Here is a 121,465-nt window from a genome sequence, read left to right as displayed (position 1 = left end):
TCCAACTCCCCTCTTCCTGCTAGCTAGCTAAATGCCCGGTGTATGTGAGTGAAAGCGCGGTCAGCCAGCTTGTTACGCCAGCATTCTCTTACCACAGGTTCCAGTTACTCTTTTAATGTGTGTAATTATAATGTGTTGAGTTATTTAAACAAACGATTGGGGAAATAAACGCCGCTTGTCCGTGAGTCTCATTGATAGAGCCTGCGGCTGGATGGAGCTCTATCAATGAGAGCTAGCTAGCCTCCTCTTAGAATTCCTCTGGAATTCACAAATATTCATTAACTTGAAATCGGACACCGTTGTTAGCTTTATAAGACATTTAGTTAGATGTTGTATATGTGGCGTGACGAAATTCAAACTGTAAATATACTCGAATTACGCCGAAAATGAAGCTAACTATCCGTGATTTGTAGCTACATACAGCTAGGATTGAAGGGACAGTCGCAGCTAACAAAACCCTTACAGTTCACAAATACTCATTAACTTGAAATCGGACACCGTTGTTAGCTTAATAAAACATTTAGTTAGATGTTGTATAAGTGGCGTGACGAAATTCAAACTGTAAATATACTCGAATTACGACCTAAAATGAAATTAACTAGCCGCAATCTGTACACATAGGATTGAAGGGACAGTCGCAGCTAACGAAACCCTTGCAGTTCAAAAATATTCATTAACTTGAAATCGGACACCGTTGTTAGCTTTATAAGACATTTAGGTATATGTTGTATAGCTAAGTGGCGTGACATGTGTGTAACGTGTGTTAAGAGATTGCTGGTGTAACAAGCTCGCTGACCGCGCTCTCACTCTCACACACGGGCCATCTAGCTAGCAGGAAGAGAGGAGATGCAGGCCCTGGAGCTCTGTCAGGGCAGCGGCGTTTGGTAGTAATCCATTAGCCCAAACGGTGACTTTATGCGGGTATGAGGGGCTGTGGGCTACTAGCCGTGCCGGAGCTCAATCGAGCTCACAGCAGGCCGGGGTCTGTGGAGGAAGGCAGGCCAGGCGGCGAGGCAGCAACACAGTTTTACCAAATTTGCAATTAGCCATCCATTTTCGTAAAACGGCCCTTATTTGAGCTTTATATAGTTGATATCTCGCATAAAAAAGTCTCAGAAGTGAATTTGGTAACGAAACATTGCAGTGTCTGGAATATGAGATTCTGTCGCGTTTCTAATGTGTGTGTATTGGGGATTCGCTCAACCAATCAGCACGCGACCTCTAATGCGTATGTATGGCGATTCACTCAGCCAATCAGCGCGTGTCTCTACGTGTGTGTGTACGGGGATAAGGCTCAACCAAGCAGCGCGCAGCTCATCTAAATATTCATGACAATACCATATTTGAAAGAAAAGCTCTTGTTACAAATAGGGCCAAAACACAGGGATGCATAAGGGCCAATAAAATATCAACAGGCCATTTTCAGCCCAACTAATGTTACATACCCCATTAGGAGACCATAAGGAACAGTGTGAAATACCCTATATAATCATTCTATCACCCCTTTAACAGCTGCTGGAATGGAATGTGAACGCTGAGTCGGAGATTCAATGTCTAATTTCTTCCAGTAACTGTAATATTGCACACTTAGCAAGCAACGTCTGCGGACGTACAAAATAGGTTGAAATCCCATCCTGTCAGGCCATAATCTAGACGTCCACTAACAGCCAGAACTAGTTGAGAATAGACGTTGACGCTGGCTATAATCTGGATGTCCATTGACAACCAGAATTAGTTGATGAATAACACTGAGAAATGCTGTCCAGTCAGGCCATAATCTAGACGTCCACTAACAGACAGAACTAGCTGGGATAGATGTTGATGCTGGCTATAATCTGGATGTCCATTGACAACCAGAATTAGTTGATAAATAACACTGAGAAAAATAGCAAAGAAAAAAGATGCCAGTTGTGGTGGAGAGACAGCATGGCTAAGAGACAGCATGGCTAACAGACAGCGTGTCTGTGTACGCATCTTAACGGTAATCTGAAAAGTGTTAATACTATGGCTAGGGTTAAAAAACACAAAACTGTTCAACTGCTGAGATAACACTCTCAATACCTCACACATCACAATACTGCACTATAGCGCAACTTGCATAAACATGTTTATATTACACTATTTACATTTTTATTTGTATATACGTTGTACATCATTTCCTGCGTATATATTTTTTTTAAGTAGAGCAGAGATCTTCAACAGGGGTCCTCAGAATTACTGCAGGGGGGCCACCAAATTGTCGTTATTTTTTTTTAAAGTTCCCAAGAAAATTAAAATACCTTAATATGAATCCAACATATAATTTGCAATATTATTAGCAAATATAAATCCGCTTCACAATTTGTGAATCAACTCCTCTGTAGACAGGCTAACTGGCTCATAGGTAAGGTAGTCACTAAGCTCCACTGATACAGTTAATCCTAAGGATTCACTATGCCACATGTGTTTTACATGAAAACATGATTTATAAAATCATGCCAAAAATTATTTTTTTAATAGCTTAGTATTCTATGCACTAAATAGGTATGAAAAAGGCTTTAGGCTGACCTACACGTTATTGTAGGCTCAGTTTAATATTCAAGTTAATTTTATACAATATAAGTAGTACTGGGTCCCTGATCTGTCTCTTTTACTTAAGGGGTCCTTTGGCTTAAAAAATCTTGAAGACCCCAAATGTAGAGTGTTCTTGTATTTTATTTATTATTTATGGGTGTTGTGTACTTGCTGCCGTAGCACAGACATTTCTATATATCTAGTCTTTCTTAACATGTTTAAACATATTCACTGCTGTTTAAAAATGGGGTGTTATAAAACTTTTGACCGGTAGTGTATATATATATATATTTTTTTTTTCACATGTTCAAAATGAAATACAAATAATGGAGATCAAATTTGTCCATAAAGCATTGGGCATTAGGGGCTGTTTTGGGATGGCAGAAAAAGTTACTTGTATGCATAGAAAATCCCAATACTATGGTGTAGGCTAAACATCACAATTGCTTGAAATAAAATTATCATTGTTTGATGTATATTTTTATATTTCATCTTCAGTTGTTGTCAAATACTTTTGTGTCTGTTGGGCTTGACCTGAATAAATATAAAGACATGCGCATACACACAAAAATGTTGAATAATTGGAATAGTCAAGATAGAACTTTTTTATTATTATTAATTATTTCTTACGCATTGACTCAACGTGCTAACTAACATCTACAGTACCTACAGATCTGCCTTTACCCGCCAGTAAAACTCCACCGGAGGACTCACATCAGAAGGCTGAAAATCTGCGGGCTCCAAATACCAAGATGGCGACGGCCAAAATACACCAAACCAAAGGGTGAGGTCAGTGATGCTACGTCCATTATTTGTTCAGTCTACACTGACATCAGTGGAGAGGGGTAGTGGTCAGAGAATGGAAGCAAAAGAGCAGATCAGAGCAACTTAAATAAGTTTAATAAAAAAAACTATTAAGTGTATCTGAATCTGTCTACACAATTTCCTCCCCCGGCAGCACAGAAGATCTATACGAGTTGAGCAGCACTGACATCCTTAAACTGGAAGATGGCGTGCCCTACACAGTGATAAAGCATTACTGGTAGTCTCTGACTGAAAACTTGATGCTGTGGCTATGGAGGCGGTCGATGAGACTAGTTTTATAGAAGGCAGCTCCTGGAGTATATACCCCTCCCCTGTCAAAAACAACAGAGACACAGGAAGAGAGAGAGATTTATTTGAAAGAGGTGGTAGGCAGATATAGATAAGATCGAAGGACTTCACCAAATCTCCTAAGTTATGACAGAGAGGGACAAAGTAAAGGAAGCACAAGCAATAGAAAAAAAAAACTGACCTCCTGGGGAGAGAGTGCACTTCATTCAGCAAGGTCACGGCTGCTTGTACCATAGCAGAAACTGTAGCGACATAACCAGGCTCTGTAAACCACAACAAAAACACAAACATGGTGATAAGAAGTTGCAGAAATATCTCTAAATGTTCCAAAGCATTGTTAGTAGCACAAAATGCTTTGTCAGTTCCAGCTACTACAGTATTTACAGTATGTGATTGCTTAAAGGAAAAGTCTGGTGAGCTTCTATACTTTTCTTACTGCCAACCACGCCCGCCGATAGGGGGGGACAAACGGGTCTGTTGTCCCGGGCCCACAGTAGGGGGGGGGCCCAGAACTGGGGGCCCAGAACTGGGCCCTCATTAAATTATGGAATAATTGAAAAACATTTTTTTAAATAGGCCTATTTGTGAAAAAAAATATGTAATATTTCAGTTACATAAAAGCTTTTTATTTGTTTTCTTCCTAATTGTCCTTGAAATAGTGGTCAAGAACCCCCCCACCCCCAACACAAAAATGGTTTGGCCACTTATCAAAAGTTGATGTTGTTTTCAGTAGATTTGAAGTTCAGTATGCTCAAAATGTCCGGTCAGCACATATCCGGTGCTCAGAAAAGGAAGGAAAAGAGAAGAAGAAAATAGAGGCCTTAGAGATTTTCTAAACAAATATTTTAAAAAAAAGGTGGTGACGGTGAAGCTGGAACTGTCAACGTAGAGCAAGGTAAGAAACAGCGCAGCCAACGTTTACGAGCCTTGTAACGTAACGCAACAGGCCAGCTCTCATGTTAACGTCCATTAGCTTGTATAAAAGCCTGAGACAACACGTTCTCTTTTACAGAAAGAGTTGAGTTTGGTAGCTCCGTCAGAGAGGATGAGACAGAGAGGAGAGAGATCCAGCTGCTGTCAGGGGACAGAGAGAGTGATGCGGGGAGGGGGCGCCCGTCCCACCGCGAGGGACAGATTCAGGCTACCGGTGAGAGAGAGAGAGAGAGAGAGAGAGAGAGAGAGAGAGAGAGAGAGAGAGAGAGAGAGATGCGGGAGTGGCCCGCTGCCCTGTCGGAGAGTCTGAGCAGGATGGATCAGAGACTGATCACATTAATTTCAGTGAGAGATGTGAGGAGAGGAGAGGAAGATCAGATTAGAGGAAGATCAGAGGAGAGGAAGAGCATAGGAGAGGAAGAGCATAGGAGAGGAGCAGGAGAGGAAGAGGATAGGAGAGGACCAGGAGAGGAAGAGCAGAGGAGAGGTACAGGAGATGAACAGGAGAGGAGAGGAACAGGAGAGGAAGAGCAGGGGAGAGGAAGAGCAAGGAAAAAGGAGAGATCTGGGCGCGGGGGGCCATCTAAGCTTATCTCGTCCCGGGCCCAGGCAAGACTGTCAGCTGGCCTGCTGCCAACAAATGCCATGAAAAGACCAAAACCAAAGCCCGGTTTGATTGTTAGAAGTTGGGGACGGTACCAATAGAACCTCTCCATCCGGTCCGTTTTTTTTTTCTTCGTTTCCTCTCTGCTGAGGTACCTAGCACGCTGATCCAATACTAAAGGTGGAACTAGAAAGACTGCAGTCCAAGATTGCTGTAGACGTTCCTCTGCATTGTTGGTGAAGAGGAAATACAGCGAGAGATGGAGGGAGCAGAGAGAAATATAATACGATTTTTCAGCACGTTTCTCAGCTCATGGCTGTCCACATCTCTTACTGTACCATCCGTTAACAACCCTGCCTACATTTAAAGCCTCTAAACACAAACACGGGTTTTTTCAGATATTTCGGCTGATTAGACTCTGCTCCGATTAAAGGGGGGCCAGACCTTTGATGGGAACTTATTAGGTCACCAATTCTTTCTACTAATAAGAATGATAAAGCTGTCACCTAACAGGTGCAACAGCACTAACAGGGTATTCAGGAAGATGTCACTCAATCAGTCTAAACACACCCACACAGTCCCTGGACGAGGCCCAATCATCTACATTAACTGAAAAAAACTGTATGGGTGTTTAGGGAGTACTGGTTTAAAAAAAACGTAGAATGTACTGTAAAAAGAATGTACTACTAAATGTACTCTACCGAAATTGGAAAGGAAACGCCGCTTAAAAAAGGTGCAGTAGGTAAGACTTATAAAACTAACTTTCTGTCATATTTGCTGAAACTGACCCTATGTTCCAGTAGAACTACATGAAGCAGGTCATTTAAAAAAATTATCTCTGGCACCACCTACAGCCTGTTGTGTGATTTGCAAAAATCCACCGCTCCCTGTTCAGATGCACCAATCACGGCCAGGGTGTCAATCACTGCTCATGCACACGCATTCATTCTCCCTTGTGGGGGGAGGGGCTTAGGAGACACATTTGGGCTTTAGCAGAAAGAGGGGAGGGACTGAGAAGTTGTCGATGTTCACATTTTTTGGCTAAGTCCTGGATCTTCACAATCCTCCCTACGGCACCTTTAATAACACATGTCCACTTGTCCAGCCGACTGTGGTTGTGGCAGTTTTACCTGCTCCTAAGACCTGGGTGCAGATCTTTGCGTTGGGTCGGCCCTGTGTGGGATCTGTACCCTCTGAGTAGCCCTCCCCGAAAAGTGTCATGCTGAAACAGGTGTCTTCTATCTGAGAGAAGAGAAAGGAATGATGAGAGAGGAACGGAATGATCGGACAAATCCATAAATCAAACAAGATACTCACAACACGCTGTACAATAACACAAAACTCCAAGATAGTAAATACTGTACGTGGATCATGGTTGATGTCAGCAGAGCTGTAATGGTTGTTATAACAACAACAAAGTCAGCAAAATATGAACCCATTATGTGTAATATGTATAAACCATGGTAGACAACATAAGTAATACAGTAGGAAACAGAAATCTAATATATTTTCTTATATTATTGTGTTTTTGTATAACTCATAGTAGCTCATAGTTTAGTTTCTTATAAGGATCCTCATTAGCTGAGGCCTAGACCACCAGCTAGTCTTCCTGGGGTCCAACAACATTAAATCAGATCATATTTAAACATTTCATGACACATACAGGAAAAGAATTATGGGCTGCACAATATGAGGAAAATATCTAAGTGCGATTATTTTGACTGATATTGCGATACGATTCACGATATTGGAGGGAATGATTGTTTTTGTATCATTATTCTCATTTTCATTGAAAACTATCAACATTGAAAAACATTAAAATGATTCTAGTGGTATTTTTTTGCGAGGATCTTTACCAAATCTGTAGGATAGGATTTGCAGGCTGGGTCGTCTCTGCAGCACCACGAAACTTCATTCAGAACGGTTTGACACATATTTTGCCATTAACAAATATTGTGCACCCCCTGCGATTTGGATATTGCACTAGTCCATATTGCGATTTCGATACAATTGCAATTAATTGTGCAGCCCTAAAAAGAATCATAACAAACTCCAACAAGTATAAAAAAAATAACAAGGAAAAGAACCAGAAAACCCCCCAAAAACAACATCACACACAATGTATATATTACAACCATTAACATATACATTTAATAGGCCACTATCAAAGCCCCTGAAAACGTGGTTTCAAATCTTGAGTTTTTCTCTATAACATTAAATAAATATGAATGACTTAATAAACAGTCCAAATTTTTGAAACAAACCTCCTTAGGTATTATTTATTAGGAGTTTAGAACTTGAAAGCTCAGATAATCTAGTCCATCAGGACAACAGTTTTTGATTCAGATGTTAAATCCTGAAGACAAGTACAGAAATCTCTCATCATGTGAAATAACCAAAACCGTTCTAGTTGTGGCAGATTTTCTGTTCATTTTTGGACCCCATCGCTCATAATAAGAAGACGATTAATAAAATAGGTTTTCAGGGCTTTTGACAACACAAACTACATCATCCAGACCAGATAATTCACTTCACTTGATTTCAAAGCTCCTAACTGCAGGCGGTGTTTGACCACCATTTCTCCCCAAGGTAGCTTTAAGTTCATCTCAGGATACTAATATGATACAAATCTATAAAGCTCTGACAGTATTAGTGTTACCTGCTTTATGGTTGGACCAGACTTGGTGAACAAGCCAAAGGAGAAGAGTGATGGAAACTTTGGGAAAGACAAAAAACACAAATGGCACTTATACAAACATGTTATTGTCACCAAATTGTGCTTACAGCTGAATAATAAGCTAAGTTGGTAAAGAACTGGGACTATAAAAATGACATTCCTGATACTGACTCCATTTAGTCTCCATGACTTCTCTGCTTTTTGAAGCATTAAAACTGTATAATCCATGTTAATTTGAAACATTTCTACACTCGCACGCATCAAGTAATATCCCAGTTGTTGCCACACTCTGCTGCTGCATTTAACATGAGTAGCATTGAGTAAGCCTCTTTGGCTAATACCAACATCTGACTGTGACATTTATCCAAATTTAAATGCTTGGAATAACCATTTTAAGTCTTAAGACCCGGACACATAGAGCCGATAATCAGCCGTTGGACAGTCTGGCGAGGTCAGTGACTCGAGTCTGTTCGATGTGTTCCGTGCCGTTGTCCGTCCGAGGGGCCGTCGGCGTTCATTTTGGCCGATTTGACATGTATAATCGGCGGGAAGGGCACTGCCGGCAGTCAGACTCAAATGACCCATCTGATTGGTAGAGTGCTAACCCGGAAACGGGGAGCTGAATGAGCGTGACTAGAGTCTCTCAAAATCTTTTAAACTGACCTTTGTCGATCTGAAATGAAGACAGATTCAGCAACCGCATGGCCTATTTCTCACTTCATTTCAGAAACACGTTTCGGTGAACTATTTTAGTACAATATGAGATTATATTCTGAACAAGCCGCCATGACAGTCTGTCTTTGAATTTCAGGAGAAACCAGACCCACGTGACGCGTTCGTCCAATCAGCTGCCGGTTTTCATTTCTTGGGCAACAATACAGATTAGCGCCACCTGCTGTTATGGAGACGTATTACGTCTCATCTCTTCGGTGTGTTCTGATGCAATTTTTTTGACCAACACCAAAAGTCCGACTGCCTTTTCTGCCGACGGTCGACCATCTGGTCGGTGTGTAAGCAGCTTTAAAGAGTTTTAAAGCTATAGTGCGTAGTTTCTGTCACCCCCATGAGGAATTCAAAGTAATGACAACGCTGTCGGCGCATCCACATGATACAAGCATTCAGTGATCGCGCACCACCTCCACCCCTCCTCCACCCAGTTGCTAGTAGCCAAGGAGGACACGGAGGATTAAAAAAAACATGATGGACTCTTCAGAAGAGGTGATTATCTTCACTCAAGTTTCTGCATGGGGAAAATCACCAGATGCCACAATCTTCTGAACACAGCCCTACTGAGAAATCCAGAGAGAGTTGTGTGGAGCTGATAGTCTTAATGTAGCAACTCATTTGGCAATGGCTTGAATGTACCGGGCGTTCATTAATATCAAAAATCACTCAAGCTTTAAAGCTATCGCTTCTCTTATATATACTCCCCTACCAAGGGACTAAATGATCTGCTTTGGACAGAAAAATACCAAGGTAAACGTTACAAAAAGAGGTCGGTTGATGAACAATCTGGCTACCATGGTGAGGAGTTTCCTGCCCAGGCTGAATTTGACCATGAACCAGAAGATCAGGCCGCCACAGAAGAGCTTAACTACTGAGAGGAGGCCACCAATCCCCACGTAGGCACTGTACTGGACCTGCGGTGGGGGAGAGAGGGCACAATGTAAATGATAAAAATTAAAGGTGACAGAGAAGGGGAAAAATAATGGGATGCAGATAACAAGGACAGGTGAGGGGAAAATCAGAGATAGAGGAAAAGAGGTAAGTCGAGAGAGAAGGGAGGGAGGAGAGGAGGGACACGGAAGAAGGAATAAGAGATGAAATTGAAGTTATTAAAGGAAAGGGAGGCGGGTGGTAGAAGTGAAGGAGAGGAGAAGGGGTGAGGAGGATGTAGATGCGAAGGTAGAGGACAAAAGAGAAGTAGGAGGGTGAGGTGAAATGCAGAATCAAATTGAGGGAGGAAAAAGGAGAGGGACATAGTTTTAAAAAAAAGGAGTAAAAAAGAGAAACAGTTGGCGGGAGAAAAAAAGAGCATGGCAGAAGGCAGGGAGAGAGGGATAAGATGTCAAAGGGAGTAATGAGCAGCGGAGAGGGAAGTGATGAGTCGCTACAGATGACTCATCATATTTCCACTCTGCTGGTAGACGGCGGTCTAAACAACATAATGAGATAGTTCCATTAGGGCTGGGATCTAAACAGCGACAGCTGCTGGAATGGCTGACCTAGTTACAGGTACAGCAGGGGAGAAAAAGGGTTCACTTTTCACGGACAGGATGCAGAGGTGCAGTCAAAATAATTTAGAAAAGGAGTATGTGTTCTTTATACTAAATATTAAACCTCTTTGTGTCATCTAATGCAGCGTACCAAACTGTGTTCCTGGGGGACACGGATACTACTGAGATATTACGGTAGAGCAAAACGTTTCGATGCATGTCCACTTATTTACCGCCTCCAACAGGGCATGCTAAATTATTGAATACATAGACATTTAAAATGTCCATGTATTCATTTGGCAGATGCTTTTTTCCAAAGCAACGCACAAAGGAGGTACAGTCCAAGCTACAGTAAATCAAGGAGTCAAGTCTAGGGATGGACCGTTTTTTGGCAGTTTGCAGATTATCTGCATCTGCGTTTTATTTGCCTGATGACCGATAGAGTTAATTCATTAAAAAGTGCTCTACTCTGGCTCGGCTCCAGCTCTGTGTCAGTCCCTCTGCTTCGGTTTCACTCACTACTGAGGGGCCATCCACACGGAAACACTTTTTGTTATGAATGCACGTTTTGACCAATTGTCCAAACGAATCCTCTAAACGCACTGCCTGAAGACGCACTTTCTTGAAACCTGGTCCCAGGGTGAAAAAATTCGAAAACGCCCCCTTGCGGCTTCGCCATCCAAACGAAACCTGATGTTACGCACAAAGCACGGCACAGTATTGAGCATATAGAGCAATGCTTTGCTCTAATCATCTAATGCTATAGTAGCACATGCAGATGAAAACAGTTGATGTGATACAAACTCCTGTCTACTACAGAGGGAGCTCATGTGTTTTTGTATTGTGCTATGGACCATTTGTGTGTGTTCTGAATAAAGAATATGATGATGATGATGTAGGGAGGCAGGAAATGCCAGTAAATGGCAACAATGGACCAGAAAAAGGTGAGGAGGAAGGACTTCAAAAATAATAAAAGAATTAGCTTTTGCAAATGTTTTAAGAGGGGAAGAAATGCATTCAACAACTGTAACTTTAATTACCATCACTGCAATCAATAATGGGAAACACAGAGACAGTTCTTGCGTTGATCTAATCTTACTGGAGACTGCTGTTCCTCCTCATGAAGGAAACGCTGGGTTCTCTTGACTACTGAGGGGTCAGAACCCATAAATGGGATGGCATACTGCTCGATCTCCTTACTGAAAAACACAAAACTCCTGGACACACACACACACACACACACACACACACACACACACACACACACACACACACACACACACACACACACACACACACACACACACACACACACACACACACTTCTAAATCAGAGAATTTCACTATGACTGCAAGAATTTTCTTCATGGTCTTGTTTCAAAATTGATGATACAGCAATACGCAGACACACAGACTCACAGTAAATACACTCCCAAATTTGCATCATATAATTTCATAATTACTGAAATGTCGGTTTAGCTGGTTTTTTTTTCCGTTTGTGACCAACATATCTCACAATATACTAAACTAAACTGACGTGGAAGTTTGTGCACACATGCATGCTCTCAATTGAAAGAACATATTGATTGTGTTGAACATATGGACTTTATGTTCAACTTTAATTTTTCAAGAGTGCATCTTCAAAATGACAAATTTACATGTATATGTATTGATTGCATTTCCTCAAATGGCACTATGTTGTAAATTAAGGTATTGTTATTCAATAATATTCACTTTTCACTTTGGAATCAAATTACTGAAATGTAGGTCAAGAGTAAAAAAAGACTGAAAGCAGTTTCAGTTTGAAGAGCTCTCTCTCTTCTCTGCACTGAAGAACCACGCCTTCCACCTTCCTGGACTAATCGCTGCCAAGCCCCACATCCCCATAAAAACAGTATTACTCAGAGTGAAGTGTTTTAGCCAGACAGTAATTGTTTTAGCTTTACCTCTTTCTGATTTTGGCTCCCACCACAGGCAGCGGCTTGTGGCCGAGCTTCTTCCTCAGCTGGCGGAGGGATTTGCTGTCTGCGAAACCGTGCACAGCAGCCTGCCAAGTGGCATCGTGGCCAGACGAGCCCTGCAAGGGTTGAGTTGACATCAAAACTCTGTCACGGTGCAGGAAACCAGTGCTATCCACAAGGCCTCTCAATAAACACCAAAGGTGTAATGTACATAGGCTCCAAATTTCTTCTGATTGACAGATTTAGGTGGCCTAAGCCGGCTGGGGTTTGCTTGACCTACTTACTTACTTACAGTACTTATTTACTTACTTACCTAGCTACCTACTTACTTATGACTGAAACTGCAGGGTAATTGCAGAAAAGCAGTCAGTAGAATGTTTTGGTTGTATATCAGAATATTTCAACGGAAATTAAAATGGGTTTCTAATAAGTAGTTTATGTAGTTTATGAAACTACTCTCTCTCATACTGTATTACCCCTCAATTTCCCTTCTGTTAAATTACCTTTCTGTGTCACAGGGATTTTCGTACTCAATACTAGATTTAGCTGGGAGTCATTTTTAGGAAGTCAGTTCTCTTAAAGTAAGTAGCAAGTAAAATGCTATGTTTTATTTAAGAAAAACTGTGTTCAACTTTGTGACTGCATTTTTTTCTGACATTTTCTAACACATACCGTCTGTGATCGGTCACATCTTTAACTGTGTTCTTAAAGTGACAGCTCAATCATATAAACTTTCACCAACACAGCCATCACTTTACTTTTGAAAAGTTTGGAGGAGTATCAGACTACATTTCCCATCATGCAATACAGAAGCTGTAATTGGTCAGGCTACCTCAGGCCCACTGCTAATGTTCAGGAAGCTCTCCACAGCTGTCAGTGTTCCTGAAATCAGACCGAATTGCACAGTTAGAGACCAAGTTCCAGTTTAAATGTATCATTATTAAAATACAATCACATGCATTTAACTAAACCTGCCACTATTAGCCTTTGGTTTTTTTAAAGATCGGAGCAAAACAGTTTGAGGCTCTCTATCGGTCGATAAATTAATGACAATTGCAACTGATAAAATCAGTTGAAATCTAGTATTAGTTCATTACTGTATTGAGTAATGAATGAATTAATCTAGGTACTACTAAAGAAAATTAGATTTATCTATATTTCGAGATTGTGAGGACGTATAAAAGTAAACAAGTGAACAAAAGCTGACAATCCAATGTAAAAGCATCAGTTTTTGAAAAAAAGCACAGCTGTGTTTAATGTATGTAGTGTTGTACACCTTAATGTTTTGAGGGCTCAAACAACCCACTAGCATTTTAAACTTTTTACCTTCTTCATTGAGTAAACAATTTACAGCTTTTTGACTCAGCCTATCTTCTGTTTCCTACCTCTGAACTGCCTCTGTGTATAGAGAATGCCCAGGTCTGCCGGTATGGAGTCAAAGCCACAGCTGCCAATCACATACACTCCTCTGTCCAACGCCTTGGTGTGATACTCTAGCTGCATACGCTCTAGGAACTGTAGAGGATGGATACCCACATGGACACAGACACAAAAACTAAATGATTGTTTTGCATATGATTTTATGAACACAACCATTATGCACAGTGCAGTCTACTTTAAGAACAGTGATAATAACTAAGCTATAAATACAAAGACACAACCACAGTAAATCAACACCTAAAAAACATAAAAATGTACATTCATGTTCCTACCTGAGGCTCCCCGCAGATGTCTATGTAGTGAGCTCCATTTTCGATGCAAGCTTTGACCACTGGTTCGCCATAAAATCTGTACTAAAAGGACAAAGGGCATGGAGGGAATTGTCAAACACAACACAAACCACAACATTGCACTGGTGTCGGTTTTAAACCAATTTAAAATCCTTACAAATGTCATCTCCAAGTTCCCTTTGTTTCACACCCTGACAAAGTCTGGATGACATACTTACAGGTCCCACACAGTTGAGAATCACCAGGCCTTGTTGGCACATGATGGCCAGCGATTCCTCCATAGACACATCTGCAACAATTATTTCAATATCTGTCTTCAACTCTGGCATAGCTGACAAAAGAGAGAAGAGATCATATTTTAGTATGTGTACAGTGGATAGCTTTTTCACATAGCCCTAACCTCATATGTGGTACTGTACAGTATGTGTTCATGTCAAGACTTAAACTGCAACACTTCATATACAATATTATGTAGGCAGTCTGAAAAGCATTTCTGAGCCACTTTTAATTCAAGGTTATTAAAAACAAAGCAGAAAAGATTAGATATAAATAACCGTCTATATGAAGATAATTATTTTTAAATGGTTATTGCTGAATATCAGCTGTGTCAGTGCTCCGTTATCAAGTTGGGAGGGGTATGATGTGTACTCAAATACTGTAAACTAATGGGACTACAGCATATAAGAATATCCATTACTCAGACTGGGTCAAACTGTGAGTTAAACTGCTAAATAAGCTGCCAGCTGCCCCTTTCTAAAACTAGATTGCTGTTTTTGGTGCAAAACAACAACTTATATTCAGTGGAAGTTCTAGCTAACATTACATAACCAAAAACACAGACTACAGCCTCTGTCAGTCAAGTGAGTAAAGTATCCTGCGGCAGTGAAATGCAGCCCGACATTAGTTTGACAGCAAACACTCGTGTCTCAGTTAGCTACAGTAACACCCTGTCAGGCACATACACAGCCTCCCCGCGGCTTGTTTCAACACTTCTTCCAGACGCTGTCTGCTTCTCCCGGCCACGGCCCATTTCAGGGAACTACCGCCGGGACCCTCGGCAGCACAACGGGCGACCTCCTCCACAACAAACTGTCCGGTGAACCCTGTGGCACCGAAAATTACAATGTGGTACGGTCTACTAGAGGTTACCGCCGCCATTGTTGTGTTTTTAGTTCAAGATCCCGCCTGGTAACGCGTTAGTTCCGGTTCTGTCCACTGATTGGCTGAAGAAGAACACAACCGTCCAGAAATGATTAAATGGACACCTGTGGGGGGTAGGTTAGATGCGTAGATGCTAGATCGGATCCGCTAGACGTCAAAGGACGTTACTGTACTGTACGGCGCTGATCCGCTTATCAATCCGCCGGCAGCACCTAACGTTACGCTTAACTAGTCAAACAAGCGATAGTTAAAAGTGGTATGTGGAGCATTATTGTTTGTTTGACATTACAGATAAATGTTTACAGTGTACGTTTTTTTTTTCCCACTGGCGTTTTATTATACATTTATTGAATGTTAACCCTAACGTAGGGTATTATTAACATAGCGGCGGCGACCATGTCCAATATAGACGCACTAATTTGACTAACTTTATATGTTAAAGCCAAGAAACAGTAGCCTACGAATTAGCCTGAATATGTTCCTAAAATAAAATCATTGATTGTGAAATATGATCTACCTAGCTATAACGTTAGTTGTGAGTCTGAAATAAAGATAGGCTAGATTATTATTATGATGATTCAGAAACACAGATGGGTGATAAATGCAATGCTAAAAATATTCAACATGACACTTTTAAGAGGCCATTCTGTAATCGCAATGTAACGTTAACCAACATAGTATCCATGGACCATGGTAAAGACTGCAGCAGCATGTTTCTAGACAAAAAGATTCCGTGATGTACATCGACATCTGGTGGCGACTTTCAGGTATTACATTTGGGGAATTTGTGGCCAGTGTAGCATTTTACCCTAAGAAACGATACAGTATACCTTTATAATTAACCCCATCTCCACATGTAAGGGACTATTCAAGTACTACTCTGTGTGCACACCACATGATGTTCAGATGCATGCAGACAAATAAACATCTAATAGCATCATTCTTTATAGAGCTTTACATTTTAAAACTTGAGATTGATTAAAACCGTATCCAACCGGCAAATGCGAAAAAACTATATTAATGCTAATTTTATGTACCATCAGTTTTCAAGTCTGAACATGAAGACATTCCACTGAATTGAGCACACAAACATGAGGGAGTAGTGTGGTTTAAGAAAAAATGAATTTGCTTTCTTTCCTTGATCTACACCTTTTCCTCACAGTCCTGCCAAGCACAATGTAAATTTGTGTAATCAAAGCAGGTGTAATTTAAACAAACACTTCTGAGGTTGGGAACATGTGTCTACAGTAACAAAATGACTTTTTTTGACTATTCGGTTGGGTAAAAAGAGTTTCTCGCCTTTAAATAAAATGCATCCTATTAAATAATAATTTAATTGAATCACAAATGTATTACAGTTTTTTCCAACTGCTTACACACAAAATCTTTTCATGTCACACGATTTCTGAAACCTCTCACTCAAAGTGCAAAACTACACAGCAAATCTCCAAAACCATAAACTATTTCTCAGCCTTTCACTCAGCTTTCAATTGCATAAAACACTTTTTTCAAAACATTAAACACAATTCTCTACCTAAGACACAAAAATCTAACAAGAAGTGACTTGCTTTCCTTTTCTAAACACAACCAATCAAAATGCTACACTTATTTACCAGGGCACACACACACACTCCTCACATGTGCAAACACATTATGTCATAACTGAACACTAACCAATCATTGCTTTAGTATAGGCCTATACAGAGGCCAAAGGTCAGATTACCTGTTTGGAACAATGGATGCCAACAATAGACAGAGAGCAAGAGGAGGAGGAGGGAGAGACAGGGGATAACAACGAGGAGGAGGAGGGAAGAAGAGGAAGGAGAGCCATTTCTGATGAGATCAGGGAGAGAAGCCCATCTTGAGTACTTTACAGTGGCGCCCGATCCTGCATGCAACTATCTAATGACTATTTCAGCATTACAAATCAATCAAAGTGCATACAATTGTCTTCCCCCTGCCCACACACAAGCACGCACAAACACTCACAACACACACACACACACACACACACACACACACACACACACACACACACACACACACACACACACACACACACACACACATATTCTTTATTCTAAGAATGATACCTTTGGTTTACATATGTTTATACTTTTTTTTTCTTGTTTCATGCTACTGTATACAACACTGGGCTACTCTTACAGACGTAATGTTTTGCCCAATACATATTTTCTGTTTTACTGTAACATTACATTGTTTTTTACAGTGCACTTTTCAACCACTTTCAGCAGACTACTTTCTCTCTAGAACATTGTAAATGTAGATATAAGCCTATGAAAGACAAAAGAGCTTTAGATTTAGAACAACAGTGTGTACATGGTATATCCAAAAATTTACTATTATGAAAAAAGTGTTTGCCATTTGATGCAAATGCTTCATTTTGAGATGTGTTTATGGTATTTTGAATGCAGTGTTTCATTTTGAAGGAGATGTGAGGCATTTTGCATTTTTTTGTGTGCAGTTTTGGGAATTGTGTGTAGAGTTTTGAAAAAAGGAGACATAGTTTTGAAAACGTGTGTAAGCAGTTGGAAAAAACTGTAAAATCATTGTTTGTTTGACTGTTACAAGCATGCTCCCTTGAGAGTTTTACAATTCCCTAAATGTAATATCTAAAACTCACCACCAGATGTTGATGTACACCACGGAATCTTTTTGTCTAGACATGCTGCTGCAGTCTTTACCATGGTCCATGGATGTTATATATTACATTTTTTTCCAACTGCTTACACACAAATTCTTTTCATGTCACACGATTTTTGAAACCTCTCACTCAAAGTGCAAAACTACACAGCAAATCTCCAAAACTGAGCTACTCTTACAAACGTAACGTTGTGCCCAATAAATATTTTCTGTTTTACTGTAACATTACATTGTTTTTTACAGTGCACTTTTCAACCCCTCTCAGCAGATTACTCTCTCTCTAGAACATTGTAAATGTAGATATAAACCTATGAAAGACAAAAGAGCTTTAGATTTAGAACAACAATTTACTATTATGAAAAAAGTGTTTGCCTTTTGATGCAAATGCTTCATTTTGAGATGAGTTTATGGTATTTTGAATGCAGTGTTTCATTTTGAAGGAGATGTGAGGCATTTTGCATTTTGTGTGAGCAGTTTTAGGAATTGTGTGTAGAGTTTTGAAAAAAGGAGACATAGTTTTGAAAACGTGTGTAAGCAGTTGGAAAAAACTGTAACGAGTCTTTTGCCTAGCTAGAAGACTTAAGTCTGACTCCATCTCCCATCTAAAGACAATCATCTCCCATCTAAAGACAATCATCTCCCATCTAAAGTTAAAGAGTCATAATATGTAAAGACTGGGGATCTTGCAGGGTCACAAATTGCTAGACCACAACTAGATTTGTTTTGAAAAATGTTACCAAGCTAGCGAGCTAGCATTAGCTGGTAATTTAAGAATTAAAATGGTTATTCTAAGCATTTAAATGTGGATAAATGTCAGTCAGGTGCTGGTATTAGCCAAAAGGCTTACTCAATGCTACTCATGTTAAATGCAGCAGCAGAGTGTGGCAACAACTGGGATATTACTTGATGCGTGCAAGTGTAGAAATGTTTCAAATCAACATGGATTATACAGTTTTAATTTGTCAGCACTGCAAATCAAGAAAAAGCAGAGAAGTCATGGAGACTAAATGGAGTCAGTATAAGGAATGTCATTTTTATAGTACCAGTTCTTTACAAACTTAGCTTATAATTCAGCTGTTAGCACAATTTGCAACATGCTGGGAAACGCTGGCCACGCAGATGATCTAACAGCTGATTGGTTCAGAATCGACTCAACATGATGACGTTTTATATACACTTTTTATTGATTTTGAATCAGAGGGATTTTAACTGCGATTTGTCTGATTTAAAAGCTTATTCTGTACAGAACACATGCTGTGTGGGTGATAGTTACGTCAGAAGTCAGAGAGACTAAATCTGTTCAGATTATGGATCATCTACAGTGTGTTGTTAATTAAAATCAGCAACAGATTGCATGTAGAGCATTCTGACAGCTACTCTGTCATAATAAAAACAACTGTAGACTTGTGTACTAAGATGATATATGGGTCTGATAACATTTTATCAAATTGGAATTGGACCACAGTGTTTCTGTCACTTAATTCCTGTTCAGCCTGAAGGCTGCTGGAAACGGCTGGAAACTGTCTGACTTGAGAGCGGATTTTTGTCACCGCCCCTGGCTGCTCCCACCTGCTCTCGTCCCCTTTACAGGCGAGGCGCAGTTCATGTCGAACGAGCCTATTATCTTCTATAACAGACTCACATCGCAATTCTCCAACGGCAGCCATCTTTGTTGTAAACAAATTCAACCCAAGCGCTCTTTGGTGACGTGGTCGATTACGTTACTGTTGTGGAGAAACGGGGACAGGAACACGGAGGGTTATTATTGTGAGGAAGCAGACATCTCAGATCTGTGAATAGGATGTCAAGTTTAAAAAGAGCTGGCAGCATATTGTCTCTGTTTTTACTCTATGTCCTTGTTGTGAGTCATTGTGAGTCTTTGTCTCATCTGTGTCCCTTCGCCCAGCTGTCACCACCACTCCAAAAAAAAGAAATATATATATATATATATATATATATAAATATAAATATATATATATATATATATATATATACACAGAACGCTGGTTTCAGCTCTGTGCAATGAAAACGGAGAGTCTGCTGACAGAAAATGTCAGCGGGGTAGTTGTGTTAAATCAACATAGTCACACTCCCTACTCGTCAAATGTATGATGCATGGTCAAGGAACCCTGGCGTCAAGTTTCAATGAAAGAGGTGTACTCTTGACGTTGTTTTTCGACGTGGGGGTCCGTCAGATAGACATTCATGTTAATCCCTCACCGTCAGATATAGACGAAAGAAAAAACACGCCCCCCCCCTTAATTCGAAATCTGTGACAGTTTTATTATTGGTATTTTTAGCCCAATAACCGCTGTTTTAATCAACATTATTCACGAGCTGTTATCATGGTTTATATGTATTTCATTTAATGTTATTATTTCGGTCTATTTCGGCCAGGGAAGCTGGGTTGCTTTTTTGTTTATTTATATTTTTTAAACTATAACGCTACATCTATCAACATTTATTTAGATGTTATCATGGTATTCATGTCTTTATTTTAATATTATTTCGGTCTTATTACCGGTGAAATATTACAGTATATGCTGTAATACAGAACATTACGATATGATCCGAGCTATAGACGTATTCAAAGCCAATATCACCCAATGCAATGCGGCCATTCATTCACAGAATCGGGCAGCGATCAGCGGGTCTTTAACGCCAGTATCGCTTCAATATACATATATACAGTCAGTGGTTTTGTCACCAGCAACAACACGTTGCTTAGCTTTGTTCCAGTAAGTTTATGCACCGTAATAACGTTTAAACGAATATCTGACGGTGAGGGATTAACATGAATGTCTATCTGACGGACGGACCCCCACATCGAAAAATAATGTCAAGAGTACACCTCTTTCGTTGAAACTTGATGCCAGGGTTCCTTGACCATGCGTCATACATTTGACGAGTAGGGAGTGAGACTGTGTTGGTTAAATGGCTCTTCAGTACAGTGTGATGGAGGCTGTTGGAGGGATGGGTTGGGTGGCGTTTCTGCTCTGGGTTTTTATGTACAAGAATGAGAGAGGGGGTGAGGGGGATTGCACTGGTTTCCCTTTGCATAGCAGAGAGCAGCCCCACCCCTCTCCCCTGGCCCCTGCTTGCCTCCTGTCCACCATTGTGGCTGGGCAGATATTCATGTCATGTCCCTCACCTCAGCTTCCTCCATTTTCCTCCTCTTTTTTTTGGATCTATCGGCCTAACTAATGATCTGCCTGCACTCTTACATTGTAATTTGCTTCACTAGCATGACCATAGTTAAAGACAGTATTGCCCAAGCATGTTGTTCGAGATTTACAGTTGAAGTTGAAAAATCTTGAATGTTTGATTGGTTTTACACCACACTGTCAAACAGACCACATTTTCACCCTTCACACTCGTATACATGTATAGAATAGTACAGAATGCAGAATAGTACTGCTCCCTTGAGGGATGGGTTAAATGCAGAGAATGAATTTCGCTACATGTATGTGTATGTGACAATAAAATACCTTTACCTTTACTTTAATAGACAATAGACATGTCTATCAGAACGTTTTTGATTTAAAAAAACTTTCGACTTTATTTGGGGAAAATGGGCTGTTCCTAAAATTGTTTAGAAATAGTGGAAGATATGTTCTGGAGTCCATCCATCCCATTCTTGTGAATCTCAGGGGAGATGCTGGATTGGCACGAGGACGCTCTCCAAACACACCGGTAGTGCATCTCCTAATTAGGTGAGATAGGAGCTACATAGGGGTTCTGAGGCTGAGAATGTGAGGAGGAGATGTGGAGAGAGACCTGAGGTGGTGCGGGGCTAGTGGGTGGTCGGGACCTGCGGAGGCACCATTGGGTGCGCAAGACGACGTGCAGTGGCTGGCTTGGATGACGGAGCTGGACCGAGGACAGGACCTGAGGTAGTGCTGGTCTAGATGGCGGTCGAGACCTGCGGAGACACCCTTTGGGGGTGCAGGATGAGGCACAGTGAGACGTGCGATAGACAGCGGAGCTGGACCCAGGATAAAGGGGCAGGCTGTCTGTTAGAATGGCCGCCTAGCGGTTGGATCATTACAGCAGGAGACTTGAGGCAGAGGTACGGTGCAGATCAACAGGTGTTTATTTCCCCAACAATTAACACAAACTTGGAAGCCATGACCGCATCCAACAAAACTGAACACCACAGGCAGCATGTGGTTCAGACAGCAGCCGTGCTAGATGGAAACTGGTAACATTATGTTACCTAATACAATCACACATAGTTAGTTTAGCAAGTACAACACCCCTTCGCTACATGAAACATGGCATCTCCCGGAACCTTTAAAATGGGGCTCGATACGCTGGGGACGCTTTTAGCCTGAGCACTCTGGAGAGGAAACATAACAGAGGTGAGTTACTTGAACACAAACTTTCTATTGTACAAACAGCAACAGTTAACCTGCATTCAATTAATCAGGCAAAGACTATACTGCACATGTTTAGGTAACCAAACTAGCAAACTGAGTACACGTGTTTCTCTTGACAGGGCTGGCCTCCAATCAACACCAGCTGCAACCTTCACCAAACAGACTGTTAATATTTTCCAATAAACATTTAAAACTTGTGCCTCATTTTATTTACCTGTAACCTAATGAGCTGCAGTGTACTAATGCTAAAATATTAGTGATGAAGAGGACCTTCATTACACTGTCAGACAGCAAGGAGTACGCCTGGCCACCGGTAGTGCACAGACGCACCGACCAGGAAGAGTCAGCAGGACAATACGAGTGCCACTGTCCCCCGTCCACGCGTGACAGGGTAAAGACTAGTCCTTCTAAAAACAACAGACTGTTATGTAAGGGTTAATGCCCGACGAGGTGTCCATTGTCAGGTATTAATGGACGACGGCGAGGCGTGAACCGTCCGACGCGCAGCCGAAGATCCAAGCAAGATCCAAAGTCACTAACATTGTGTACAGTTGGCAATCAGTAAACCTAATTTGACAGTATGTTGGACAACAACACAAGCTAGCTATCCAGCCATGTCATTGTCCCCAAAACAATATAACGACTTTTACGAAGAATTTGATCCGCGATGTGTAACGTTACTGTCGGCTGCAGCGGCGCAGCCTGAAGCAGCGAGCTGAGATATGTGAGATAACGTTATTCGCTGTGAAACAAAGTCAGTCCAGAGTGGCAGTAGAACTTACTTTTTGCAGCCTGTGTGTTTTAGCGCCATCCTGTGGTGTTCAGAGGACGATTTGGAAATAATAAATCCACATTTCCTTTTTGATTTAATGTAGCGCATTCATATAGAACAGTAAACAGTCAGTTTCACCGAACTTCTTTAGTAGGTGTCCTACATCACTTTTTAATGGACACCGTGCAGCCAATCAGAATCGAGTATTCACCCAGACCATGGTATAAGGTTGTTTTAACTGTCAACGACAAAATGTGCACTTTTGCTGCTAGTGAAACAAATCATATAAAGACCATTTTAAAACTAATACCAACGTGTGTGTGTGTGTGTGTGTGTCAAGCCTGGGAATTTTAAAGGACCTAAAAATGTCTACTTTGTGACATACTCACCAAAAGTTAGCTGCCTTTAGAGAGATGCCTTGGCTTATTGTGCAATCCCTACCTGTGAGGAGTCCTATTCCACAGAATTTATCCAACATCTAACCTTTCTGCCAAAACAAAAGCTATCTTGACTTATGTTATCTTATTTGTTTTAAATAACAGACAAGAATTCTGAAGTCTACAAATTGCTTCAGATAACGTGTTATTTATCATGACCAATGTTAGATTTTACAAACATGTCTCAGAAAGTGTTGCTCACCTGTTACTGTGCTGCTGTCATCTAGGATCTACTCTTGACCAAGTGACACCTCCTGAGCTCTCTTAAAGAGCAAAATGTCACTTTTAGCAGTTTGATAAATATGGGCCCTGACTTGTCAGCATGATAACCGTGATGGGAATAAGATGATAACCTACTCAAAGTGAAGTTTCTATTGTGTAGAGTCTGAAGCAAACCCACTTCACATGTAGATATGTCTTTATTGAAATGTGCAGAATAAAGTCATAGAGAGCTTTAATATTCAAACATTCATTACACACCACAGCCATTTGAAATAGTAATTGTTTCATTAAAAGCAAGTTTAACAGTTAAACACATATACCTTCATTATTTCCTGATATGTATAACTGTAATATAACAACCCAGTCTCAAGGCAGTTTGCGAAATGGTCACGTTATTTAATATATTGATTTGTGTACACGGACACCATTATGTCGTTTTTTTCGTGGTGGTGAGCACAAATTTTAATGAAATGTATTTTAAGTGGGAAGCATATTTCATGATCGCAACACGACATCGGTAGGAAGTAGTATCAAATTCGAAAATCCGCGTAGGGAGGTTGGTTGGGGTGGTGGATGGCTCAAACAACACAGGACTTTCACCCCGGAGACCGGGAATCGCACCCCGTGTGTGGCTTTTTATTTCCCCGTTGTTGACGGTTCCTTTCCCCGTTCTTCTTTTCCTAAACACAACCGTCCCGTTGTTTTTGCGTTTCCCCCAGAAACAGGTCGTGTCGGTGTATGGCGTGTCCTTTCCCCGTTCTTCTTTTCCTAAACCCAACCTCTGTATACATGCTTCACATTCCCATTTCGTGCTGAGCACCACGGAAAAAACGACAATCGTGTCCGTGTACACGAATCAATAGATTAAAAATAACGTCACCATTTCACAAACTGCCGTGAGACCGTGTTGAATATAATAATTAACATTTGTTTACATAGAAAAAGAGATATAAATGTTAAATAAATCATCACCAAAATGATTTATAACATTGTTGGAATTTGTTTTCCACTTCAGTGAGTGTTGGGAATTCTCAGCTCTGCTTCCATGCAGAAGGTGTTCTCAGCCTTTCACTGATAGACACACAGGTACTCAGTGTGGCCATTATTACCTAAGTTGATATTTCTGTCGATAACAGTGACACCAGCCTTCTTATACTCTTGAACAACATCTGTGTTGAGAAGCAGGGTGATGGCCTTGATGGGATTGTTGCATCCCCGTTTCTTGTACCACAGGTACACCTGGTTACCTCCGGTCCTCTCGTTGAGGTTAACACTCACTGAGGTGTAACCTTGCTGCTTAAGGGTGTGTTATAGTGAAAATATTAACTTTCATCTCTTAGTAGCACGCTGGAGTCTGGGTGGTCTGACCTCTGTAATTGATACACGGAATTTGTAACCATGATCCATTTGAATCTGTTTTTATCACAGATGTAGGTTTGTTTCTCTCTCTTCACCCAGGCGTGGATCCAGTTCCCTCCAGCCCCACGGTTCAGATCACAGTCCAGTCTCTCCCAGTCTTGGAGAAACTTGTGAGCTTCACTTTTTGCATCTGTAGTGACATCAATCTCCACTATGGGAGTGTGGTACTCTCCGGACCCTCTGAAGTACCAAAGGTAAAGGTAAAAACCTCGTGCTCCAGCATTGAGATCTTTATCGATCTTTGTGTACCCTGCATTGATCAATCCAACAGCCATGTCATCGTTGAATGTAACTTGAAGTCCGGTGATTGGTGCTGAGCGGGATTCTTTTTTGTACCAAATATAGATATACTTTCCGCCTGCTCCTTTGTTCAGATCAACATTAATTTTCATGAAGCCTTGTGATTGAAGCTTTTCCTCCTCAGCTTCATGGAGGGACACGTCAAGATGTGTGATGTAGGTGGTCATTGTGGGTAACTACATTAAAGTAAAACATATCACGAGTAAACAGAATATGAAAAGTTAGCACCATAATCATGAGAAATTAAAGTCTCATTGTGCAGTCACTGCTTCTAAGGTGAGTAATTTTTTTATTACCATTGATTTACCATGACCATTTTCTCACACTCAACTTCTGAGTTTTTGCCACCATCTAGTGCATGAAGTAGTTATAAAACATATATTTCCAACTCATGTTTGCTACATGTACTATATTCACTACACGAAACATGCACAAAAAGTCATCAAAGCTTACTGCTGATGTGTGTATACCATGTCAATGGCTAATTTCTCAATAAAGCAAAATGTTAGAGCTGGACAATCTGACAAAAACATATAATGGTATATATAACATATGGTATTTTAAAGAAACTTTACCTTGCCCTAGGCGGGTAGCTGGTAACTATTTTACGATAGTCCGGGCCAACTCTGCAGTGAAGAATAAGAGCTTCCCTCAGGAGGTGTGTATGTGAAGTGCTAGCCCGTAGCTGCAGCAAAGTGCATCCTGTTAATGGTGGTTAAGTTACTGCTGTCAGCCATAAAGTGCAGCATTATAGCTATAAAAAGTGTAAAAAGAAACAAAGTCCATGTTGATGCAACATTACGACAGCGTCACTAAGATGCTTTTACAGTCACCTCTATAGTCTTTACCTCATTAGTTCTCTATGGAGGAGCTCCAGAGTTTAAATCTGGACTCTAAGAGAGAGCTGTCGTACACTTACAAATATTAGTTTGTCCTGACACTTTTCAGTATTACATACATATACAGTATTTCTCTTTAACATCACAGTTCCACAGTGGATACACAGACAATCCTGATTCGAACGGGACTCGACTTGAGCCTGACACCTGAGAAATGACACCACTTCACTAGTCAGCATATGACTGTGATGTATGTTCTGGTTCCTGCTCTGTGGTTTGTTTACAGATTAGTATCAGGTCGAAAGGTTTTCATTAGGGTGGGTCAGGGTTAAGAATTACTGACCTCTGTTGACTGTACAGTGTAACTGCATTTTAAATATCAATCAAATATTCGGAATGCAATGCATATTAATGAGTCCTACAATGTCAGAAATACAGACACCGTCTATCTACATATTTAGCTTGCCAAATCCTGATTTCCAACTGGAACACATTGTTTGGGCTTGTTGTGTCTCTCCAGCGTGTGAATAAGTTGTGCTTCTGCAGCTCTGTGTTAACTTGCCTCAGCTACAATTCATCTAAACCACTGCTGGTCATTTGTAGTGTTGACTTATACCACACATACAGAAGGTTTCCCCATTATCTGCTGATGGAGCCTGTTCACTCCCTGCCACTGCTTATGTGTGGTGATGGATTTCATGTTACATTACATATCCAGGTTTTACCATTGAACTGTGACATGTGAAAAAAGATTTTTAGAAAAAGATGTTCTTCATATTCATGTTACCATTATATTTTCCTCTGTTGACCTATCTCTGTTTAATGAATAGATCACTGTACACATTTATCAGACTCATTATACAACAACAAATATGTAAATTATCTTGAAAAACCCTGATTCCAAATACAGATGAGCCTTTATGATCTTTTTACTGAAAAGGATTATTTCATGACTGCGTTTTTACTTCAATACAAGTGGTTCCTCTTAACATTCCTCTTATCATCTTAACCAATTCAAAGGGAAACATTGTGCTGTATGTGATACTGGTAAATGTACATAGTGCCCTGTCATAAAACAGTCTGCACGAATGATGCTGCATGTGTAGATCAATTAAGAGTGTAGCTCTTGGTATGGAAATGTCAAGTTTGACATTTTGTCAAAAAGCAGAGCACTTTATGGACCAACAATTATGTTTCCTGGCACAAGTAACACAACATTATTGAAACGGACCAAATTAAATTTGAGCAGCATGTTCCTTTTTTCCTTTGCCTTGTTGTCTATTTTTTATTTGGTGGAGTTTCTCACCTTTAAATAAAATGCATCCTATTAAATAATTATTTAATTGAATCACAAATGTATTAAAATCATTGTTTGTTTGACTGTAACACGCATGCTCCCTTGAGAATTTTACAAATTCCCCAAATGTAATATCTCAAACTCGCCACCAGATGTCAATGTACACCACGGAATCTTTTTGTCTAGACAGATGCTGATGCACTCTGATGGTGTGGGGTGGCATCTCCTTCACTGGAAAACGAGGCTTGTCATCATTGGAGGCAATCTCAATGCAGAGAGATATAGAAATGACCTTCTGCAACCAGCGGCAATCCCATATCTCCACAGTCTGGGACCGAACTCTATCCTCCAAGATGACAACGCTCGCCCCCACAGGGCGGGGTTTATCAGAGACTACCTCCAGAATGTGGGAGTGGAGAGGATGGAATGGCCTGCCAGCAGTCCTGACCTCAACCCCATTGAACACTTGTGGGATCAGCTTGGGCGTGCTATTCGTGCCAGAGTGACCAACACAACCACGTTGGCTGACTTGCGACAAATGCTGGTTGAAGAATGGGATGCCATCCCACAGCAGTGTGTGACCAGACTGGTGACCAGCATGAGGAGGAGGTGCCAGGCTGTTGTGGCTGTGTATGGTTCTTCCACATGCTACTGAGGCTCCTGTTTGTTAAATTAATAAAATTGTTATATTGCCAATATGTCTTGTTTCTTCAAACTTCAATCATTCAATCCACCAAACACCAAACGAGTCAATGGCAGAATAAGCTGTTTGGCATTGGCAGAGAAGCTTTGGTAAATTTTTCATGGGCGCAACCCACATACTCAGCTCTGCTGCTCATCCCACGAATGCATGTTCCTTACAGATGGGGCACCATTTGAAAGGGAACTAAACAGGCTTTCCAATGGTATAAGATTTATTGCCAAAAAGCATTGTTACCACATAGAAATAATCTACCAAACACAAATTTCCTTACTTTTTGTGCTAAGTTTACTAACGAGTCTTATGCCTACCATACACTAGAAGACTAAAGTCTGATTCCATCTCACATCAAAAGACAATCATCTCTCATCTAAAGTTAAAGACATAAGAAACGGCTGTCATACATCACCTGCAGTTAGCAGCTTTGAAACCAAGTGATGAATGATCTGGTGTGGATGTTGTCTGGAGTTTGTGTTGTCAAAAGCCCTGAAAACCTATTTTATTAATCATCTTCTAATTATGAGCGATGGGGTCCAAAAATGAACAGAAAATCTGCCACAGCTAGAACGGTTTTGGTTATTTCACATCATGAGAGATTTCTGTACTTGTCTTCAGGATTTAACAACATTTGAATCAAAATGTGAAACTGTTGTCCTGATGGACTACATTATCTGAGCTTTTGAGTGTTGTCTCATTCTTTTAAAGTACTTTCCGGTCTTTGAACTTAAATGGTGTTAGAGATAAATTCACAAAGCAATAAAACTGATTAGCCTGATGTCGTCATACTCAGATTCTAGTCAGAATATGATTCTGATGCTGCTCCACTGGGATGTGATTTTGGGGCGTTTCAACCGAACCAGGAAAAATAATGCCTCTGCACTCAATTGGATAGACCTACAACCAATCAGAGCAACGGGGTAAGTGACGTTGCTGAATCCCATAGGAAGGACGGTAAAAACATCTTTACGATTGACAAATACCTTGATCGCGGTTCTCTGTTCCTCTTTTAAAATGAATGCGCTGTCGATATCTTCTATAAGAGACGCAATACCGGAATCTACACATCTCAATTCTCCAGCGGCAGCCATCTTTGTTGTAAACAAATTCAACCCCAGCGTTTTTGGTGACGTGGTTGATTACGTTACTGTTGATCATCTGTCCATCATCGTATAAAGCCCGCCCTGACAATTTGATTGGTCCGAACAGCTCTGGTTCGAGCATAGTTGCGCCACAATGGATCAAGTCCAGACCCAACTTCGCGACCTCAAATGTTGTGGGCGGGGCATCCAGGCTAAAAACTGATATGAATACACACGCTCTTGATACATTCTCTTATTCATACTAAGTCTATGAACCTTTTTCCAAGAGCGATTGTTAATGATGATTGAGAAAGTATTAAAAAGGCTATGACTGTTTCCTAATGGGATGTTAATCTTGATAGACAAAACAGTTGACTCACTGAACATTGATTATCCATAGTTTTGTATCCTCACAAAGATGGAATCGTACAGTACCACACACATAATAAATATGCTGTGGATGACAACTTGAGTGTACAGACCAATGAGGCTGCAGTTGTCCTCCCACTTGAACCAAACCCTTTTCTGCCACCAGGTGCCAGTGTTTCCTCTGCTCCTCATCCCTGACAAATATTTACACGACATGACAGTAGAGGTCATTTGGTGCCTTTGAGGATGCAGAGACAGTGCACGGCCTCCATTAAAAAAGACTGTGGAGAAACGGGGACAGGAACACAGAGGGTTATTATTGTGAGGTAGCAGACATCTCAGATCTGTGAATAGGATGTCAGGTTTAAAAAGAGCTGGCAGCACATTGTCTCTGTTTTTACTCTTTCTCCTCGTGAGTCATTGTGAGCCTTTGTCTCATCTGTGTCTCTTTGCCCAGCTATCACCACCACTCCAAAAAGAAAACATAAATATACACACAGAACACTGGTTTCAGTTCTGTGCAGTGAAAACGGAGAGTCTGCTGACAGAAAATGTAACCGGGTAGTTTCTATGTTAAATGGCTCGTCATTACAGTGTTATGGACGCTGTTGGAGCGATGGGTGGGGTGGTGTTTCTGCTCTGGGTTTTTGTGTACAAGAATGAGGGAAGGGGAGCGAGAGGGGGTTGCAGTAGTTTCCCTTTGCGTAGCAGAGAGCAGCCCCACCCCTCTCCCCTGCCCCCTGCTTGCCTCCTGTCCGCCATTGTAGCAGATATTCATGTTATGTCCCTCACTTCAGCCTCCTCCATTCTCTCCTCCTCGATCTTTTGGAACATAGTTAAGGACAATTATTGCCAAAACATGTTGTCCAAGATTTGCAGTTGTTTAAAAATTTTGAATGTTTGATTGGTTTTACACCACACTATCAAACAGAGCACATCTTCACCCTTCACACTCGTATACACGTATAGAATAGACAATAGAAATGTCTATCAGAACTGCTTTGATTTCAAAAGAAGCTTTTGATCTAATCTGGCAAAATGGGATTTTCCTAAATAGTTTCAAAATAATGGAAGACATGTTTTTGGGGTGGTCCGTCCATCCCGTTTTTGTAAACTCGATATCTCCCTTGTGGGAATTTCTTCAACTTTGGCACAGACATCCACTTTGAATCAAATATGACTTGATTAGATTTTGGAGGTCAAAGGTCAATGTTACTGTAATCTCGCTTTGCCAGACCCTCCTGCAAAGAGTCCTGAAGGAGGGTCTGGCTACTCTACATAGCATTCGGGGATGGTAGGAAAACTTGCTCTGGTTTATTGGCATTTCTTTAAACCAATCAGAATTGTTGTGGGCGGTGCTAAGGTCCGCATGGAGCCGCTGCAAAATAGTTGTTCGAGAGAAAACTCAGATTGGACAGATAGTCTGGCTAGCTGGATCTGAGGAGCAGTTAACCATAGTCCTCATAAATCCACCAAATTTAAAATTCCAACACAAAGTGGTGGAATTTCCTGCAGCTTCGGAGCAATCCCAGAAGTGGAACGCAAAGGATATAGACTTATGTTACTGTGACCTTATAAAACACATTTTTTGGTCATAACTCAAGAATTCCTGCGCTATTTATGACAACAATTCACACAAATGTCTAATAGGATAAAATGATGAAGTGATGACATTTTATATCCAAAAGGTCAAGGGTCAACTTCACTGTGACATCATCATATTCTGCAGACACACTTTCCTTGCCGTTTTTCAACGGCATAACGCAGAAACAGATTTTTCGGATACTGAGTTGGTGACACTAATCTTGAAACTGTATAGATCTTCTGTGAAGCCAAGTTGAAGATGTATGTAAAGCATCCATGTTTTGCCAAAAAATACACTTAATACCTTTTTATTGCCTCAAAGTCATATATGATACAATACACATTTATTGTCAGTTTACACTGAAATTCATACACTGAAATATATGGCATACAGCTGCAAAGCGTTTCTTTCTAGTTTATTTTATAAGCTCATCATATGACTTGTACTCAGGGTTCGAAATGAGGGGAGTCTGGGGGGGTCCCGGACCCCCCATAAGTCATTAGGGACCCCCTATAAAAATTTATTTTTAGATTTTGGGGGGTCCCCGACAAATATTTTTAACATTAAAAATGATTGTGAAAATTATAGGTCTTTAGTGACGTTTTATATTTATAACAATTATTTATTTATTTTCTAGCGCGATTGGGCAGCAATCAGGGCAGCTAATAGCATCACAGATTGTTGTTGTGGTCCTCCGGCGCATACAGTACAGTCTATGGCGCAGACACGTATGTTATTGTTGAACGCGGCAAAAACGAAGCCTCACAAAGAGTGAAATCCCTAATGAAAATCCTGTAAGTGCTTCGATAATGTTTTTACATCTCCATAATAATTGCTTTGGAGTTGGTGTTCCTATATCAAAAGTTGCATTAACTAACTTAGATACCCAGTGTAACGTAATGATTAGAGTGCGTTTGTCAACGTTTCTTGCTAGCTGTATGTGTATGAAGCATAGGTATGAAGCCAAATAATCTGCCAGCTAACAGCAGACATATAGCAGTTAGACTAGTTATTCAAAGCTAGCATAACAACCTAATTGTCCAGTAGGGTTGGGTACCGAAACTCGGTGCCAATAGGGAACCGGTGCCGACGTAAACGGTAGTAACGAGACCGAATAAGAACGAAAGTTTCGGTGCCTCATTTCGGTGCTTGACTTTACACTACACCTGACAGCATGTAACGTTAGCCTACCTTTAGCTAGCAGCTGGATTAAACACCGGTAAAATGCTGACAGCTAACGTTAAACAGTGTAAAGTGTGACTGTATTTCACTGTGGAGGACTTCAACAGCGGGATGTAACAGTCTGCACTGCAGCGCAGCAGCTGCCGTTGTCGCAATTCATAGATATACAGTATGTTTATATGGTCGGAATTAAACAACACAGACGGTGCGTTCACTTGCAGCTGACGTTGTCGAAATTAAACAACACAGACGGTGCATTCACTCGCAACTGCCGTTGTCGGAATTAAACAACACAGACGGTGCATTCACTTAAAACAGGTAGCCTCGTGGTGCATTCACAGTATTTGTAAAATACCCTTTTCCCATCTGGGGTTAAACAGCAATTTACTGGTGAAATAAGTTATTGTTATTGTTATAGTTATTACATTATTATTACATTTTAGTTCAGGTTATAGATTGACTACTTTAAAACAAAGTAAACCATCTAATGTAGGTACAGTCTTTATAGACATCATTATTATTCAATCCAGCGGCTAGTTGTTTTACAAATTCCATTAACATAAGGGATGAGAAATGCCATTTGTATTTGATCAAACCCTTTGAAGGTGCATGGTGCTGCCATAATGAGTACACCTGGTGGATTTAGGTAACTTAGTTAACTTCCTTGCTCAAGGAAAGAATGACCTGTTATCCACTTTGTCATGTCAGGGATTTATATAAGGTGCTGTAACTTTGTTGCTCCAGAATTAGAGGGTTACCTGTTAGATTATAGCCAATCCACTTCTCCAGACACCACTACAATACTGGGACTAGCCCAAACCATGAAAAACATCCCAAGACCATTATCCCACCTTCAAAATATGTCAATATAATTTTGCCTGCAGTATATAGTGTAGCAAGGTAGTCTTCAGTATTTTTTATAATTACATTTTAGGGGACCCCCCAAGAGTCCTAAGTCATTTCGAACCCTGCTTGTACTGTAAAGTAACCAGTAACTACAGCTGTTTACATTGTAAGCTTTACAATATATTTTCAACAAGTCTAAAAAAAAAGACACCTGCTGAGGCTTTCAGCTGAAATTGTAATCAGCAGTGTTTGAAATGAACCAGGCTGAAATCCATTCTGTTTTGAATGTGTTGTTAACCTCAGAGCCCTATGGGATCGGAACCTCCGATTAATATTTAGATTATTTAATGAAACTTTTATCGATCTTCTTACCGTTTTTTCCAGCTAGAAGCTAAGAAGCTAGCCGTCATGGGGGTGTCATTGTTGTCTTCGTAGCCTTTCCAGAAGGTTTTCTATTCAGCCTGGAACTTGTGCCTCTTTTCGGAGTTGTTCAGCAATAAATCCAAACGCTTACATCCAAGATTTATCCACTCGATGTCCGTAATTTATCAATTTTCCGTCATTTCTGCCGCTAGCTCTGTGCTACCGGCTGCTACAGTCTAGTATAAATCTCCCATGATGCTTTGCAAGACTGTTTTGACGTTTTTCAACTAATGGGAAGGCAGGTCCATCACACAAAGAGTATATAGTCAAAAAGAGAGTTCACTCAAGGAAATAGGAGCGAGTACAAAGAGTAAAGTGAAAAAGAGAGAGAAGAACAGAGAAGAATGGTGTCACTGTTTAGATATTTGGGATACATTAGGGCCTTTTTTTGTCATTTATATGAGTTATAATGTTCATTATGTTTATTTTTGCACTGGATGACTCCAAATATATAGGATAACTGTTTTAGACAACACAAATGCTTGCTATTTGTGTGATATCAATACATTTGAACATTATTATTTTGATTATTGGCAAAAGCGTCTGGACTTTTTTTGAAAAATTGTATATATTTTGTCAACTATATAAGTTATAATGTTTATTTCTTCACAGTTTGACACCCAAGACATATGGGAACTGATTTAGACAGGAGATTGGCTTAGCTTTTATTGTTCTGTGTGAGATATCAATAAATATCTGTGAGATTCATTTTCTGTTTTATTTATTGTTTATTGTTTTTAAGGTCATACAACCTTTTTTTACTTTCAATTGACCTCACTACAGCTCAAATATTCTAATAGCCCAGTTTTTCCTGAAAAAAATGATGTACATTGATTGACTATAGACAACAGGGTTGATGTTTTACAAGCTTTTTTAGAAAATAAAACCAGACGGAAAAGGAATTTCTAAAAATGGCCTTAGGTTCCTGGACGTTAACACCATGTTGCCTCCAGTCACTAACTGTTAATTTGGTTGCTGTACACACATGTTCCCAACCTCAGAAGTGTTTGTTTAAGTTACACCTGCTTTGATTAAACAAGATAACATTGCACTTGGCAGGACTATGAGGAAGAGGTATAGCTCAAGCTTTTTTATTAAACCACATTTGTTTGTGTGCTCATGTCAATGGAATGTCTTCACGTTCTGGCTTGAAAACTGAAGGCACATACAATAAACCGTTGGTTTGTGGTTGTGCAATGGAAACAAAGCATTAGCATTAATATTGTGTTTTTGCATTTGCCGGTTGGAAACAAGGTATCGGTTTTAATCAATCTCAAGTTTTAAAACGTAAAGCTCTATAAAGAATAATGCTATTACATGTTTATTTGTCTGCATGCATTTGAACACCATGTGGTGTGCACACAGAGTAGTACTTGAATAGTTGCTTACATGTGGAGATGGGGTTAATTATAAAGGTTAGGTATACTGTATCATTTCTTAGGCTGAAATGCACCTTTACTATAATGACTTACACTCCAGAGTCTACATAACTAAATCTAACTATAAATTGAGGAACCTCTGTGTATGTGTGTGTGTGTGTGTGTGTGTGGGGGGGGGGGGTGTGTGTTTCTTTCAAATATCTCAAGAACTGTTCATCTGATCTACTTCACACTTGGCTTCCTGGGTACACTATGAACTTGGGGTTTGGAATTTGGAGCAGTTTGGACAGCGTTGGATATTGGATATTAATAAACTGTGAATAAAACGAATCAACCACACAATAAAGGTTGACAGGAATAAAACGCTGCCATAGCGCTAGCTATTCCACATCTACCCTTCACTATAAGAGCCCAGCTTGAATTCACATAGAGCATTTTGCAAGAGGAAACTCAATATAAAAAGCATTTTTTTACCTACACTAGATATCAAACAAAAGCCAGATACAGATATAGCATTACAGTTTTTTTCCAAATGCTTACACACAAAATCTTTTCATGTCACACAATTTTTAAAACCTCTCAATCTATAAGTGCAAAACTACACAGCAAATCTCCAAAACCATAAGCTATTTCGAAAGCTATTTCACTCAGTTTTCAATTGCATGCATTTGAAAACTGAATGCATTGTATTACATACAATTCTCTACCTAAGACACAAAAATCTAACAGGAAGTGACTTGCTTTACTTTTCTAAACACAACCAATCAAAATGCTACACTTATTTACCAGTGCACACACATATGCTGCGTTCATAGACATCGTAAAAAAATTTTCCGAGTGAAAACGTCAGCATTCACGTCACTTCCCGTGGGAATCAGAGGTGGGAAACTCGGGCCTCCGTGTTTTCACCCACCTGATGCTCTAGGCCGGTGGTTCCCAACCTGGGGTCCAGGCACCCCTTAGAGGGGTGGGCAAAGATCACAGGGGGTGCGCAAGTCTTTATCTGGTTTGAGGTTAAAAAAAAAATGTGCACGTTAAACAAATTATAATAAGAATATATACAAAAGTCGGTATAAAAAATATATATTTTTGTTCTCGCTTAAAATTGGAGGCAGGCTACTTAGTAAGCCAAACCTCCAGGACCTCTTAACCCGGGACACTTGCTGTCATCAGGTCATCTGCTAGCTGCTATCATCCTCATCTTTCCTGCCACCACGGCATCATTATTTTATGGATGAAACATGGCAGAGAAACATAAAAGTCCTGATAACTGCTCTGTATCAAAAAAGAAAATAAGGTACTACCTCGAGAGTTATCTCAACTTTGGTTTCGGGGGGGGTGGGGGCTCAGCTTTTCTTAGACATAAGTAGGGGGGGCACCAAGGAAAAAAGGTTGGGAACCACTGCTCTAGGCTACGGCCAACCGTTGGTGGCAGTCATGAAACAAGTTGTTATGCCAAACGGCAATATTACAGAAGAAGAAGAACACGCATCCCGACCATGTGAACGCTGGCAGTCGGAAAAACAACGTAATCACGGGGGCTTTCCCTGTTATTCCCAGGTGGCATGAACGCAGCAACACTACTCACATTTGCAAACACATTATGTCATAACTGAACACTAACCAATCACTGCTTTAGTATAGGCCTATACAGAGGTCAAAGGTCAGATTACCCGTTTTGAACAATTGATGCCAACAGTAGACAGAGAGCAAGAGGAGTTGGAGGGAGAGACAGGGGACAACAACGAAGAGGAGGAGGAGGCATCCATTGTTCAAAACAGGTAATCTGACCTCTGACCTATGTATAGGCCTATACTAAAGCAGTGATTGGTTAGAGTTCAGTTAAGCATAATGTGTTTGCACATGTGAGGAGTGTGTGTGTGCACCGGTAAATAAGTTTAGCAATGATTTTCTTGTGTTTGGAAAAGGAAAGCAAGTCACTTCCTGTTAGATTTTCTCTCTTAGGTAGAGAATTGTGTGAAGTGTTTTATGCAATTGAAAACTGAGTGAAAGGCTGAGAAATAGCTTATGGTTTTGGTGATTTGCTGTGTAGTTTTGCACTTTGAGTGAGAGGTTTCAAAAATGGTGTGGCATGAAAAGATTTTGTGTGTAAGCAGTTGGAAAAAACTGTAATAAACTGTGAATGAAACAAATCAACTGCACAATAAATGTTGAAGAAAAAATAAAGCTGCCATAGTACTGGTTCTTCTGTGTGTCCCCACATATAATAAAAGCCCAGCTTAAATTCACTTAAAGGAAACTCAATAAAAAACACTACATATCAAACAAACAAAGATATTGTATTAAGTTGCTGTGAGCTGCACATTTGAATAAAGAGATACAGAGCTTTAATATTCATTAATTCATTCATTCATTCATTTATTAACATCATTGTTGAAACAGCCATTTACAGTAAAATAGTTTAATTTATTTCCTTAATAACAAGTTTAGCAGTGGAATATTTCTGTACTTTAATTAGAGTTTTTTTGGACTGCTAAACGACAGTGGTCACAACTGAAGCCACATGTGCAAAACTCTAACTACAGTCTGCATTACCAACAGTCACCTGAGCTCAACAGTTCACATAGTGCAAAACTCATTCACAGCAACACAACTCTTCACACACGTCTCAGAGCAGGATCAGTGCAGCGAGACACTATGACCAATCCTCATGGAGACAACACACACTGTCACTCATCTTTACAGTTTCAATAATGTCAGTGACTTCACACTAATCAATATAAGGTAAGTGAAATTCTTTCACATGACATTTTAATTTTATGATATACCAGTTTTTAGGTAAACAAGAAAGAAGGAAAATCTGCAGTTTGCTTCAATATATTATTTTCGTTTTGTCTGAAATGCACCAGGCTGAAATCCATTCTGTTTTGAATGTGTTGTTATGTACAGTTTTTCTCAATTGCTAAAACACTAAACCCTATTGTCTGAACCAAATTCTCAGTTGCCTGAACCCAGTGATTGAATCAATCACTCTTTGGCAAAACCATAAGCACTTTTCACCTGTTTAGAAACAACTTGCCAACACATTTTCATTGTGATGCACCCGTGCTGCATAATTGTGAGCACAGGTGTCAAAAGTCAAACACAATTAAAGCACAGTTGTCACCACTTGAACACAACAACTCAAAATGTATCACACTTGTGGCTAATGATGTGAGGAACATATAAGCCAGTTCAGAGAGCACTGGTTTGTGAGGCCCTACAATGGATAGAAATCTGAGAGGAAGAGTTCGTGTGAGAGGAGGTGAGGTGGTCAAGACAAAGAACAGTAATATCTGATGAAATAGAGCTACTGTGATTGACCATGTTCTTGTCCATGATATGAGCATGAGGGAGGCTGGACAAAGGGTACAACCAAACATCAGTAGATTCACTGTGTCCACCATAATCCAAAGATGTAGAGAAGAGAACAGTAATTACCTTTTTTGACATTATAGTACAGTATGTAAATGGTGACGGCAATTACTGTATGACATACTATATACTGTACCACAGTATACTGTAAGTAAATATATGTTTCAGTACATCACTGTACCAATGTACTGTAATATTGTAATGGAGGGTTGGTCTAACTGTTTGTAGGCCTAGTATTCCATGTATATTTTTTGTAACTCCATGTTCTCTTTTGTAGAATTGAAAACTGCCACATGGGGGTGGGAGGACAGGTATTTTCTCCCCACCAAGAGACCCTAATTGTTGATATGGTCCGGAGAACAATGCCATTAAACTGAGTGAAATTCAGCAGAAGATCATTGAGGACCATGTACATTTTGAGGGTATCAACAGTGTCAGCCTCTCTACTGTTGATCGTGTCCTCTAGCTAACAGACTCAATCAAGGTTGTATCAATCCTTTTGTCAATCACCCCTTTCCTAAACCCCATTGAGGAATTATTCTCCTCATGGCGGTGGAAGGTATATGAACGCCAACCTTACACCAGGGTAAATCTCCTACAAGCCATGGACTTGCCTGTGGTGACATAGGTGGGTGTGGCAAGTGCCGCCTGGATATGGCATGCCAGGGTTTTTCCCCTTGCTGGCCAGACAAAATGTGGCCGGGTGATGTGGATGAAGTCCTGTGGCCTGACCCAGTACGGAGACATGATGCTGTGGCTGAGTAATGCACTTATTTGTATATTTTTTACTTTATTTTTACATGGGCTTACTGTACACAAGTGGCAAACACATAAGATTTCTGTTTGTTTTACAAGTGCTAGCTGTAAATGCACAAGATTTCTGTTTTGTCTTTTTGTAAAGTGCTAAATGCAACATGCATTTAGCCTACAGTGAACAATAAACATTTATTTCTCCAGCTTCATGTCCTGAGCATTGTGTTTTCTATTTTTCTACGTAGTGTTTTTAATTTTGATTGACTCGGGCACGATTTGACAACATAGTTCAGTTTTGAGCACAGATTGAACAGTTTTGAGGTGAAAGTTTGGTTTGCAAGAAGAGTCTGAGGTTTTGTGAATGTAGCTTGAAAATTGGGTTTGTGTTCACAGTTTAGAGAAAAGGAGAGTAGCTTTCAAGAAATGTGTCTTAGCAATCGAGAAAACTGTAACACCATGTTGCCTCCGGTCACTAACTGGTAATTTTGTTGCTGACACATGTTCCCAGCCTCTGAAGTGTTTGTTTAAGTTACCTGCTTTGATTAAACCACACTACTTCCTCATGTTTGTGGGTTCAAGTCAGTGGAATTTCTTCATGTTCTGGCTTGAATACTGATGAGCAGCTCTTTTTAATTATTGTACATTATGTGAGACCCACCCCACCCACCCACACACACACACACACACACACACACACACACACACACACACACACACACACACACACACACACACACACACACACACACACAACACACACACGCAGACACACACACACACACACACACACACACACACACACACACACACACACACACACACACACTGGTAATTTTGTTGCTGTGCACACATGTTCCCACCCTCAGAAGGGTTTGTTTCAGTTTCACCTGCTTTGATTAAACAAGATAAAATTGTTCTTGGCAGGACTATGAGGAAAATGTATAGATCAAGGAGAGAAAGACATTTTTTTTTTTTTATTAAACCACATTTGTTTGTGTGCTCAAGTCAGTGGAATGTCTTCAGGTTCTGGCTTGAAAGCTGATGACACATAAAATAAACCGTTGGTTTGTTGTTGTGCAATGGAAACAAAGCATTAGCATTAATATTGTGTTTTTGCATTTGCCGGTTGGAAAAAAGGCATCGGTTTTAATCAATCTCAAGTTTTAAAATGTAAAGCTCTATAAAGAATAATGCTATTACATGTTTATTTGTCTGCATGCATCTGAACACCATGTGGTGTGCACACAGAGTAGTAATTGAATAGTCCCTTACATGTGGAGATGGGGTTAATTATAAAGGTTAGGTATACTGTATTGTTTCTTAGGGTGAAATGCACTTTTATTATAATGACTTCCACTCCTGACTCTACATAACTAAATATAACTATAAATTGAGGACCCTCTGTAATAAAGTATGTATTTCCTTTTCATTTTTGTGTGTTTTTTTTCTTGGTTTCATAAGTACTTATATTATGTTGTTTCTATGCAATACCGAAATATAAATTTCTGAGTTGGAATGTTAAACGGTTGGGGAGTTCTGCAAAAAAAGAGGAAAGTCTTGTTGCACCTTGAAGGAAATAAAATAAACATAACTTATTTACAAGAGACTCACCTCATATCTTCTTCTCATGATCATCTTAACTCTAGGTGGTTTGGGAAAGTGTATTATTCGTCATTTACATCTAATTCGAGAGGGGTGGCTATTCTTATTTGTAAAAATATACCTTTCTCCCTAGAAGAAATTAAATCGGATCCATGTGGTAGATATATATTTGTTAGAGGTTTTTTAGTCCATGAAGAGGTTATTCTACTGAATTCATATAGTCCTAATTATGATGATCCTAAATGTATTAATGATCTTTATATTATGTTACTCCATTATGATATTCCAATATTTTGAGGTGGAGATTTTAATTGTGTACTGGATGCAAAATTGGATAGATCATCTCAAAATAAATATGTATTATCTAATATGTCAAGAGCTTTGGTAAATAATACACGAAATGTAGGACTCTATGAAGCATGGAGAACGCTTCAACCAGAGAAGAAAGTGTTCTCTTTCTAATCCCATGTGCATGATTCATATTCACGTTTAGATTTTTTATTTATCCCACCTGATTATATTTCAAAATTATAAACTGTTCTTACTATGCTAGGATTCATTCAGACCACTCTGCTTTGATTTGTGAATTAGAATTTGGAAAGCATCAAACCTCAAGCCATGGTTACTCTTAAAAGAGGAATTTACATCGTATATGAATGCGTATTTGGAAATGTTCATTGAGGCACATCAAAATAGCTCAGAGTGTCCATTGATAATATGGGACATGCTTAAGGCCTATATAAGAGGGTGTGTGATATACTTTACATCATCATTTAAAAAGAAAACAAAAAATGAGTTGTAATGTATTGAAAAGGATATAATTAATTTGGAGAAGGAACACTATGTAAGTAATGACTCCAATATTGTATTGCTGATAGATGAACTTAAGTTGAAGTATAATTCTATTAATACTCATGCAAAATCCAAATTATCCTATGTAGAACAGGGTGAAATGGCAGGCAAACTATTAACGAGGCAGATCAAAAAAAGAGTCGGAAGATAGAACAATTCTTAAAATCAAAAAACAAGATGGCGGCATTACCATGGACCCTCTTCAGATCAATGATGCTTTTAAATCATATAGTCACTATATATCACTATAGTGAACTATATACATCTACTTCACAGTGTGACCTGGGCAGATGCAGATCTTTTTTGGAGAAAACTTTATTACCTACCTTAACACAAGAAGATTATTATTAGATGGGGATGTGTCTTTAGAGGAGCTGCAGACTGCCATGGCCACACTTAAAAGTGGTAAAGCTCCGGGTTTGGATGGACTGCCAATTGAGTTTTATAGACATTTTTCAAGTTATTTAATGCCCCTGTTTCTTGCTGTGATTGATGTTTGTTTTAGTAAAGGTCACTTCCCGCTGTCCTTATACCTGGCCTCCATAACCTTACTCCTAAAAAAGGGTAAGGATCCTCTTCAATGTTCTTCAATAAGCCAATCTCAATTCTAAATGTTGACTACAAAATTATTGCCAAATTTCTAGCACTGCGCCTTGAAAAAGTTTTACCTAGTCTTATTCATTTAGATCAGACAGGTTTTGTTCCTGGTCGTACTTCTATTGATAATTTACGCAGGTACTTTGATATTCTTTATCATACTAACGATATAAATTCTCCAAATGTAATACTCTCTGTCGATGCGGAGAAAGCATTTGACAGGGTTGAATGGGATTATCTTAAATCTGTTCTCAGAAGATTTAATTTTGGTCCTAAATTCTGCCATTGGATACATATTTTGTACAGTGCCCCTATGGCGGTGGTTAAAACTAATGCTAACTACTCTAAACCCTTTGTACTTTCAAGAGGCCGAGACAGGGTTGCCCACTGTCACCTGCATTGTTTGCTATTGTTATCGAACCTTTAGCTGCATCAATTAGAGCTCATGATCATATCAAAGGTGTGGAAATTGGGATGGAGGAGCACCTCATATCTTTGTATGCAGACAATATTTTGTTGTATATTCATGACCCAGGGAATTCAATTCCATTTTTTTTTATTATTGTTTGAAAGCTTTGGAAAGTTATCAGGCTGCAAAGTTAAAACTGAGATAATGCCAATTTCCAATTTTTATCAATTAAATTGGAATTAGTCTAAACAGTTTATTAAATACTTGGGTTTGTTCATTCCTAGAAGAATGGAAGATACATTTAGTTTGAATTACAGACTATTTAAGACAAAAGCGGGAACAAGACCTCTTTCTGCCTAGCTCTACGCCCCCCACTCGAAAGCACAGCAGCCAGACCTAAAGACAGAATGAGAATGGATGACGTGTGGAAGTCGAATATACAAAACATTCAGCGTTCACCGAGAGGTGAAACGCTTGTCAATGTCCAGCACATACTTGAATCAAGATCGCCTTAGTGTCTATATTTAAAGTGTCATCCTCCACCAATACACAGGACCACATGGAGGCGTATTGGCAATTGGGAGAGTCAGGACTTTTCCCCGCCCGTGCTGGTCAAACTGTGCAGTCTCTGCTCAACCCGTGTGGCGGGCCGCAACAACCTCTTATTTCAGTAACATCTAATAGTGGAAAGCCAAAAAAGAAAAGGAAAAGGTGGCGCTGTGATGGTCAGACTCAAAAGTAAAAAAAGGATTGTGTTGCTGTGCTGTGTGTTGTTCATTCATTCACCATCCGAACATTCATCTCCCCTCTTCTCAACAAGATTCGGAATTCTATTCTCACAATTATCCGGCGTCGATGTGACTGCCCCGAGTCTTCTTGAATGATCGTCTAAACACATCCAGACACATCCACGAGAATAGCTAACCAATCGTTGGTAACTAGGTGGAACAAGGGAGAGAATATCATTGCAGTATTGAATAATTGGAGCCCAGACGCAATTTTGTAATTTTCTAAATTTCTGATCCTCTGAATAAAAACGGAAAATAGGAAAAACAGGTTGAAGATCCAACTTTTTAATTTGTCAAGGCGGAAAATAATTAAAAATCCGGTCACTAAGGCTACGTTGACACCGCAAGTCTTAATGCCTAATTCTGATTTTTTGCTCAGATCCGATTTTTATGTGGCTGTTCACATCACCTTTTAAAATGTGGCCTATATCAGATTTCAGTGTGAACTGTTTGCGGTTTTGAAATGACCCGCATACAAAAGCAGGGTTCGAAATGAGGGTGTGTGTGGGGGTCCCGGACCCCCATAAGAATTTATTTTAGATTTTGGGGGTTCCCCGACAAATATTTTTAACATTAAAAATGATTGTGAAAATTATAGGTCTTTAGTGACGTTTTATATTTATAACAATAATTAATGTATTTCCTAGCGCGATTGGGCAGCAATCAGGGCAGCTAATAGCATCACAGATTGTTGTTGTGGTCCTCCGGCGCATACAGTACAGTAAATGACGCAGACACGTATGTTTATTGTTGAACGCGGCAAAAACGAAGCCTCACAAAGACTGAAATCCCTAATGAAAATCCTGTAAGTGCTTCGATTATGTTTATATCTCCATAATAATTGCTTATTATAGTAAAATATTTGGAGTTGGTGTTCCTATATCAAAAGTTGCATTAACTAACTTAGATACCCAGTGTAACGTAATGATTAGAAGAGTGCGTTTGTCAACGTTTCTTGCTAGCTGTATGTGTATGAAGCATAGGTATGAAGCCAAATAATCTGCCAGCTAACAGCAGACATATAGCAGTTAGACTAGTTATTCAAAGCTAGCATAACAACCTAATTGTCCAGTCAGTGATTTTGAATAATGTGGTAACTATTGGATTATTGTCATTTTAATGGCTTTCAGTCATGTTAGAATATCTTTCTTTTTTTTTTTTTTTTTTTTTTTAAACCTGTCCCTAAAGATTTTAATTCAGGTTATAGATTGACTACTTTAAAACAAAGTAAACCATCTAATGTAGGTACAGTTTTTATAGACATCATTATTATTCAATCCAGCTGGCTAGTTGTTTTACAAATTCCATTAACATAAGGGATGAGAAATGCCATTTGTATTTGATCAAACCCTTTGAAGGTGCATGGTGCTGCCATAATGAGTACACCTGGTGGATTTAGGTAACTTAGTTAACTTCCTTGCTCAAGGAAAGAATTACCTGTTATCCACTTTGTCATGTCAGGGATTTATATAAGGTGCTGTAACTTTGTTGCTCCAGAATTAGAGGGTTACCTGTTAGATTATAGCCAATCCACTTCTCCAGACACCACTACAATACTGGGACTAGCCCAAACCATGAAAAACATCCCAAGACCATTATCCCACCTTCAAAATATGTCAATATAATTTTCCCCCAGCATATAGTGTAGCAAGGTAGTCTTCTGTATATTTTATAATTACATTTTAGGGGACCCCCCAAGAGTCCTAAGTCATTCCAACCCTGCGCTAAAAGACCAATAACAATGACATCAGACGGAGCACGCTGTTGCACTAAAGTTAGGGAGGTTATGGGGAAGTCAGCATTTTCACTTTTATTTCAAAACATTTGTGTAGGCCTAATGGCAGCCATAGCATTAATGAGCAGGTGCTGAGGAGGAGAAGAATGAAGAGAAAGAGAGAAAATTGGCTATTTTGGCCTTTTGTGGGGTTATGGCTGCAAATTCACTACAGAGGTCTGTGTGACCGGACCACCGATTTGCACGTCAGGACCGCTACGGGCCTCCACTAGAGTTTCCTCCGGCTTCGGCCTCGGCACGCTCACACTCCACCTCCCCGACGGTGCGAGCGCAGACGGGCCAGTGGTGCGCCCGACCCGAGGGACCGGGATCCCACCTCAGCCGGGCCGGGGGCGTCCCTCACTTTCATTGCGCCACGGGGCGACCCTCTGACTCGCGAGCGCGTTAAACTCCTTTGTCCATGTTTCAAGACAGATCGGGTGAGTTGCCGACATCGCCTTTTTATGTGAGCCGATCCCCACCCTGGCGACGCGGTTGGGGCACACAGAGGACAGTCCGCCCAGGTTGTCAGCTGCACCGGGAGCAGGCGGCCCCGCCCCTCCCCGCGGGGAGAGAGGGCGAAGCGAGGGTTATTAAGGTAAAAGTCGAATCAAATCCGCCTCGGTTGTTCACACTGCGGCCGGATTGAAAAAAATCTGATCTGGGTCGGATTCAGGACCACATATGGAAGTGGCCTGAATCTGATTTGAAAAAATCAGATCTGGGCTAGATTTGAGTGTTCACACTACTTCTGAAGAAGCCTGACCTGGTCACTTGACCCCAAAAAAAATCGGATTTGGGGCCACATTTGCCTGCAGTCTCAACGTAACTGGTCATTTTGCTGCTGTACACACATGTTCCCACCCTCAGAAGTGAACTGGTTTGATCAGTTCTGTGGAACTCACACCTTCTCAGTAACATACACACACACACACACACACACACACACACACACACACACACACACACACACACACACACACACACACACTTGTGTGTCAAGTCAGTGGAATTTCTTCATGTTCTGGCTTTAAAACTGATGATAGGTGCCCTGGTGACTCAACCTGGTTGAGCATTTCTCTACAAATGCAGAAAGTGAAACCCTGAAGTTCAGCGACGGCTGGGAGAGACTAGCCAGTAATCTGAACCGGTAGAAAGGAAAATGAATGTACGACTGGGTGAAGAGAGAGAAGAAAACCTACATCTGTGATGTCAGAGCCAGTCATTCTTACGGATCAGACCATGACTACTTAATGGCAGGTTATATCCGTGTGGATGAAGAGACTAACAGAGGTGCAGGAGGAGCCCCTGTCTTCATCTGGTACCGTCAGACCACTGACCCCAAATGTGCACTCACTGATCTGAAAATCTCCACCAATGATCTTGAGTATCAGTCCCTTCAGCAGCAAGGTTACACTTTAGTGAGTGTTACCGTCAACGAGGGGACCGGAGGTAACAAGATGTAGCTGTGGCACAAGAAAGATTACGTCACCAAGCTCATTAAGGCCATCACCCTGCTTCTCAACACAGATGCTGTTAAAGAGTATAAGAGTGCTGGTATCACAGTTATCGAAAAAATCTCCGTCAAAGGCTGAGAAAGCCTTCATCATGATAGCAGAGCTAAGAATTACCAACACTCACTGAAGTGGAAAGCAAAGTCCAATAATGTTGTCAAATCATTTTGGTGAAAGCCTCTTTAATTGTTTTCAATATAGAATACAACGTGATTATAATACAGTAACACAACTGGTTATATCAAAGTAATAATTGTATATGGGTTCCACTGTTAAACTTGTTAATGAAATTAAATCAAACCATATCAAATCAAATGGCTGTTGTAACAATGATGTTAATGATTGAGTATTTAAGCTCTGTATCACTTTATTCTGAACATTTCCTGCTCTTCAATAAAGACAACTGTGTATGTGAAGTGTGTTTTCTTCAGACTCTACACAATAAAACTTAACTTTAAGTGAGTAAGAGTATGTTCTCTATCATATTGAGACTACCTCTCTAGAGATAGTTCTTCACTCAGAGAACCAAGATTACAACGTCCCGAGCTATCTCTATTCCCACACTGTTATTATGCTTATAAATCAGGGATATTTATCAACTGCAAAAGATTTTAGTATTTAAGAGAGCTCAGGAGGTTATCAAGTTGATTAAGAGCGGATCCTAAATGAATGCAGTACAGTAACAGGTAAGCAAACTTCTGAGACACGTTTGTACAAACTATTCAAAAACACAATACAGTATTAATGCTTATGCTTCATTTCCATTGCACAACAACAAACAAAAAGTTTATATTATGTATCATTGGTTTCGGAGCCAGACTGTGAAGAAAGTTTACTGACTTCACACAAACATGAGGAAATGGTGTGGATCAAGAAAATAAAAGCAAAAGCAAAATTACCAGTCGGTGAGTGTTAACCTCAACGAGGGGACCCAGGAAGACTCAAGTTGGTTAAGATTAGATCCCAGATGAGCGCCTTACAGTAACGCAGCAAATACCTTCTGAGACAGGTTTGTACAAACTTTCACTGGTCAAGATGATAACACGTTAGCTGAGCGTTCTTTAGTCAAAACATTTTATAGTTTTAACATTATGTACAGGAGGCATTTAAAAACATGCTTTCTATAGATTTAGAGAGTACAGAGCCTGGAATGGTGCATTTAACAATAAAGAAACGATACAAAATACTTAACCTTTATAATTTACCACATCTCCACATGTAAGGGACTAATACGTCAACCAGTACGTTTGGTTACAATGTAACCTTGGTTCTCTGAGTGAAGAGGCTATCTCTCCACACAGTTACATATTCAATATGTACGGGGGACTGACCCACCAGGGGAAGTTGACGTGAATATCACTTTAAGACCCATCACTACGTATCCCATGCCAGGGCATAAAAGGCCCAGCTGTGCATGGGTTCACTGATTAAAACGGATTGGAATGGTATTTGAGTGGCCTTGCCCTGGAGAGATAGGCTCTTCACTCATAGAACCAAGGTCACAATGTAACCGAACGTTCTCTATCATTCTCCACAGTTACATATTCCATATTGGGGACACTTTAAAGCTACAGTGCATAGTTTCTTTCTCCCCCATGAGGAATTCTAAGTAATGACAACATAATTGTCTTCACTCATGTTTCTGCGTGTGCGAAAGTGGCAGGACGACACAATCTTCCGAAGAGTCATACTGAGAAATACAGAGAGAGAGTTGTATGGAGCTGATAGTCTTATTTATTACTGAAATACTATTTGTAGCAACTCATTTAGCAATTGCTTAAATATAATGGATGTTCATTAATATCAAAAGGTTATGCACTAAAGCTTTGAGACACCCTGCAAGGAGACAAAGCAAATCAAGCTCCCCTATACTCCCCAAGATTCTCCACCCTGGTATTTGAATAAAACAGCTCTGCCACCAGAGTGCTGAAACAGTGTGTTCCAAACAGAAAATAACCCTTTTTCTCTATTTTTGTTCTCCTTCTATCCTTTTACCGTTATATGCTATATACTAATTTGTAAATACACCCGATGCTTTGGCACCAGTTGCAGCCTTCAGCATGGCAAACCCCGCAAAGTTTAATGCGAAAGGATAGAGGCACTCAGAGGGCCTCCCTTCTGCAAGGCCGACTGACGAGAGTACTGCCATCTCCCTGGCCCAGCCCAACAGTCAGCAGTGGTGGAGACAAGCAAAGGTCAGCAAGGCTGGAGGGAAGCAACAGGTCAGCTGGACTGGAGGCAGACAACAGGGCAGCATTGCTGTGGGCTGGCAACAGGTCAGCTGCAGACACCAGGGACTGCTGAGGTAAGGGAGCTGGGGAAACCAGGGACCGCAGTTTTTCAAAGGGCTGTTGCAGGGGACACCTGTGGCTCAATAGACAACTGAAGCCTAGGAGCTTGAGAACTGGGGATGGTAAAAGTCCAGGTTCAGCAGCAAAACCAGGGAGCTGCTCAGGCTTGACAGCAGGGTAAGGGGTCTGCAGCAGTTCACTGGGGGATGGCGGCTGCTGTAGTGGAGTACTGGATCTCTGGTCAGCAGCGAAGACTCCGGAGCCCAGGTCAGCAGCGAAGACTTTGAAACACTGGACAGCAGCAAAGTCTTTGGCGCGCTGGACAGCAGCAGAGTCTCTATTGAGCAGGGTAGTAGAGGATGAAGGAGAGGCGGAGGCTGAAGGAGTGGCGGAGGCTGCGCATGGCGCATTACCGCTTCCCCTTTTAGAGCCTCCACAGGTCCAAGGAAAGATGGTGAGGTCAGTTAACTGGCCAGGTTGCAGTAGGACAGACAGACGAGAGCTCAGGTTGGCTGCTAACTGATGTACCAGCCATCTGGCTAGTAGAACGGAGGCTGGCTGCCTTGGCCTTCTCAGTCTCTTAGCAAAATCTAGCAAAATATTCTAACAGTGAAATAAAAGTGTCTGGTTCTCTTCCATGTGTGATCCTCATTTAATCTTATAAGCAGGCTAAGGGGCAGGCAGGCGGGCAGGCGGGCAGACAGGGTAGCAGACAGGTAACTGGCAACAAAAGTGAGTACACCCGTAAGTGAAAATCTCCAAATTGGTCCCAATTAACCATTTTCCAAGGTGAGGTGACATGTGAGTCGTTAGTGTTACAAAGTCTCAGGTGTGAATGGGGAGCAGGTGTGTTAAATTTGGTGTTACACTCTTGCATACTGGTCACTGGAAGTTCAACATGGCACCTCATGGCAAAGAACTCTCTGAGGATCTCAAAATGTTTGCTCTACATAAAGATGCCCTAGGCTATAGGAAGATTGCCAACACCCTGAAACTGAGCTGCAGCACGGTGGCCAAGACCATACAGCGGTTTAACAGGACAGGTTCCACCCAGAACAGGCCTCGCCATGGTCGAACAAAGAAGTTGAGTGTGGGTGCTCAGCGTCATATCCAGAGGTCGTCTTTGGGAAATAGACGACGGAAGTGCCGCTAGCATTGCGTAGCGGTAGGGTGGGGGCGCCTGTCAGCTGCTCAGACCATACGCTGCACACTGCATGAAATTGGTCTACATGGCTGTCGTCCCAGAAGGAAGCCTCTTCTAAAGATGATGCACAAGAAAGCCCGCAACAGTTTGCTGAAGACAAGCACACTAAGGACATGGATTACTGGAACCATGCCCTGTGGTCTGACGAGACCAAGATAAAGTTATTTGGTTCAGATGGTGTCAGCGCGGTGTGGCGGCAACCAGATGAGGAGTACAAAGACAAGTGTGTCTTGCCTACAGTCAAGCATGGTGGTGTGCATGGTCATGGTCGGCTGCATGAGTGCTGCTGGCACTGGGGAGCTACAGTTCATTGAGGGAACCATGAATGCCAAAATGTACTGTGACATATGATACCCTCCCCTTGACTGGGCCGCAGGGCAGTATTCCAACATTATAACGACCCCAAACACACCTCCAAGACGACCACTGCCTTGATAGAGAAGCTGAGGTTAAAGGCGATGGACTGGCCAAGCATATCTGTTTCAGACCCAAACCCTATTGAGCATCTGTGGGGCATCCTCAAACGAAAGGTGGAGGAGTGCAAGGTCTCTAACATCCACCAGCCCTGTGATGTCGTCATGGAGGAGTGGAAGAAGATTCTAGTGGCAACCTGTGAAGCTCTGGTGAACTCCATGCCCAAGAGGGTTAAGGCAGTGCTGGAAAATAATGGTGGCCACACAAAATATTAACTCTTTAGGCCCAATTTGGACATTTTCACTAGGGGTGTACTAATTTTTTGTTGCCAGCGGTTTAGACATTAATGGCTGTGTGTTGAGTTATTTTGAGGGGACACCATATTTACACTGTTATACAAGTATACTCTTAATACTTTACATTGTAGCAAAGTGTAATTTCTTCAGTGTTGTCCCATTAAAAGATATAATGAAATATTTACTAAAATGAGAGGGTGTAATCACTTTTGTGAGATACTGTATATCACATTAATAACAGATAAGCAATAAAACTTGGGGTGTGGCAGTGGCAGGTCTGTGACGGAGGAAGGAGCCTGGTAATGGAGGGCTTTGTGGGTGAGGAGGAGGACTTCAAACTGGTGCGTGGGAAACAGGGAGCCAGTGGAGGTTCTAAGACAGTGATGTGATCACGAACGGGTGTGGGGAGGAGACGGGCAGCAGAGTTTTGGATGTATTGGTTTATTTAATTTGCAGGTGAACCACACTTGCTGTTGCAGTAGTCAATTCCGAAGTGATGGGCGTGCATCAAAGTTTCGCAGCAGAGAAAGTGAGTGATGGGTGGAGACGGTTATGTTTTGAGGTGAAAGAAGGCAGTTCTGGTTATTTGGTTGACGTGTAATGGGGTTGCTGTCAAAGATGACTCAGAGGTTACGGATGTGTGGGGATGGAGACAGGGTGGAGTTGTTGACAGTGAGACCGGGTTATGGATGTTCTCCGTAAAGGATTTGGGGCGATGAGCATCAGGTCAGATTTATTGTAGTTGAGTTGGAGGAAGTTGGTTTGCATCCAGGTTTGAATATCGGTGTAGGCTGTTGGTCAGGGTGGAAGATATAAGGAGGCAGCGTGAAGGTTAAATAAATTAAAACGGATAGAACAAAAGGTGTCCAGAAGCAACCAGGTAAAAAAACTGGGCAAAAGGAATATCCATACAAAAATCGAATACGGATAACTAAAAACACTAGGAATGGAACTTCACTGGGAGAGACACAGGAAAACCCTCACATACAATCGCACAACAGACAAAGAAAGCACTGAGACTAAATACAAAATGTAATGAGAGTAGTGATGAGGGACAGGAGACAAGAGGGCTGATTAACAGGTGAGCTACATCAGCTAGAGTTTAGATTATCTGCCGAGCCGGGTTAGGGTTAGGTTTGGGTTAAAACGCAGCTCCCAGGATGGGCACAGGCACAAGGGGACCAACATATGTGTCGGCTTTGTCGAGTGCATTAAGTGCAACAAGCTGTTCGCCTTGACAGCAAATAAAACGGGGACTTGGATGATGAGACACACGAGCAGGCTTTTCAGGCAGAAAAGATGATAGTCAGCCTTTAGTGTCGTCTTTTGTTACTTCCCAAGCATAGGCTACCCCTGAGGGCGGGGCAAGCCCTCACAGAGAAATGCATTGAGTTTTTTTTTCGTTTCTTCATTCGATCCATTTGCGATCCATTCCATTCTGAATAAACAAACAGCGCAGTTTACATGCTTCGTCTTGTTGCATTATTCATTAACATCATTTTTTGGCCCCAATCTAAGCTCTAACTTCAGGACAGGACCGACATCACAAAATACACAAGGCAGGAAGTAAAACAAGACATAACAATGAAGAAACAACACTACGAAATAAAACCAGAAACCAAGGCATATAAAAAAAACAAGGATAGAACCGGGAAACCAAACGGGAACACTGAGTAAAAGAGCCATGAACAAGGAATGACAATACAGCAAAAACAGAAAACGGTGAACAAACAGGGAATTAATTATTCAAAATCAAACAGAAAAAACACAAATGAAACCACAACCCTAACATATCATTGGTCATGATGAATAACACATTAGCTGATCAATATGTAGAATTCAGAATTCATGTCTATTATTTGAAACAAATTTTGTGTTATTTCCTTACACTTCTTTATTTTATTTAATCTACAAACCGTCTGACTGTCAACGCATTTGTCTGGTTTGACAACTTATTTAAAAAAAAAAAAACACACATTCGTTGGATAATGACTCCTCACAAGTTGTGATTGCACAATAAGCCCTAGCATCTCTCTATATAAAGGCAGCTGACTTGTGGTGAGTACAACAGAATTCAGCAGACCAGTTGACTTCTTCCTGCTGAACATTCACCGTCAGCAGACACGTAAGTCTTCAAGAACTTATAGCTTTCTTTGGACCATATATTTTTCTATTTCAGATCTCAATCAATTATATTCAGTGTACGCAGTGTCGATGGGTGCCACATGTACATTTAAAATATAATTTTAGCTGTCGTTATAATAATCCATATTTGACGTGATATATAATTTGTCTCAGGATTATATTGAGCTCATCTGAAAAAGCACAGTCATGCTGCTAACTTGTCAAAATGTGTTAACTCATGATTTGTCTTTCTCTGATGCAGTTACCCACAATGGCCTACATCTCACAACTTGATGTGTCGCTTAATGAAGCTGAGATGAACCAGCTCAAATCACAAGGCTTCAAGAAAATCGATGTTAATCTGAACCAAGGAGCAGGAGGAAATGACATCTATCTTTGGTACAAAAATGGGTCAGTACCAATCACTAAGCTTCAAGCTACATACAGCCATGAAATGGCTGCTGGATTTGACAAAGCAGGGTACAAAAAGATCCCTAAAGATCTCAATGCTGGAGAAGTAGGTGACTCCATCTACCTTTGGTACTTCAGCGGGTCCGGAGAGTATGATACTCCTATAGTAGAGATTGATGTCAGTACAGATGCTGAGAGAGAAGCCCTGAAGTTCAGCACAGGCTGGGAGACTCTGGCCTGTGATCTAAACCGCAACGCTGGAGGGAAATGGATCTATGTCTGGGTGAAGAGAGAGAAACAAACCTTCATCTGTGATGTCAGTGCCACTAATAACTTCAGCTCAAACGATGACTACTTAACGGCAGGTTACATCCGTTTGGATGAAGATACTAACAGAGGTGCAGTAGGATGCTATGTCTTCATCTGGTACCGCCAGACCCCCGACCCCAGGCGTGCGCTCACTGATCTGCAAATCTCCACCAATGATAAAGAGTATCAGTCCTTTAAGCAGCAAGGTTACACTCGAGTGGTTGTTAACCTCAACAAGGGGACCGGAGGTAACAAGGTGTACCTGTGGTACAAGAAGGGAGACAAGCCAATTAAGACAACCACCCTGCTTATCAACCCAGCTGCTGTTCCAATGTATAAGAAGGCTGGTGCCACTGTTATAGAAAAAAATCTCAACACAGGCACTAAAGGCCAAATTAAGTACCTGTGTTTCCATCAGTGAAAGGCTGAGAAATCCTTCTTCATTGAAGCAGAGCTGAGCATTCCCAACACTCACTGAAGTGGAAAGCAAAGATCATAAATGTTGTTAAATCATTCTGGTGATGGGCTCTTTCTTCTGCTTTTCTTCAATATAGAAAACATTGTGATTAATTATGTTACAGTAACACAACTGGTAATATCAGAAAGTAATAATGGTAAATGTCTCATACTCTTAGACTGTTAATATGACTAATGTTTCCAGTCTGTGTTCTACTGTTAAACTTGCTGTTAATAATGATGTTAGTGATTGAGTATTAAAGCTTTGTATCACTTTATTCTGAACATTTCCTGTTTTTCAATAAAGACAACTTTCCTTGCAAAGTGAGTTTGCTTCAGACTCTTCACAATAGAAACTTCACTTTTAGTGAGTGACAGTACTTCATCATCTTATCCCCATCACTGTTATCATGCTGACAAATCAGGGCCCATGTTTATCAAATAGTGACACGTTGCTCTTCAAAAGAGCTCAGGAGGTGTCGAGTTGGTTAAGAGTAAATCCTAGATGAGCGCAGTACAGTAACAGGTGAGCAAACTTCTCAGAAATGTTTGTACAATACAAACAATCATTGGTCACGACGAATAAGACATTAGCTGAGCATTCTTTAGTCAAGAAATTTTATCTTAATGAACAGGAAGCATTTTAAAAAGCATGCTTCCTATATTAAGATTTAGAGACTTCAGAGTCTATATCTTTATAATAAATATACATTTTACCCCATTTTAATGAAAGTTTATAAGGGGCTATTTGAGTTCTACTCTGTGTGCACACCAGATGTGCGCATCATTCTTTGTAGAGCTTATCGGGAAGGTATGAGGACGGAAAACGCTCCTACATGGTCAAATGGTTTGTTGGATATTAGGGATTTCTCACATATATAATGATTTTTGAATGACGAGCTCTTGCTGCTATCAGGGAAGTGTCACAAATGTGAAAAAGGTCAATGCATTGCAATGTATTAATGTATACAGTATAATCATGATGAACAGGGTTTCTTCTCCTTCCATACTAATAGCTCAATAACCCTTAGTGCTTTGTAAATAACTGCATTAACATCACATTTAACTTAACTGGTAGAGGCCTAAAAAATGACCATGTTGTAATGCTGTGTTAATAATTTTAACCACAAGAAATGCAGCCAGCAAAGACTTGAATATTAGTGTAATAAAAATCAGTTTCTGCCACGTTTAAGTAAATTCTTCACAATAAAAACTCCCGTGTTATTTTGTTAGTTAAATGCTTTTGTTTGAGCAAAATCAGAAAATGTTGGGTCTTCATCAGCAGGATTGAACATTATCCTTTAAGCGAACATGAAAAGTAAAATAAAGGAGATATGATATAGAAAGTAAAAACAACAGAGATTCAGTTACAGATGTACTGAGAGATAACCACATTGAGGCTGTTTTTCTCTCCTGTACAGGTCCTGGCGCCTGTCAGTTGACATTCTTTTGGCACACAGACAGACTGTGGGCAGCCCTTTTTCATTAGTTTCTAATGTATCATTTATGTGAGAGTAACAACTGACATTTATAAACACACCACAGCCACACACGCATGCACGCACGCACGCACACACACACACACACACCTCTTGCAGCCCTCTGGTAGTCACATGGCTCCATAATCAACCCAGTCTCATGGCAGTTCGTGATATGGTAATTGAATCTATTGATTCGTGGACAGGACACGATAATGCCTTTATTTTCGTGTGGTGATAACAAATTTTAAAGCAATGTATTTCAATGGGAAGCATATTTCGTGATCACCGAACAATTATGGTAGTGAGTAGTATTGATAAGGCGAAAATCTGGGCAGGGAGGTTGGTCGGGGTGGTGGATGGGTCAAATCACACTGGACTTTCACCTCGGAGACTGGGGTTCGCGTCCCGCGTGTTGCAGTTCCTTTCCACGTTATTTCTCTTCCTAACCACAACCGTCCCGTTGTTGTGGGCGGCGTGTTGCGTTTCGTTTCCCCGTTGTCGTGTGCCCCTGCGCACGGGGATCGCGTCCCGCGGTTAGCGGGCCCGTCCCGTTTGGCGGTTGTGGCCGGCGTGTGGCGTTTTGTTTCCCCGTTGTTGCGTCCCCCGGAGCAGGTTCGAAAATCGTGACCTTTACACGTTTAAAATTCGTGACATGTACACGAAATAAACGTCAAAATCGTGACCTGTACACAAATCAATAAATCAAAATAACATGACTATTTCACAAACTGCTGTGAGACCAGGTTGCCATAATATAACTGGCAAATATACAAGAATTTCATGCATCGGCCTACAATGGGAAAACTTTTGAAACTGGTGGAATACAGTAAAATTGTCAAATATCACCACTTGCTGACATTACAGAATGCATGATTTTATATTGCAATGACAGTGAGTTAAAAAAATTGGTTTTAATTGAAGTCAATGAGGCAATGGTGGCATTTTTGCCACCAAAGCCAGAGGGAGTATATGGAAATACATAAAAAATACTAATGCAATCAAATACATTTTGTTGCTAATCTTTGACATATCCATGACTCTAATTACCACCAAAGCTCTATCCCCTTAAGCTTGTATCATGTGGACAAGCCGACAGTTTTGTTGTCATTACTTAGAATTCCTCATGGGGGAGACAGAAACTACACACTATAGCTTTAAACTTACCTTATGTTTGATAATGCTGAATCATTTACAATATCCTTTGACTGAATTAAAGGACAATTCCGGTGCAAAATGAACCTAGGGGTTAATAACATATGTGTATCGAGTCGACCATTCTCTGGGATCTGTTTTCATGCTAATAAATTGACGTGGTTCGACTGGTCATGACTGTTTTCCAAGATGGCGCCTGCATGTAAACATGAACGCTACTGTCTTTATAATCTATCTTTTTAATAAACTGTCTGTAGGCTTACAAAGTTCTCCTAATTTGGTTTACATGTAGGGACCCTCATTATGTTACCGAAGAAGTTTGAGCCCTGTTAGTGGTGTAGAAATAGCAATTTACCCTATGCCCCGACTACTAGCGTTACAAGCTAATCATCGGTTCGCGGTAGCTTGTTTCAAACTACAGACACATTTAATTAGCATAAAAACATATCCCAGAGAACGGTTGACTTGGTAGACATATGTTATTAACCCCTAGGTTCATTTTGCGCCGGAATTGTCCTTTAATCTTGGCCTCATTGCATAAACTAAGGCGTTGTTGCAGCAAGATGAGTCTATGGTGTAGACACATATAGGCGACGGGCGACCGTTGACAGAAAACCCCGTCAATGTGATCAGTCGCGTCCCCGAGGTCCAGAAAAGTGCCGCAGAACAGACCAAAAAGACGAGAGAAGAGACGTAATACATCTCTATAACAACAGGCAGCACTGTAATCTCTGTTATGTTGCCCAAGAAATGAAAACCGGCAGCTGATTGGACGAACGCGTCACATGGGTTTGTTTTCTCCGGAAATTCAGAACCAGACTGTCATGGCGGCCGTTCAGAATACGATCTCATATTGTACTAAAATAGTTCACTGAAACATGTTGCTGAAAACATTTTAAGTGAGAAATAGGCCATGCAGTTGCTGAATCTGTCTTCATTTCAGCTCAACAAAGGTCAGTTTAAAAGATTTTCATCAGATTTTGAGAGAATCTAGTCACCTCATTCCGCTCGTCATTTCCGGGTGAGTCCCGACTTGTGTCAGGTCGGCCAAAATGAACGCCGACAGCCCCCCAGACGGATGACGGCACAGGACACACCGAACAGATTTGAGTCACTGACCTCGCCAGACTGTCCCACGGCCGATAATCGGCCTGATGTGTCCTGGCCAAAGGGAAAGCAAAGACAACAGCAGGTCATTCATAGGTCACAAGTCAGGGGACGAGAATATTCGGCCAGTCTGTAACAACCAAACCTCTTCATGTATAATTGTCTATCTACAGGTTCAAGGAGTTTACGTAGACAGCTGGATGATAACGGAAGGTTTTGTCTCAGGACTGTCTGCTTTTGGAGGTCGGTGGGCCTGCCAAACTTTAGCATACTTTCCAGAGAGAGAGAGACAAGCTGAACTAAGCTTTAGCATCTGTGTTTACGGCGGCTGCAATATCTTTGTTTAAGGTTAAGCTAAACGTAACGCCTCCTGCATGAGTTTAAATCATAGACTGTTAATATTAATGGACTACGCATCCGGTTCTGCGAAGTGCTGCAAATGCGGAAGTGCCTTAAACTTGCATTCTATCTGAATTCCAGCAGGGGGCGACACGTGCGGTTGCAAAAAGGAGGTCAGTTTCTATAGAAGTCTATGAGAAAGTGACCCACTTGTCACTTGATTTATGACCTCAGTAAACATCGTCATAATGAGTTTATGGTCTCAATCGCTAGTTTTAAGTCTTCAGCAACACAGAATGATGTTCATTTTTTTAAATTATGGTCGTTTATATTAAAATCGCCGATAAAGCAGGGGGTGTTTTAGGGCGTGGCTACGATGTGATTGCCAGTGAAAGTATGTAACGTAACGTAGAGTGTAATACTTAATTGTATCCTCGATTGAGTGTTCATTAAATGCTTCTTTACAAGTCATCAAGGTCTCCCGAACGTTTTTCACGTATGTGAAATGAGTTGTGCTGCTCCTGAGTTTTTCATGCCTGGATATCTTCAGCAGATTCTGACCTCTGGTTTTGTCTTGAGTACAAAGCCATGCAAAACACTAACTGAAAGAAACCATCCTGACCAGGAGGGGAGGGCCAAGCCAAGGTATAAAGAGAGAGAGAGAGCAGCTTACTCTCGGTGTGCATATCACAAACTAACCTTTGTCTTGTGTACCTTGCTCTGAGCATTAAAAGTGTGACAATACTGTCCTGTTCCTAGTTGTCAGGATGAGATTACAAAACAGAAAGCAAGGTTATTTTTTATTGATCCATACTTCTTTCCCCATGGAGACACGTGAGTGTGTTTTCTTGCACCATTATAACAATGATTTCCACTCCAGAGTTGTAATTTTTAGTTTTTTTATATTCATATTTATATTACCTTCAGCAGTGAAAGAGGTTAGTGATCTGCTCCGTCCATCATTCTGTTGTTTGGTCCGTCTGTCCATCCATCCATGTCCGTCTGTGTTTTGTTGTGTTTGTTTGTCTGTGACCAACATATGTTAGAATATACTAACTGAACTGATAGAATTTGGTGGACACATGTATGCTCCTAGGAAGAATTATTGCTAGATACAAGACCACAGTCAGTGAAACACACCAAAACCACAACTCAAGTCATTTTTTACACTTTTATTTTTGGGTTTATAGAATCAAATCCGATCAAAGCACAGCCACACAGTCCTGAAGAAGTTTCTGAGTGTTAAACTCTTAATAAATATGTAATATGTCTATGTGTTCTTCCCCTGATAGTGTTTCTTATTTAGTCACGTATATAAAAAGTTTTCAGGGGCAAAATGGCTTCAAGTTTATTAGCTAGATTCTCTACATTTCAGAGAATGGTTTATAAGGAACGTAATTCAATTAATTAAAGTTAATTTGTTTTTTCTTTGTGCTTGTATGTTTGTTAAATGATGTATTTTTGAATATTCGCTCAGGCTTTTTGTACCACAGATAAGTGAAAAGATTGTATTAGCCTGTTTTGGTTGGTACATAACAAAGTTATGAAAAAAACAAAAAACATTTCAGAGAATATTTATTTATTTATGAATCTTACACTGTAAACCTTTGATGTAAATTTACGGCTAAACAATGTCTTACTGTTTTAATGTTTTTAAGGATCATAATGGAAATGGAAATGCATTCTGGGAGAAAATAATATTACAGCACTATCTGCGAATGTTACAGATTACAGGTATTTACTGTTAATACCAATGCATCTTGGGAAAATAAAGGAAAAGGTGGGAACTACACTGCAGCCAGTATATTACTGTAAATTCAAATAATTTTTGTCAATTTACAGTAAAAATGTAAAAAACAGTATGCTTACTGTAAATAAGCAGCAGTTTGCTGGCGAAGCTGCTGCCAGTATATCACTGTAAATTCACAGTGAAAAGTTTTACAGTGTATAGCTATTTCTTTCTTCCTCTAGCACACAGCGTATGTAAATCTTATGGTAGGTTTCCACACAGCGAAATTTCGCTTTGCTCTCATTGAGGTTGAATGGAGACGAAATTCGCCCTGATTGAGCGAGATGAGAGCGAATCGCCGAGGGGAGCGAAATAAAGTTTATTTAAGTTTGTTTAACTTTATTCAAATGAGGACCACTCGAGAACCAATCAGGTCCGTGTGTTTGTGTTTGAAGGCGGGAGTTACAAAAAAAGTCTGACAAAGATGGCGGAGGTTATCAGCGCCGTATCATGAAAATTTTGATGTGATTAAAATGTTTCTACACGAACATTGGTACTTCTATCAACACGAATTGTGTTTTATATGACACACGAACTTAGTTAGGGCACATACACCACTAAATAGATCACTGTATATTTTAGTTTAAACACTCAAACTTTTCAGCTAGCCGACAGGCTAATCGCTAGCATGTTCGGACATTGGATTTCATTGTAGCCTAGCCAGGCAGCTAGCTAGCTAGGCTACTTGTGCATTTGTTTGATTACATGTTTTGTTGGCGAACATTGACACTTGTAGCAATATGGATTGTTGTTTATATGTCACACAAACTTAAACAGGGCAAACACACCACCAAATAGACCACTGTAGATAGTCTAAACACTCAAAATGATTCAGCTAGCCGACAGGTCAACCGCTTGCATTTTCGGACATTGCATTTCATTTTAAGCATAGCAAGGCAGCTAGGCTATATAGCCAGGTTACCAGAGCATTTATGAGCTAACATTTTACCGATGATTTGCTGCTGTGCATTTTTACCGCCCTGTCTTCTGACAGCCCGGGACATTTAAAAAAATGTTGCGGACTTGCGTGTTGTTTTCGCAACCACGCCCCCGAGGCAAACTTTCGTTGGCCGAAATTCGCGAGGTATTTCGTTGTGTGGAACCCTACCGTTATATCTTGTACACTGTCAGTGTATTAATCCTGATTTGTTTTGGTAACATGTCTGGACTGCTCTAGGGTGACATTAGGGTGGACTGTCTGCTCCATCAGTCGTAATTTACATGCACAAATGCATAGCCTGAGTGGCAATTCTCTGTAAATATCCCCCTGGACCTTAGAGAGAGAGAGACTCTCGATTCACAGGAGCAATAAAGACAGACACGCGTGCGACTAGGGTTTATTACTTTTAATCAATTCAGCTAGCTACAAAATGTCCACCACTTCACACACTGACAGGATACAGAGAGGGGTCTTTAATATTACATGCGTTGAGGACATCAATCTCACGGTTCAACCTATTGTGTCATTCAGGTCTAGGTATTTTAAATACCTTAATCTAACTACTCCACATTTTGGCGATTTGGTGTGCATAGCTCTAAAGTACAGAAGCAACAAAACAAAAAAAAAACCTTTTGTATGTATTTTTTTGTATCAGAGTATAGCTATTGTTATTCAATATTATCATAATTTTTTTTTTAACCAATAACAAACCACACGGGGGAGAATAAACTTACAGATACAGTCTTCTTATAAAAGTAAGGTCTCTCAGAAATATGCGTCTTTGCTTTACATTGCAAATGTTTATTTTCATCTTTTTCAGAGCATCCAAAACCTATGTTACAGTACACAACCAGTCCTCATCTTTCAGCACATAAATCAACATCTTCATCACTGAACTGCATAATCATTTAGAAAACAGGTCATAGTTTTATTTATTTTTTTGCAATACAACCCCAAGTCCTCACATTGTTTTCATCCTTATCTCACTTTTTTGATCCCTTTTTGCATTATTGTACAACAAGATGGTCACAGTCGGTAAATATATCGAGACAAAAAGAGTGGCACTATTGCAAACTTGCAGGAGTATGGAACGATCAACTGTGTCCTAATACAGAGCATGCGTTTTTTTGTCAATTTGCTACTGCCATGTAATCATTTTTTATATATATTTTTCAGACAGGTTTTATTTATAAGACTAAAATCTACCATTTGTCATGCAGAGAACGCACAAGTCACATCACTTGGAATGCAATGTCTAATACAGCTACGGAGAGTCTAGTTGCACATTGTCTAAACAAGAACTCAGTATGATTGCGATGAAGGAAAATGTACCAACGAATGCCTTTTGATTGTAAGTGCTCTTTGCAATATCCCGTCCATCTGCACCGTCCCTTAGGAAATCATGATCTTGTTTTCAATCTTTTTGTCCTGACAACACCAAAATGAGGAGCATGACAGTAGCCTAAATGGAATGACACAGTTTTACTAAGACGATACTGAGATACTGAAAAGGAAAAAGAATAAAAACAAACAGCTTGTATAGCATTCCTATTATATACTTGTCATCCAGAGCAGTGTACTTTTATATATATATATATTATATATGATATATGATAATATATGATATATATATATTCTGATAAAGAGAATTAAAAACTTCACAGGTGAGCTAGAGAGCCATCAAGTCAGCACTATATACAACCTTTGGAAAGAATGATATACGGAGTATAAGAAATCATCTTTTTACGAGGACAATCATCTTGAAAAAGCTCGACAGACGACACACAGAACAACATTTACAATGGGGGAGGGGAGGTGATATGTGCATGTGTGCAAACCTAGAAGGTCAATACCATGATGAAAGCATATCAGCGCCTGTAGATGTGCGGCACGGGACGCCGGGACCATCGCGCTCGGGGCGCACGGCGTTTAGCCACTGCCCAGCATCTTTGTGGCGCGCTGGTTGGCCTCGTCAATCCTGGTCTTGTTGGAATCAGCCTGGGTGGAAGGAAAAAGGGACAAAGAAGGAAGATAACAACATCAGTTTGCTTGTATTGGCAGCCAGGGGCCAGTTGTCAGATCCGGTTTTCTCGTGCACCGATTCGCTAGTCAAGGGCTGGCACTCCACCAATTAGATTGGTCATTGAGTCCGACTGCCCACTGGCTGATTCAACAATGCCGACGGCCATTTCGACTGACGACGGTACGGAACACACCGAACAGACTCGAGTCACCGACCTCGCCAGACTGTCCGACGGCCGATAATCGGGTTGGTGTGTCAGCGCCTTTAAGCTAAAGTATAGTAGTCGGTACTCTGGCTTGGAAATAAACACTGTCAGTCCATCACATGCAGTTTAAAAACCTGATTATATTTGGGTTAAGGCAATACCCCGGTTTTTTAAACGCCATGTAAACACCTTACCCCAGGCTAAAATCAGAGTTCTCATACCCCGGTTAACAGACCTAGATAACTCCTTTAGTAACCGGGGTATTTATGCATGTTTATACACCTTAACCGGGGTAACATCTGGTTACATTATGTCTGCGCATGCTTCATAGGTTCTCTGCCGTGGTATTTGACCCAGATATAGAAGGAAACAGCTGGAAGCAACAGCGCCAAAAACAACAGCAACAACACAGGCTTTAAACCTTTAAACCCACTGAGGACTTCGCCATAGCAAGTACCATCAAGAAGATCTGAAAGTATCGTCCTTGTTCTCCCACATTCTTCCACATTATGGTGATTTGGACAAAAGTCAACCAGAAGAAAAAGGCTTTTTTTCCAACCAGGGTAAGACCATACCGTGGTTACTGCTGTGCATGTCAACGCACTGACAGATGTGATGCTGGTCTGTAGCTACCATTAACGACACTGAGGTCATGATAAACTATTTACACTATACAGTATACTTTTGCTAACTTCAGTTAAATTTGACAACTTTTAGGCCAACAAGTTAATAAAGGATTCATACATTCAATATATCTCTACAAGAATTGCCATCTGGCAATGCTGAGAGAGCTTTGAAACAATACGTATAATAAGTTATAACAAAACAAATCAAATGTTGAAAAAGTCAAACTTCTTTGTTTTTTGATGGTCAAACTATCAAATATATTTGGTAGATATTGGAGATACTGGGAAACGTGAATGAAAGCATTTCAAATTGTCGTTTAAAAAAATCAGAGCAGTCCTGCACTCTACATTTCCTAAAATGTATGAGTGTTAAAGAGACCTGACATAAATAAATAAAAAGAAATGTTTGTGTTCTTGCTTTGACGCTATTTCCAAATTTGATTCAGTGTGATGTTGAGATCTTTCCACCCTGTCAGAAGAGGGGTTTGGTTTGCACATTCTGCGCTCAACCTATTCAGCCAGTTATTTTGAATGCATATATTTGTTTCCGTGTTTATCAAATTCCACACATTAGTGTTACTTATTGTGGCAATAAACCCTTTCCTGATTTCTGATTTTATACCTGTCTTTTTCTATATCTGTTTTTCTATTTTTTAACTGCTCTTTAATGTTTTGTGTAAAGCACTTTGAATTGCCTTGTTGCTGAAATGTGCTACACAAATAAAGCTGCCTTGCCTTAAATAACGCTACAGTATAATGTACAAAAAAAAATGAATATAACCCCCATAATAAATAAGATAAAATGCTATTTAAAAATCTAGATCTTCCCGTGTGCCGTACCTTCTCCATGACCCTGTCGATCTGGCGGTTCTGGGTGTCGATCTCGTTGCCCATGTCCAGGGCCATGTGGCGCAGGTTACCGATGATACCGCCCACCTGCTCCAGATTCTCGTCCATCTCATTTTCCCGGGCATCATCTGTTACTCTAAACACACACACACACACACACACACACACACACACACACACACAACAAGGGCATATTTTAATACAGTGATGTCTGCATAAACACCAGGCCACCCATAGCACATATTGCCCTGTTGGCCAGGTTCAGGAAGGCACTGGCTGCGTCTTAAATCCATATTTCACCTCTGACCCTTTACTTGTCTGAACTCAGACCAGGCATCTGGACACTAGGGAGGATCCTGTGCACAGCAGTGTATTTTGTATTTTACTGCTGCATTCTATACGTTTTGTTTTGATTAATTAACGCTCAAATTACGTGCATCTATTTTTAATGACGTCCATCTTAATTTGCAATTTAAAATGACCAATTAAGATTAACATTTGTTACATTAAATTTGGAACAGGATACACAGCATGTAGCACATTTTGATACTACCGAGTATTAAATATGATATCGCCTGATTTCCAGCACTGGTCCAGTTCAATTTACAGAGCAATATAACCTCCAAACACCATTGTGTTCACCGGAAGAAATATAAATTGAGAAAAAAAAAATAATTTCACAAAACATCAATTATATATATATATATATTTTTTTAAGTTTGCTTAATTTCCCTAAAAGAGCTGGACTTTAGGGTTAGATGTTTAAATGATATAGAACACGGGTCTTCAGCATTTTTTAAGCCAAGGACCCCTTAACTGAAAAAGAGATGCAGCAGGGACCCCCTAGTACATATATTGTATAAAATGAAGTGGCATTTTGAACTGCCTAAAGACTTTATGCATACCTTTTCTGCATAGAATACTAAGCTATTAAAATAATAATTGTCGGCATGATTTTATAAATCATCTTTTAATGTTTAACATACAGTGAATCTTTAGGGATAACTGTATCTGTGGATGGCCTTAGTGACTACCTTATCTATCGGTCAGTAAGCAGTGGGGATTTATATTTGCTGACTATATGTTGGATTCATGTACAAATTCATTGGATTCATTAAGAGGACTCTGAGGACCCCCTAGGGGTCCCAGACACCCTGTTGAAGATCCCTGACATCGAACACTGGTTCTAAAACTGTGGTACAAGTACCACTGGTGGTACGCGAGCTCCCTCTAGTGGCACGTAGATGGAATCTCTGATATATAAAAAAGAAAAAAAAATGAAATAAATAAATTACAAAATATAATACTATGGAAATACTACAAATAAGTGTTTGTTTAAGTGTAATATTTTTGTTTCGATATCAGCTTGCTACATCGCTACGTTCATGCACGGAGTGCGCATACATCCATAATTAGTTAAGAGATGTAATGACAAGATCGTAAGCAGAGGTATATAATGAATGGTTCAAAAACACTGCAATCGTGGCTCCAAACTTGAACTATTAGGAAGGGAAGTGTGCATGAGGAGGAAATGTGGACAAGCACAAGTGCACTTGCAAAGTTTTAAACAAGAGTCTCCAGCGATGCTAGCAGCACTGTAAGGCTGTACTCTAAGCACAGCAGTGCGTTGAGCTAAATGCTACTGTCAGCACGCTAACATATCGATGTGAAGAAGGTATGATGTTCTCCATCTTATTAGTGTGTTAGCCAGCTAAGATAAAGCACAAAAAGCCTGAGGCTGATGAAACACAGACCGACATTTGCCATCCATTAAGCCACGAGTATGGCTCAAAAGAGGATAGCCTGACTTTTTTGTCCTTTAGTTTGGGTCAGGTTTGGAAGATGCAAAATTCTCAAACTCCCAGAATGTAACCTCCAAGTGTGGAAATCACCCAAACCTTTAAACTCTACAATTTCAATTTATAATGCAGGTTTTCTGGATAAAAAAATCATATTCTCCAGTCCCAAACTGAGATAAGACAAATAACATTATTAGGGGTTATTTAGTATTCTATTTTCTCAGACTTTAGAAAGCCCCTCTAGAGCCACAGAAAAACATTAAACTGTATGACTGTTTTTATGGGTTGTGGGCTACTTCCTATCATAAATAATCTGAGGTAAAATTCAAATAATTCAAATTGGTTCAGTTGGCAAACTCAAACTGATTACGTTTTTCATTTTAATTTTTTTAACACTAAACCAAAAAATCTCCACATTTCGGGAAATACACATATTTGCTTATTAAAAGTGTTAAATCAGAAGTTTGATACCACTCTCATGTCTTTCCGGTCAATATGTAGCTAGAGCCAGGAGAGCAAGTCTAGCTTTACTAAAAGACTGGAATCAAGAGGAAACAGCTAGCACCTCTAAAGCTCACTAATTAACATTTTCTATCTCGTTTGTAATTAATTTGTGTAAAAACCACAAGTTGTGGGTTTACAGGGTGTTATGTGTCGGACTTTTTCTTGGCAGGGAGCAGCGACTGTTGTTTTTCACACTTTAGTTTTAGTACGGATTAAACAGACAGGTTACGCTGTAACTTTGTAATGAGGACCAAAAAAATCTTTATGGTAAGTGGATTGTTTCCTCCTGTTTCAAGTGTTGTGGAAACTTTCCTCTTAGCTGAAAAAAATATATATACAAAACATGAATTTGCAGAGATCATCTGTCTTTTCGGAGCTTTATTGCAATAAGCAGCTTACACATTTGCAAATGCTGATCCCGCGGGCTTGTCAGGCTGGAAAGAGATGACAGTTTAGATGAAGGTACTTACTCTATACATATTTTCACCCTTGGCAGGTGTCCTTAAACACACAGTGTTTCTTTCTGTCACAGTCTCTTTCTGTCTCTTTCTGTCTCTGTCGCCTGAGAATCAACCAGAATTAATTCAACAACTTGGCCTTTGATAACATTGGCTGGGAAGCTGAAGGCTGAAAACCCAAGGTTTTACGCAGTATAGGCCTAATATAAGACAGTATACCATAATCATAGGTGAATAAGGTTAGAAACTGCCAATACACAAGTCTTTATGCTAAGCTAAGCTAATGGTTTCCTGGCTGTAGCTTCACATTTACCGTACAGACATGAGAGTGGTATCAATCTTCTTGTCTAACTCTTTGCAAGAAAGCCAATAAGCATATTTTTCCATCTTTCTACTTTGTGTGGGTTCCTTCCTGGTTCTCTTACAACCCAAAATGTCTGCACCACCTCCACATGGGCACTCATATTCCTCTGATATGCATACCCACACCTCTTTCTTCATCCTCATACTTGGATCTCCATCTTAAACCTCAAGCTCCCCTCTTACCGGCGGATGAAGCCTCCGCTGATGGCCATCTGTTCGCGCTCGTCCACCACGCGGGCGGGCTGGCTGGCCACCACCCCATCCTGGTTGTTCCCCCAGGCCTTACTGGCTCCGCTCTTCATCCTGGTCGCCGATAGGCGAAGAGGAGGACGAGGAAGAACAGTTACTCAACAGTTTAACCGAACAGATTCATCATTAACCTCAACCAGGCTGGCTTCCCATTAGTCAAATCTACATAGAGAGCCTTTGACTTGAGGTACAACATATATATATGTACATATATATATATATATATATATATATCAGTATGTAGTGTGATCAGCTGACACAAAGGTGTTATTTGGTTTCATGCATCCAGCACATAAATATATGGTAGGGACTAGACTAAGTCAAGCAAAGCATAGCAGGCACAGACTGGTTGGTAGATTGGGTTTGGTACAGGCTCATTCTGTTGTTACACAATAGCAATGTGTGTGATGTTAATTCTTGTGAAAATAAAATATACTGTTCAGAATCGAGCACAAGTCACATCTGTGTGTTTTGTGTATCTAAGCATGCATTTCAATAACTTCAACATGTAGTATGACTCAGTGAGTACGTTTACATGCACACTAATGTTCCGCTATTATCATGAATATGACAATATCCCGAATTTGATACAGGTCATGTAAACAGCCTATTCCATTTAGTTAGTCCGAATAAGGCCTTTTTCTAAATTTAGCATTTTACTATTAAGAAAAATTATTATTCGTGTTATTCATGTTTTAGAAGCATTCTTTGGCCATGTATACAGCGCATTCAGAATATCGTCTCAATCAGGGTTTTTACCACAGTTTACCACTGCCTGTTTACGGCGTACGGTCAGCTCTGTGTGTTGCTATGGTTGTTGGACACAAACCAACCAGCCAACAGTTGTGGAGTACAAGAGATGCACACCCAAAAGAAAAGCCCACATCTCTGGTAGGGAGAAACACACCTACTTTTAAACATTATGAAAGACTTGGGTATCAACAGGTTTATGGCTATGCACAAACATCGCAACGCCGTCAAGAACGTAGTTAAAGGAATGAAAGAGGGAGGCTGTGTTCGCACGGTATAACCACTCTGCCCTTTTGCACAGCTGCATGAAAAGGGGAATATTTGTGGAATATTCATTTCAATTAGCCATGTAAACAGCTTAGTTGGAATATTGTCTTTTTCAGAAAATAAGGACAAAAATCGGAATAATTTTTGCATGTAAACATAGTCAGTGTCTGACAATACCCTTTTCCTTTCCCTTTTGAATTATTTCTTTTTTAAACCATCCTACTGGCACTTCTGTGTTGTTGCCCGCCTCCCCCACCCCCACCCAACTCCCACAGTTAAATGTCCCAGTGTGACAGAAAACAGAGAAGAGACGAGCTTTCGGCAGACACACAACACAGAGTGTACAGGACTGTCAGAACATGGTTAGGAGGGACGACGAGTAATGCGAAGAACAAAACTGCCAAACGACAAAATGAAAAAAACAAGAAACTGGAGGGAGTCAACAGAGAATAACACCATGGTTAACTAATCCTAGGCCTACAGTAACACCCCCACCCTCGCTTATTTTTGCATTTTTTATGTTTTCATAATTCCAGGTCCAGAGTTGAGTATTACGTAGCGGTGAGGCAGAGGAGTGAAGAGAGTGATAAGGATAACACTAACACCTCCCATTGTAATCTGTGTCTGAGTGTAGAAAGTGTACGACAAATACAGCTGTGCTAACGCGATATGCAATCACAGCTCGGCTGCATGGCTTTGTAAATGACGTCTCTCTCTGCCTGTCCAACTGTCCGATTCAGCCTCTGTTTTGGCACAAAATAGTCTCTCTCTTCTCTCTCTCTCTCTCTCTCTCCTGAGAAATGAATCTCATATCCATACATCTGTTTTCATCAGCCATTCAACACTACTCTGGCATTTCTTTGCTTGAATTGCAGCATCAGTTGCTCAGTTCTGTATAACCTTGGAGTGCTGTGTGGATGCACTCTCTGTATCAGGGATGGCGATGGCTCAGCCTCCTACACTGCTTTTAATAATAGAAATGGACTGAGGCGACGCTTGGCTTAGCTCCCTGTCCCCGCTGACACACACCAGTGTGCTAAACACACACGCTACCCTTGTCTGAGTCCTTCATCTTTTTGTACCTATTTCTTTTAAGCTTCCTTCATTCCTTAATATTGCACATTCTCTCGTATCTCTTCTCCACTCCTCTCCCATCACTTTTCTTTCATTTCATATCCGGGTCTGTTTCCTTCCTTATTGAAATATGCTTCGTCGCAGTCTCATAATGGATATAATGCACTTCTCTAATCAGCTTTGCTGTGATTGAACTGAAATGATCTGATTAGATCATATGAGGATGGCAGATCCAGTGCTAAAACTGAACTCATTCTATCTAATTTATTCCCCGAGTGACCTGCAAGTTGAGCTATATCCACTAATAAAACAGGCATGAAGACAGCCAGAATCCAAAGGGCATTACGGTAAGTACCAGAAAACCAACACAAAAAACCCCACCTAACTCTGATAGACAGTCAGCATGCTGAAGGGATTCAAAAAATATCCCAGCATGTATGAATGAAATCTGAAAGAAATCCAAAATAAATATGTCTGTTTTTATGTCTTTCTAGCATCCATTTACGGTTGCATTCAGTTAGAGCTGCCTTCCCAGCAGGCTATCATGCCACTCTCTGATATGGCTGACCTACATGTGAGCGAGTTCCCGCGGGAGAGGGAGCTTAGCAAACAGTAATGTTGAACAGGATAAAGCCTGGATAAAAGCTTCTTTAGCACAGCGCTCTGCAGGAGAGGTGGCACTGCAGAGAAACTGCAGCAGAACCAGACGCTCGCCACGCGCAGCCATGTAAAGACATGGGCACCACAAAGAACATGCGCAGTGACAAGATGTATTCAATTACACATCAAACATGACTCCATCCCTGAAAACATCTCACTGCGCATGTGTGCTAACCCAGTTTCCAGCTCCCTCCTGTTTTTCTCCTTTGCTTTGAATGTGTCATACTGTCATTTTTTTTGTGTTCTCTGCCTTCCTTCTACCAATGACAAATTTGTCATGTAGCATTTCTTCTTTTCTCTTCCGTTTTGAACCATTCTTTTCTTTCCTTTCTTAAATTAACATTTATATTGCCCTGCTTTTTTTGCACTTAATTTGGATTCAGTCCAATCTACAGAATCACAAATTTTGGCTGTAATCCTGAAAGTGGCATACAACCTTTTTCAGTTGCAAATTATATAAATGTATTGCTTGAGGCTACATCTACACTGCTACATTTTCATTTTTAAGTGATGTTCTGAGACGTCAACACGAGAGTTTTAGCTCCGTAGCAAAACCTAATCTTCGTTTATATTAACAGGTCTGACAACACATATCACATGACCATTCGTATACAGTGGCCAAGTGCCGTTGTTAACAGGAAGCAGATTGTCTGGCGTTACTCTGCAGTTGAAAATCATGGATGTATAAATTGAAAATACAGAAAATACTTTGGGGAAAGAACAACAATGGTGAAAAGTAAGACCAGGGGTTTATTTGCTTAGACCGACGACAAGGTGGAACTGTTACTGAAAGGTATGTATGCCTTCATAACCGATAAGACTGAATGACGGGTGTCATTGTTTCCAAAGGTCTCTGTTTGTGCCCGTCCAGACTACGACTCCTGGGGTTTTAAAACCAAAATGGGGGCAAAAGTGTTTCCAAATGTCTCTGTTTTAGGGGCTCAGAAATGCCGGAGTAATGTGGACGCAAGGCGTGAATAAAAACGTGGTAGTGTAGATATAGCCAGAATATTTTGCCAGAGTTTTCGACACTTTTGCTGTGTACAAATACAAAATCCCTTTTAGGAAATGTATGTTTTAAGCTCAGTCAGTTTTCTTCTCTCATTTTTTTTTTCCCAGAGATTTTGACATTTTTTTTTAAATTAGACAAATTAATCCATTCTATCTATCTGCTGTTAATTCCCAGTTTACCAGAAAAAAAAACAGGCTTTGCCCTATTCTGCTAAATAAAACATAAACAGATCTGTAAATCACCATCACCATCATCAACATCACCTTCATTGTTGATATCACGATCTTAGCATCATCATGTGTAGCATTGCTGTTATGAGTTGCATTGTCAGGCATGCATGAGCATTCAAAAGGGTCATGCTCGTTAGTCATTCCATATCTTTGGCACTTGGTGGTTCCAAAATGGTGGTAGGGGGTGGGGGGTGGGGAGGCTCAGAGGGAAACAAAAAAAAGTACTTGTCGCCTGCAAAGAGGTGAGGATCTACTGGATGTTAGAGCGGTGCGGTGGTGGTAGAGATCATGCAGATGAGGAGAAGTGTCAAACAGTCCTGGACCAGGCTGACCAAAGGCATTTTGGGACCAAGATCACTGAATTCCCAGCTGGAGTCAACACATAAAAAATGATCTGAGTGCCAAGATGCTTCGGGAGCCCCAGCCCTGCTCTTTTAGATAAATCTTATAGATTTTTTTCTTTTTTTAAAGTTGGGAAGGCCAACAGCTACAGTGATATCATTGTAGAAGTCCACTCTTCCCATCACTTTGCATTACCACTAGCGATGTAACAATACACTCAACTCACGATTTGATTCACAATTTTAAATCCACTTTTTTGAAATAACTAAATAAATGGCTAAACAAATCTCTTCAAATAAATAAACTATAAAGATCTAGTGACGTCTGAAGTCAAACAAGTGAAATCAAAAGTAGATTACGCCCTAGGCTGTTTTTTGTTTTTATCTTGACTGGTTGTAATCTTTACACATTTATATCGATTTTTAACCTATTCACAATGCATTGTTACATCCCTAATTACCACTAAAAGAAATTCCTCTTCAGAAGGAATCAGATCAACTGTTACAAGTGAGACTTCTACAATGGCTACACCTGCATGTAGATGACCTTCATTATACAGGTGTTTGGAGAAGTGGAAGCTTAGAGAATGGGGTACTTGGAGAAGGGCTCTTGGTAGGAGGGTGTTAAGAGAGGCACTTATTGATGAACCATTGGGTTAGGCTGAGTGGAGAAGAGTTTATGTGGAGGACTGGGCTTTTTGAGCTTGGCTTTATAGGATTTGGGTGTCCCCCAGTCTATTTGCACATGTCTGGTTCGACTGCGCCCCACCAGCAGCAAAGAAAGAAGTGAGTTAGAGCATGGTGGTTATATGGCTCATGACAGTATGTAATTTGGAAGTATCCGTAGCGATGGCCCAGACTGATTATGGGATGCTTGCCAGTCGTGGAGCTGTGAATACTGGGATACTGTATGTCTGGAGGCCAATCCAGGGGAGACATAAGAAGAACACAAGGCTGCTGCATGTGCCCGCAATTATCTACAGTATGTGTCTGTGCATTGTCTCAATTTTTATTCAAGTCGAACTGAAATTTAAATTCATGTTTGCTCAGAAATCACTTTATATATACACATAGAACATTAGTGTTCTCCAGGGGTCATTAATTTTTGTTTCCGACTGACAAAATCAGTACTGCTAGTCCGATTGGTGCAATACTGGAGCTGTTGCGATGGCCAAACTTATCTGTAAGGTCTGGCTATACCACCTATCTATTCTGTGATAGGGGGAAATAACACTCTGGCTTGTTAGTGTTTCTTTGCACCAATCACAACCGTCCTGAGCGACGCTAAGCCCTGATAACGGAGCTAGTGAGAGGGGTGGAACATCTGGCGTGTCTCCTACACTTTATCCTGGCAATGTACATCCATTGAGCCAGACTATGATTTGAATAACTGGGTAACATATGGAGCGCTCAGCTTACAGGACTACCAATTGCTGTGAGTTCTGGCTGACTGGTCATTTGCCACATTCGTAACCCTTAAAAAAAGATCCAGCTAACATTAGCTAGCCCCCTCCTTTCTATAATACAAGACGGACTGCGTCACTGAGTGTGTACAAACTGCTGATGATTCAGCAAGTGAACAAAAAGTAGTCTAATTTTGTGGGAATATTAGCAAGCTACACTAACTAGGCTATCTTCCGCTTTCCGAGAGGGAGCTAGTTAGCATAGCTTGCTAGCTTTTACTTTGCAAGCGGAATACAAACTGAAGCTACGCTAACTAGGCAATTTTCACTTTCCGAGGGAGCTAGTTAGCCTAGCTTGCTAGCTTTCACTTTGCAAGCAGAATACAAACTTAACAGCATGATGGTTCCTCACAAATTTTGAATGTTGTAAAGGGACAGGCATCTTAAATCACTAATGGCACACGACCAACGCTATGTGGACTAACAGCGTGTCATCCCTCAAATGGCTTGAAGCCTAGATGCTGTTTCTGAAAAATAAGTAAAAAAAAAAAGTTTTATCCTCTTTTGAAAAATGGAAAATCAGTCGCAGATGATCATAGTCCTGACAGAAGAAGTGGAGAAATCAAATTTCAGTTCGACTTCAAGTGTACTGTGTGTTGTCTGTGTGTGTGAGTGTGGGAGAGAAAGTGTTTGAAAGCACATAATGGCCTCCAGTGTCCACCTCGTATGGATGTGAAAGGGCCGGAGTCAGAGTTTATTTGGAGACGGAGCAGAGCGGACTATTGGCTGATGTCCATCGTGATGTCACTTCTACCTCGATTAGATTTTTGATTTCTCAGATATTTATTCTTTTTTTTTTTTTTTTTTTCAATGGCAGGCAGGCAGGCAGGCAAGCAGCACCTACTTGTTACATGGACAGGAGCAAAGACCACAGAATTTCCCTAGATCGTTCAAATTCTTTTCTGCATCCTTCATGTCCTTATTGATTTGGTCCATTCCCTCCTCGATGCGCTCCAGTTGCTCTGATTAAACACAAGTCATTTATCCCCCACAGAACGAAGCACGAGAAGAGAGAGAGGGAGGGAGGAAGAGGAAGAGAGAGAGAGATAAAGAGAGGACAAAGGAGAGAAGACAACAACTTCAGACACTCACTGTGACGAAAGAAAGTAAAACAAAAAAGAAAAAAGAAAAGAGGAAAAACTGGACGCCACCACATATGTAGAGAACCTTTGGGGCACACTGTCAGTACCTACTTGTTACATGGACATATGAAAAGCCCACAGCATTTCCCTATCTCTTTTAAATTTTTCTCGGCTTCCTTCATGTCTTGGTTGATATGGTTCATGCCATCTTCAACACGATCGAGTTGCTCTGGTCAGGACAAAGGGATGACAGTAGTGGAATGAATTTCATTGACTGGTTGACAAGCAATATGAGTTATGATGTGTGTATGTGCGTGTGTCATGGTGAGCGACTAACGCTGAACTAAATTTCTATGATTTGGTGGGATAAAATACAGAATTTTGGGCCAGAGAAATGTATAAAAAGCACACAAAAATCAAATAATGACAGTGAATACTATTTCTCAGTGTACTTGGAGAATTTGGTTGAAATCTTTTTAAAATTGACGTTAGAGGAATATTTTGACCTTTCGGGAAGTGTGCTCAGTCTCATTCTAGCTGAGTGTTATATGAGAAGATTGATACCACTCTTAGGTGTCAATCTTCTCATCTAACTTTGCGCAGGAGCACAAATGTATGTATTTCCAAAAAAGTCAAACCATTCCCTTAATTGTTCCATGTGACACATTAAGTGTTAAAGTCAGAGACGAAGAGATTCAGTCCTTGCAGTTTAAATCCTTGCGACTGTGTTCGGAGCAATTATTTTATAATTTCATCAGACCAATGCAAATAAATCTCACTTGAGAGCTGTTTAATTTGGGGCCAGCATCATGCAACACTGAGAGGTCATTAGATGAATGGCTCTGATGGGCTGTGGATCAAGGCATGATCATGGGGAACATACCTTTTTTTTTTTTTTTTTAAGAGGCTACTCAAAGTTCTTTCCATCACCGTTTTGGTGAATTACATTGTTACATGTTGCTGCCACATTGGAATAACTAAAATGAACTGGCTCATTTAACTGAACACTGCCTCTGTTGCTTTGTCTGCCTTTGCAAACGTTCAAGGTAAAAATTCTGAGTGTCATTAGATTCAGTTTTTGTCCTGGCGACGGTTCTACAGCACAAAGAATTTTCCATCCCGACTGTGTTTAAAGGAAATACGGTGCAAGCAGAGTGTGAGAAGGTGAGGCACAGTTAAATATGGAGCTGATTCAAAAAGTAGTTAATTGACTTTTACAGATTTGTAAAATCCCTTGATGGCATGCATTTATGTAAATATATTCAACCAAGAAAGGATCCACGTTGAGTGTGTGTTGGAGTGCAGTGGGGTAATGGAGTTGAGCATGCAGCACTCATTAAAGATTAAATTGTTAAGAAGAATTTCTTTTTAGAAAACCTCTACACCCTTTTATAACTGTCTCATGAATCAAGTGCCATAGAGCTGCAGGCTCTTCTGCCTGCACAAAAGTCAATAACGCAGGGTCAGAGGTCAGCTCAGGCTTACAGCTTCCTGTGTGTCCAGTCAGCTGTTGCAAATGGTTTTGCAGGGGGGATCCTGCAGGTGCAAAATAATGTGGACACTAGGAATGAGGGGATCAATGAATGGTCGGAGGAGGGCTATAGCTTTCATCCCCCTGATTGAACAAGCGTGTTGATGCAATTACGGCTCTCTCTTACAGGATTGGGGAATTGGTTTACATGCCTTCCAGCCAATGGGAGAGCTGAAGTCCCATGTCCTCGCTAGAGCCAAGTGAAGCACAAGGTAGCTTTTCATAGTTTTACACTGCCACTTTTAGCTGTGATGCACACTTTAAACCAGTGCTGTAGTACTCAAGTCCGGTGCCGGACTCAAGACCTTTTTCTTATTGTCTTGGACTCGCTGGTATTCGCACTCAGACTCGGCCAAATATTCTTGCTGGTCTCGACCGAGTCCAGCAAAATATGTTTTTTTTTCTAAAGTAACTTCCTCCTTTAAAAAAAGCCAATGATGAAGCGTGATTGTTCAGAAAACAGGAATTGGATTAATGGGAAATCCATCTAGAACAGGGATTGACATTGGTCGCCTGGTATGTGCCTGACTGCGTCATAAGCCTCTGTGCAGCACACACACGCGGAGGCATCAGTCATTTTCATTTTTGGCCACAGACACAATGTCGGTTGTGGACTTTGTACTATGGATTCTTCAGGACGAGTAATACGTAAAAAAAATGGGAAGATGTCAGTTTTTAGTGACACCTGTGTTTCCATCGGCAGCCCAGAATGTTCTTGTTACACCATAATAAAATAACTCAACATCTTATATGTGAAGCTGCACTTCAGCTATATGTGATTTAAGTGAAACTGCTCTACTTAAAGTAATTAATATGGCCTAATTTGACCCTACAGTGTTACTCTGCACTTGCTTTTTGATCATTACAAATAAAAATGCATAGGGATCATCCTAATAAAGAAGATATAATGTATCTGCATCCCATAAATTATGAACAGGTAAGTAAGTGGTCTTGAAGAGGATTCTTTTTTGTCTCATTTGGACTCGGTCTTGACTTGGACTCCAACCTCATTGGACTCGGACTTTACTCGGTCTTGACGGACATGTCTTGGACTCGACAAAGGGGGTCTTGACCACAGCACTGCTTTAAACCATGTTATTTACTGTGGCTTGTTGGCTTGCTCGTTAACAAACTGCATGTAACCAGGGATTGTACAAAGCTGTATATGGGTTGATAGAGAAGTGATTAAATATTTTGTCATTACCAGCTAAATCGATCGTTTTTTCTTATCCACCTCTTGTATTTTTAAACCTCTGGACTGTTAGCAGGGTGGCAGGGCCTGTTTAGCTGTTCTCACACGTTTGGGCATTTTGGCTTCCAGTAGTGTTTACAGGAAAAGACAGGTTGGCCAAACTGTAATTATTTAAAGGGTAACTTCATTTTTTTTCAACCTGGACCTTATTTTCCTATATTTATGTGTCTAAGTAACTGATGGGATCAAGAATCTTTAAAACCAGTCCAGTATTAAGCAAGACCACTGCAGTCGCCAGTGACAAGACAAGCTACAATGTAAGTCATTGGGCAATTGTGCACCTTCAATTTACGTCCACTAAAAGTGCTTGTTTTGCCACTGGCAGGCTCAGACTATTACAAGTGTCTGACAACATTATGGAAAAGATCCCTACAGTGGTCGACCATTTTGTTAAAGAGTAAGATCCTTTTTGTTTAACATGAAACAGTTCTGAAATCGCTATAGCCAAACCCACCAGACCCCATTTAAATAAGCAGTAATTTTTATCATCGTAAAATACATTTCATTCAAAGTCGATAGAAACAAAATAAAACTATCAAAAGCAGTCTTGGTTCCAACAATCACCACTCTGGTTTGGTTGAAATAAACCCTTAATTCACCCATTTACATGTGGAAATATGCTGGCTCTATACACGCTAAAAGTATTGTTTATTTAAATGGAGTCTGGTGAGATTGGCGACGGTGATTTCGGAGCTGTTTTTGGTTAAACAAAAATGATCTTACTCTAACAAAAAGGTCTATCTCTGTAGAGATTCTTTCCAAAATTTTGTCTGTGACTTAGAATAATAATCAGTGGCAAAAAAAATTTTGACGATATACATTTGCCCTATAGGATCACATTGCAGCCTGGTTCGCAGCGGCCGGTTACAGCATTCTCGCTCAATACTGGACCAATTTTAAAGATTTCTTTTTCACATCAGTCACTCAAATTAACCTTTAACAAATGGCCTTTGAGCAGAAGCAATAGGGCATAGCGTATCTTCTGCCACTTATTTTCATTAAGGGTATTAGCTGATGTGGTAAATTGTAAATGTCTGTTGAAATTCAATTCAATGTTACTAAGTGTGTGACACCTACATTACTGCATTTTAATATCAAACAAATTATTCTTTAGTAGTTCTGAAGAAGATTATAACACAAACAGATCTAAGAACAGCCCAGAAGTCAATCTGCCATTGGCTGCCACAGGGACAAACATGTTCACCCAACTGGATTCTGTACAATGAATACATTATCTTGATGTTGAGCTGTAGGGTTTTGGCACTGCAGTGGCTGGCATTAAGTATTCCTCTGTTAATGTTTTGGCACTTTCAAGATTTCCTCTGCTGTCTCTCGCTGTTGCTGGCTAATGAAACTAAAGAAAGCTGCTGGCAAATCAAAAGCAATTAGGCAAACCCAAAAGAAAAGTGTTAGCCAAAGGAAACAAAAGTTAAAGGAAGCTGAAAGAAAGACAATTTCCCCAAAGATAAACCATTGGCACCTTTGAGAAATCAAATAAACCATGCGTTAAATCAAAACCCAAATCAGAAAATATTACTTAAAAAAAATCAGGAAAAAAATGGATTAGTTTGGAAATGCATTTAAATGAAAACAAGCAACTGCATATGAAACAATCAATCCATTCACAAGTGTTTTGATACCGTCAATTTAACACCAACATTACTATTCATGAATAATAATGTCCCTTGTGGTGCTGCTACTATGTGAATGTAATCATAATCTATTACTTTTTACAAATACAGATTCATTATATGAGCTTTGTTGAATGTGAATAACTCAGTTATTAACACCTATGTTGTGACTAAACCCGCCATCTGCAGACTTACCTCCCTGCTCGTCCAACATAACCAAAGTCCTGATGCCGGCATCTTTGCTCTATTCCCCGAAGACAGCCAGGTAGAAAGGGAAGGAGGGAGGGAGGACAGATACAATGAAGCAGAAGTCAGTAATGAGGCTACAACAGCTTAGGGAATCAGTGGCTACCGAAACATATGAGCTGCCATAAACAATTTCCCTGTTCCCCACATTTTCCTTTTCCACCAGAAACTATTTTTTTTTTTTGTGCAACTTGGAAAACTATCGATTTCTTCACTGTTCTTTCTCATTATTTTGCGTTCTTTTATATTGGATTCTTATGCTGTAGTAAAACAATTTAACATTATGATACCCTGGGATCATTTTTTTTCCTTTCTCCTAAAACAACAAATTAGAATATTTTGCTCCTCCCAATGTCAGCATGTAGGCTGCTATTGATTAGAAGAGGCAAAGGGAATTTTGGCATTACACCTTTAGCATTAAACATGGAAACAGCCCCCCGGAAATTAACACTAATAATGCTGACAGCAAAAGAAGTGTTCTCATTAAAATGGGAACCCTGCCATTTGATTTCCTGGTACAAATGCCACAATTATTAATAACTACCTCTCCTGTCTAAGATTCAGCAGCTGTAGACCTTTAGACTGCGCATTAGAATTGCTTGTAACCTGTCAGGCTGTTCTCATGAACCATTTGTACATCTAGCTACGAAAAGCAGTGCACTGTAATTCATATGTATTCCCTGTATTTATTGCTGTATGCACCCCAATGACTGCCACTGACCCCCTAACCATTTTTCTAATCATAACTAGTCATTGTGGGGTCCTAAACTTATTTGTCGTCACCGCATGACAGTCACAGCCTGGAAATCCAGAGTTCTCGCGAGAGCACAATTTGAATTTGCTCAGCGAGTCACTCTGGCATTCGGTAAAGCGTGTTTTACAGTAACCGCAGCCCAGCTGGCGCGTGCATATGTGACGTCATGAAATCGCCGTAAATATTTATACCAGCGCTGGTGGTCGCGACACTAGTTGCAGTCTACTCCTGAACAGCGGTGGCTCTAACGAGCAAAGGCTACCAACGTGGCTCTTTCTACGGACTAGAAGAAGAAGAAAAAGATAAAACAACGGCAGAACTGGCAGCAGCATTGCCGTCAATGTCGATTTGATTCAATGACCTACTTTGTCGGATCAAGCCTTTCATTCACCATAAAAGAACTCATCTTAACCCAGTAAGTTTACAAGAGAGACTTGCAGTCACTCTGAGAGTCCTGGTATCCGGTTGTCGGCGAACTCGTTCAGGACTCCTTTTTCCGCTGTTGTGAAGAGCAAGCGCCGTACGACGTGCCGCCCGACGCCGGCCAATTGGCGCCGCATTTATTATGATTTTTATGGTGGCGCGCGTACCGAACATACCGTCGTACGTTTAATGATGCTCATTAACTATACACTGGTAGCCGAGCTGCACCAATCACATTGGTGTATCTGATATAGACGGGCCAGAGGCGAGCTAAACAGATGACAACCTTTTTAATCTACCTGTTAGCTCCGCTGGTAGCTAAGAGTATGGGGCTGTGGATACGTGGCCCCGTTTATTGTTGTGATTGGTCGTAGTGTTATCCAATTGCGTACAGTGAGCTTTTCAAATGCATGCTTGGTGCCGCCCCTGAAGTTGGACCATTTTCATTACTTAATGCCAGACCCTTAATCTTTCGGATTTGGGTCTGGATTTCCAGGCTATGACAGTCACCTTTTGTCGGCTAAAGTATAAATGTAAAGACTGCTAAACTTCACTGTCATGTGACCGCTCATCATGTGACTGGCCCCTTCAACAGAGGGTTAAAATCTCCAACAGAGGGTTAGGGACCCCCAGAGTTACTGCAGAGGGGCACCAGATTATTTAATTAAGTTTTTAAAAAATGAAAATGTCTTATCATGAATCAAACATATTATAGGCAAATATTTATCAGCCTATTTGTGATTCACTGAGCCACATGTATGTTAACATTAAAACATGATAAAAAAAAATTAAAAAATCATGCCAACAATTACTTAAATTGCTTAGTATTCTTTGCACAAAAAAGGTATGTATAAAAGCTTTAGGCTCTCCTACACGTTATTGTAGGCCCAGTTTAATATGCAACTTCATTTTATACAATATATGTAGTAGGGGGTCCCTGCTCCATCTCTTTTTCAGGTAAGGGGTCCTTGGCTTCAAACACTTTGAAAATCCCTGTCGTAGGATATCATACAAATTGTTGTCCATAGGTATCATACAAACTTGTTCATGAGAATGTGTTGAACCTGTAAGTAAGACTGTTTTTCTTTTTGCCCAGATTTCAAATGTATGTTGGTCTTCTTTCATCCTTCACGTTTTCATTTTAAATTCTTCCCGACTGTGAGCCAGCTGAACAGCTGAGCCTGCATGAGTGCAACAGTAAAGCTATTAGTCACTGATAGACTGGGTTGACTACAGGTTTTGAAGCTGTTAGAAAGAGGCGGAGGATAGGCGACACTTGCTTATACGCAACTCTCATAGTCCCTCTCTGCTTCTTAGAAATGCAGCACCGCCGCACTAAGATGTGGCACCTGGTTCGGCCTGATAGGCATAAATAAGATTATGGTGTGTCAGAGTACACACACACACTTGAATGCACGAATGCAATTACACTCATCCCCCCCTGCCTCATCAGCAGTTTGGGAGGAAAGCCATATTGATGTCTGAGAGGCGAGCGGGGACCAATAAAGAAACTCTGGTGTATAAATTATTCTGTAATTCAGCAAGCCTCAGTCCAAGAGAAATCCCAAAGTAGTCGAAATATGTCCCGAGGGACTCTAGCAAGGAATAATCAACCATGATCCCATACAGGAATGGGGGTGGTTCAATGCAGATTCCTCATTCAAATCAGGTGGATGGATTCTTACATTTTGGCACACACAGTAGGTTGCAAATTTGCACGACTTTTGTGTACGTCAAATTATGTATTAGAAATCATAATTAGATTGTTTGTGATAGATCACAGTTACAGGTTAAAGATGTAGTTGCATCATGAAAGGATTCTAACTGACCCAAAGGCAACCTCAGGGTGTGCATTGATTGGAAGAAAAGAAACAGACTAACTATTTATTTAGAAAAAAAACTAGTTAACTAGTTAATCACGATTAAAAACGTAAATCGATTGACAGCCCTAATAGATATACTGTATATGGTGATAACCGCATATGAAGCAATCTCCCGGCCTGCAGCACAGAGGCAGGGTGGGGCTGTGGGTGAGATATGGCGACGGAGGATCAATGTGACCTTGAGATCTGCACCGAGAGCTTGTCAGACGCCCCCCACCCCCCTCCCCCCCAGCTGTCCACACTGTCTCCCTGTTATTTCCCCCTTGCATCCATCTCTGCTGTCTGCTTGTTGGCGCGTCACTCTCAGCGTTTCTGTTCCTCTTTCTCATTGTCTTTCACTCCCAGCATTATTTATTGGCCTGAATGTTACATGGGCAAATAAGAAAAATCTACGGAGTCCGTGCATGCGTGTGTTGTATTCTCGTGGTCACTCGGTTGACTCATGGTTCACTCAGACCTGCCTGACAAAACTAATGGATTCAAGCACTTAGAGCAGAGAAATCCTTTGTTTGTTTAAAGGTGCCGTAGGTAGGATTGTGAAGATCCAGAAATTTGAACATCGACAACTTCTCAGTCCCTCCCCCCTTTCCGCTAAAGCCCAAAACGGTCTCCTAAGCCCCTCCCCCCACAAGGTAGAATGAATGCGTGTGCATGAGCAGTGATTGACACGCTTTTTTTTTTTTAAATGACCTGCTTCATGTAGTTCTACTGGAACATAGGGTCAGTTTCAGCAAATATGACAGAAAGTTAGTTTTTTTTTTAAGTTTAGTCTTACCTACTGCACCTTTAAGCGAAATGTAGAAATCAATGAGGTTACCTGACCCGAAAGTAGTCTGTCTGCCTCTGGCTAAATGACAGCTGGCAGCCAAGGGCGTAAGTTTTGTTTCAACATTTGACGGAACACATTTGAAGTGGCGAGTCGGGGAGAAACTGAAGCAAGAAAACTGAGCATTAAACACTTAATTTCCTGCATTCTGGTGAATTTTTATTCACCAATTTCTGCTTCTTTTGCATCAATTTATGTAAAGAAAAGGTGACAATTCAAAATATAAAAATGTAATGGATTACAGGCATTCTGTATTGCTTTCAAACCTATTTATATTCCTTAAAATCTACTTTTCTCATTTATTGTTTCTCATTATATGTGATTCACTCTTCCCTCCTCTTTTGTGTCTTTTGTGCACACATGCAGCACGGACGCAGCGCGGCACGTCTGCCACAGCATGCATACAGCAGAGCTCGTCCATTTTAATCACCATGGAAGGAAGCTGCGCTGCTCTTTGCAGAGACAGTGGTCTGGATCAACGGGAGTACAATTCCAGGATAAAGCCTGACATGTCATGCTCTCTGTGTGTTGCCGTTCTCAAAATCCATTCGTTTCAGGAAACAACAAAAGTGTTTGAGCTAGCAAGCTACACCCTGAAAATGGAAAGTTTTGAAGAAACTGGATTGGATTGTGCAACAAGGCAGGCCTGCTTGGTTCGTTCGGGGAATGATTGTAAAGATTCACAAAGAATATGTTTACGGCATGTACTCTCTAACTGGGACGTTTTGGGACCAATTGGGTTGGATTTGCTTTAGACACACGCATTTAGATACACTGGTAACAGCAAATTACGTCTAACCATGTATCCAGCTAATTTAAATAGCTCACGTTACTGTATTTTGTTGTAACTTTAAAGAAGATTTATTGAAGAATTAATGTATGTGGTGTTTTCTTTTGCGGGGTGAAAATAATTAATCAAAACCAGTTCCTTTCTGATACTATTCCGCAGAGCCACCGTCGCTGCGTCTGGAGCAAGACGATTGGGATTGGTTTAACGAAATGCAAAACAACCCAGAATGTATGTATGGTGTAGCTAGACCTTTTACTTAGTTTGGTTAGACTAGTCTATATCCACGACGTTCCACTTCCGGGATTGCTCAGTTGCTGCTGGAAATTTCGACGTATGTCCTACTTTTCGGTAGGATGTCCTTTACCTTCCACTTGCTTTTAGTTGGAATTCTAAACTCCGGTGGATTTCTGAGGACTATGGTTGACTGCTCCTCAGATCTCTGCAGGGTAAATCCAGACAGCTAGCTAGACTATCTGTCCAATCTGAGTTTTCTGTTTTGCACGACTAAAACAACTTTTGAACGTACACATGTTCCACCAAAACAAGTTCCTTCCCGAGGCTATTTTGCAGAGACACCATGGCGCCGTCCGGCGCTTAGCACCACCCAAGATGATTGTGATTGGTCTAAAGAAATGGCAACAAACCAGAGCACGTTTTTCTCCCATCACGTAATGCTGTGTGGATAAGCCAGACCCTCCTCCGCAAATAAATTACTTAATTACTTTTTAGTAATTACTAATTAGTTAAGATAAGGAAAAGGTTAAAATCAGATGCTACTTCACTTCCGGTTACACACATGACGCAGAACGTGACGTAGCTCCGTTTATTCCGTAAAGTTAGAAAAAAATCTCGCTTTTTTACTTTTATTTTTAAATGGGACCCCAACCTCCTGTACCTCCTCTTATACTTCATCATCTTACTTTTTGCTTTGCTCCCGTAATAATTACTACAGCCACTAAGGGGCTATAGTAACTACTGTAACTATAAACGTCAATATAGATCGTAATTGCGGCTTGAACAAATCAATTATGTGGGCCTTTTTTCGGGGGAGGACAGTCTCGAATTCCTTGACAGTAACCAAATTAAATGGCCTCGTAGCTGTAATATTCAAACTACTACACTAAACAGTAAGAATTTAATTAGGTAATAGGCTTAATTTTCAGGGGGGGTGAGGGGGTTACAACCCCACCAATAATCAAAACTGGTCAGTGAACCCCCCCCCCATTTTTTTTTTATTTCCTTCACATAAATAAAGACATTTGCACCATGAATTGATGCAGAAAAATTCACCAGAATGCAAGAGATGTGTTTGACGCTTACATTTTCAATTCTGCTCAAAAGTGGAGATCTCAACCCCCCCCCCAATGTTGAACCCAAAGTTACGCCCTTGGGGTGCTGCATTTTTCTCTTTTCAATGAAGTTCCCAGATTATGATGTTTTTTCTGCAATTTTTTTGATAGTACATATATCAGCCTGTCCTGCACATAGAAGAACTTTGCCCAGAGTGTATCTGAGACATGACAGACTTCCAGTGTCTATATAATAATTTGCTCTCACTATGTCATAATTTTGTCTCAGATTCTATTAATAAATTCAAAGTGTTATTGGGTTTTTCTTACCTCTTCCACCAGTTGCAGCATGCGACGAGTGCTCTCCAGAGACTGTGGAAAAAGAAAAGATACAGTTCATTTCCATTTGAGATGACACGACAGATTCCAAACCACTGCAGCCATCACAAAAGGGAAGCAGCACTGTTTGACATCAAGAGCATAAATAAATCGAGTCTTCCTGGGGTACCGCAGGGGAAAAAAATCACAATCTTGTCTACAGTAAGCATGTTTATTGAATTACACATAAGCGAGCTTGCATCACAGCAAAGTGGAATCAATTTGAACAATCAGCGGGACACAAAGAGGTTTATCGACATCAACTGGACATGAACTCACAGGGACACACTGTCTGCTCCGGCTATTGAACACGCCTGACCTCGTGATGGGAATTTTGAACCAAACTGTAACAGTGACTGATTTCTGGAGTTTATTTTTAGGCTGTCAATCAATTGAATGCTTCGGAGCTGCAAAGATCAATCAAATAATCAATGAGTCATCAACTATTAAACTAATCGCCATCTCTTTTGGTAATCGATTAATCAGAATGAGTAGATAAAATGTCTCTGATTCCAGCTTCTTAAATGTGAATATTTTCTAGTTTCTTACCTCCTCTGTGACAGTAAACTGAATATCTTTGAGTTGTGAACGAAACAAGACATTTGAGGATGTCATGGTAGGCTTTGGGAAAACACTGATCCACATTTTTTTTTACCACGTTCTGAGATTTTATAGACCAAACAACAAATCGTTTAAGCGAGAAAATAATCGACAGGGTAATCGCCAATGAAAATAATCGTTGGTTGCAGCCCTAGAATGTTCACAATGATTTGGATATGAGATCAAAACTAAATAGCTTTCAAGCATTCTGAGATCTACAGTAGTAACTCATCAGTGAGTTACTTTGGGTGGCGGTAGCTCAGTTCGTAGGGCGCTGGGTTGGGAACCAGACGGTTGCTGGTTCAAGTCTCTGTCGGACTGGAGTGTGGAGTGGTAGCTGAAGAGATGCCAGTTCACCTCCTCGGCACTGCTTCCCCCAACCGCTCAGGGCACTGGGCCAGCCCACTCCCTCTGACATCTCTATTTGTGCATGAATAGGTCCTGAATGTGTGTTTGTGTATTTCAGGCCTGTGTGTAGTGATTTCAAACAAACAGAGTATTGTAATTTCCCCACAGGAGATCAATAAAAACTATAAATTAAATTAAATTAATCAAGAATACAGCAGCACTGCCAATCAAACATAACTCTGGTAATAAAATGCTTTGATCCCCCCTCTCTTTCCATTTCTCCTGGATGTGTATTATTAGCCTGTGTATTGATAGATATGTAGCTGCACGTTCTAATTCCCTCTCTAAGAAGCGTGTGGCTGCAGAGCACAGCTTGCGAGCTAGAGCTCGGCAGGGACGGCGCTCTGTGATATCTCGTCCTCTTTACAATGACACAGCTTGGCATCTCTGTGCTCGCTGCGAGTACAGCTGATCCCCGGAGCGGTGCGGGCTACAGAAAGGGGTCTGGCAAAGGACTCCAACCCTCTTTCTCTTCTTCCTTCTATTTCACCCGTTTTCCTTATTCTCATCCTTCTCTTTTCATCTGAAGTCAAGCAACCAGAATACCCCATGCACTGGCATTTTGTGTTCACTGACGGCAGAAATGGCCCCTATATGAGCTACTCTCCTCTCTGACAGCTCGTGTAAGTCTTTGCAACAGAGGTAAAAACTGTTATTCTGACGCCGCCATTTTGTGCATGCCCTATGTTCACATATGTGTGTGTGTGTTTAATATTCTGCTCAGCTATGCCAGTGTGAGTCAGATGTGAAGCTGGAGGGGGCGTGGGCTTATCTGTTCCGGGCCATGACTGAGACTTTCTCTCTCTCTCTCTTACTGATGTTGACACACACACACACACACACACATAGTGCGTCTCACTATCTTTTTGGGGACCCTAGCCCCTTACCCTAACCTTAACCATCACAACTAAATGCCTAACCTTAACCCTTACCCTCACCCTAACCATAACCTAATTCTAACCCTAATCCTAAAACCAAGTCTTAACCCTCAAACAGCCCTTTAATGTTGTGGGGTCCAGCATTTTGGCCCCACAAAGCTGTCGGGACCCCACAAGTATGACTCCTGGTTTTTGGATCCAACAAATGTAGTTAAACGAGAACACACACACACACACACACACACACATACTCACAGCTCATGCACATTCCTTAAGATAAACACGGACACACTCGCACAATTAGCTTTGCAAATTCACGCTCATGATTGCACAGATTGGTGTCAGGTGCACTCACACACACAAACACACACACTCAAGATAGTGACGTGCAGTGTTATGTAAAGTCAGATGATGCTGGACTCTCCTATTACCTTCACAGAAACACACACACACACACACACACACACACACACACACAAACAGCCACAGCCCGAGGCAGACAATAACATGGTGCTGTGTGAATTCAAGGACTGAGCTACATCTGTGACTATTTTTGAACATTTTGAGCTTAGGGTATAAAACATCCCACACGCAACGAGAATGCAGTTAAAAGTCTTGCTTGATTGAAATAGCTTTTAGATTTGGACAATTTAAAATGGGCATATTTTTGTTAAAAACAGTCGCTATTGTATGAATATTTACCCTATGCTGTATATTTATGCTCCAAATTCTTAGTTTGTCATGTTTTAACACTAGAACCACCAAACCCAACACCCAGGAGCACCTGTATCCTTTTGAAATAGGACATTAACACATCATCAGGCTCCATCTTTATAGAAGCAAGGACAGGACACAAATACGCAGCCAGGTCGCTTATCTTGCAGCTCAAACCCACACAAAACTGATATATTCTTAGCAGTGTAAAATGTGCTATTTTGCTATTTCTATTTTTAGAAAATATATTTTTAAGGCTGCCACCCGATGCAGTAATATTTGCGCTGTGTCTTACAGTTCAGTACACAAAGTCTCTAATATTATTGTGAGCAGCTCTTGCAAAAATAATTGTTTTAATGACAAAACACCGTCTACTTGGTTGCATCTCATGCTGTTTTGAGTTGTAAGCAGTGTATAACCTGCAGTGTAAAACATAAAAGGCAGGAAACACATATTGAAACGCATTGTAATCAATTTCAGCATTTTTATTTTGGCAAGTAAAAAAAATGGTAAAAATAATCGCTTGTGCAAATGATTACATTATCACATTTTGTCAAACAAAATAACAAAAGTTAGTGCCCTCAGCATTTCTATTTGTCTCTCCAGCTCTCCCATGCGCGGTGTGTCTTTCAGTTCAATGGTCACATAACATTCCATGTGATTGCACACATCCACACCAACTTATTGAACTAATCCAATTTAGAACAGCTAGTGTTTGGTTCAAATAAGTCACTTAAATAACATTCCTGATGTTATTATAGCGTACAGCGCACCCATGGGACTCCCTGACGGGACACAACTTTTAAAGTGATACAGAAAGCGTGATTAGTTTTGCTCTCATTTCTGATATTTATACATATAAAAGGATAAATACTGTGGGCCTATATACCTTAGTGTTTTTGTAAATACCTTAAGTAATTATAAGTGCTTGTGAATGAATATTAGCGTGCAAATTATAATAATGTTCCATTCATTGTCTCATTGCACTGTACGGCCATCATGCAAATGCATCAAATTTGTTGTTGGCCAATGTTAATCGGTGCTTCTCCTGGCGACTTAAGGGGGGCATTTTTGAGAAAAACAACGCCGAAAACCCCTCTTTTGGGTTTTCTAAATGTCCTTCTATCATTATGACAATATAGGAATGTGCAGAATAAGTATTAAGGAAAAGTTGGGGCAGGAGGGAAATAATATTTCAAATTTGTGAATCACAACGTTAAATGGCATGGGCTATGGCGGTTCTAGTGTTAAGATCTGCCATTTCAAAGTCTCGCTCATGTACTGTACGCTACATGTGCTTTTCATTTGAATGCGTATGAATGTGCTCGAGTCCAGTCTCTGGGAGTAAGTACGCATAAGTGCGCGTGTCGTCATGTCTGTGCGCCATCACAACTGAAACCAGCGTGATGCAGCGAGCGCCTTGTTCTCACCTCATCTGCCAGCTGGTCGGCACGTTGCTGCATGTCTGACAGCTCATTGCGCATGTCTGCGTCATCTGCCATGGCTGCTGGATGTGGGGGGTGGAGAAGGTCTCCAACAGGGAAGAGAAGATCCTAGTGAGGAATCGGGGAAGGCTGGAAAAGAGACCAAACAGAAGAAAAGGACGGATGAGGAATAATCAGTCTCAGTAAATAGTAAATAATTGGACATTTGACTATGGAAATAGAAAGGAGCTAGCTTTTGGCATTTGGAAAGTCAACAATTTGTCTATATCTGTGTTGTGAAACAATCCCATCTGGATTGTTTTGTGGTTTGAGTTCAATCATCTATTGGCTTGACCCCCTGTGAGTAGATTCTGAAAGAAGTGACGAGATCTCGGAGAACAATGAGATGAGACACACAGGTATATACATATTTTCAATACAATACATTCATTTAGATGACGTGTAGTATGAAGGTAAATATGGTGCAAAACGTGAGAGCTTGTAGAATACAATGTGAGAACTTGCAGAACAAAAAAATTTAACTTGTATTTTAAAATTTGCACTTGTAAAATAAAAATTTGCACTTGTAAAATAAAAATTTGCACTTGTAAAATAAAAATTTGCACTTGTAAAATAAAAATGTGCACTTGTAAAATAAAAATTTACACTTGTAAAATAAAAATTTGCACTTGTAAAAATTATTGGCCTCTTGTGGGGCAGCAGAAACAAACATCAGTTACATATTATCGCCTCATAAAGTCAATAATAATTGCAACAATTTGTAACACCTTTCACATACATGTAGTATATGTAGAATGATCCATTGTGAATATGAAAATATTGACTATAGCTGCTTTAAACTATGAAAAAGAAAAGAAAAGAAAATGCATTTAAGCTCCACTTAGCAACAGTAGACAATTAGAGAGCAGGGGGAAAAAAATCACACAAACATAGTCTTGATTTGCTTATCAAGATTTAATGTTTAAAATATTGTGTTTCTGTCTACCTGACAAATTGTGTTTTTCCATTCTGACTTGTCACCAACACCAACCTATATGGGAGTCAGAGCATACACTGGGCTTGTCTGTACTTTGCTTGAAATAGGTTCCTACAGTTTTATATGCGGGGGTGAGAGCCGTGACCCTCCAAAACAACGGGCCAAAAGAGACGAAAACCCCTGTACAGCTGCGGTTTGCTGTTGATTCTCAGTGGAAGTGGCACTACTAGTGGTCCTGTCATATTACAGTCATTTGATTCAGTGTTAATGTCAAAAATATCACTTTAAACACACATTTGTTTTATTTACCTGAGATTGTGCATAAAATATGTCGCTCCAGTCGCTTTAGTCTAACAGCCAATGATTCATGATTATTCAGCCCTGGTAAAAGGCCAATTATTGCCCTAGGATTACCACTTAGCCAGAAAGCTATGGAGAGGTATTAGATTTGATTCTTAAGGCGTTTAAATCATTTGGATCCTAGTTTGTAAGGATGTCATTTGGCAATATCCACTGATAATCTCTAACAAATCTGACACATGACAAGTTATTTTAATGATCATCTTTAGAGTTCGCTCCCAGTAATCCTACATCTAGAGATGCCCGAGTGTTTGGTTTGTGATGCTAGTCTCTGATGACCTACAGATGGGAGGAAAGGTTCACAGATAAAGGGCTAACAGGCTGTATATGTCTCTCTGTGGCTAATCCTCCAAAATCCCAGTCAACACTGTCTCAGACTGGCATTTCTCCACAAACATCGGTCGCCTACTCCCTTCCCATTCGTTCCCCAACAAACAACCACTGCTGCTGCTGCTTCAGCTTCCTAATCCTCCATTATACAGCCTGCAACAGTTAACAGTTTTGGGAGATAGAAACACCATATCCTCCAATTTCATTTGGCCCATTTTGTCGCATGCTGTGCTCTACGGCTGCACAATATCCTTTTTTTTTTAAATGCGTCACGATATTAGTATATATCGATGACGTTTCACTTCCGGGATTGCTCCGGTGCCGCTGGAAATTCTGCCGGATGTCCCTCAGTTTGGGCCGGAAGTCCATTACCTTCCGCTTTCTTTGTGATGTAATTCTAAACTCCGGTGGATTTATGAGGACTATGTTTAACTGCTCCTCAGATCACTGCAGGGTAAATCCAGACAGCTAGCTAGACTATCTGTCCGATCACATTTTTCTGTTGCACGACTAAAACAACTTTTGAATGTACACGTTTCACCAAAACAAGTTCCTCCCTGCTTAGCACCGCCCATGACAATTCCGATTGGTTTAAAGAAATGGCAATAAACCAGAGCACGTTTTTCTCCCATCTCAGAATGCTGTGTAGACTAGCCAGACCCTCCTCCGCAGCGCTGTGGAGGAAGGTCTGGCAATGCCAGACTATCACGATATGAACTTGCGCAATAAACACATCGCAAAAGGATGCGACGTATTGCGAAAGACACATAGAGATTTTTTGAGTTAGTTGAAAGAGAGTATCAGTAGAAAACTGCACTTTAAAGCGTTACTGTCATTCTTTTTTTAACGGTGCAATTTATGTGCAATTCAATTTGTTCAATAACATGTTGGAAATGATTTCCTTTCGTTTTTTTTTCCATTCAACAAGCAAGTTGTTGTATTTGAGCAGAATACTGAAAGCACCAGAAATGCAGAACCGAGTAAACTTTCATATCTGCAGGCAATAACGTTATCGCGATATTCAACAACGTCATCGTATATATTTTCCTCATATCGTGCAGCCCTACTATGCTCCAACTTTTTTCTCACCCCTCTGGAATACATTTGACATTTTGTACCTTCGGCTTTATTTACTGCGGTTATCCCGGGTGGCTTGATGCCCAGGGGTAGTGAGGCGTGTGTCAGCTTGTCCAAGGCCATCTTGACATAGCATGATGGATGTACTTAAGCTGAAAAGAAATGGGAATTTACAGGATGAATTTCTGTTGGGTTAGTTCATCTGAGTTTGTCTGGAATAAGTCATAACGCAGTTAGCAGATAATATTTCTCTGTTTCTAGAAACTGTTTTTGGCTAATCCTTTAAATTTTCCGTCAACACCGGCCCCGTCTGAGCCTTGAAATTCTTCTGCAAACATTGTCTGCCCGCTGTCTCTGTTCCTCTTTCTAATCCTCCATTTACTGGTACCAACTGTTGTCATTGCTCAGAGAGGTACAGAGAGGAGACCATGAATGTATAATGTGGTGGATTTGAATTCCATCACAACAAAACCATATTTTTGATGCTGTCTGTAGTATCAAATCATAACAAGAGTTATCGCAAGACACTTTACGGATAGGTCTGGACCACACTCTACAACACTTTACAAAGACCCAACAATTCCAACAATTCCCCCAAGAGCAAGCATTTTGTGCAACAGTGCGAGGAAAATCTTAGGCAGAAACCTCGGACAGACCCAGGCTCTTGGTGGGCGCCGGTTGGGACACAAGACACTGATACAGATATACAGATTGTTGTGATAATGTTACATTCCACTCTGTGAGAAGGTTGAAGAAAGTCCTTCTCATCCATGTTATTTGTTTTCCTATCTGTGTGAAGAGACCTTGAGACAATCCTTCCTACCATCCTGACTCTCTTATCTTACTACACTATGAAGGTAAATATGGTGCAAAACGTGAGAGCTTGTAGAATACAATGTGAGAACTTGCAGAACAAAAAAATTGAACTTGTATGTTAAAATTTGCACTTGTAAAATAAAAATTTGCACTTGTAAAATAAAAATTTGCACTTGTAAAATAAAAATGTGCACTTGTAAAATAAAAATTTGCACTTGTAAAAATTATTCACATTTGAAGTCACAAAAAGAAAAAAAACATGAGAGCTTGTAAAAAAAATCTGAACTTGTAAATTGAAATTTGCACTTGTAGAAAAAATATTCACAAATGTGTAGATTGATATTTGCATGAACACAATGACAGCTGCAAACTTGTAATGCAACATTTAGTCATGTACTTTTTTTTTTTTACTCAGGTTGATTTTCCATCACAACCACAACTCCGTGATTACAACCTCTCGAATCTGTCACTGTATGCGCTCTCTCGCATCACAAAGAGGCGAATCTGCGCCTCGACTTTTGCAACACTTGTTGCGATACATTTGGTGCAAAACTAATTTGTACCTGTGGACTTAGGCTGTGGAGCTCTGATCCAACAGAACGGGACAACTCTGTCCGGCTTATTTAGCTATGTCGCATGGAAGCCTGGTTGAATAGCAAGCTAGCGTTAGCTAACTAACCAACCAGCCTGATTCTAAATAAATACCTTTTAAATATCTTAACACTTTTAACAGTCAAACTGAAACACTGGCGGTGAGCTCCAGGTCCTGCAGACGGACCGTCACCAGCGGTTATCGGCCGGTGAGCAACATCGCTATTATTGCCAGAAAGCTTCGCTGCCGACCTCGACCTGCAGTCGGAGCTCAAGGACGAACGGAGAGCCCCGCACCGGTAGCAGCTCACCGCTAGTGTTGGTGGAATAGCAAGCTAGCGTTAGCTAACTAACCAGCTTCTAAATAAATACCTTTTAGTTATCTAAACACTTTAACAGTCAAACTGAAACACTGGCGGTGAGCTCCAGGTCCTGCAGCCGCAGACGGACCGTCATCAGCGGGTAACACGTGCCAAGTTCTGCATCCCTGCCAAGACTTCCATCCATAAGGGGAAATAATGATTTTATAAGGCAAAGTAGCTACTGTTTAATTAAAATGTAGGCTATATACATTCCTTTGTCATGTTCATCAATGATGATTATAATTTTACAACGTTTAGAGACATCAATGTTTTATCAGACTATCATTTCCTTGCTACCTGGGTGCAAATCTCGGCAGCAACGAGGGTTAAGAGATGACGCATTATTCGGCAAAAATGATTGCTGCTGCCCGCGAGGTGGATGTAATTCTGCAGAAGCTATTGTTGCTGCCCAAGCGGGTGCAATGATTGGCAGTGAGGCACAACATCAGCAAAGCAAGCTGTGGTCATGGCCGGGGGATGTGCCGATGCTACCGGGTGCGGGGCTCTCCGTGTCCCGCTGGAGCTCCGACTGCAGGTCGAGGTCGGCAGCGAAGCTTTCTGGCAATAATAGCGATGTTGCTCCGCTGGCCGATACCCGCTGGTGACGGTCCGTCCCGGAAGGACCTCGTCCCCGCCAGTTTTTCAGTTTGACTGTTAAAAAGTGTTAAGATAATTAAAAGGTATTTATTAGATCGACAGGCTGGTTGGTTAGTTAGCTAACGCTAGCTTGCTATTCAACCAGGCCTTCCATGCGACATAGCTAAATAAGCCGGACAGAGTTGTCCCTCATCTGGCGATAGAAACTCTGCTTTCCCGTTCTGTTGGATCAGGAGCTCCACAGCCTAAGTCCACGGGTACAAATTAGTTTTGCACCAAATGTATGCGCAACAAGTGTTGCAAAAGTCGGCAGATCGCCTCTGTGATGGTTGAGAAGCGCAACAGTGACAGAATTGAGAGGTTGTAATCACGGAGTTGTGGTTGTGATGGAAAATCAACCTGAGTAAAAAAAGTACGTATTAAATGTTGCATTACAGGTGCTGTCATTGTGTTCATGCAAATATCAATCTACACATTTGTGAATATTTTTCTACATACTGCAATTTCAATTTACAAGTTCAGATTTTTTACAGCTCTCATGTTTTTTTTTTTTTCTTCAAATGTGTAATAATTTTACAAGTGCAAATTTTTACTTTACAAGTGCACATTTTTATTTTACAAGTGCAAATTTTTTATTACAAGTGCAAATTTTTATTTTACAAGTGCAATGAACACACAAGTTCAAATTTTTTTGTTTTGCGCAAGTTCTCACATTGTATTCTACAAGCTCTTACGTTTGCGCCATATTTACCTTCATAGTGTAGTAAGATAAGAGAGTCAGGATGGTATGAAGGATTGTTCAAGGTCTCTTCACACAGATAGGAAAACGAAAATAACATGGATGAAGGACTTCTGCATACCCTTTTCACAGAGTGGAATGTAACATTATCACAACAATCTGTATATCTGTATCGATGTCTTGTCCAACCGGCGCCCACCAAGAGCCTGGGTCTGTCCGGAGGTTTCTGCCTAAGATTTCTCGCGCGGCTGAAAGGCTTTTTGAAATTGTTGAGTGTTGGACATTGTAAGTGTTGTAGAGTGTGGTCCAGACTTATCCAAGGTTCTGCGATAACTCTTGTTATGATTTGATACTACAGACAGCATCAAAAATATGGTTTTGTTGTGATGAATTCAAATCCACCACATTATACATTCATGGTCTCCTCTCTGTCCTCTCTGGTAATGATAACAGTTGGTACCAGTAAATGGAGGATTAGAAAGAGGAACGAAGTGGCAGAAGACAATGTTTGCAGAAGAAATTTCAAGCTGGCGCGGGCGGGGCGGTGTTGACGATGGAAAATTTAAAGGATTAGCCAAAACAGTTTCTAGAAACAGAGAAATATTTATTGCTACCTGTCTTATGACTTATTCCAGAACTCCAGATGAACTAACCCAACAGAAATTCATCCTGTAAATTCCCATTTCTTTTCAGCTAAGTACATCCATCATGCTATGTCAAGATTGCTTGTACGCTCTCACTGGGCATCAAGCCACCGGAGACAAACGCAGTAAATGCTTGAAGGTACAAAAATGTCAAATGTATTCCAGAGGGTGAGAAAAAGTTGAACATAGTACTGCGAGATATGAGCGATGGCGTTGGAATATCGCGATAACGTTGCCTGCAGATATGTTTACTTGAGGTCCTGCATTTCTATCTTTCAGTATTCTGCTCAAATACAACAACTTACTTGTTGAATGGAAAAAAAAACGAATTTCCAACATGTTTTTATTGAACAAAATTGAATTGCACATAAATTGCACCGTTAAAAAGAATGACAGTAACGCTTTAAAGTGTACGGTTTTCTACTGATACTCAACTCATAAAATCTCTATGTGTCTTTCAATACGTCCGTCACGCGATGTTTTTTAACGAAAGTTCGTGATAGTCTGGCATTGCCGCCTTCCTCACGGCGGCTGCGGAGGAACGTCTGGCTATACACAGCGATTCTGAGATGAAGACGTGTAACCTGGTTTATTGCCATTTCTTTGAAACCAATGCGATTGGCGGTGCTAAGCGGGGAGGAACTTGTTTTTGGTTAAACGTGTACATTCAAAATGGTTTGTGCAGCAACAGAAAAATATATGTTCGACATATAGTCTAGCTAGCTGTCTGAATTCCACTACCGGTGATCTGAGGAGCAGTTAAACATAGTCCTCATAAATCCACGGAGTTTAAATTACATCACAAAGAAACGGAAGGTAATGGCTTCGGTCCAAACTGAGGGACATCCGCAGAATTTCCAGCGGCACTGCACTCGAAGTGAAACGTCATCGGTATATATACGTAATACGCGGCATTAAAAAAGGATATTGTGCAGCCGTAGAACACGGCATGCGAAAAAATGGGCCAAATGAAATTGGAGGATATGGTGTTTCTATCTCCCAAAACTGTTAACTGTTGCAGGCTGTATAATGGAGGATTAGGAAGCGTTTTTTTTTTTTTGAAGCAGCGGGGTTGTTTTAAGAGCAGCAGTTTTGTGGAGAAGGGAGTGGAAGGCGTATCCGATGTTTGTGGAGAAATGCCAGTCTGAGACAGTGTTGACGAGGTTTTTGGAGGATTAGCCACAGAGAGACATATACAGCCTTTATCTGTGAACCTTTCCTCCCATCTGTAGGTCATCAGAGACTAGCATCACAAACCAAACACTCGGACATCTCTAGATGTAGGATTACTGGGGCGGACTCTAAAGATGATCATTAAAATAACTTGTCATGTGCCAGAATTTGTTAGAGATTATCGTGGATATTGCCAAATGACATCCTTACAAACTAGGATCCAAATGATTTAAACGCATAGCAAATCAAATCTAATACCTCTCCATAGCTTTCTGGCTAAGTGGTAATCCTAGGGCAATAATTGGCCTTTAACCAGGGCTGAATCGAATAATGAATCATTGGCTGTTGAACAAAGCGTTTCAGGCGACATATTTTATGCACAATCTCAGGTAATAATAAAACAAATGTGTGTTTAAAGTGATATTTTTGACATTAACACTGAATCAAATGACTGTAATATACAGGACCACTAGTAGTGCCACTTCCAATGAGAATCAACAGCAAACCGGCGCTATGTGAGGTTTTCGTCTCTTTTGGCCCGTTGTTTTTGAGGGGTCACGGCGCTCTCCCCCATATAAAACTGTAGGACCCTATTTCAACGAAAGTACAACCAAGGGCCGTGTAGTGCTGCTGACTCCCATATAGGTTGGTGTTGGTGACAAGTCAGAATGGAAAAACACAATATTGTCAGGTAGACCGAAACACAATATTTTAAACATTAAATCTTGATAAGCAAATCAAGACTATGTTTGTGTTTGTTTCCCCTGCTCTCTAATTGTCTACTGTTGCTAAGTGGAGCTTAAATGCATTTTCTTTTCTTTTCTTTTTCATAGTTTAAAGCAGCTATAGTCAATATTTTCATATTCACAATGGATCATTCTACATATACTACATGTATGTGAAAGGTGTTACAAATTGTTGCAATTATTATTGACTTTATGAGGCGATAATATGTAACTGATGTTTGTTTCTGCTGCCCCACAAGAGGCCAAAAAAATCAGTTAATACAGGCTAAAGGTTCCATATTATGTTTAATGTTCAAAAAACACATTGGTAAATAAAAACAAATAGAGGAACAGCACAGCTAAACAGACCATCCATCTATTTGCAACCCTTGAAAGATTAAAGCACTGTACTCCTAAATGCCATTTTACAAGACACATTGACAGATTAAAGAAAATCCTTCAGATTTACCCAGAGCGGTTCGTGAAATGGTCCCGTTCGAGAATAGTGACCTGTACTCAAATCAATCAATCAAAATAACGTGACCATTTCACGAACTGGCATGAGACCGGGTTGTTGTGTTGCAAATCACCAACAATCGAGCTAGCAAGCTGCACACTGAAAATGGCAAGTTTTGATGAAAATTTGGATCGTTCAACAAGGCAGGCCTGCTTGGTTCTTTTGGTGAATGACTGTAAAGATTTAGAGAATATGTTTACAGCGTTTACAGTCTAACTGGGATGTTTTGGGACCGATTTACAGGGATTGCTGTGGACGAAGTACACATGGTGATACACTAGTGTCCATCTAATTTAAATAGCTCATGTTACTGTACTGTACTTCATTTAATGTTGTATGTGGCATTTTCTTTTGCGAGGTGCAAATATTCCACCAAAACAAGTTCCTTCCCCCAGACTATTTTGCAGAGCCACCGTCGCTGCACTTTCCCAAAACGATTGTGATTGGTTTAAAGAAATGCAAACAACCCGGAGTGTTTTTTTTTCACCTATCCCGGAATGTATGTGTGGTTTAGCCAGACCTTACTCCACAGTGCTATGGAGATAGGTCTGGCAATGCAAGACTAGGTAAAAACTATGTAAAGACTAATCAAGTAAGGAATGAGAGTCTGTGTATCATCTTGGACGGACTTCTTCGCCCACTTGGACATGTCTCATCTCGGTGACTGAGTGAGCAGTCTGGTTGATATTCTGCCTTTGAGGGTCCAACTGTGCTTGCTTTGCCCACTAGTGTGTCCAGAGATGTTCACAACAACATCTGCTGGCCCCATACTTGCTGCACACACACACAGGATATGAAGCCACTTTTTACTGCCACGGCAATATCCCAGCACGTTACGGTCTGAATCATTAAAACCTCCCTGGGTGGTGTATAGATCAATCTGCATTCATCTGAGCAGATGGATTCAGTCACGTATACGTCCTCAGATCAACAGCTGTGTCATAATGATTAAGTCCTGCACCGTTTACAGGCTTCTTTTTATTATAGCATTTATTTATTTATGAGAAGCCAGTTTACACAATTACTGGCACACTCAAATATCCTTCCACTATTTTGCAGAGAAAATGTGTATGTTGAATCGGAAACAGTTATATTTATGTTTGTTTGTGTTTATTACATCACTCCCTGCTTTGATTTCTCTGATTTCTCTCCCTCTCTCCATTCCCCTCGCTCTCCCACGCGGCTTCAGAACAGCAGCGGCCATGTTGGGTTATACAAACCTCCAACCGGACTGGTGCAGTGCAGCGCTTAATGTCTGAATCAAGTCGGATTCACCAGCACTCTTCAGAACGACTCGCTGAAGAACGAGAGAGCATCATTGCCTGCCTGTCCACTTACCTAACCAAATTCAGGAGGAAATTACGTTTTAACAGGCCACACTAAACTTTTACTTTACGGCACAATTACAAGTTTCACCTTTTGCATCACTGCCTGCTTCGGCTCTGGAACAAGTTCATCATTAGGTTTTCTCAAGGAGAGATACAAAATGCTGTTATGTAATAACATGCTTTTATAATCAATGCATTGATCAGTGTGCAGGGTTTGGGGGTCAGAGTATGTCACAATTACAGTGGAGAAATTATGACAATATTCACCAGTGCATGTAGGCTCAGTATAGACACTCTTTTTGAACTAACAGTGGAAACAATCAGTTACTATAAAGAATTGTTCATATTTATAAAAACATTTTATAATTGATCATTGAACAAACGTGTAATGGCTCTGAAAGAATGGATTTAAAATAGCTTTTTTTGGCTATTTCTAATTACAATTAGTTTGTTAGCATACTGGCTACTAAACAGGGAAATTCCTCCTAAGCCTTGGGAATACAAATTTGTGGCAAAATATTCTAAACTCAAGGTTTACTTACGAGGCTTTTCCAGAGCTTTGACCGAAGAAGTCAAAAGCTCTGGAAAAAGCAAACCTGAGTGAACCTTGAGTTGTGAACCAAGTATTGGCTAATGTTTATCAAGAGTCAGTGGAGTCATTTGGCACCTTTTTCCAATAATGTCTTTTACTATATACTGTTGCGGCTTCTGTTTCTTGAATATAAATAAATGCACATAAAGCGATAAACTAAAACAAATCAAAATAAAAGTATACAATTTTGAGTGGTCTGGTCAAACATTTCAGTTTTAATTTTGTCCAAACTCCAAATTAGACAAAACTGAAAAACAAAATGTGCTCTTTTTTTTTTACCTCTGGTTCCACACAGGAATATGAGTAACAATGTATGCATACACTAATGCACATTTTAGCTACTGTTATCCAGAGCAACTTGCAGTTATAAAGCCGGTAGTGAGCACTCGACAGAGTTAAATGTGAGATACCATTACAAGGATCAATCTGATGACCTTTGAGCTACCAAAGGCTGCCCGGCAACCATTAAAATGCTCCCTCTCAGAGCAGCACAATCATTTATCTGGAGATCTCTATATGATTAAATGTTGGCCAGCCCACTTGAGAGACACTTTTAATTTTTAACTAATCACCGAAAGACGGTTAGCAGTTTGATTAATAAAGTGGAGGGGGAAAAGTTTTAACTGTGTCATTTTGTGAAGTAACTGCAAGTACAATATTGATCATAACATCAGAATAATCTCACATTTCAGTATATATATATATATATATATATATATACTTTTGCATATATTTAAACACATTAATCAAGTGCAATGCACGCACACTTTTAGGACCTCTATCACAGACTGTAAAAATAATGGATGTAGCAGCAGTATCATTACCCATTGGTTTGTGGACCAACGTTTTGAAGCCTTGCGTTTGGCCATTTGGCCGTTGCCATCTTCATTTTTTTAAACTGGTCATTTTTGGACGAGAGGGTGGAGCTGGGACGGATAACGCGTCTATGCCAGCATCGTCAATGGTAGCAAATGTAATGGCCAAAGAAGGAAAGTTGCCAATTTTCAACTGGCTGAATCGTCCAGCTGAGTTTTACCGGCAGGAACTCCAGGCACTGGGGCCATTCATCTGCACTGCATTTGTATGGCAGTACACAGAAAATCAGCAGACTTTGCCTTAACCCTTACCAGCTAACGCCAGCGCTGGCTACCTAGCTTGGTTGGAAAGGTAAAATGTCTTGTTCCGTACAAGACATTTTTGGGTGACCAAAATGTTCCAATTAACGTTGATAAAGTGAAAATACACAGTGAAAGGGTCAAAGTTAAAGATGAAAAAATGAACAACACAACCGAACAAGTTGACGGCTATTTTAATGTGCACAGTGCCATGGTAAGCATTGCTAAGCCTCTACCATGGTTAACAGGTCAGCATGCAGCCACGCCCTAAAGCATCCCCTGCTTTATCGTCAATTTAAAAAGAAAATGGGACCATAATTTACAAAATGAACACCATTTTCATAATGGGTTCATGGTCTCAATTGCTAGTTTCAAGTCTTCGAAGACTTGAAACTAGCAATTGAGACCATGAACCCATTATAAAAATGTTTATTGATGTAATAAATCGATGATGTATAAATGTATAAATAATAAAAAAGTGAGAAGTAGGGTCATTTTCTCATAGAATTCTATAGGAGTTGATTTCTCTTTGCAACTAGTGAAGTTGCCCCCTGCTGGAAAATAGAAAGAATGCAGGTTTAAGGTACTTCTGCATTGGCTTCACTTTTCTTTGTCTAGTCATAGCTACAAACCAATGTTAATTAGGCAGTAATACAATGTCCACTCAAAAATGAAAAAATTGCTTTACTTATGGAACAAAATTCCATAATTTGATCAGCAGCAATCACTTTATCTCGTAATCAGACTTCAGTAATCCTGTTATACATAATCCTTGATCTTTTCAGACTCATTTCCACCTGTCAGTATAAGCAATGCTGTGCACTGACTGAATCCTTCAGGTATGTAGCTACCTTTATTTCCACCAACATCTGCCACACAGGTGGCTCATAATGTCCTCCTTCCATTTGGTAACACATGGGAGGGGAAAATATTTAGGGAATCAACAGCTACTATATCTATCTCCATTGTTCATTTTGAACAAATCCATCTTTGTGTGTCTGCCACTGTGTCCCCACCCACGTGTCCTTTGCCCCTGTGTTTCTATCAGCTTGTCATTATGTGTTACACATGGCACCAGAGACGGTTTAGAACCGTAGAGTATGTATCTGTGTCACATGGGTTTCTCCACTGCCACGCCTCTTTACGAGACTAGCGGCAGGTCCTGAGTGTATTGATTTGGATGGGAGAAGTGAACATGAAAACAGATTTTGACCGATTCGTTTGTCCCATGGTCACCAAAGTAAATATTGGACCGATTCCTTACAAACATTCTGACACTAAAATTGCCAAATTCAGAATGACATATCTTTGTTTGAGACCCGTTTCTGTCTCAGTTACAAACTCACGCGAGATCTGGCAAAACAGAGAAGCTAAGGTCAACTAACATTCAGGAACGTTGTAACAAAACTAATTTTCCTAATGCTACTAATGTGTCTTTCAGCTGTGTAAATAGCTCATGTTAGCAAAAGAAAATATGAATACATTATACACACATAACCTTTCATCCATCCACACGACGTTCACTACACTTTCAAACGAGGCCACGCCCGTTAAGGAGACAGGAAATGTGTACCGTTTCATACCATTGGCGCTGCTTCAAATGCGCTATTGTTCGCTATAGAGGATCTTTTAATGGTGCTGACACTGTCACCTTTTGACTCCCAAGTCAACAGGAAGGCAATAAAGAACAAGAACATAGGAAAAAAATCCACCTCTAAGTAATTAAAGTACACAACTGTGCTGTAGCACAGTGCACTATGCACATAAGTCTTGTTTATGCAGGAATATACACACACTTTATTACATCTATGCTGCCACAAGAACTGTGGCACAGTGAGGTTGACTGATTTGGCAGTATGATTTATTTTTTTCCCAAGAAAAGGTGCCGTAAAACATGCTGTAAAATGTGATATATAATCTAGCGGGGCAGTTATCACAGGTTTCAAAGGCACTGTAATGGCTGAACACTGCACATTCATCGACAGTATTTGGAATAATTGGATGAGCAATAAAACACGGCTGAATACCTGCATGTATGTTCTGTACAATGCTCTCTATAGCAAAACAAAACTGCATAACATTCATCTTTCTAGCTCTCTATCCTTCCACCCATCATGTGTTTACTACCGCAGGAGTGACGCTTGTGTGTAACCACCATTGGAACAATAATGCAAGATATGAAGATGCCCTTATTTCCATTCCCCCCACACATTCCCCTGCTGAGGACAACATATTTCATACCCTGTCCAATCACATTCTACCTGGAGAAGATTACCAGCCCCCACCAACTGCTTTTTCATTTCATTTCCATACCTGCAAACTCTACCAAATTCAGCCATTTATTTCGATACACTGTGCATCAATACGTATTGGACTGGATTTCAAAGTAAGATTGCTGTAAGTAAGATACTGAATTTAGGTATACTACATCACCTTTACATGTTCTGTCAGTAAAAATGTATTATATAATGCTGAAAAAATATTACTCCTTTTCATTTTTACAATCCGATTTATAGCGAAATCTGACCAAATTAAGGCTACTTCTGTATATTTTGTTATTATTGCAACAAAGTAATCTTTTTTATGGCCTATTTGTATCTGAATACTTACTTGTGGATATATGAATATGAAGGATGTAAGACAGACTTATCAACATGTGATAGACCATGTCCACGAATGTAAGATACTGCAGAGCTTTTATGTGGCCTGTGGCAAGAGAGACAATAGATCTTGAGATCGTTTCATGCACATCAAGTTGGATGTGTGTGTCCCTCTCTTCTCTTGCTCTAAGTGTGTGCGTGTTGGCTGCCATTTTGTTTGCTTTCAGTTTCAGACGCTCCATCTCTGTCCTTGCATCAAACGTTTTTCTTTGTCTTTTTTAATTAAAAGATCTTGGCTGGGCATTAAATATTAGTGAGACACCACTCGAGTGTGATGGATACAGTTAGTACAGATTTAATAAATATCTATCAAGCTGACAGAGATGAAATAGCGTCTCATTTTCTGCCCTGCTGCAAAATCTCAAGACGAGATGATGTGCTCATTCTCAAGTTCAGAGCTACATTAACACTTTATCGATAGTACGATAACTGGACTCAAAGGTAATCTTAAGGCCTGGCAGTTTAAAACTAGCCATCTGGCTACACCTAGCACAGTAACGGATGAGAGATTGATGTGAATTGCCCTTGTAAAAATAAATCTTTGACTTAATTGTGAAGGTTACTACAGCTTGCTGCGTCTGTTATCGCTCCATACAGAAGACTGTGGTGAAAAAAGCACTGAAGTGAAATGGATCGAGTGGCCGTTTCTATTTAGATTAACATAGTTGATAGCTGAGTACACTCTAAGGAATACATCCGTAAAATAACAGTTCTGGTAGCTCATTACCCGGACTTTGCCCTGTAATTGAAAAAGGGAAATTTTGTGTGTAGCTACTGTAAAAAAATACTGAAAATGTTCTGTTATTTAAAATTCTCTCACACAAAGCTGCTCAGGTACAAACTTCCCAAATGTTGGAAGCAACAGAAACATCGGAAAAAGCTTCAAAGATGTTGAAAAAAAAAATGTAGAATTTATTTTCCGAAAAGGTCGGAAAAAAAGGGACAACGTGGACTTCTTTAATCTCCTAAAACCAACCTCTGTGGCCGACAAAAGTTGTTGGAGCACAAATTATGCAATTTGAAATGTAAAAAACTAAAATACAACTGAGAATCACATTCAATGGACAATTTCTGTTAAAATATACAGTCATGCAACTGTTTATAGACATATTTCTTGGAGTGTAAATGGTTGATGTAAAATAATGTCTAATGCTGTTAAAAAATCCACAGCAGCAATTTTAGGGTTCAAAAGAACCATAAACCTGTACGCTAGCGTGTTTCTTCTATCCGAAAGCATGATGAGCGAATGCCAACAAGATGACACCACCCTTCCAGGAACCACGGCGGGTCTGAATAATAACAACAGTGATGTAACATTACACAGTAAGCCCAAGTGTGACTACAGCTGGAGCTCTTTCTGCACAGAGGAGCTAGCATTAAGTGCCGCAGCGACATCCCAGTGGCCTGCTCTAAAAAAGAATGCCATGCATTATTAACCCGAGAAGTCCAAGACCCCATCACTTATTCATCTGGCCCCACTGTTACCAGCCACTTCTCAGAAACACATGGCTAAAGAGCAGGAGGTGGAGGACCATAACAGTGCAAGCTAGCAACGGTAACGCTTCGAAAGCTCCAGAGATAGGGACTTTCTCCACTGTGGCCTCGAGAAGAGCCCCAGACATTCAAATCCAGGTTCAAAGGAAGAAAAAGGAAGTAGAGGTGAAAGGCTACATTTACATTGCAATGTTTTGGTTTGAAAACGAATATCTTTGGCTACCTTTACACCTCACATTCACACTGCTCTGGCGTCTCAGAGCCCCTAAACCGGAGACATTTGAAAAAACTTCTGACCCCATTTTGGTTTGGAATCTCCGGGGTTGTGTTGCAGTCTCAACGGTCGCAAACAGAGGCCTTTGGCAACACCGACACTGACGCCAACGTTTCGCCACCTGATTGGGCCTTATCGGTCATGACATCTCGTTCTCTGAGACTAAGCTACTAACCTTACCATGGCAAATACCAGCAATGGGCGGAGTATACACACTGCCTCCTGTTTACCTTGGCATGCACGTGCCCAGTATACGAGAATGTTGATGAGATATGAGGTATGGGGCATGTTAGTTTAAACGTGGATTAGTTCTTCTACTGGAGTCAAAAACACTTGTGTGCATGGAGGTCTGTTTTGGCTTCAGAACTCCTCCTAAAAAACAAAACGTAGCAATGTAAATGAAGTCTACTCGTCAGTCAACAGAAAATTTGTCATAAAGTCCTGTTCCAAAAAGTAAGAAAAGGTAGCACATCTCAAGTTCCCAAGTTAAGGAGTAATTTTACTTGTTTAATTAGGCTCACATCACAAAAATTCAACGCTGACACATTTTCAGTACAAAGCCTTCTTCAGAGAGCCGAAATGCATCAGCGTTGGTTTGTTGTGATGTGAGCCTATAAAACACATACAATGACAGTACTTTGTCCTCCTTAACTTGGGAACTTGCCTGGGTTTAGAACTCCATCGAGAATCTCCACTGTTGAAGCGCAACCTCCTTATTCAACATTAGTCGTAAAGTATTTTGAGGATTGATTTATTGTTGGTCTGTCAGGTGTCTGGCTGCCGGTCCAAGGTTAGCAATTGGTAGCATGCTAACACGCAAACCTAAAATGCTGAGCATGGTAAACATTATATGTGCTAGTGCCACTGTGAATACGCTAGCTTGCTAATTTTAGCATTAGCTCAAACTGAGTTTAACTACCACTACACAGAGCCGCTGTACTTCTTCTCAAATGGTAGAATTTGGTGGTTTTCTTAGTGTTTTTATTATATAAAATACATATATTTGGATTTTGGACATGGATGTTTTATAAAAACTGGATACAGCGCTCGATGCCGAGCCCCGAGTTGCTCAGTGGCGCATGAAGCCATCATGGAGCCCAAAAATAACCCGGATGGTCGGCGCTGCTTGTTTAGCACTTAACAAACTTGGATGGGGACTAAATGATTTGATCGCGCAGCTGTTTTAGACTTTCCAAATGTTATCGGAATGAATAGATCAAATGCAGATAGTGAAACAAGTTGTCCAAAAAATTTATCCACAGATTTACAGACGTTTCTTTCGCCATGTAAGTCTATAGGAAAACGTCTTTTTGGGCCAGAGAGCATCACGTGACGGGCCGGGAGTTGCCATTCCACTCTTTGGCCACAATGTTCAATTTCTTTACATTTTATGGACCAAACGGCTAATCAATTAATTGACAAAATAATGGAGAGATTATTTAATAATGAAAATAATCATTAGTTGCATCCCTAAAAGGAACAATATGTTGGAAAAACAATGCTTCAAAACCCCATCACCACAAATAAAGACTAGCAGCCGTATAAAGGGACGTACCATGTGCACACACACACACACACACACACGCTTATCAAAAAGCAATCTGCATAAACATAAAATCAGCCTGCAACAATATGTGCTGCTACTGTATGTGGTCAGAAAAATATGCATTTTCAAAATATACTGTCTAGAAATGATGCTAAACATACAGTATTAGACTGATGATTATCGCTCATGCAGGCTGATAATAATCATCAGTCCTTGCTGCGAGGCTGCCTGTGGCAAGATAACATCATGTTGTCGTGACAGATTGCATACAGAACAAGAACATTAGTCTGAAGCGTTTTATTAGTGATGATTTGTTGATCTGCTTTTTGAGGATTCTATTGTAAATGGGAGGAGACATTTTTAGAATATGGATGCATGTATGAATAAATTCCCTACTGTATGATACACTATAACCACTGGGCAGGTGAGGACCCCTCATACTGTACAGAGATACAAACATTCAAACATAATCTGTTCAAAGTATCCTACAAGGCATGTTATAAAACACATAAGTAAATCATACAAGACATATCCTATCCATGCCCGTGGCACTTCACTAAGCTATTTAGAGGGTTGTGGTGAGGCAGAAGAGGAGGGGGGGGGGGTATTGGTACTGTAAATTGTGGTTTTATGAAAGTGTTGCAGGTTTCTTGTTATTGTGTAAAGTGAACGTGGTTCTGGGATGCCAGAAGTTACAGAATACTGCTTTGTGAAAGTGTCAGGATTTTTATAGTCTCATATTGCCAGACCTATCTCCACAGCTCTGTGATAGGGGGAAAACGCTCTGGGTTGTTTGCATTTCTTTAAACCAATCACAATCGTCTTGGGTGCCGCTAGGTTCCGGACGGCAGCGACGGTGGCTCTGCAGAATAGTCTCGGGAAGGAACTTGTTTTGGTGGAACATTTGCACCCCGCAAAAGAAAACGTTAGCTATGTAAATCAGCTGGAACACAATTTGCTCTTACCGGTGTATCGCCGTGTGATCTTCGTCATATATGTTGTGAGCATATATAAGTTTTTACAATCGTTTCCCAAGGGGACAAGCAGGGCTGCCTTGTTGCACAATCCAAATTTCCTTCAAAACTTGCCGTTTTTAACGTGTAGCTCAAAGTTTGTTGTTGTTTCCCATATGGAAGGGATTTTGAGAACGGCAACACACAGAGAGAGGAAGGTAAAGGACATCCGGCACGTCCCTCACCTTCCTTCAGGTACTTCCATTAATAGGGCCTTAATGACAGAAATGGGCATAGATGGAAGGTTTCACACTTGGTATTCCAGTCACACACCTACTCTCATAAACTACCCCTTCAGGTTGACCACTCACTCTGTACAGCTCTGTGCAGCTACATGACGACCTGTGTGTATGTTAATGTGAATACTGCTGTAGAGTTCATCCATTATCATGCAGCACCAAAGTTAAAACTATGTCATCGTCCCATTTATTGGCTCTTGAAGGTTGGCGTTGCTGCATTTGCAAATAGACACCACATAGACAGAGGGTGAAGACAAGGGCAAGCCTGATGATTTAAGGTTGACCAACCCCCCCTCCTCCTCCGAACCCATCCCTTTCCCTATTGGTCCTGTGCTACATGGCTCCTTATCAGCCAGCCTGCTCCTTGGAAACAAGTGAAGAGCACAGCGGAGGGAACAATAGATGGGGAGACAAGAGCATCTCAGTGCTGCAGACTGAGGTGTTTATTTTAAGCTACAGTAGGAAGATGAGATGAGAAGAACAGAGTGTACACACACAAGTATGAAAAAGAGAATAAAATAAGGACATCTTTCAGTATGCAGAGCGGACGCCCTTCAGCCCTGTGCTCACAGTCTCCCCTGGGGTCTCTACGGGTAAAAGGGGGTCCTGGCTGCAACATTTGCCCACCCATGGGAGCACCCAGAGCATGTATTACCATGTAGCTATTACAGCAACCCCTTTTTATTCCCAAATCGTCAAAATAGCGACGCAAGAATCCCCCTTTAGCGTCTGTATGGAACGTATTGGGCATAGCAGCAGTTCGACCGCCGCACTTGTAAGATGACATAGTATTAAGAGCGACAATGGTAGCGAGAAGTATGAAAAACCACGTTGACGGCTTTTGACGCGCTGGGAGTGAGAATGTGTTGACTATAGGGCCGTGGAGATATGACATTTGACAAGCAAACACATGGGCTGATGCTTGCAGTAAAGCTGAAAGGACAAAAAGTGGGATGATTGAGATGGGGTGAGGGGTTTGAGGGAATGGCGGGCCACATAAACACATGACCAACAATCAAGCGAGCAATCTGTGTACAGGCCTCTGCAGCCTGTTCTGAAATAGAAGCACGAGCTCTCGTGTTTTACGACGCAGTAAACGTCAGGGCGGAGAGATGCGGAGGCTCTCTGGGTGAAAAATGCAGCAGATGTCCTTTATATTTCTATATGTTTCATGGACTCCCAGAGAGGAAAGGTTTAAGCCAGACAAGCAAGACATGTTTTGGCGATGCTACAGTAATAAACTGCTATGCCCTAATCAATATGGATGTCTTTCATTAGTCCCTTGGTCACAGTTGTTTGGCACTGTTTAACCAGAAACAGCTCCGAAATCGCCATCACCAAACTCCCCAGACTCCATTTAAATAATCAACACTTTTAGCCTGTATATAACCAGCCTATTTCCACTTGTAAATGGGTGAATTAAGGGTTTATTTTAACCAAACCAGAGTGGTGATCGTTGGAAGAAACCGACGTGGCAATTTGATTTGATTTTGTTTCTGTCGCAATCAACGTCGGAGAGATGCGAAGGCTCTCTGGCTGAGAAATGCAGCAGATGTCCTTTATATATCTGCATGTTTCATGGAATCCCAGAGAGGAAACATACAAGCCGGCCTGCAGAGCGCAAAGGCAGAATTCCTGATGTTTTGGCGATGCTACAGTAACAGGCTAATAAACTGCTATGCCTTAATCAATATTGATGTCTTTCATCAGTCCTTTGGTCACAGTTGTTTGGCATGGAGCATATTTGTACAGTCGGGGATTATGACACGAGAATCTACAAAATAATTCCAATAAGTGATCTCCAGAGGTTTATTTCACAGTCCAACAGGACACATTCAAAGCGATAAAGTCTCTACTTCCTCCGTGGTCACAGGCTTAGCCAGGCCACTTCAGTGTCACATAAGAGCCTGTTCAATATTTGAGAAGTCATAAAAACAAAGACATTAAAAAGCAATTAGGTACAGCCAGGGATGAGAAATACCTTCTGACATAATACACTCATAAAAATATCCAACTTCACATCTGCTGCCTTCTTTATGTGTTTGAGCCACTGGAGAACTGATATATATATATATATATATATATATATATATTTTTTTTTTTTTTAAACGACTGTGAAATATGCTAAATTAACATGTTATCTATATGCAGTCGAAAGCATGTCAATGCTTACATGTGTGTTAGAACAACAAATGGTTGTTTTGGAACATAAAGGATAAAAATTTCAGAGCATTAGGCTGTCTGTAGGGCTGCAGCTGTTAATTATTTTCGTTATCGATCAAATGTTTAATCTATAAAAAGTCAGACTAGTGAAATATGTCCAATCACGATATGCAGTCGAGTGTGTTGTCTTATTTGGAATTTGGTTCCAACATCCAAATATATTCAGTTAACTATCATAGAAGACGTAGCAAAAAAGAAATACAATTTTTTGTCATTCTACGCTTAAAACTACTTTAATGAAGAGAAATTCAGAGAACACTTTTATATTTGAATGTGTGTAAATGCTGCAGGGGGAAATGTTGACCTCCAGTGTAGAGGTCAGTCTTTAACAATCAATAATACCGATACTCTGTGTTACTCGTGAGTCATTTTAAGACATTATATACATCGTAAATGGACATTAAAAACTGACAGGATTAATATCTGTGTAGTGACTGTGAAGCTCAAAACTAATTCAGCAGATGCATAACAGTAGGGCTGCAACAATCATTGTCGATTAATCTGTTGATTATTTTCTCGATTAATCGATTAAGTTGTTTGGTCTAAAAAATGTGGATCAGTGTTTCCCAAAGCCCAAGATGACGTCCTCAAATGTACTGTGTCCTCCACAACTCAAAGATATTCACTTTACTTTTACAGAGGAGTGAAGAAACTGGAAAATATTGACATTTAACAAGCTGGAATCAGAGAATTTAAACTTTTTTTCATAAAAAAATGACTCAAAGCGACTAATCGATGATCAAAGGACTTGGTGATTAATTCAATAGTTGACAACTAATTGATTAATCTTTGCAGCTTTACATAATACATTGCACCGTGCATGCCATTATGCCCTATGATGCATGCAGTCTTCATACTGTAATGCTGTAATGTGTATTAGGGATGTAACGATACACTCCACTCACGATTCGATTCATTTTTATGTTCACGATAGAGATTTTCTTACTTTTTTTTTAACAGGATGAGCTGCAGACATATGACTGGAAACTATTCCTTTATTTCTATAAACTTTGCAAAACAAGAGTCAAAAGTGCAACTGAAACTGTGCTTTATCCTAAATAACAAATATTTAAAAAAAGACTAATTATTATTATTTTTTTGAAATCCTGCATCCAAATAAATAAATCTCTTGAAATGAATAAACTAATAAAATGTAGTGACGCCTGAAGTCAAACAAGTGAAATCAAAAGTAGATCTCAACCAGTTGTAACCTTGACACATATAGATCGATTTTTTAAAGCTATAGTGCGTAGTTTCTGTCGCCCACATGAGGAATTCTAAGTAATGACAACAACACTGTCGGCGCGTCCACGTGATACAAGCCTTCTGTGATCGCGCACGTATTCCTCCCTTGAGCAGTTGCTAGTAGCCAAGGAGGACAAGGAGGATTAATAAAACATGATGGACTCTTCAGAAGAGGTAATTATCTTCACTCGAGTTTCTGCGCGGGGAAAGTCGCCGGACGCCACAATCTTCTGAACACAGCCATACTGAGAAATCCAGAGAGAGTTGTGTGGAGCCGATAGTCTTAATTAGCTTTGTAGCAACTCATTTGGCGATGGCTTGAATGTAACAGACGTTCATTAATATCAAAAAGTTACGCACTAAACTTTAACAGATTCCCGATGCATCCTTACTTCCCTAATGTGTACTGTATAATAAAGTCACAATGTGTGACACACCTCACATCACAGGAAACAATACATCAAATATCCTCTGTACACCCTCAATCCCAGTGTTTCTCAAAATGGGGGTACGCGTACCCCTAGGGGTAATTTTCGAGTTCTGCAGGGGGTACGGGAGATTTTTTTCAAATGTTAATTTAAAAAATTTCAGTCATGCATAATTCCTAAAATAACTATACACTATAGCAATGAATTCATTTAGTGATTCTTAATATTTGAAATGTAGGTCTTAAGAGTTTTTCAGGTACAATATTGTTTAGTCAGTCAGACATTGATGGCGCAGCTCTGTATTGTGCCTCTTTATGTAGCCAAGCTTTTTTTTTTATTTTTTTTTTTACCAAAACTTGTTATGCTTGGGGTACTTGGATTAAGAAAAAAAAAATTGAAAGGCAGTACATTATTGAAAAAAGTCTGAGAACCACTGCTACATCCTATACATACCCTTCTGTTTAAGCATTGCAGAGGCTAACCCGCACTACGAACAATTCCGGTCAGCTGCACTGCAGCATCATGAATTACCCCGAGCCGACAGACAGACCTACGGCAACAATATCAGAAATTAAACACCGCGTAACACTCCACTGAGCGTTGAATGAAAAGCGTGTCCACACAGCCATGTTTGCAGAAGACTGATACACGCGGCCGTATTGTCCCTGCACCTGAGCACACAATGCCATGTAATGCAGAGGGCGGAGGGCGTATTCATGTCGACCCGAGCACATTAAACGGTGACTTTTATGCTTCACTGATGCAGGGATAAGATGTCTACACTGCTTTTATTCTGGAAAATGGATGCTTAAAGTTGTACAGGGGGATGGTTTACAGTACAATGGAACGCTGCTAAAGCCATGGATAATGCTGCGGTGAAAGTGACATGTTTTTGAAGCTACAGATCAATGTGAAACTGGAGAGGTGTGCGTTATATCCTACACACACAGACACGCACATGCAAGTGACTACACTCCAAGACATCAGCTTTGTCGTAGAAAAATCTGAGACCCAAAGTGTATTACTGGGCAAACATTAGTAAACTCCTGATTTCTGGCTATCATCTCCAATTTGTCTAAAAGACTATATGTTTTGAATAGTTTTAACAGGAACTGTATTGAAGACATTGATGCCATTTTCACACAGAGAAAGTATTTAGAGTATCTCTTCAAATCACTTTGGCAGTTTCTCTCGCTCATTTTTATACTCGCCGTGCTTCCATGTTCTGTCTCACTATCTCACTCCCTTCTCTCATTCCCTCTCTTTCAAATCACTTTAATCCCGCCCCCCAGCCTGAATTCCTTTCATTAATCAAAAGAATAGTGATCTAACCCTGCGAGAGGGGGAGAGAGGACCGATGGCAGTTCCTGACAGCGCCTCACAGATAACTGTCTGCAAAAAAGTGGCTTTAAAAGGTGTTTTATTTTTATTTCCAATTCCCAGAAAAGCTTCAAAAGCAGGAGCGTCACGTGGGAGCTAATATCAACTTTCTGTAGCTGTCATATCACTTCTGTGAGAGGGCACAACTGAGGTAAGATAAAAAAAAAAACTTAATTTAGAATCGTGCTTTTGTGCGAGCAGTGAAAGGAGTCTTCAAACAACAGTATGCTGCTCATATCTGTGATCTATCTCCATTAATAACCACTTAACCACCCTACATAATGCAACAATCCTGTCGACCTGACTGACTGGCAAGTTGTACAAAACATCCCAAATGCCGAAAACAGTAGCTGAATCAAGATAAAAACCAAGAACAACAAACTATTGCTGCGTCAGAGTGAAAGACAGTGTCACAAACAAAAGAAAAAAACTCTGTTTATATGATGTGGTTTGGTGAGCGAAGCAATGCACCACTACAGTCTTCCTCTGTGCTTCGCCACAGCTTGCAGGCCCTCTGGAGCGGCCATTTTGTTGGTCTGTTTGTGTTCCCATGCAGAGTGTGTCTGAGGAAGCGAGGGGTTGTCCCGCAGGGGGCTGACTGGACAAAACAAAAAGCTCAACCCATGCCTTTTACCATGACTTGCCTTTTTCCCCGCTGCCGTCGCTCTCATATATCTCACACTCACGTGGAAAGAATGACAATCTTTCAGACTGGATGCTGTTTTGTCTCCTCTTGTTTCTTGTACAGGGAAGAGTTTGAGATTTTTTGGTGAACTCATTTGCTTTCCAGCCGAGAGTTTGTACTGCATTTTCATTGTATCGGTACCTGTGTGTCTCTGTACAAGGGCAAAACATTGATACCACTCGAACTGTCTGCATGCTGAATATGAAGCTACCAGCAGCAAGCCCTTTAGCTTAGCTTACAAACTAGAAACAGGGGGAAATGGCTAACCTGGCTCTGTAAAAACATCTGTAAAACTCAATCAATTTCAAATCACAATCAGAATCTGAAGAATCTGAATTAGAAAATCATTTATTGCCACAGGAAGTTACACGTACGTTACGTTGTCTTGTTTGTTCAACCCTCTGAGGAAGACGCACTGTTGACAAAACTCCTAATCAAAAAGCGATGTTACAACATTTCGTTTCAGACATTTATTTACTATTTAAAACACATATCACCTAAGACTTTGGTGAACTCATTTAAAGCACCGAAACAATTCGTACAACGTGTCATAAGTTCTGGTTCGTTTTCAAAAGAGATTTGATGAATTTCAAAAAGCGAACATTAACGTTTCAGCTTTAGCGCCAAATGATCTCATTACACATTACTCTAGAAAAAAATGTGGGCATCACTGTAGGGAAAGCTGAGTTTGTTCTGAACATGTTGATATGAAACACATGGGGATATGCAAAAACCCTCAAAAGGTCAATTTAAGAAGATATGTCAAAAAGCCCACAGACCTCGTAATCTGTAATAAACTGGATGTGTAAAAATGACATATTGCGGTGTTATATAACCCCCCCCACCCCCCCCTAAAATCATGTGTTGTTTTTACAATTCAATTAGCTAGCTGTTTCTCACTGTTTCCATCCTTCCTTATGCTAAGATACGCTAACATGCTGCTGGCGGTAGCTTCATATTTAACAGACAGATATAATAGAGGAATCTATCTTCTTCTCATTCCCATAAAAAAAAAAAACCATTTCCTTTAAGTAATGCAGTGTTACGTCAAATGTATTAGTCCTTGGTCAGTATTATATTGTTTCTTTGTGATTGTCATTATTATATTTTGACTCTTTGCAGATTTCTCTAATTCAAATGCCCTTTCAAAAGGACTGACTTCGCTCAAATATAAAATATTACGTAGATAAAGTGTTTTATGTGTAATATCTATTTGTCCAAGGCTAAAAAACAGATGTTGTGATTAAAAGAGAGGAACCTTTGTGATGTTAATTCAAATACAACGTCCAGATAATAAAATCTTCGATTCCGGGGCATGGGGACTTTGCACAGAGAAAATAGAATATCCTGAAAAAGAAATAAGCCCTTGTTATGATGTGTCCAAAAAGCAGACACAATCCACACTCAGACAAGAATAATAGCCTTGTCTCTTCTGGCTCTGGACTTCTGTATGAACCAAGAATGGGACACCACTATTCAGAAAAAAAGAGAGAAAGAACATACAGCACACTTGAGGGTATTATTCGGGACATCTCCGAGTTACTAATGCGACAGCAGCAGGAATCCACGAGGGTGAGTCAGTTTGTCATGCAGATAAAACCTGAACTGCACTGTGACGGCCGGTAAACAACGGCAGGAGGGCTTTCAGTTCACTCTGCCAATCCAGAGTTCATCAAGGAGGCAGCAAAGCAGTGGTCTAGCTATTATATATCAAGGGCCTTTTTCAAAGTGCCCTTGAGCAAAGCATTGTGGATGCTTCGCTTGCTCTACTTTGAGCAGGTACAGTTGTTTTCTATCTCCAGCTCTCGGTTGGATTCAGGCCCAAATGTAAACAGCTTTTCTGGGAATACCGCACCTGGCCTTGCTGGGTTGGCAGTCGCGGTTGCGTTTGCTCCCAAAATGAGATGTGTAAAAACCAAATAAAAATGTGTGCGCTAGTGTGAAAGATAAAACACGACTGAAGATGTTTGATACGTGAAGGCCTACAAATTCCAAGACTTTAGAAGACTGGAAAGTCTAACTGAGAATGTTAAATGAGTCGTTGACTGACTTTATGTGTGACGTTGCTTATGCATACGTACACTTAGGGAGAGCGGTAGGCCTGTTAAGGACCTTTCAAACCATAACAACTCTATAGTAAATTACTCTGGTCTGCATTTTCAGGCTTTTTTTTTTTGCATACTGTTCTGTGAAAAAGGAGCTGTTAGATATAGGTAACAAATAAGACCCGTACCTGCACCAAAAACAAGCAATGCGCAGCTAGCCGGCTCAGTAATCCAGGGCATCCATCACAGCAAGCTTTAGCTCCATTTTCAGAACAGTACTATGCAGGCGTCAGGCGTAAAAGCACCCCGTGTGAAATGAACAATGGCCAGGGTGTTTCTGAGAAACAATCAGCGCATAGGGATGGCGTTGTGAGTCACCATTTATACGGAGAGCAGCCCCTTCACAGTGTGTATAGTGCAGTATAGGCCTGACAACCCTCCCCCCCACCCCTTCCCCGTCTCTCCCTCGCTCCCTCTCTGCAGTCCAAACAGTGCAAGCCGCATAACGCGACATGGTATAGCGGTCATGGCAACTGGAGCATCCTTGGGGGCTTCGCTGTGCTCTCTATATACTCTAGGCTATAATCTGCCATTGTAGTGAATACACACAGTGACACAGCTGTCAGTGTCCAAAGCCTGTAGGCTATTCTTTCTTTAGAAACAAACTGGATGTGTTTTCTTTTTGACTTTACTGCAACATCTGTTATTTTAAGGTCATTAAAAACCACCCAAAACTGGAATGTGTAACTGGGTAAATGTAATCCTCATGTCACAGTGCTCACTGCATGATTTCCAGTAATGTGACACACATTCAATCAAACCCTCAAGTGGCAGCATCTGTCAGTGGCCATCAGCCAGCCTACCGCCATGTGCGGTGTAATGTGAAATGGTCCCAGGTGCGCCAAAGATCAACAGGACTTTAGTATCTAATCTGCCGCATGTCAAACCTCAGAATAAAAACCACAATCATCTTTATTTCTGCACCACGAGGCTGGCTGGGTACCTCTCACAGCAGCCACGGTATTGTGTGCGTGCTGTGCGTGACAGGCAGCACGGGGGGGTGGGGGGGGGGGCGTCAATTCAACACACACGACATCCAGACATCAGACAATTGCTTCTCAGCAAAACGTCCATATACCTGCAGAAATCGACCCCAATAGACATGTTATTTCAATGACACGCACAGACACACTCATGGAGAAGACCGGTGTTGTGCTGAAAATACCCCCCCCCTCCCCGCCTGCCAGAACCCCCCACCCTCTCTCTTTTGATGCCTAAACGTATGTGTCATCGCTGTAGGACAGTCGCCTTTTGTCGGCTAAATGTAACTGCAACGGCTGCCGAAACGACCGTGTACCCGGTGCTCTGTACCCAGCTCACAGTAGCCTTGTCTTGGCTAAATTGAACTGCAAAGACCGCTACATGCGAAAGGGGAGGGGATTTTGGCAAAACACCGATTTGGGTCGCCCCTGCAAGCTTTTGAAATGTAGCTGACAAGGTCTAGTTTGGAAGCAATACTGGTATAGCTCTATATGTAGGGTGTATGTAGCCCTAATGTTCTACACACATGTACTGTAGGAGTGCTAAGCACCCAGGCTCTTTATTTCATCATTTATATTTTTTTTTTGGTCCGTGAGTGATTGACAGACAGCGCGTGCGGGGCTCACATTGGCAGGGATGTGCGTCTCCTCGGAGACGGCTGGATAAATGGATACCGAGGGGAGGGGAAGGGGGGGATGCGGGGGCGGTGTGGTTGTCATAGTGCGGGTTTCACCGCGGTCCTCCCCGGCGCTCTTCTTCCCATTACTCGCCTGTAACCCCCACCCCCTCTCCCCCCCACCCAACACCCACCCACCGTTCAACCAGCGGGATATTTATCGAGCTCCCCTCATGCCTCTGTCACGTAAATATAACAAGGATTTGTGACGCAAAAACACTGCGTAAAATTTTTTTAAATTACATTTTTTTTTAAACAATCGTGATGCTGGATCATGCCCCCCCACTCCTGTTTATATCAGCGAACCCTTCTCCCACCGACTTCCACCATGGCGCAGTTTACTAGGCTATATAACATGACATTCTCCTCCTCAGACCACATGCGCCGCATCAGCCCTGACTCCTCTTCTTCAGAGCAGCGGGGGGATGCTGCTTTTGTTTTCGTTGCTCGGCGTGCACGATTCCCCAACCCGCTGCGACATCAGCAGTCTACCTGCTGCGTCTGTCAGCTCCGAGGTTGGAGATGAAGCTCTCAGTCAGCCAGGACACTTGATTTTGAAAAAAAAACAAAACACACACACACACACACACAACACACAATCCCTTCAAAATGGCTGGGAGAAATTCTTCAGACACAGCCCCGAACCTCTTTTACAATGGCCACAAAATGGACCTGAATTTCACCTCCTCCGTGTGTGTGTTTTCCCCCCGCCCCACTCTGGCGCTGTCCAAGGTGCTGAAACATTTGAAAAACGCCCACATCGAATAATACACCTTCGATCTAGCGCACCGCCGCATCCATCCGCTCAGCAATCCACCGTTTGCGTCTGAGATTTATCACCCGGGAGGTCACGCATTCATTGCCTTCCCTTGGTTTCTGATCCGCCTTATCCCGCAACGAGATAAAAACCCGAAAAGAATTAACAAGCAGACATTATGTATCGCCATCATCCAGGCTGGCAGAAATCAGACGTCCAACGCTCACTTTTTTTTTCTCTGTTTTTTCTTTTTTCTTTTTTTTTTTCTATCAACGAATAATACACATCTGCTTCTTCACTGCACAAAAACCCCCCGACCCGTTTAAGAAATATAGATGCTAAAACATCCAAGTGGAAAATGTCCTCAGTCTTACCTGTGCCTGTTGTGGGTGTCCCGCAGTCAGTATGGGAGGAAATGTCTGCGTCTATTAACAGCGAACCCTGTTATACCAGCCTCTCTCTGTCTATGACTGGAATGCTGCAAAGGCACTGCGCGTCGGCTGATTCTTCCTCACTTCTTCTTCAATGAGGGAGGGAGGGGGCAGCATGCAGTGCAGCTCTCAGTCAAAGATGGCGGACGCTTTTGACGTCAGCAGCAGCTTTTAATAGATATCTGTCAGAGAGGGAGAGAGACTTTGTTTTTAACAGGGCGGGCTGTACATATAGCACCTTAATATTTCAGATGTTTTGAAAATGTTACTGTGTTTCATATCCCGTCACAGATTCAGATAGATATGGATTATTCATAATTAGATCTTTTTTTTTTTTTAATGGGCTATATTAATACAGAGCTACTAGTAGCTTAATCACCACTTAACCCCCCTATCATGTCACAGGATATTTGTCTGAGCTTTTGCAACCCTAATAGGTGTTATTTCACTATGGCAGCAGAATGAAATGTGGCCGTATGCCAGAAACACGTGTACTGTCGCTGTTCACAATAGTTGGTCGCCTGTTCAGTATACATGAGGTCTTTAGGGCTGGGTCAAAGGTAAAAAGTAGTCTCGCATTGCCCGACCTAGTCCACACAGCATTCCGGGATGGGAGAGAAACGTGCTCTGGTTTATTGGCATTTATTTAAACCAATCACAATCGTCATGGACGGAGCTAAGCGCTGGACGGAGCAATGGTGCCTCTGCAAAATAGCCTCGGGAAGGAACTTGTTTTGGTGGAACGTTTATACGATCTAAAGTTTTAGGCGTGCAACAGAAAACTCAGATTGGACAGATAGTCTAGCTAGCTGTCTGGATTTACCCTGCAGAGATCTGAGGAGCAGTTAACCATAGTCCTCATTAAGGGACCGGAGTTAAGAACGCCAAAACAAAGACAGTGGAAGGTAACGGACATTCGGCTGAAATGAGGGACATCTGGCAGAATTTCCGGCGGCACCTGAAAGTGAAACGTCATCAATATAGACTAGGTAAAAAGAACTTTAAATGAACTTTTCGGGGGTCAATTCTTAATGTAAACATCAGCGTTATAATTTGTTTTAGGGTTGCTTCTCGCGTGTACAATTTACTGCATAAGCTCTCTGAGAATCTCTTTTACATCCAAGCTAAATTGGTATTGTAACTGAAATGTCCCTAACCTTATTGATGTAGAATCAAATCGGAAATGTAATCGATTCAGGAACTCGTGAATCGGAATTAAAACTGATTTGGGAATAATCGGCGATACACAGCCCTACATATTTGAATGGGAACTTCTTCACTATCATTTTTAAACCAAAGCAATCTGACTTGTCATAGATGTTTACAACCAGCATGACTAATCTTATTTCACTGGTGGGCGTGACAGCGTCCGTGGTAACGGAGAATGGATTACTAACCAGGTAAAGGGACCCTTGGGGCCCCTTAACCCTCAATGCCCCATGTGTGGCAATTGATTTGTGATACTTTGATTAATTGTTACTATGTCAACAGTTATAAGAGCTTCATTTTTACAGTTGCTACGCATCTTATATGGTGCATATTCCTAAATTTGCACATAGCAAACTT

At 40.7% G+C, this 121,465-nt stretch overlaps 4 protein-coding genes across 4 annotated transcripts; 1 reads left to right on the top strand and 3 right to left on the bottom strand.

Moving 5' to 3' along the window:
- Positions 1 to 3,134: 3,134 nt before the first annotated feature.
- LOC120547170 (saccharopine dehydrogenase-like oxidoreductase) lies at positions 3,135 to 15,003 on the bottom strand. Its single transcript, XM_039782646.1, has 12 exons — positions 14,750 to 15,003; positions 14,006 to 14,118; positions 13,770 to 13,850; positions 13,443 to 13,572; positions 12,890 to 12,939; positions 12,043 to 12,173; positions 11,196 to 11,313; positions 9,401 to 9,520; positions 7,863 to 7,919; positions 6,334 to 6,445; positions 3,848 to 3,929; positions 3,135 to 3,689 (listed from the first exon to the last, which is right to left on the bottom strand). The coding sequence occupies exons 1-12, from the start codon at positions 14,943 to 14,945 to the stop codon at positions 3,590 to 3,592; spliced, it is 1,290 nt and encodes a 429-aa protein (XP_039638580.1). The 5' UTR covers positions 14,946 to 15,003; the 3' UTR covers positions 3,135 to 3,589.
- Positions 15,004 to 21,337: 6,334 nt separating this feature from the next.
- Positions 21,338 to 25,926, bottom strand: LOC120546400. Its single transcript, XM_039781324.1, has 4 exons — positions 25,717 to 25,926; positions 24,820 to 25,317; positions 24,532 to 24,715; positions 21,338 to 21,534 (listed from the first exon to the last, which is right to left on the bottom strand). Exons 2-4 carry the CDS (start codon positions 25,306 to 25,308, stop codon positions 21,338 to 21,340), a joined length of 870 nt encoding a protein of 289 aa, XP_039637258.1. The 5' UTR covers positions 25,309 to 25,317; positions 25,717 to 25,926.
- A 26,749-nt stretch (positions 25,927 to 52,675) lies between these two features.
- LOC120546991 lies at positions 52,676 to 54,320 on the top strand. Its single transcript, XM_039782325.1, has 2 exons — positions 52,676 to 52,834; positions 53,096 to 54,320. Exon 2 carries the CDS (start codon positions 53,105 to 53,107, stop codon positions 53,972 to 53,974), a length of 870 nt encoding a protein of 289 aa, XP_039638259.1. The 5' UTR covers positions 52,676 to 52,834; positions 53,096 to 53,104; the 3' UTR covers positions 53,975 to 54,320.
- Positions 54,321 to 61,208: 6,888 nt separating this feature from the next.
- snap25a (synaptosome associated protein 25a) lies at positions 61,209 to 119,993 on the bottom strand. Its single transcript, XM_039781477.1, has 8 exons — positions 119,843 to 119,993; positions 89,806 to 89,949; positions 85,728 to 85,769; positions 79,382 to 79,430; positions 74,535 to 74,652; positions 67,828 to 67,947; positions 64,512 to 64,656; positions 61,209 to 62,815 (listed from the first exon to the last, which is right to left on the bottom strand). Exons 2-8 carry the CDS (start codon positions 89,875 to 89,877, stop codon positions 62,747 to 62,749), a joined length of 615 nt encoding a protein of 204 aa, XP_039637411.1. The 5' UTR covers positions 89,878 to 89,949; positions 119,843 to 119,993; the 3' UTR covers positions 61,209 to 62,746.
- Positions 119,994 to 121,465: the final 1,472 nt, after the last annotated feature.

This window comes from Perca fluviatilis, chromosome 18 (genome assembly GCF_010015445.1).
Source record: "Perca fluviatilis chromosome 18, GENO_Pfluv_1.0, whole genome shotgun sequence".
Taxonomy (NCBI): Eukaryota; Metazoa; Chordata; class Actinopteri; order Perciformes; family Percidae; genus Perca; species Perca fluviatilis.
This window is presented reverse-complemented; position numbering and strand designations above follow the sequence as displayed.

Bases quoted from the DNA above. Each gene is read 5' to 3' on its own strand.
- LOC120547170 (XM_039782646.1), bottom strand. From the start codon at position 14,945: ATGGCGGCGGTAACCTCTAGTAGACCGTACCACATTGTAATTTTCGGT. The intron at 13,851-14,005 runs GTAAGTATGTCA...TTGTCCTTTTAG, and splicing joins TTCTCAACTGTGTGGGACCT to TACAGATTTTATGGCGAACC. The intron at 6,446-7,862 runs GTAACACTAATA...CTCTTCTCTCAG, and splicing joins CTGGTCCAACCATAAAGCAG to ATAGAAGACACCTGTTTCAG.
- LOC120546400 (XM_039781324.1), bottom strand. From the start codon at position 25,308: ATGACCACCTACATCACACATCTTGACGTGTCCCTCCATGAAGCTGAG. The intron at 24,716-24,819 runs GTTACAAATTCC...ACCCTTAAGCAG, and splicing joins ACAGATTCAAATGGATCATG to CAAGGTTACACCTCAGTGAG. The intron at 21,535-24,531 runs GTAATAATGGCC...GTGTCTCCGCAG, and splicing joins CGACAGAAATATCAACTTAG to GTCTCGACCGCCATCTAGAC.
- LOC120546991 (XM_039782325.1), top strand. From the start codon at position 53,105: ATGGCCTACATCTCACAACTTGATGTGTCGCTTAATGAAGCTGAGATG.
- snap25a (XM_039781477.1), bottom strand. From the start codon at position 89,877: ATGGCAGATGACGCAGACATGCGCAATGAGCTGTCAGACATGCAGCAA. The intron at 79,431-85,727 runs GTAAGAAAAACC...TTCGGGGAATAG, and splicing joins TGCTGCAACTGGTGGAAGAG to AGCAAAGATGCCGGCATCAG. The intron at 74,653-79,381 runs GTAAGTCTGCAG...GTGTTTAATCAG, and splicing joins TATGTTGGACGAGCAGGGAG to AGCAACTGGAGCGCATCGAG.